Source organism: Lissotriton vulgaris, unplaced genomic scaffold (assembly GCF_964263255.1).
Source record: "Lissotriton vulgaris unplaced genomic scaffold, aLisVul1.2 SCAFFOLD_1088, whole genome shotgun sequence".
Classification (NCBI taxonomy): domain Eukaryota; kingdom Metazoa; phylum Chordata; class Amphibia; order Caudata; family Salamandridae; genus Lissotriton; species Lissotriton vulgaris.
The window spans coordinates 363,819-485,714 of record NW_028251602.1 but is presented as its reverse complement, the minus strand read 5'-3'; the positions used below and the strand labels follow the sequence as shown (position 1 = coordinate 485,714).

The 121,896-nt window shown below is 47.0% G+C and overlaps 1 protein-coding gene across 1 annotated transcript; it reads left to right on the top strand.

The window, feature by feature from the left end:
• Positions 1–707: 707 nt before the first annotated feature.
• Positions 708–67,805, top strand: LOC147662830 (uncharacterized). Its single transcript, XM_086950880.1, has 3 exons — positions 708–739; positions 39,071–40,348; positions 66,401–67,805. The coding sequence occupies exons 2-3, from the start codon at positions 39,103–39,105 to the stop codon at positions 67,636–67,638; spliced, it is 2,484 nt and encodes an 827-aa protein (XP_086807006.1). The 5' UTR covers positions 708–739; positions 39,071–39,102; the 3' UTR covers positions 67,639–67,805.
• The last annotated feature ends 54,091 nt before the right edge of the window (positions 67,806–121,896 follow it).

The window sequence follows — 121,896 nt, the reverse complement described above, 5'->3', positions numbered from 1 at the left end:
AGGGCTCCTCCTTCCACTGGACAGACAGACAGACCCTCAGGGCTCCTCCTTCCCCTGGACAGACAGACCCTCAGGGATCCTCCTTCCCCTGTGTGGCGCTGCAGACCCTCAGGGCTCCTCCTTCCACTGGACGGACAGACAGACCCTCAGGGCTCCTCCTTCCTCTGGACAGACAGACAGACCCTCAGGGCTCCTCCTTCCACTGGACAGACAGGCCCTCAGGGCTCCTCCCCCTGGACAGACAGACAGACAGATCCTCAGGGCTCCTCCTTCCACTGGACAGACAGACAGACAAACAGACCCTCAGGGCTCCTCCTTCCTCTGGCCAGACAGACCCTCAGGGCTCCTCCTTCCACTGGACAGACAGACAGACCCTCAGGGCTCCTCTCCTCTGCAGGAGGCCGGGCTCGCTGCTGGTGCTGACTCTGCCCCCGGTGACCCAGACACTATCACACTCACAAGCCTGAGGAGAGCTCGGTAACATCCCGTACTGACGCTGACTTTGCCAACCCGGAAGCAGACATTACTGAAAGGGAGGGGGCGGGGCTTATGCTATCCTGAAAGGAGGCTTCATGCTGCCTCCGCTGCTGGTGCTGACGCTGCCCCCGGTGACACAAACACTGTTCGCCTCTCAGGCCCGAGGAGAGCTCCATCGGCTCCGCTGCTTCTGCCCCGGGTGACCCGGAAGTGAAACTGTTCACAACATTGAAAGAGAAGAGACCCTGAGAGAGGAGAGAGGGTGAGAGAGAGGGGAGGGGAGAGGTGGCACAGGGGGGGCACAGAGGAGGGAGGGGGAGGGGGGCAAAGGAGGGTGAGACTGAGGAGGGCGAGGGAGAGAGGAGGGGGAGCGAGGGGGAGAGGATAGGGGGAGAGGAGGGTGGAAGGGAGGGGGAAGAGGAGGGTGGGAGGGGAGGGGGAGAGGAGGGGGGAGAGGAGGAGGGTGGGAGGGGAGTGGGAGTCTCCCACTGGGAGAGGAGGTGAGAGAGGGGGGAGGGTAGGGGGAGAGGAGGGGGGGAGAGGAGGGGGGGAGAGGGGGGGATGGGAGGAGGAGAGGAGGGGGGAGGGGAGAGGAGGGGGGAGGGGAGGGAGGGGGGAGGGGAGTGAGGGAGGAGGGGAGGGGGGAGGAGGGGGGATGGGAGGGGGAGTGGAGGGGGAGGGGAGGGGGAGAGGAGGGAGGGAGGTGAGAAGGAAAGGAGGAGCAGAGCAGGGGAGGAGCAGAGGAGGGGGAGGAGGGGGTGAGTCCAGGGGTGTAGAGAGGAGGTGAGTCCAGGGGGGGAGAGGGGAGGTGAGTCCAGGGGTGAAGAGAGGAGGTGAGTCCAGGGGTGTAGAGGGGAGGTGAGTCCAGGGGTGTAGAGAGGAGGTGAGTCCAGGGGGGGAGAGGGGAGGTGAGTCCAGGGGGGGAGAGGGGAGGTGAGTCCAGGGGTGAAGAGAGGAGGTGAGGGGGAGAGGGGAGGTGAGTCCAGGGGTGAAGAGAGGAGGTGAGTCCAGGGGTGTAGAGAGGAGGTGAGTCCAGGGGGGGAGAGGGGAGGTGAGTCCAGGGGTGAAGAGAGGAGGTGAGTCCAGGGGTGTAGAGAGGAGGTGAGTCCAGGGGGAGGGGCGAGGTGAGTCCAGGGGGTGTAGAGAGGAGGTGAGTCCTGGGGGAGGGGCGAGGTGAGTCCAGGGGGTTGTAGAGAGGAGGTGAGTCCAGGGGTGTAGAGAGGAGGTGAGTGCAGGGGTGTAGAGGGGGGAGGTGAGTCCAGGGGTGTAGAGAGGGGAGGTGAGTCCAGGGGTGCAGAGAGGAGGTGAGTCAAGGGGTGTAAAGAGGAGGTGAGTCCAGGGGTGTAGAAAGGTGGTGAGTCCAGGGGTGTAGAGGGGAGGTGAGTCTAGGGGTGTAGAGGGGAGGAGAGTCCAGAGGGTGGAGAAGGGAGGTGACTCCAGGGGGGAGAGGGGAGGTGAGTCCAGAGGGTGGAAAGGGGAAGTGAGTCCAGGGGGAGGAGAGGGGAGTTGAGGCTAGAGGGGAGCTCTATTAACTTAATTAACTAAAAGGCAGAGGGGCTGAGAGCAGCCATGTCTCCTGACTGTTGTTCAGACTGACGATGCTTTTATGCCGCATGTCCTGTAGCATTTCTTTGGTTATAAGAGCTTTAGATCTAAGAGGTATCTTCGCCTGAAGGGATGTCTTTCCACATTTCCGGACAGAATATCACCTCTTCTAACTGATTCATATTTAGGTTTTTTTAATGAGCCTACATTTTGTGTTGTACAATGTTTGAAAGCGTTTGAGCTTTGCTCGATGGGATTCAAGCAAGATGCTGACGGCCATTTGTTGATTGCCAAAAGCCATTTGGTCCTGTCAGATCAGCTGATCTGGTCTGATGGGTTGGGCATTTTATGGCAGAAGACGGGGTTGACAAGAGTAAATGTAGGCACACTCAATCAGGGGCTCAATGGCACAGAAACATTTTTATTATGCGCCAGGTTAGGTAATCTAATGATATATATATTGTATAGATTGGTCATCTGATTTTACTTTCAAGACATTTTATTATAAACCAATATCCAATGTGCCATCTGTGTGCTCGTTGACCAGCTTTAAACAAGCATAATCTCACCCTCCGTTCCTGACATAGTAGGTTTGCCGTCCTTTCCAATTTAGAGGAAAATGACTGACTAACCTCACCAGGTTGTATTACAAATCTACCACAACCCTCCTTTTCATTTGCTATAGACAAGGGCAATGCACCAACTAAACCACTAGATGCCCTCCCTTCATCTCCACATACCAGGCCAAATATTGTTGGAAAAGATAGTAGAGTGAAATTGATGAGCTGGAATATCGCAGGCTTACGTTCTAAGAGGAGCGATATAAGATGGTTGGATCTGTTAAAAAAATGTGATGTGGTGGCCATGCAAGAGACGTGGGATATGGACTGTGATTTCTGGCTAGATGGATATACCTCCTATTTTCTAACTGCCCAGACATCAAGTTCAGGTCGAAATAAAGGGGGCCTGCTGTTTCTGATTTCCGTAAATGTAAAAGGCATTGTGAAGGTATTGGATTCTCCATCCCAAAACTATTTAGCTCTTGAGGTTACAATGCCAAATAGACATAAATGCGTTTACATTAATTTTTATAACAGTATACAATGTATAGCATTAAATGCCAATATTAATTCATTGATGGAGTTTTAAAAAAGATATAGGGAGAGTCAGACCACTTTTGTATATTTTTTCCTGATGGGAGATTTTAATACTCATTTATGCCAACAGAACTGTCATGTTATTGATACAATTAACGCTGACATGCCACAATTACCACACTTTGAGCACTCAGAGAAGGGGTTGGCCCTAGAAGAACTTCTGATAGAAAATGATTTACATGAACCAGAGTTCTGTGACAGAAAGGAACGGGTGCCTACCTATTGTGCTAGGGATAGTAATACAATAATCGATTACATTTTCATCTCTCCGGGCATGTTACAAAATGTTTTGTTTTATAACGCTGTACAGACGATCTTCAGTGACCATAATCCGGTTATACTAGAAGTAGATAATAGTAATTTGTTTTTATTCGCCAATGTAAACAATATTGATTTGATCACAGTAGGAATTACTGATTTGATAGTTAAGGACCAGGGGAGACGGGTCAAATGGAGCGATATCATCCCGGAGGACTTTCTCTACTCTCTTAACCTTAAGATGGGTGAAGAAATTAATATCCTACAAGGTATGAGGGGAATATAATCCAGTCATTTGAAAAAATTTGCTGTCAAGTATCGGACGACCTCAAAAGTAGCACGAGAAAGAAGGAGAAAAGGGTTATGGGATGGTTCGACAAAGAATGCTCCAAATCCCATAGGGAATTACATAAAGCTCTAAACAAGACCCCACGTGATAAGCAGGAAGTGGCCAGTAAAAGGCAAGAGTATAAAGCAAACATCCAAAGACGTAAAAACGAAATTAAAAAAAATGCATGGGAAGATCTATATAAGATCTATATGACAAAGCCACCCTGAAGGACAGTGCCAAATTTTGGAAAATTGTTAATACCCCCTTATTTAGCGGGATTGAAAATGCACCGTTAGAAGTGAATATTGCGGAACGAGATTGGTTGGAGCACTTCCAAAACATCTATGGTAGCAACATTGCTGCAGACCCCTTAGATCCAAAACTGTTTCAAACAGAAGAGGTTTTGGCCAGCTTCACCATCAAAGAGGTGCAGAAGGCAATAGAGGACACAGCAGGAAAGAAGGCCCCTGGCCCTGACGGCGTACCTGCCGATATGTTTAAATCAAATTCGGGCATGTGGGCAGTGGTTCTCACTAATGTCTTCAATGTCATTAGCTTAGAAGGTACAAAAGCACCAAATACTTGGTCGCAGTCTGTTATAATCCCCATTTTTAAGAAGGGTCAAAGGGGAGACCCCAGATGCTACAGACCCATTTCTTTGTTAGATTCTTCTTTTAAAATTTTGGGTAAAGTTATTTTGGAAAGAATTTCAACCTGGGCGACAAATAATGACATTCTGTGTGAAGCCCAGTATGGCTTTCGTGCCGGGAGAGGCACAGAGGATCAGTGCCTTAATTTACTCCTTACCCTGGGCAAATACACTGTAGCGTCTAAGGGTATGGTGTATTTGGCTTTTATGGATTTGTCCACAGCCTTTGACCTAGTAAATAGGTCAAAGCTGTGGACAATACTTTTAGAACTGGGGTTAGACAAAGCACTGGTGAATTTTATGGCACAACTGCATAGTGATCTGAGGGCAACAGTACGTATGTCACAAGAGGGAAATTGCACTGCCTTTTTTAAATCAGGAAGGGGGGTGCGCCAAGGGTGCATTTTAGCACCAATGCTCTTCTCACTTTATATTAATTCTCTGGGAAAGACCCTGGAAATGGCCTCCATTGATGTACCACGTATGGGTGACTCTTTAATGCCGGTTTTACTTTATGCCGACGATGCGGTATTGCTAGATAGAACCCCAAATGGTTTACAACGCCTTTTAAATTCTTTTGGGGCTTTTATGCAAGGCTTGGATCTAGCAGTTAATATTGAGAAATCCCACGTTATGGCTGTAGGTAATCGCAAAAATGGTATGAAAACCCTTACCTGTAATGGTTCAGTGTTATCTAAAGTAAAAGTTTTTACCTACCTAGGTGTGGTGTTCGATGAGAACGGGACATGGGCTCCACAAATTAAAAGTAAGGCTGCAGCAGTAAAAAGATCGGCTGCCGCCATCCTAGGCTTTGCTAAAAGGTTGGGTGGTAAGCCACCTGAGGCTATATTAGCAATTTATAAAGCTAAAACACTGTCCATTGCAAGGTATGCTGCCATGATATGGGGTTATAAAAATTTGGACCACATACAAAGAGAAGAAAATTTATTTTTGCGATCCCTACTGGGCCTCCCAAAATCCACCCCAGCTTTTCCCGTACATATGGAATTGGGGATAGGGTACATTGAGGACTCTTTGACCCTGGCCCCATTACTGTCATGGATTAGGATATGGCTTAATCCAGCTTTAATTTTAAACCATATGATTATTAGGGACTGCATGGGGAGAGAAAACGTGGCGAAGATCGGGTGGCTACAATACATTAAAACTACATCAGAATATTTAGGCCGTCCAGAGTTATATACATACCCTGAGAGCATTATGAGAGAGGACATTGACTGGGTAAAGAAAAACTATATTGAGAAAAAGGTTTCAGAGCGAGAGGCTATCGAAATCGTAAAACCAACTGTTAGGGCCCACTACATGACGATTGCTTCGCTATCTATGCAATCCTATTTAATGATAGTTAATAAACCTTTTCATAGGTGGGTCCTCACCAAATTTCGGTTTAATCAAGCACATTTTTTGTTAGGTGAATTTGAAAAATGGTGTAAGCCTCACGAAAATGCTCCCTGCAAATGTGACCACTTCTCAGATCAGGATATATTACACTTCTTGTTCTTCTGTCCCTTCTATAAGAATGGGAGGGAAAGATATATTAAACCAATTCTGAGAGGTTTCGTGCAGGTTAAACCAGCCCTATTGTACTTACAACTTATGGAAACTTCAGTAGTAATGTACGGGGTAGCAAATTTTCTGACTATGTCAATCCGGTCAAAGCAAGCAAGACTAAAATCAAATAATTAACGTAACCTAAACTGCTTGTACTGAATAAATGCCCTTTGTTTATGTAACCCTGAGTTGTACCAAATATGAACGCATGAACGGCACTTTTTGCACTTTACCCCAGGCGGCTAGCATTTCCTGTATTTAAAATTGTAAAGATTTTCTAGTTTTGTACTGTATTTATAATCTGAATACCGTTAAGGGATCATAAGATTGTGATCACTGTAAATATGTTTGCAAAGATGATTTTTATATGAATTTGTCATGTGTATAGTAACTTTTTAACTTTTTAACTTGTTTTAAAAACTTGTCTGTATGATTGAATATGGTTCTGTAGCATACTTTTATGATTTTAAAACAATCGAATAAAGTGTTTCTGACTTGACTTGACTTGACATAGAATAAAGAATTATCTAGCTCCTGCATCAAGAATTATTTTCAATTCTATTAAGGGCACAGGATGTGGATTATCCCAGTGTAAGTCAACATGTGCATTAGATGTGAAATAGGTCCTGAATATTATGTTGGTGTTGGGTATACTCCATCACAACAGTGACAGAATATACATACCGCCAACATGAGGGTCCATCTGCTTGATTTAAATGCAGGTGGGCCTTCAGTGTGTCCATAATGAGACTACTTTGTCTCTGGCGTGGCATAACTTCTCCAACAGCCCTCAGGAGTAAGAGCCATTGCAGAAATGGCTACATGCCCGTCCAGTTTAGATCCTAGACATGTAGTAATTTTATGCTGTTTCTTACTGCCAGAAGGAACAATAAAAGCATTATAATGCTCCACTCACCATGGGAGAAGACTCTCATGGCAAAAGGAGCATTATATTTTTTGTTTACAAAAAGAAAATCTAGTTTCAGGATTTTCTTTGTGCGAACGAAAACAATTACTCCATGCTACAGGGCTGCGTCCTGCTGGCACTGCCCCGTAGAAGAGAGTAATACACATTGCCAGGAACCGCCGTCGATTTTTTGATAAATGACTGCGTGCTTGGCGGTCATTTATAAATTAGGTAAACGGCCTCTCCACCATGGGTATGAAGTAATATATTCCGTTCCATCGGCAAAACTGCAGGCCATCCACCAAGTAATAAACCAAGCCCATAATATTATATTCAATAATTGTGTCTGGTTTGAATATGTTCATTTGAAGTCCCTCTCTATTATTTGAATGTTCTGTTTTGGGTTGGACGTTACCTTGTTTGATGTACTGAGCAGAAGCGCAGGAAGTGGCCAGGTCTTGTAGGCATTGTGCCAGGTCTTATAGGCATTGCGCCATTAACAGGTTGGATCTGTGATTCATCTGGAGTTACTGTCTTTAGTGACACAAGTTTCCCTTACATGACCTCCCGGAGGGTTCTATTCTATAGTGGAATTCCGGATTGTTACAATTCCGTTTGATTACAGTGACTTTTCGTTCTTCTGGAAGTGAAGTTCCAAGTTGTTGATCTTTTGGTCAATTGAGCAAAGAGAAAGTAGTAGTTTTGGTGCCCCTGATTGATGAAGGGACATGTATGCGCTGATTATTCTCTGAATTGATGGTAAATGTAGTTTTTTGTGTTTGACTGTCTTAATGGCTGCTGCAAATATTGCAGCAAAGAACGAGGAGCATAATCCTCCCCTTCGTATAGTTAATCGAATTGATAGTTCTTGGCACAAAACTTGCTAAACCTTTTATCCATCTAAATCTTCTGTTACGTTGTACACTCCATTGCACATGAACAGGATCCAGCTCATAGAAAGCCCTTTAAATGTTCAATTATGGCATACACTCCAGTGTGCGTGAAAAGCTTCCTCTTTAAGATGCATGGATGATACCCCTCCAACCCTAGGACTCTCTGAGGCCACATATCATGTGTCGCTATGTACTGCAGGAGAGGGATTAGTTTATAACATTCTTAAGCCAGACAACCGTCATCGCAAATGTACTATCAAAAGTTCCCATGCTTCTCTGTTTAAAAAAAACATATTTTATAGATTTTTATGCTTAACAATCCAGCGAGACAGCGAATCATATGTAACAAAATGCATATCGCAGTTTCCTACTGTAATCAGAGGGCGATCATTACAACGTACTTATATCCTGTAAAGAGGTGTTACCACCGTAGAAGATGCAGTGACAGTGTTTTAACTCGTAGTAGCAGTGCTGGTGTCACTGGTATATTCATTTGTTCTACATCAACTTAACATACCCCCGCCTTCCTATAACTTACAACATAAACATTCCCACACCCTCCTGTCCTCCCATGAGCCAATAAATAATTGGTTTTGTCCCTGTTCGTATGTATATTTCAAATAATTGGTTTACAACTGTGCGTGTATCTGGTTTGTTAATGTCTGGGGGGTCTGCTTTTGGTTTTCTAGGTTTTGTATTGGTGGGTGAGTATCTAAACGACAGCGTCTGAATGTAATGAAGCTTCGGAGGATATAAAGAGTTCACGCACTGCGACCCATTCTAGTGAAATAGGGGTCTATCTTAATCCCATGGTTTCCTTACTCCTTATTGCCATACTTTCGGCCCTTTCCCATCTGACTACTTCTCCATGCCAGGTGAGCATTGCAGGGGGCAATGCGGATTTCCACCTCATAGTAATTGAGGGTTTTTCCAATATTAGGGCTAAGTTCGCAAATCGGGTTGCACTGTTCAATTCAATTCAAAAAATTTAACTTTATTCGATCATTTGTTAATAATCATAAAAGTACATACATACAAAAACAGTTAAAAACATATGGGTACAGCAGATTTTAAAACATTCATGTATCAAAAAACATATTATTCCTCCAACGTACCGACTTTAAGATAAATACAGCAGTAAAAAAACAGATGTCCTGCGACCCAAGACCAAATAAAAGCCTCATAGCAGATACAATTGTGGATACATTATATTTTTTAAAGAGTGGTTTCAGATATATTTTACGAAGATGAAGATAAAAGGGGCATAACAATAGAAAGTGCTCCGGGCTTTGCTTTGTAGTCCCATCACATGGGCAAGGGGCGGTAGTGTAAGTTTTCATATGACGATACGCAACAAGCAAATGAACAGTCCCCATCCGCAATCTTGTCAAAACATATTGGTGGGAACGAATAGTAACCATTTTAAGGTAACCTGCGAATCCTGATTCTGCCATGTTATACCTATCGTAAAAAACATGTGTAGAAAACTTAGAGGTAGCTACATTCCGCTTTACCATACTAGCCCTCAGGAATTCGTGTTTAAGCTCACTCTTTGGGATGTCTATAACACAAAGTGGATTATCACACACTGCAAGGTTAAAGACATCTTTAAATTCACGAATAATATAATGAAGCCAGGGAATACGGGAACATTTTTCCATGTGGAGACAGTCTAAAATAATCTTTTTTGTGAACCCCGTCTGCTCCTTAATCCATATAGATCTCCATACTATCAGTTGTCTTAAATTGATCAAATCAGAAAGATGTTCCAATCCAACCTCCTGGTGGATCAATTTAGTTGAAGCAGAGGGTGGTAGACACAGAAGTTTTTTAACAAATTTATTTTCCTCCACATGGAGCGTGTTATGGTTACAGTGGCCCCATATACCTGAGCCATAGAGGGCTAGAACAGCGCATTTATGACGATATAAGTACAGCATGTCGGGTATCCGCCTAGAGCCTAGCTTGGATGCAAACTTAAAAATGCCAAAGGAACACTTAGCCATTTTGGCTCTTACATTGGTCATTTCGGATGCCCACATCCCCCCACTATTAAAAGTGATACCTAAGTAACAAAATTTGTCAACCACTTGTATTATTTGATCCATAACTGTAAAAGGTCTCAGATTTGTAACTTTCTTACCGCAGGCCATTATAAAAGTTTTTGAATTGTTTATTTTTAATTTTCTCCCATTGATAAAATCCACAAATTTGTCCATGAGTTTTTGCAGCCCAAGAGGGGTTCTCGAAATCAGAACCGCGTCATCCGCATAAAGCAATATCAGGATGGAGAGGCCGCCGGCGGTCGGTGCATCAGCATTGACTGCCCGTAGTTCAAACTCAATTGCATTGATAAAAAGGGAGAAAAGAAGGGGGGCGAGGACACATCCCTGCCTAATACCAGAACCTACCAGAATACTCGGTGTACACTCTCCCGATTACCCATAACGTATCTTCGCTGACAAGTTCCTGTATAATTGGGCCAAGAAATAAATTATTTCTCGTGGTGCTCCCATATCCAGTAAAGTTGACCACAGAAGACCATGGTCAACTAGATCGAAAGCACTGGAAAGGTCAGCAAAGCAAAGAAACAACGAGCCCTGTTTTGCGCGTGTATATTTGCCTATGATGAGGTCCAGGTTTATGCACTGTTCTATTGTGCCTAATCCCTTACGGAATCCAAATTGGGAGTCCGCAAGTATTCCTTTTTCTTCAACCCAGTCCTCCAAACGCCTCAATAATACCCTACTCATTATTTTTAGGGAGGCAGTGAGGAGTGAAATCGGGCGATAGTTTTTTGCCTCTCCTCTCGCACCTTTTTTGTAAACAGGGATGATGATGGACTCCCCCCAGGCCTGTGGAGCCGTTGTCATTGCTGCTGCATTAAATACCTTGGTCAGCAGCGGACTCCAAATGGAAACCTCGGCTTTATAGAGATCGACAGGTACCCCGTCGGGGCCCGGTGCCTTCCCCCCCTTGCTACACCGGATGGCAGTGTCCACCTCAGTGACTGTGATGTTAAGAGGTAAGGGGGTGGCAATCAAAGCCTCCCTATCACCCCCTGTAGCTAGTCCATCGCGGTTAAAAATGCTTGAAAAGTGAGCAACCCATTGTTCTTCGCTCACCTGAGCAGACAATACCGGGGCTTCGTCATTTTGAAGAAAGGGGCTATTGACAGTGGACCAGAAAAGCTTGGTATCCTTAAGATCCACTGCCTTTGTCAGATTGTTCCAGGCCTCTTCCCTCAGTTCCTGTTTCCTGGCCTTCAGGTGGGTTGTATATTCCCTTCTCAGGGCCCTGACTACTTCCTTATCCCTAGGTTTACAACAAAGAGCGGCTTTAAGGTTTTGTAAGGATTTTGTGCATCCCTTATTGAACCATCCACTACTGGTCCTTGGTCCTTTAGGTTTTGTACCAGTTAAGATTTTAGCAATATTTTTATTAATGGTATCAAAACTAGCAAGAATGTCGGCACTGCCTTTGTCGGCTTCGAGACAGCTTTCTACCTCCTGTAAACAGGCTGATACTATAGTACATAATAGGCGCTCCTCATTATGCCTGCCCCATTTAATTCTTGGGCCATTTAGTCTGTGTGGGACTACATCTGTCACTGTACCATGCGACACCTTTACCTTATCCCCCCACAAGGAAAGATACATTGTTAGGCAGTTGTGGTCACTAAGGGCTAAGTCTACTATTACGGGAGAGGTACACAAAGCCATAATACTGGAAGAGACAATGAGGTAATCGATAACCGTCGCACAGTTCCTACCAATAAAGGTCGGTACCGGATTTCCCTCACTGTCAGCGCCAGGTAACATAATACATAAATCCAATTTGAGCATGAGAGTGTTTAAAGAGTCACCATAGGCCGAGTGTAGGAAGTGGGTCGGATCTTCCCCAACCTCCCCCCATACCCACACACCCTATTGCCAGAAAAAGGACACATGTAAATGTTAAAATCACATCCCCACAGAATTTCAAAAGACATTCCACTACGACCACACAGCCTTTCCACCTCGGCATCAAGTTCTTCAACCATATCGGTGTTAGAGTGGTTAAAAGCGTTGTTATAGTGATTTATTATTAAGACATTTCGCCCATTCCTATGTTGCAGCCACAACAACTGTGAATGCAAACCAACGGTCAGGTGGGTTTTCACTTGGACCGGTAACATCACAGAAAGCAGTATCACCAACCCACCGCTGGCTCTACCCATATTAGATGGCAGTGCATGACAATTGTAGGCAGCATACCCATCAAGGTAGACGTCTTCGACCGCCCAGGTCTCCTGGAGACATAAAATGTCAAATTGGGTTATAAATTCTAGCCACCCTAAACAATCTATCTTGTTGTTCCACCCAGCAATATTCCAACTCGCTAGCTTATAGCCCTTCTCTATTGAACATATAGCCTTGCTGGGTAACGGGGGCATGTGGAGCGGAGTTACATCCTCGATCACTAGGTCATCAGATAACCTGGGGACACTAACACACATCGGTTGGTCTATGTAACTTATGGTACCATCGTCAGGGGTAAAGAATTCCGGGTTACAGTGAGTCAATCCATTTGTAAGTATATTGCAACTGGAAAATCGGGCAACATTATACCCTTTGGGCAGGTTGTCCTCGGTAGAACCACTTGCCCTCTTACATGAACTCATGTCTCCCCCTGTATCACCACAAGTTCCCTCACCCACCTCCCCCATGGCTTGTTGGCATCAATCACAATCTTCCAACCCACTAAACACGTCAAACCTATTGGTGGTCTCTAGGGGCGTGAAGGGTTTGAGGTGATCCATTCTTCTGTGTGTTAAGGAATTATACCTTGGAGCAACAATGTTCCACCCATGCGGGTCTGCTACTGTTGTGGAATAATGACCATTAGATGAAAAACCATTATTATAGACGGGTGGACAGTATGGGTTTGAATACATTTGCCTTGTTAAAAGGGGGGGAGGGAGTGGCCGAAGTTGGTGGTGAGGTGGGAACACCACTGAGCGAGGGTAGAAATAAGTGAGTGGGCAAGGAGTGATATGGTTGTTATCGTGATCAGTGGGCCAGTTAATTTAATTTAATTTAATAACGATTTCTAAAGCGCCTGGTGACCCAAGGGCATCCCCGCGCTATGTGATTTGTAATCCTGTTGAGGGGGGAGAGAGGGAGGGGAGAGCGACAGGGGGATTTTATTTAGGGAATAGATGAGTCTTTAGTTTCTTGCGGAACACCAGGTAGTTGGGTTCAAGTCTGAGGGAGCGGGGAAGTGCGTTCCAGCCCTTAGCTGCTTGAACGGAAAATTGTCGTCCTCCTGTACGGGTTCTTTTGAATCTAGGGGTGCTAGCTAGGTTCTCATTCTGGGATCGTAGTGATCTGGTTGCTGTGTAGGGGGTGATCATTTTGCTGAGAATCGCCGGACCAGATCCGTTGAACAGCTTGTGTGTTGTACACATTGCTTTGAATTGCACCCTTTGGCGCACAGGGAGCCAGTGCAGGGCTTTGAGGGCCGGCTTAGCGGACGTTCTGGAAGGGGTGTTAGTAAGCATGCGTGCCGCCGCATTCTGTGTCCGCTGGAGTTTCGTTAGGGTGGCCTCAGGGGCTCCCAGGTAAACCAGGTTGCTGTAGTCCAGGCGGGACAATACTAGTCCCTGGATAAGTAGCTTCCTGGAGGTAGGTGGCAGTAAGGGCAGGATTTTACGGGTCGTGCGCATGAGCCCGAAACAGGTGCCCGAGGTTTTGGTTGCTTGAGTTTTCATCGTGAGCTGTGGTTCGAGCCACACCCAGAGTGTCTTGATTTCACGTTTCGGGGGCGGAATTTCCCCGAACACATCGGGCCAGAGTGCTGGAGGGATGGTCGTCCATTGTTTTCCTAGTAGCATCACCTCCGTCTTTGTCCCGTTCAGTTTTAATGATGATTTAGTCATCCAGTTATGAATTCCTGTGAGGCAGTTGGTCAGATTTTCAGGATGGTCGATCAGCTGGGACAGGGAGACGACTAATTGAGTATCGTCAGCATAGCTCACCATTTTTATATTGAATGGTGTTACCACGTCCTCAAGAGGGGCCATATAGACATTAAAAAGCGTTGGACTCAGGGAGGAGCCCTGAGGGACGCCGCTCGTGAGTGGGAGGGTGGATGAGTGATGGTTATCGTCCCACACTTGGAAAGTGCGCCCTGTCAGGAAGGATTCAATCCATGCGATTGCTGTCCCGGTAAGTCCTGCATCCGCCAGTCTATGAAGAAGGACACGATGGTTAACTGTGTCGAAGGCTGCGCTTAGATCCAGGAGGATCACTGCCACTGATCCTCCTGAATCCAGTATGCCCCTTGCTTCCTCAATGACTGCGAGGAATGCGGTGTCTGTTCCATGGCCCGGGCGAAATCCAGTTTGGGATTGTCGAAGCAAGTTGATGGTTTCAAGGAACTGTGATAATTGGATGTTTACCAGTTTCTCAGTGACTTTGCTGATACCAGGGAGTAAAGATATCGGTCTGTAGTTTGACAGATCTGTTGGGTCTAGCTGAGGTTTTTTTAAGAGTGCTTTTACCACGGCACTCTTCCAGCTGTCGGGGACAGTTCCGTGGGCGAACGAGCTGTTGATGAGATCCCGGACAGTAGGTACGATTACTGAAGCAACGGTCTTGAGGAACCTGATTGGTGCTGGGTCCAAGGGTGACCCACTTTTCATTTTCGTGAGGGTTCGCTCGACCTCTAGACAGGTTACTGGTCGGAATGTCAAAAGAGTGGGGCGTAAGTTACTTTCAGCCTGGTCAGGGAATGAGCGGCTTTCCGTGAGGCTGGGGAGACCGGGGGGTGGGAGGGAGACCAGGATGCGGGTGATTTTGTCGTTAAAAAAGTTCGCTAGCTCATTGCTTCTGTCAACTTTGGGGGTGTTGGAGGGGGAAGTGATGGGGACCTTGAGCAGCTCCTTTACAATTGAGAAAGATTCTCGGGCTGAGTTAGATGCTTCTTGTATCCGCGTATCATAGTATGAGGCTTTGGCTTGTTTGATGGCCTCTTTATAGAGTTTGACCGTGGACTGGTAGGCTTCTTTGTTGGCATGTTGCCAGTTTTTTCTCCAGAGCCGTTCGGCTTTTTTGCAATTTTTGCGGTGTATTCGGAGGTCCGCGGTATACCATGGAACTGAGCCAGGTTTACCGTTTTTGTCTTCCCTGGTTCTAAGTGGGAGTACTAAGTCTAGGGAGGAGGTGATCCAGTCCCTGAATCTTCTGTCTGCCGTAGCCGGGTCTTCTGCGTGTGCAGGGGTAGTTCTTTCAAGGATCTTAGCCCATTCTTCTGTGGGGAGTCTGGACCAGGTCCTGTCCTTACTGTAGGTGGGAGGTTTTCGGTGTTTCCTGAAAGTTCCAGGTAATTGGAAGGGGACTAGGAAGTGGTCTGTCCAAGGAAGGGGAAGGGCCTCCTTCGCTTGCATCGAGGGGGAGCTAGTGAACACCGGGTCCAAAAGATGACCCTTGATGTGGGTGGCTCCGGAGTTTAGTAGGCGGATGTCAAGAGCCGCTAGGTCTTGGATCAGATCATTGGCTACCGAGTCTACCGGGTCTTCCAGATGGATGTTCAGGTCCCCGACTATCATAAAGTTTGATAGGGAATGGGCCTGGGTTGTGACTAAGTCTAAAAGAGAAGAGGCGAAGGGACCTGGGAGGCCAGGGGGGCGGTACACAAGTAGTCCTGTTAGTGAATTGGTTGGGTTTAGTTTGAAGGTGAAATGCAGACTTTCTGAGTCGGTGATTTGCGCATCGTAGGTTTTACAGTGGAGGTGTTCTCGATGAATGATGGCGACACCACCGCCTCTGCCTATAGGGCGGGGTAGGGACTGAATACAGTAGCCTCGTGGTGTTGCTAATACCATGTCTGATTGAGAGTGTGAACCGAGCCACGTTTCCGTGAGGAAGAGTATATCTATCTCCAGATCTTCTAGGAGATGGGTAATCTGTGTCGCATGTTTCGGAAGTGAGCGACAGTTCAGTGAGGCAAGTTTGAGGGTGGCGGGTTTTATAGGTTTTGTATGGAGCGTGAGCTGGGCTGGCTTGCATAGAGAGCAGCGAGTGTAAGGTCCATTTAAGTCGTGGACGTAGTCACAGGAGGAGGGGGGTCTGAGGCTTAGTAGTTCTCTACGTGAGTAGCTTACCTTTGGGTAGGATGTTTCAGGCAGGGGTTCTGGCCCTGGGCCCGGCCGTGCGCGGACGGGCGCAGACGGGCTTGCCTTAGGCGCTCCCGCTGCGCTCGTCCGCTGCGCTGGTATGGTCGGCACATTTGAAGGGAGTATTATGGGCGTGGCCTCGCAGGGGGCGTGGCTCGCCTTGTGACCGCGCTGGCGGTGTGGGCGTTTTCCCCTGTGTCAGCGGTGGTCTCGCTGTATCAGGGGGGTCTGGGAGGCTGCCTTAGCGCATGAGAAGCTGGCGCTTCAGTGCAGGTGAGCTTCGTTTCTTTTTAAAAGCAAATCAAGTGACAATTTTAAAAACAATTAGCAGTCCTCCGGCTTCCGCCTCAGAGGATACAATCAAGTGGAATCGTTGCGCTGCTATCAGCGTTTAAGTACTGGCCTAGGTGGGCGTGGCCTCGCAGGGGACGTGGCTCGCCTTGTGACCGCGCTGGCGGTGTGGGCGTTTTCCCCTGTGTCAGCGGTGGTCTCGCTGTATCAGGGGGGTCTGGGAGGCTGCCTTAGCGCATGAGAGGCTGGCGCTTCAGTGCAGGTGAGCTTCGTTTCTTTTTAAAAGCAAATCAAGTGACAATTTAAAAACAATTAGCAGTCCTCCGGCTTCCGCCTCAGAGGATACAATCAAGTGGAATCGTTGCGCTGCTATCAGCGTTTAAGTACTAGCCTAGGTGGGCGTGGCCTCGCAGGGGGCGTGGCTCGCCTTGTGACCGCGCTGGCGGTGTGGGCGTTTTCCCCTGTGTCAGCGGTGGTCTCGCTGTATCAGGGGGGTCTGGGAGGCTGCCTTAGCGCATGAGAGGCTGGCGCTTCAGTGCAGGTGAGCTTTGTTTCTTTTTAAAAGCAAATCAAGTGACAATTTTAAAAACAATTAGCAGTCCTCCGGCTTCCGCCTCAGAGGATACAATCAAGTGGAATCGTTGCGCTGCTATCAGCGTTTAAGTACTAGCCTAGGTGGGCGTGGCCTCGCAGGGGGAGTGGCTCGCCTTGTGACCGCGCTGGCGGTGTGGGCGTTTTCCCCTGTGTCAGCGGTGGTCTCGCTGTATCAGGGGGGTCTGGGAGGCTGCCTTAGCGCATGAGAGGCTGGCGCTTCAGTGCAGGTGAGCTTCGTTTCTTTTTAAAAGCAAATCAAGTGACAATTTTAAAAACAATTAGCAGTCCTCCGGCTTCCGCCTCAGTTAAGTATAAAGTGAACAGCATTCTGGTCTCTAAAGTTTATGACCACAATGTCGCCCTCAATGTCTTTAGGTCTTCCTCCTAGCCAGGGGAGACGGCGAACGTGGACAATTTCGCCATTGATGTTATTAGCTGTAGGTCTATACAAATTTAACCAGTGCATTATCTTATTTTTTAATTGGGCAAAGCCCTCCCGTTTGTTGGCTTCTAACTCTGGCACCCCTGTAAGGACTACCACGAAAGGTACAGCTTCCGGTGGGAGTTCTGGAAGAGGGCCCTTATTATAATTACCTCGGGGGGGGGGGTTGCCCAATCCCCCTATACCCCTTCTTATTCCCAGAAGCTTGATCTGAGCTATTTGACGGTCCACTGACCGTTACAGCAGGGGGCAAAGTGGGTTTATTCTTTGGTAAAACAGGATTACCTTCAGGTATAATTTCACTCACAGGATGTAAGGTTTGAGGCATGGTGGTAGTCTGAACAGGGACAGGAGTAGGAGTTATTGCTGGGGTACCTGAAGAGGTCTGTAAGATGGAAGTTTGTGTGGCAGGATTAGAAGGTACCTTAGCAATTGCTACCTTACTACCCAGTTCTCGCTCTATCTTCCCAAGCCTATCGTCTAGTATATTAAGTCTTTCTACGATGGCTAGAGTATGGGCCCTTATTATCATCTCTATACTATCGATAAGGGCACCATTCGAAGAATTCTGTGGTGTCACGACAACCAGAGGGTTATCAGGGGTAGAGCTGTCCTGAGTTACTTTGGGGGTAGGGCAAGAATGTGTAGATGGAGCAGCTATCATTCCCTTATCTATTGTTTGTAACCGTTTTCCCTCATTACTAGCACCATTTTTAATACCAAAATCTGCATGGTTAATTTTCCTCTTCGATACATCTAGTTTTTTTCGCCTTTTTTTATTTGGTGGGGGGGCCATACGTTTTAACAGGCGTAACTTTCTTTGCCCTGTTTCTTACTACTTTGGTTTGCATAGGGGTAGGGGTTATTGGTGCCTTAGTTATGACTATGGTTTTAGTTGTACTGGGATGAGTAGAGTTCGATGTCGATATATTAATCGTGTCTTGGGGTTCAATTTCATTCATAGACGTACCCTCTCTAAATATTAAGGGAACGCTATCCTGAGAGGGAATACAAACATTCTCAAAGGGGGAACCCTCCACAGTAGGGCTAATCAATACAGGTGAATCGGTTAATAACCTATTTTTTAAGCTTTCTACCGAGCGTCTGCGCTCCGCCCGGCGTTCTGCAAGGGTAGTAGTAGTGGGGGTGTCCAAAACAGATTTCTTGAAATAATTATCTAGTTTCCCATTAATTAAACTCACAGATTTCTCCGGGCCGACCAGCTCCGGTGTTAGAATTTCAATGGACATAATGTTCAATGTGATATATCCCCCACACACTTACACCAAAAGTCCAGGGCAGTACAGTATCGACCAGGGGTTCTGGCACTGTTGTTTTCTTGCGTTTACGGCGCAGTCCTAGTATACAGTATTCTACGGTGTGTACCCCTTTTATGTTCATAGCAGTTTCTTAGACCTTCATCACATTTGCCCTGAAGGGGACCAATCGAGGACAAGCCCATAACATATGTAGCAGATCAGCAGTCTGTGCAAAGCATTGGGGACAGTGATCTCCCACCTCCGGTTACATCTTTTTTTAATCAGAGCGGTTTAAGGTAGGCCCTTTGTAACACCAAGTGTTGAATACGTTTTAATTTGGCATTGCAGGATACCTCTTTGGAGTATTCTAATGTGATGCCCCATTCTTTTTCAATTGTTTCTTTACCTACATCAGTGCTCCACTTTTCGCTGAGCGCCTCCAGTGAAACTGCGCGTGGGAGTGAATTCCCTTGTACAGCCATGGGGTTAAATGCCTTCCATTGCCCATAAGGTGTAATGTATGTACTAAATTGTGTGTGGGGGGCTCTCTGCTCTCTGATGTCCAGTTCCGTCTAATGTACCTTCTGATGCCGCACGTAGAATGTAAAGGGAATTTGGAGAAGTGTGGAGAAGTGTGGCTCAGTGATTAGAGCGGCAGACCCTGATGCAGAGGTCTAGTCCGGGACCAGGGTTCTATTCCCCGCCTCGGCGAGTCTTGGGCTCAAAATTCCACAGACCTGATTCTCGCCTCGGTGCCTATTCCAATCATGGAGTCCCACTCTGCAACTCTGGGCAATAGCTTGCTTAATCTCCACAACGGCCCCCACAACGCTAAGGATGCCTGGCCTTCACCCTGGGGGTGCCAGGAGTGGACGCCTCACAGGGAAAGCCAGGACGGGTTCCACAGCAGAATTCGTACAAGCGCCTTGAGACCCTTGCGGGTGAGTAGTGCGCTATACAAGTATCAATTTACATTTTACATTTTACATTTACAATTTGGTTCCCCTTGCTTTCTAACAAAGTTCTCATGGTCTAATAAAATAGTGTTAGTTGAACAGCATCCCAACAGTGTTTACACCTTCTCCTGTCCATCTGGAGATGCTTCTAGTTTTTATTACTCTTGTTTGTGTGGGGATCCCTAACCATGGAACATTAGGGGCGCAGGGGAGTAACCTCTTAGTGTATTGAATTGGCTTTTTTTCAATACCTGAGGGCTGTTTTCAGCAAAGGGGGAGCCGCTATTGGTGTCCTTCCTCCAGGCAATAACAGGGTATGGCGGGTTCTCTGGTCTGGTGTCTGGTGCGTCATCCCTGTCTCATGGAGGTTATAACCTGCAGTCCAGTGTGATAGCCATTGAAGTTGACTCGCAAAGCAGTGTGCCTTAAAGTCCGGGACCCCCAAGCCTCCCTGGTCAGTACTCAGCTGAATTTTCAGGAGCCCCACTCTCCTGCTGCCCCTGCCCCATATTAATTCTAAAAGCAGCTTGTTCAAGGTCTTGAAGACGGTTTTTGGTACTACTACTAAGGGCAGATTTGTGAAATAATATAGCAGTCTTGAGAGCATAACCGTTTTTGAAATGGCAGCTCTCCCCGCCACCGACAGTGGTAATGAGGTCCAGAATGCGATCTAATTTTAAGTGCCTTGGTTGCATGTAATAGGTTACCGTCCAGTAGTTCCTGCGTTCCACTATATATTTGTATGCCGAGGTATTTGAAAGTAGTAGGCTCAACTGGGAATGCCCAGGGGCCAAAGCGGGTCGGCTCTACCCTTGCTGTGTCATTGAAATAGTAGGCATACGATTTGGACTCATTCATGGAAAGGCCTGAAAGACTTTGGAATGGAACAAATATACTTGGGATGGGCTTGAGATCACCCTGTAGGTTGTTTAAATAAAGAATATTATCATCTGCATATCATGAGAGAATATGGGTGGTGTTTTCGATCTTAATACCCTTTTCTGTTGCAAAGGAATGTAGTTTGATGGTTAATGGTTCAAGTGCTAATATGAACAAAAGCAGAGACAGCGGGCATCCCTGACGCGTGCAACAGGCTACCGCATAGGGCTGTGAAATGTGGGCACCCGTGCGGGCCCATGCAGTAGGTGCGGCTATAATAAGTTAACCCATCTCACAAACTCCCGCTGGATAACAAATTTTGAAAGGGCAATTAGCATGTATTTCCAGCTTCGTGTGTCAAAAGCTTGCCTCAGTTATGGGGAGATGCAACCAACTCCAGCGTTATCCGTAGTTGTAGAAGTCCATACTCTGTATAGTCGCCTAGTACTGAGGGAGGTGTTATGGGCAGGCATGAAACAGCATTGATCTATGTTTATTAGTTTTGGCAAATATTGAAGTAGTCTACGGGATAATATTTTGCTTAATATTTTATATTCAGTGTATAATAAAGAGAGAGGTCGGTATCCGGACATGTCCCTGGAGTTCTAGCCTGGTATTGGGAGGGAAGTGACCAGTGCCTGCCATGTAGTTGGAGGGAGGGACCCTGTGTCTAGTGATTCCTGGTACAGGCGCCCTAATTGGGGCACCAATGCTGCTGAGAAGATCTCATAAAGCTCCACCGGGAGGCCGCCCAGGCCCGGGGTTTTGTTTCTTGAGATGTTCTTTTATCGCTTCTGTAATTGAATTTTTTTTATAAATGGGTTCTGCTAACTCTTTTTGGTGCGCTTCTAGTAATTGGGGTAATACGAGACCTTCTAGGAACACCTCCAATGCATCTTCCTCTGGATCGCTAGGTGATGCATATAATTTCATGGTTTCACAATACTTCATAAATGCTGTGTTTGTGTCCGATTGCGTGTTTACTGTGATTCCCTCAATCATATTGCTCTCTTGTATGGGGGTGAAGGTTGGAGTATCTTTCAAAGTCCTGGCCAGGAGAGAGCCATCCTTATTAGCCTCATGTTGTTTTTGTGTATATGTTCGATAATCTATGACTCTTGGTCACTTTAAGAGTCCAGCATGTGTGATGCGAGACTCTTGTTGGGCCGGTTCCTTTGAGATCTCAGTGATTGCTGTCTGCTCCAGTCTACTTTCTATTTCTTTTAACTCTCTATTAATCGTTTGTCAGGCTCCCACTATTGTGCTGATAGCTACCCCTCTAATAACTGTCTCAAATGCCTTCCCATTCTACTTCTTGTGTTGCTGTAGTATCTGTATTTTCAGAAAAATAATTAGAAATAGCTGTGGCTAGGGTGTTGCGAAATACAGAGTCTTCTAGTGTTTGGGGCTGCAGTCTCCATGTTGTGATTGGAGTTGGAATCTTCCTCCAGGAAAATGTTACCTCTAGGGGGTTGTGGTCCGACAGCATTTTCCCGAGGTATGTGGTTTGGGAAATTTGTGCAACCAGGGGCTAAGAGCAAAACACCCTATCTATTCGTATATGTAACAAATGTTGGGGAGAGTAAAATGAATACTCCCAGCCGTTCTGGTTTTTAGTGCGCCAAGCATCAGTTAGTGCCCAACCCTTTGCCCTTCTATGCAGAGAGGCTGCTTGTTTCTTGGCACCTGTTCCCTGCAACGGATGGTGAGAGCGATCGAAGTCTATATCAAGGACTGCATTGTAATCCCCTCCCAGAAGCCATGGGGATTCTACCCAATCAGCTAGGATATTGTTACGGGTACCTAAGAATGTATCCTGCTCTGCATTTGGGGCGCATATGCTGCCAATCACTATATGCATATCGTCTAGTGTACCGTGGATCAATATATAAATACCGGTCACATCCACTCTTTGGTCTAATGCAACAAAGGGAGTGCCATTTCTGATCCATACAGCAGGTCTCCTTGTAAAGGCAGAGTATGTTGTGTGGTATATTTGAAGGGAGTGCCATTTCTGATCCATACAGCAGCTCGCCTTGCAAAGGCAGAGTATGGTGTATGGTATATTTGAAGGGAGTGCTGTTTCTGATCCATACAGCAGCTCTCCTTGCAAAGGCAGAGTATGTTGTATGGTATATTTGAAGGAAGTGCTGTTTCTGATCCATATTGCAGCTCCCCTTGCAAAGGCAGAGTATGTTGTATGGTATATTTCACCCCTCCATATTCTATGTAGCTTGGTGGCCTCTGAGTTAGTGAGGTGTGTCTCCTGCATTAAAACAATATGTGACTTCCACTTATTCAATTGGGCATATATTCTGTGACGCTTTTGCACAGATCCCATTCATCTAACATTCCAGGTTGTTATTGTGTACTTTCCTACCGTAGCCATACGTTTGTGTATGTTTTCTCTTACGACTTGTCATTCCTTGACCGCTTGTATACATGGTGGGCTTACCTAGGAGTGAGCTAACTGTTTAAGTACCCTTAACATTACCCCATACAAGCTCTGTCCGAAGAACTATGGTGGACCAAACTACAAAACAAGGTTGATTATAATATAACTTGAACTTTGGTGCAGTCACAGTGGGGGAGATGGGTACCATAGTCTGCCGTGTTTCTATGGGCGGAGTTCTCTCAGCTGCCATACAGCTGGCCGGACGCAGGCCTTTTGTAATGTTGTGAATGTATTGCAAGGCCAAGAGGGCATATAGCTCAATGTCTCGTCTACCTTAGGGTAGTTTTCTAAGGTCTGATTGACCTCGAGTCAAGGTATTCATCCAAGGTAATCGTTTACTAATTGTGGGGTGATGGACGGGAAAAGAGCCATACTGTTCTCAGAGTCTGAATGCAGGTTAGTATCTTCGGATGATTCGATTGACACAGCCAGGGAGAGAGTATCTTGGTCGTCAAGTTAGTTAGTGCTGATTTTTGTTTTTTTGTTACTTGTTCTGGAGATGGGCTTGTCTTTTGTCTGTACGGAATGGTTAACGTGATGTATGCGACTTTTGTGATTTCGGGTTGGGGGACTGTGCCGACCCCTGCAATGTGTCGGGAGCCTCTGTGACCTATGTCCATTCCACATCCTCCTCTGGTTTTCAAAGAAATAAGAATTCTGTTCGAATATCACTTTTAGTCGGGCCAGGAATAGGAGGGCATATTTGAGATTGTGAGCTCTGAGCGTCTTTTAGACCTCCTGGAAGGAGGCTCTTTGGTGCTGAACTGCCAACGTAAAGTCCAGGTATAGCGAGATTTGTTTGTTCTCAAATTGAATTGAGGCCTTCTTCCTGGCAGCTCTAAGTAAAGTGTCCCGATGTTTATAATTAAGTATTCGCACTATTATTGGCCTAGGTGGTGCCCCAGCTATCGGTGGTCTCTTGGGGATTCTGTGTGCCCTTTCCACGCTGAAGGATTCGGTTAGTCGCTCCGGGCGATCGTGTCTTGTAGCCACTGTTCCACGAATTGCATTGGGTTTGTTTCTTCGCTTCGTTCTGGAAGCCCCACTATTCTCACATTGTTTTGCCGTGAACGGCCTTCGGCGTCGTCCACCCTATCTTGCAGGCTGGATACCGTGCACCACAGTTGTTCTATCTGATCTGCGCGGGCTTTGTGTTGTGGTACCATTTCAGTGAGGAGCATTTTATTATTTTTCACAGTCGTAGCTGTTTTGTCATGATCCGCCATTAGGAGCGCAAAGCCTGTTGTTAGTGTGCTCATTTGTTGCTCAACCACCTTCCTTGATTCCCTGACTTCCTGTAGGATAATATCTACTTTATCTTGAGGGTCTTCGGCGGCTGTTGGGGGAAGGCAGTCTGGATCAGGTACTTAGACTGCGCCGTCCTGCTCGTTATGTTCTGCTCCCCCCAATGCGAGTGGGTCTGGTTGTTTTTCCCTTGTACGGCCCATTTTTGGTTATGCAAGGGTGTGATTGAAGAGGTGATAATCTTTTAGGTCAGTGTCACCTTCTTTCACATGTAATTTTCAGCATCTTTGCCACTTGCATGCAGTGTGAGGTAACTTGCTGAATAGTCCCCAGAAAAAAACAACATGGTCTCTATAGGGTGGTGAAGCCTTACTCATGAGTCACCACTACTTTTGGAGTGCCCTTGTGCCAGTTCTGTGGTGTATGCCCAGGGGGTTCCTTCTATTTGTTCCCGTATTTTATTGGGCAGAGGCAGTTCTAGGTATGGGCTCCCGGAGCAATACACAGCCTTGCAGACACGCTGCTCTCACTGCTTATCGGGGGTCTGATGAGGGGCAGGTGATTAGTGGCACTCGTTGCTAGTTCAGGGCCCGCTGGTAGTCAGACTTCAGGGCTCGCCCAGGTATCTAGAGATCGGGTCTGCGTGCTTGTTCGGTCTGCCCACCTGGTACCTGAGCGGAGAGGCCCGGAGCCCGGGGTACACTCCACCCTCACAGTTCTCTTATTTGCTCCTACTGTAAAGGGCTCCAGTGGATTTGGGCCTACGTTAGATCGTGGCACAGCCAGGGCCCGATGAGCCCGGCGCACCCGTTTTTGATTGAGGCCCCTTTGTTTTTCGATCACTTGATAATGACCTGGTGGAGACCATGTGTTAGAAATTGGATTTCTGGCTGGCCAAGACTTACACCAAAGTCAGTCAGAGACCACCATTCCTAAGTCAGTGCAAGGGAGTTACACGCCAAGATAACCCCTGCTCACCCTCTAGGTAACGTGACGCGAGCAGCAAGGCTAAACTTGGAGGCTATGTAGGTTAAGTGTTTGCGCGCGCACCCAGCAACAACACCCAAGGCCCACCACAAAGAAAACTCCAAACAAGGTTATATAAAAATAGCCTTTGTATTATACCAAAACACATTAGATAAAAACACACACTTTACAATGTACCAACAGGCACGGGCAGAATTTACAGGGGATATGTACAAGACAGGGCCACCTGGACCACGGTCAGGAATAGACACTTTTAGAACTAGCACTTAGAACATAGAATATAGATCACTGTAGCACAAAATAGAAAATAGAGCACACAACCAGTAACTACTGGTAACAGGTAAGTACCACCTACGCAACCCTAATCACCTTAGGAAAATGTCACGCAGGGAACCAGGACCTCACTAGCAACACCTCTACTTGCAAGAACAACCACCTAAGTATCACAATACATGTAGGGACATAGGCACATTACACCTGATGCATCACAACACATTCAGAGGTGTAGGGAAGGAACACATGATGCATACCATACATTCAGCGGTGTAAGAACAAGGCACATGATGCTTCAAAACACATTCAGAGGTGCAGGAAAACACAATTGCGCCAAACTCCCATAAGTCACCACCTGTGACTGTCCCTAGGCCAACTGGCCTCTCTAGGGCTAGGACGCCCTGTGTCCCAAAGTCAGGGGCAGGCTGTAGGCAGCCAAGAAGAAATGCGCCAAGCCTACACGTGGCAGCTACTCACTAAGTGCTGGGCAGCTAAATCCAATGGGCAAGACACGTGGGAGCCTTGCAGGCTCTGGCCAGGAACACTCGTGGCCCTGTGAGCCTCGTGGGCTCGAGCAACCTGCTGCCAACTGTGGGGGGAGCGGCCCGCTGCCAGCTGGGGCTGCTCTACCACCCTAAATGCACCCTAGGTCGTTGGAGTCCCGCGTGGGGGGACTCGAAATAAACAAATTTGCCCCGAGTCTCTCGGGCTCTAAAGAATTCAATGCCATTGTCGTAGGAGTCCCCCACTGGGGACTCGGAACTCGCAATTGCCCGTGAGCCTAGTGGGCTCCAAGTACACAAAATGCAGGTACCCCTTTAGGCGGTGGGGGGGCGGGCACCGGCAATGTGCCCCGACGCCCCCCCTCTGTACCAAACAACACCGGGCCCCACTCACCGGATATCTTAGGGACGTCTCCTCCGGTCTGTCTCCTCTGGGGCTGCACCACTTTTCCCGGTGTGGGGCTGACAGAGGTCTCCTGCGCAGCCCGGTCCATCGCGCGTCAGGTAAGCTGCAGGCGGGGAGCGGAGCTCTTTTTACACAGGAAAGCCCCCGCTGGTGCTGATCTCTGGCCTGGTCCGCTCCTGAGACCGGAGCTGAGCAGGGCTGCCCGCGAGCTGGGGAACAACTTCCTCCCGCCTGGGGGAAGCAGAAATGGAGCCCGCGAGGCTCTTCTTTGTCCCAGCTGGCCCCGCCCACCGTCAGACGCGGGCGCTGGCTCCTCTCTCCCTCTCTTCTTTCGTTGCAAGGCGGGGTGGCACCCGGGTGGGCACAAGAATTGGCACAAGTGCGGCGTGGGCAGCCGTGATGAATGGAAAGCGTTCCCCAGCGCTTTGTGGAAATTAAGCCCTCCCAAGCGCTAGTGGCACGATAAAGCGCTCCCAGGTGCTTGTGGCATATAGAAGCGCTCCCCGGCGCTTAGCAGATAATTACAGCGCTCTCAGGCGCTTAGAAGGCAAATGCAGTGCCCACAGGTGCTTGAGGACTGATTACAGCGCTCCCAAGCACTATAAGGGGAAAATAAAGCGCTCCCAGCGCTGTAGGCAAACAAAGGTCCACCAGTCCAGAAAAAGTCCTCCTAGGACTGCAGCAAGATTGGGGGGGGGCAAGGCTGGGCCCAGAGCCAGCTCACTGGGCCTCCAGGCAGGGAGGCAGTCCAAGTGGCGGTCCTCCTGGCGCCCAGCAGCAGCAGCCAGCAGTCATTGCGTAAGCGCAAGCCCTAAAAAGCGCGTGCACATGCCACCAGCCGCCTGCCTGCCTGCCTCGCATTACCACATCAAAGGCAGCCCAGCCTCCCTCCCGCAGCCCCTGCTGCTTCACACCCTCATCGCCGCTCTCCCCGCTCCACCCCTGCTGCGGCCGTGCGGCATTTCTCCTCCCCCTCCCCACAGCAATGCCCTCCGTCTTGTTTTTTTAACCTGCTGCAGGCGCTGTTATTAATATCTCATCAGCCTGCTTTCTTGCCCTCCCAACTCCCTCTCACCCCCTGCTGCCACACACTGTTGCCCACTCCCGCAAATAACTTGGCATCAGCGTGAGGCGCTAATCTGTGAGTGATTCAGGTGAGTTGGGAGAGTGGCAGAGATGTATGCGTTTAGGGGCAGTCATAACTCTGGCGTAATCGGCGAGGAACTGACCTCTAAACACAAAAGGGGCTCCCTGCTTCCTCATTTTATTCACTGGAAACGGAGGTCCCATATTTCTTTCACCTACGGTGCCACTCTGGCAAAGGCTGGATGTTCGGTGCATCAGTCTTTGTATGCATGAAATGGCCCTGTGCAGATCCTGTAGCTGGTAGAATGCAGCAAGCAGTGCAGGGCAAATCTGTGTGGGCTTTATTCCGAGCCAGGCTGCTTTTCACTCTTCTTACTCGAGCATTAAAGTTTGTCAATGAAATGTGATTATCTGTCAGCTGTTATGCTAAGGCGCTGCTCTCATTGATGCCAATAGCTTCAGGTTTCTGATCTGTCTGCAGATAAGCAGCTAAAACATCAAATGAAAGAATGTCCGGGCAGGTTGGGGGGAGAAGATTTGTGTGGGCTAGCATGCTTCACGGCATTATCGTTCATGTGGGCCCATGGCGCTATGGCCAAACATACACACAGCACAGTCCCGCATCCACCTAAAAACATACACCCCCACCCCCACCCCATCTCATGCACACACATAAGCACATAGGAATTTGCCTAACTCCCTATCCACTCGAGCCCCCAAATATAGGCTTGCACTCACAGTATGTCACACACTTGCACAATCACTCACACAAGTGTGTAATATAACTTACACAGTCATTGGCTAAAACACACCCAGTGACCCAGACACGCACCAATCGTACATAGAAATGGTTCCCTCACAGCTAGTAGGCTTGGTGTCCTTTTGAGAGTTTATCAGTGCCTCTTTGTGTCTAGAGGTTTCTTTCAAGTGTGCTTGTTGCATATTTCTCCCTGTCCTTCAATTTTGCAATCACAAAACAGCTTAGCAGAAGCCCTTCCATCGATACAGTTTTTGTGAGATGTTCATGAATACACGCAGAGTCTTTTTTTTTTCTGGTTTGAATATCAACATCTGTGGAGATCTGAGAGGAAAAATAAGTTTTACGGGTATCCAGTGTGTCCTCGCAAAGCATATTTATCACTCTAACAATACTGGTAAACTTTTAAAATACAGAAGTAATCCACAACCATGTTTATTTTGAATGTATTGCATTACCCGGACTTCAGACTCACCTGCACTTGTGATGGCTTACTTCATCCCATAGTTGTAACGTGTTTGCTTGTTTTTTATTATGCATCAAGCTCCTAAACCAAACGTGCCTTCCTGGTATTTCATGGTGCTGGAGTCGATAACATGGTTCTCACTCTCTACTCCTCTATCCCTCTCCCTGGTCTCCTCTCTCTCTCCCTCTCTCTCTCCACTCCCTCTTCTCTACCTCCTTCCCTCTCGTCCTCCCTCTCTCTCCCTCCCCTCACTCTCTCACTCTCCCTCTCTCCGTCTACCTCTCTCCCTCTTTCCCTCACTTTCCTCTATCCTCTCTCACCCTCTCCTTCTCTCTCTCCTCTCTCCCCCTCTCTCTCCCCTCTCCCTCTCTTTACCTTCCCCCTGCTCTCCTTTTTGTTCCCATCCCCATCTCCCCCTCTGCTTGCTCTCCTCTCTCTCCCTCCCTCCCCTCTCTCTCCCCTCCGTCCTTCGCTCTCGTCCTCCCCCTCTCTTCTTACCCTCCCTCTCTCCCTCTACCCTCTCTACCTTTCCCTCTCTCCCTTTCCCTCACTTCCCTCTCCCTCTCTCCCTCTCTTCCCTCTCCTCTCTCCCCGTCTCCCCGTCTCCGTCTCTCTCTCCCCTCTCTCTCCTCTCTCCCCCTCTCCCTCCTCTCTCTCTCCTCTCTTTACCCTCTCCCTCTCCCTGCTCTCCTTTTTCTCCCTCTCCCCATCTCCCACTCAGCACCACCACAGCATAACTATGCACCACCACAGCATCACTCAGCGCTACCACAGCATCACTCAGCACCACCACAGCATCACTGGTTCAAATATGTTCTTCCAATGTTTCAAGCTGTTTTCAAGCTTTCAAGCTTTATTACGATGTTAATATTTCACTTCTGTTCTTGGATTTTCGTCACAATAAAAAACACTGAACATAATCTTCACAAAAGTTATTTAGAAAAGTTTAAGCTATTGACATTACTAATCAAATAAATTATTTAAGTATTAATTATTTTAAAAAATGAAAAGCCATTGTTATTTGTAATATCAATACATCTAAGTCACGTAAATACAAAAGATGTTGCATTACAAATGCTATAGGTGTCACATTTGCGAAAGTTATAACAATTGGCATTGTAAATGACAAAGCTATTAACTTAGCTATTTTAAAAAACAACACATAAATAAAAAAAATAGTCATTTATAAGACCAATAGCTCAAACTTTCCTAATGCGAGACCTATTGCATTTCCAATGCTTGTTTATACAGTGAAACCCTTTGTCTTTGTGCAGGGTGGGGGAAGAACCAGTCACAGCTGGTCTGGGAGCACCCTTGATGTGCTCAGCCCCTCACTCTATTCACTGGCAGGGCTAGGGTAATCAGTCGCACCACAGGGGGCGGAGCCAGCATTGTATGGGGAAAGCCCAGCCCTATTCAGGAACCAGGTGCACTCCTCCCCAGCCATCAGCATGCTAATCTCCACACTCACCACCGGGCAGATCCATCCAGACTCCTGGAGCCAGGCTCACCAGCCAGCTCCAGCCAATCACGTGCCCGCACACTCACTGCACACGCACACCTATGTCTAGAAGTGGCACTTCCACACTAGACACATACAGGCCGCACATATCATTGCGCAGCCAGCATTCAATCACACCAGTCCGCACATACCAAACTCGAGCCTGCACACCTCACGCATCAGTAACTACCAGGGGCACAGACATTCCCCATGCATTCCTATGGGAGGGCAAGCCAACCTTACTCCACGCACTCAGAGTGCGCACGCACTTTCCACTGGGACACAGTGAAAGTGCGCAGAAACCAAAAATCACTACCACCAATTCACATTCAAAAAGCAAAAAGTTTAGGGGTAAACCTGCCAGAAGGGCCAAGTCCAACACCATGCCACATAGACCTGTTTACATCGAGACTGGCTCACCTGTTCCTTGGTTTTTAAGCTGGAGACCGAACCCTCTAGATGAGGCAACTGATGTGTTCTGTCAAGACTGGAGGCAGGCGCTCAATTATGCATGTCCCCTGTTCTCCATGATCGTGCAGCTTATGGCACAGGTCAGGAGACAGAAGATGAACCTGTTGTTATGGTTTGGAGATTGCAAGCTTGGTTTCCAGTTCTTCTTGACCTTTCTTTGGATTCTCCAATCCATGTCCCCCAGAATCAAAACATTCTAATGAATATCCAAGGAAACTGCCACCTCTTGGTAGAGAAGGTCATTCTCCACTTCAAGGCAAGGAAGGTTACAGGGAACGCATCCTCTGGTACGTACACTTCTCAGAGAAATCAGACTTTCACTTCCTCCCAAACCTAGATATTCACAATTGTAGGACATGAATGTGGTTCTGCACTTCTTGGAATCTTGGCAGGACAAACAATTTCTTTCCAGAAAGGAATTGTTGAGTAAAATAGCTACTTTGTCATGTCTTATATTAGGTAAATGGGTCTCTGATGTCAGAGCCCTGGATATTTCGTTCAGAGTGTACACACCTGAAGTAGTTACCTTCACAGTGTCAAGAAATTCCAAATCGCACACTAGGATAGTTGAATATCTGGCATTGCCAGGCAATCCTAAATTGTGCATAACTTGTGCATAGTAAGTTGTTTACGAGGTTATAAGAGTGGAGGTAAATGTAAATGTAAATATATGTGTCTTGTAAAGCACACTGCTGCCCTGAGGCGTCGTGGCGCTGTAGACCGCTGGGGAACCCGTCCTGGCTATCCCTGTGAGATGGTCCCTACTGGGTATCTCCAAGGTGAAACCAGGCATCCCCGGCGAATGTGGGGGGCTGTTGTAGAGATGAGGCAAGCTAATGCCCAGAGTTGCCGAGTATGATCCCTGGTTAGAGTAGGCACCGAGGTGAGAATTATCGAGTCCGCTGACCCTGGTCCACGACCCTGCCGCGTCGGGAATTAAACCCTGGTTCCGGGCCGTTCTCTGCTTCCGGGTCTGTCGCCTCTAACCAGTGAGCCACACCACTCAATCCCTGGGACAAAACAGCTGCTCACTGCAATCAAGAAACCATTCAAGCCGGTTCCCCCAGCAACAAATACACAATGGTTTCGGTGGATTATGGCCAAGGATGGAATCGGTGTCTCCATCTTTTGGTTGCACCTGGTGAGGGGTTCGATGGAATCAAAGGTCTATACCTTGGGTAGCCGTCTTGAGGATAGTTTGAGGGCGGCAGCCTGATCCTTGGACTCCACCTTAAAGAAATTCTGCTTAAAACCAGTGATGGTGGTGGCACCACTGGTGGCTAAAAAACTGGAAACTTGCATAATCAGAGTCTACGGTCCTAAGAAGGAATGTCATTATTACTCGCAGCATGTAACTGACATGCAGGACTGCCCGGTTGCAGGAAGCTGTTCTGTTTTAACTTGTGTGTGTGTGTGTCAGACCTTGAGTGCTTTTTAAATCTTTGGCATCAGAGTCTACGCTTGACCTGTATTTTCTCGCTGCCATACTCTGTCTTTTAAAAACTTATGCAAATTGCACAAATTTCTCGCTGCTTTCTCCCTATCTGCACTCACTGTATCTGGGACTTAAAATCTGCCAATCCTTCCCCGGTCCACCACCAACCATGAGCGGGCTGTTTGTGTGGAGGGAGTTGAGAGTGGCGGAGACCCACGCTCCTCTGCCATTTTGGTGAGGAGACGGTCTAGTTGCTCAAAACTTGGCACAAGCCCAGTAAAAAGGGGCCGATGTCGCAGAAGCACGCAGCGGGCACACCAATGGTGCGCCAAAGGCAAGGCTGTCTGCGCCCGTCCAAGCCAACTCGACGCCAGACATGCTTCCTCCCCCACTAGAGATAGGCTCTTCTAGGCTCAGAATGACCTCCTAAAAATCAGGAACTCTGTGAGCAATTGTAGACAGTCCTATGGGGATGCCATTTCGGGCCCATTCTGCTGTATACAGTGCTGCTTCAGTACTGTACTAGCCCCGTCCCCATGCTGCTACCTCCCCCATCCCAGTAAGCATCTTAGCATCCTCAATCTGAACTGTCGCTCCTTAGCCAAACACTTTGCTGATGTCCATGACCTATTAGAGGACACCTCCCCTGATGTGCTCTTCCTTGCCGAGAGGTGGCCATCTGATGCCATGATAGCCGAGCCAGGCCTTGCGCTCCCTTCTGACTACTGCATCCTTACTTTAAATAGGGAGTACAGAGGTGGGGGCATTGCGATTATTTTTAAATCTTGCTACACATATACTTTTGTAAAACAGGTGTCACCGGATGCGAATGTGCACACTTTAAGATCTCACTGAACCCCAACTACATGATGTCTACCGGCCCCCAGGGCCATCCACTGACTTCAGGACTGCCCTCATGGAGACGGTCAGCGTATTAGCAATTAAAGCCACTAACTTCACCATCACTGGGGATTTGAATCTCCATCTGGATAATTATGATGACATAGGCACAGCTAACTTTGTAGCTAATCTCGCGGCTTGTCAGCTTGTGCAATTGGTATCGGTCCGATGCACATTGCCGGCCACCTGTTAAACCCAGTCTTTACGAACATACCCTCACTTACAGTGCACACGCCCATCCCCATGGGATGGTCAGACCACTACCTAGTCCATATGTCACTCCAGGGTATAACCCCAGTTCGTTCAGTCTCCCTCAAACGTCCATGGCACAAATTGAACTGGGAACAATTCGACGCATGCCTCTCGGTTACCTGGCCGAGGCTGCCGGTTGACGCCAACAAGGCATACAGGGTATTCTCGGACTGGATCAGGTATCCGTTAGACAGCCTAATCCCTGAGAAATGGTCTATTAACCACAAAACTAAAACTAGACCATGGTACCAAGGCGACTTGGCCAATATGCACAAGAGCTGCAAGAGGCTGGAGCATATATAGAGAAGGGATTTCAATCCTGCCGTGAAGGGCATTTACCGGGCGGCGATTAAGAGGTCCACAAGGCCATTCAATTGGCCCGAGCGGCATTTTATGCCAATAAAATCCGCGAAAGTGATAACCCTGCAAAGAACGTGTTCTCAATACTCTCTAGCCTTCAATCCCAGCAGACTGCCGCTGGGCCAACCATCAAGTCCAATAAGCAGTATGAGGACCTTGCCACCTTCGTTGTTTGGAAGGTGGAAAACATCTATAGGTCCTTCCCAACAACACATAGTAGCAAGCAAGCGGCACGGGGCCCTAAAAAGGCAAATACCTTAAACATCTTTCCACCTATCCCCGCCGACCAGCTGCGAACACTGTGTAATAAAGTCAAGTCTGGACCTCCAGCAGACTCGCTCAAATCAGACCAATTCAGGAAAGTGCTTCCTACTATCTTATCCCCCATGGGTCAGGTGATAAACAGGTCACTTGCCACGGCCACTGCACCCAGGGCATGGAAACAGGCCAAAGTGATACCCCTGCTTAAAAAACCTTCCCTCGACCCTGCCAAGCCAGAGAACTATCGTCCTATTTCCTTGCTCCCCTGGGTGGCAAAGATCACTGAGGCCTATGTTAACTCCCTCCTATCCTATAACATGCTGGACCCCTCCCAGTACCGCTTCCGACCAGGTCAGAGCATGGAGTCTGCTCTGCTGGCTGTGACAGAACAACTCTGGTCCGCACTAGATGCTGGTCAAACGTCGGCGTTGTTCCTGCTGGATCTGAGCGCCGCGTTTGACATGGTGTCCCATGCCATACTGCTGTGCCGCCTGGAGGAGGCAGGAATCACTGGTCCAGCACTGGAGTGGCTTGCCTCTTTTCTTCATGAGAGGTCGTTCGTGGTAACAGTCCCGCATATGCTTCAGGTGAACACCTCATCAAACAAGGGCTGCCATTGTGAAAACCAACAATTTCTCTTAAGGTTACCAATGCTGCTCGGCGGAAACACCTCTGATTCACTTTCTTTTATCTACTCAAATAACAAGGCAGGCGCTGGGAACTGGAAGGCAAGAAACAGGTTTATTTCTCCAGAGGAGAACACATCAACTCGGACACCGGAATGTCTTCAGGAGGTGCTCTAACTGCATCTCCGTGGCTCGGTCTTTTATACACATTTGCATCAGTTTATTGGTTGGTTAAACATCCTCGGAATTCCCGCCCCAAGCAGGTTCCCACTCAAACCCAGCAGCAGGCGTCCCGCACTCAGATCTAACAGGTGATCGCTATCTCGCAGTTGGGTATTTCCGCAGGATCAAAAGGCAACTGGGACCGGATTGAGTAGCCAGGTGTGGTGAGTGAGGTTATCAGAAGGGCTTGCCCGTGTACGGAGGATGAAAGGACGGGCGGGTGTAGGGTGGAAAGTGACTCCGGGTGTTTGTCATGATGACAAGGTTTTATTTTTTTATTTTTTATTTTACAGAGTTTTATATAGCGCGAACTTGACCCTAATCGGGTATCATAGCGCTTTACATAGCACCAGTTGCATTACATGAGGACACATTCATTTTTGTTAGGCACGGGGAGATTAATTGATTTGCCCAGAATCACAGGTTGTTCAGCGTCATTGTCAAGACTCAAACTCAGTTGTCCAGATTCGAGGTTGACCGCCCTAGCCGTTAGGCCAACCCCAGTACATTTATCCGTGCTTCGTCAGGGTGCTGGGGAGGACAGCGGGGTCAGGGTGAAACATAGGTGACCAGCAGAGTATGAAATGGCCGCAATGTGTAAGATGGTTGCCGCTTACGCGCACGCAGAGGCTCTCGCTAAGCAAGATGGCGCCGGTAATGTTCATGTATGTCGCTTTACATTTTTACACCACAGGGTTCCCTCCCCTCCCTTCCCTCCCCGCCATGCTGGTTGTGAAAAATCTAGGGGTGTGGATAGACTCATCTCTCAGCTTCCGAGCCCAAACCAAAAAGTGGCAGGGACCTGCTTTGGACTACTTCGGGAGCTTCGACCCCTATTGGGTTTCTTCGATGCACCCACACAACAGATCATCATTCAGACGTCTGTAATGTTAAGACTGGCCTATGCCTGCTCTCTGTATCTAGGGTCGAATAAGGCTGAAATTCTGAGGCTACAAAGGGCACAGAACGCGGCAGCAAGGACCCTGCTAGGTCTACACAGGTCCTGCCCGGTTTCCAACGCCATCCTGCACCTTCACTGGTTGCCTATAGCCAGGCGAATTGAATTCAAGTTTTTATGCATCGCCTTTAAAGCCTTGAGACTGTTGTCCCCTAACATCTTGGCCAGCCTCCTCTTGCCTTATGTTTCCTCATGCCATTTTTGCTCACAGAGTCAAAACCTGGTAGTGGTCCCACGAACACAGAAAGTCTGCACTGGAGGCAGCTCTATTCGCAGTAGAGCAGCCCTCCTCTGGAATGCACTTCCAGCTCACATCCGGGAAGAGGTGACTTTTAATGGCCTTCCTGAATTCTCCAGGAAGGCCATTAAAACTCACCTCTTCCCGGCACCATAGTCCTTCCCTCAGTTCCACCCTTACATGTCAGTTGCTCTGCTGTCAACGCCGGGACGCCCCTTCGCTGGGGCAGCTGTTGCGCTTTACAAGTTGTTGTAACATAACATAACCATATTTCCGACCTGTCAAGAAAGAAAATTAAACTCTATTAATGTCACGGAGGCGAGGATTTTCCGACCCTACGTACAGCTAATTCTGCACCCACTCAAGAAGGAGAATGGAAGCTCATTGAGGATAGGTACCTTTCTTTAGTTTTGAAAGATCTTGACAAATCTGCTCCCATTCTATTGAAATACTTTGAGCAATGTGGACGATTCTACGGTGGCACAGGGTCAACTCTAAAGGGGTTTTCCTTTCAAGCTGACCAGAAACATTATTACCAGTGGAGGAATGACAAAGGAGAAGGGATTTTGCACAAATAAAGAGGAAGTGCTTCGCCTTGTGCCGTTTTACTTGGAAAGCAGGTGCTGTTTTTTTCAGAGCATGGGACTCATTGGATAATACGAAGAGAGAAATGCGTACTCCTTACATCTGTGCCCTTAATAGGATAGAAACCTTTATGCACAATAGCTAAGAAATCTCAGCTCTTTCTATTAGGGTTCCGTTAAAAGGGCCTTTCCCCATGATGATAAGCAGTTGTCTCCAGCCGTTCATAGTTTCATAGCCTTGTCATTCCCAGGCCTTTTCATCTTTAGTCGAGGATTGTATGCAACATTTCTCTAACATGTTTACTTGTCTTCCCCTTCTTCGCGCATATATACTCCTCGATCCTGATATTATTCCTTCAGGTCCTCTACTCAAGTCCTCCTCCTTTACTGAAATATTATATATTTTCCCCAACTCCGTTATGTGGCGGGGTTATTGCTCTAGCTCAGAGAATCTGTTGTCGCCTCCTACAATGACTTCATCTTGTCATCCAACTCATCCGTGTCCCTTTGTATGTCAGCTTCACAGAAACGTTCAATTTACAATTCACTCTCACACTGTTGCACCAACTGTGCGACACAACAAAATTAAAACCTTAATGGGGAGATTGATTCACGTACCTTTCCCCGGTAGAGACCACTTCAGCACCTAGTATTATTTGACACAGGGAGCTCTCCACTTTATACCCTGAGACTTCTGCAACTTCCTTTTGGGGTGACTAGATCCGGTTAGCTGAACAACGTCAATCCTGTAACAAATTTCAAACATCTGAACCTCTAAGTTGGTCCAGTGCCTCTGCCATAACTCCCCACTTAGTTGTTAATGGTATGGTTCCTGCCCCTCTTAAAGACACCCCTGTGAATCCCTTGTTCTGGAAGCTAGGAGCAGATTCCTTGGTTTAAAAAAAGTTATTACCAATATCGTTACTTTCTTTTGCTCTTAGCTGGTGTAAAGGTTTGTAGCAAATCCACTTTCTCAAGGACACTAGGGCATGATTTTGGCCACCACACAATACAAAGACAGTGCCTCTACCGATTGTGGATGAGCTGAAATGGGAGCAGGAGCAGACGCTTTGTTCTCATTAGATCTCGCTGCTGTCTTCGCACAGTTGAGTACTCCAACTTGGTGAACCATGTGGAGGCTTTGGGCATCGGGTGCTAGGCACTAAAGAGGGTCATATCATTCTTTGCAGGCTGAACGTGTATCTCCAGATTGGGCAACTTTTCGTCCAACACATTGCATGCAATTTCAGAGTGACTCGTGGATCCTCAATCTCGCCCCATTTGTTCACCAGCTATGTAATCCCGCTTGCTGAAGCTTTACTTGAGAAAGGTGTTAGAGCATTTATGTGTTCTGACGGCACCCAGATCTTGCTGTGTCTAGACAGTTAACTCTCTTCTCTCCACACATTCCACCAAACAATGCCTGTCCTATGGCAGTGGCTGGGTTGCAATAAACTAAAGTGAAATGTAGCGAAGACAGAAGTTCTTCTTGTTAATGGCCATAATGACTTATGGTTTGATGCCTACTAGCCTTCGGAGATGGGCACTCTTCCACTCTTTGCTCAAAATGAGTAGAGCTTGAAAGTAAAGATCAACAGTTCTTTCTCGGTCTGGCAAGTTCTGTCAGTTGTGTCATTGTGCATGTATCACATTAAAAGCCTGAAAGAGATTGCCTCTTATTGGACACCAGAAAGCAGGCGCCTTGTAGCAGCTGCATAGATTGGGTCCAGTTTGGACTAGTCGAACATCCTCTACTTACAGTTTCCTACACTCCAAAAGAATGTTTATTTTGAGAGCCCAAAACATGGCCAATGCCTCATTCTTAGTAGTGGAATGTCTACATTCAGCCTCCGGCAAAGCCCTAGATGCAAAGCCAATAATGACTTTCTTTCAGATCATGCCGTTGTTTCAGTTCCACTCCTGGGCCCTTGTCTCTGGCGCCCGTAACAACACAATGGGGCAAAACTATGCAGACTATGAGCATTCACAAGACTCTCCTTAACTTCTGCAAATTCTTCTCGTATTCCCTACTCCACATGTAGTCTGCACCCTTCCTCAGCAGGGCTCATATGGCACAAGTAAATTAGGTACAAACTGAGAATAGAAAGTTTCTCACCAATTAACGCGAGTGCCTCTTCTTTCTTTATGGGTCTACTTATTTCCTGTGTGGCTTTAATTGATTCACCTTTTGGGCAGACTCCATTAGCAGAGATTACGTGACCTAGGTATCTCAATTCCTAACCAGAAAATCTGTATTTTTATCTGGGAATTTAAATCTATTATTTCTCAAGGCTCAATTTCATAGGGAATATCTATTATGGTAATGCTTACCACATTTTAATAACAAAAAATAATGAATTACAAAAACGTAATAAGTCCGTTAAATTATAGGGTTAGGTTTGATGAGGTCATACGGATACATTTTGAAGCTTAACAGATCAGCTCTGGATAGGGAGTCCTCTCTGGCAGGGCAGAGCGGACCTGCATGAAATCTCACCATATCACGTGAGGGCAGCACTGAGCGGGTTTAGATGTGTAGCAGGGTAACTCCTGATGTCCTCGGGGACAGCCAGATCTTGAGCAGGGTAGATCCTCTCCAGCTCTTGAGACAATTTAGTTCTTTCGAGCCATTAGCTGTGGTGAGACAGGAAGGAGTATTTTCACATAATTGTTGTGTGATAATGTGTTGTCTTTTGTATTTTCCTCCCCTTCACAGACACCTGAGGACTTGAACATCAGAATTCCAGAATGGAGAAAAGGCAGGTGCCAAGACAAAAAGAAGAAGTGCAGAGTTCACCTGAACCCGTAAGATCCACACTCCCATCTTCTCCTATCCATAATGGGCCTTCTTCAAGATCCCAAACTGATGCTCAGAGGGACTGTGAGATGGAAGCGCACTCGGGGAACCTGCCTAACCTGATCCTTTTATCTATGTTGGAGCAGTTGGAAGCCAAAGTGGATAACTTGCAGAATACCCTAGAGGACGTGCCGTCAAGAGTCGCTGAGCTAATGGTGCAAATCTGGAAAGCAAAGGGTCTAGATCACCTTGAAAATGGGGCAGTGTCTTTGGGGAGGGTCAGTCCGGTGGTGGTTAGAGATTGTCCTCTCAGCAGGTCCCCTCCGATCAATCTTTCAGTCAGGGCCAAGGAGGTGAACCAATACCCTCAATCTACATCTTCACCTGGTCGTGATCCACAGCCGAATCAGTGTCTTCAACCTCTGTCTCCTCATGGGCATGAACCACAGCAGAGCCAGTGCCTCCAACCTCTGTCTCCGACTGGCCCTGGACTACAGCAGGACTGTACTGGCTCCAGGTGCCCTCCACCAGATGCTCAAGTTATCCCAGGTCTTCCACCAGTATTTGATGGCCATGAACCACAGCAAGACCACTGCATGCAACAAGAACCAGAGGAACACATGAAGAAAGAACTATTGTATGCAGATATTTGGGGCGCACAACAGAACGTCTGCCCGCAGCCACTGTTTCACAAGGGACATGAGCTACAGCAAAACCAGTGCAGACAACCAGTGCTCCCAGATGGGGAGGGACCAAGTGAACACCTGAAGCAAGAGTTGTTGTGGTTTGAGGGTGAGGGTCAACGGCAAAACCTCTGCAGACAACCAGCATTTCAAGAAGAACAGAGTCTGCAGCTCAACACATGTCTGCAGCAGGTGCTTTCTGAATCACATGAACCACATCAGAACTTAAAGACCGAACCAATGCACCTTGAGGCACTCAGTCCTGATCGCGGCTATAAGCTAGAACCACTGAGTCCTGAGGACTACGATCAGAACTACAAGCAAGAGCCACTGCACCCTGAGAACCGAGATGAGAACTCTGACCTACAACCAACATGTGCTGATGCGCAGGGCCCATCTGGAGTCTCATCATTCCTGGCACAGAATGCTCCTGATACTGATGGAGCTATCTCTAGAGACCCATTGGAGAGAGGAAATACAGACGCAGATGGATTGCTGCTCAAAGCCATCCCAGGTATTTTTTTCGTACTGAATGAACATGCAGAATGGCGAGTAACTTGTACAGTTCTGAGAGAATGTAACATAAAATATCTCCAAAGTGGATCTGCCCAGATTTTTAGTAAGACCTGCAGGGGGCCAATTCTGAGTTGTGTGGACTGGTATCTTTGGGGAGGGCCTTGAGTACACCAGAAGCGGTCATGTACCTGGTATCTCCTTTATTTTCGCAAAAGAGTTTCGCCTTCCCGTTCAGTGATAGGCTAGAATTGGGACTCTGCACATGAAAAATGACCTGAATTCTGGTCCGGGCATGAGACGCCCCATTCCGGGCTCAGGACCTCTGAGGAATTATGTGGCAGAATCTGTGATTTCAATCCAAGCTCTGCGATACTCACCATCCCCTAAGTGTGAGATGTAAGTGAGGTGTTATTCACCGAGAGTAACATTGCCCTTTTTTGTTGCTAGTGCAAACTAAAGCACTTTAGAGATGGGGCTGGGTCTATGTGATGTGTGAGGGCACAGATTGTAGGAGGATTTCTGGGGCAGCCAGGGTCTGCCGCATAAAAGGGGAGGAAGGCAGTGTGAAGAGGAGAGGTGATCTGTAAGTCAGGTCTGTAGTGGTGGGATGGTTGGGGTAAGGTCCGCTGCACCCCAGAGCCTTCGGTAAGAAGTGGTCTATTTCTGTGGTGTGTAGGTACATGTACATAGAATTGGGGGGCCTGCAGGTCAGAGAGGGCCAGTTGTATTATCACGTACTACATCATGTAGAACAATGTACAAGTTCAAAGAGGTTTCAAGATTGTGTGATCTGTAGGGTTAGGTGCACAGTACAAGGTGGTCTGAATATCAAGCCGGGTTAGTTGTATTACAGTATACAGGATTGGGTGATATATTTTATTATGTTTATTTTATCTAATATGGGCCCCATTATAAGGCCTCAGCTATGTCTGCCATTATGTCTCCTATTACATTTCCCTCACTTTTTCCTCCCTCCAAGTCAGCAATATCAGCGATAAAAGAAACTCTGCTGAAGGGTGGGTGAAGTAAATGGTGATTTCTCTGAGATATATGGAATTACTGTGGAAATTCGGCATCTGATTCCCCAGTCATTCCAGAGTAATATGATTGCATACGTTTATTATTGCCTCTGTGATCATGTTTATGCGAACAATAGCTTTACAATATCACATGCATCTTTTGAAGGTCAATTCATCTTTCTTCCTTCTTTAGATAGCTATTGTGTCTTAGCCCCTCTTTAAACACTTCAGTGCATAGTATGAAGTCCAAATCATGCAAGTTTCTGCCTCTCTGCACAAAATGGTGCAGTGCAGTGCGTTGCGATAAGCTGTAAGCATAGCCTGACAGCATCTTCCACTTTGATACCGGCCATGAAAAAACCCTGATTGACCAATCTGTTCATCCTCTCTGCTTGGCCATTACTCTGTGGGTGATGAAGACTAGCACATTTATGCTTTATCTGTTCCATCCAAATACTGCTTCATCTCCCTCAAGACCAATTATACACCATTATCCGAAACCAATTCACCCTGAAAACCCTCTCTGACACGTACAAACCGTACTTGCAACCAATTTGACATGCAGTCTTCAAGCACAATGGCAAATTTCTGATGCACAGGAAGCATCTGAAACAGACCTAAAAAAATAATTACATTCATGGTCCCGTACTGTCAGGAAAACCCACTTCTGTCATAAGAAGAACTATGTATATCAGTGTTTTATCATTTTGCAAACAACTGGTAACTCTCTCTAATGAATTTTTCCACATCCCTGTCGATGGCAGGCGACCAGTATTGCATTGTCAGTAGTTTGTTTTTCGATATCACAGCTAAATGTCTCACCTCTGACAATATGACATTTGCTATTGGCTGTGCCTCTGTATTTTATAAAGAAAGAAATAAAGAAACCAATAAAGAAGGAACAGAAGATCTATAAATTTCATGATCTTTTCGTGCTAATTATACTATTGAGTGCACCTCTAAATATTTTTGTAATTCTTACGTATAACAGACATCCTTGGCAGTGGATGTTGAGAGTGGTTGCACCACAACTACTTATGAAACAGAGGAAGTTAATGTGCTAAACCTTGGTCTTCTGCTGTGGGCTTTTGTTTTTGACATTTGCTATTGGTCTGCAGTTTTCACAACAAATCGTTTTTCTTTTGGTCATTCTTTCCTCATGAAATGAATCACTTTCAATAAAATAGAATCTTCATCCAATGTCTTTCTCTACTTTTGCCCCCACACACACACACACAGACAGTCTTTACCCGGCCAACAAATACTTGCTGCAGTACATTCCTTATCCTCACAGTCATTCTCTTTGTTCTTATTTCCACATCTTCCGGCCCTCAGGGCAGTCGGGGCAAGCAATCAGTATTTTTGTTCCTCTCTCCTGCAGTGTGTTCGACCTCAAAATGATGTTTCAAAAGTTTCAAACTTAACCTCACCAACCTGGCAGTAGCCTGCTGGTGTTCACATTAATACCATTCAAAAGAGGTTTATTATCTGTTCGTATTCTGAACATGGCCCCACATAAGGATGACTTGCACTTTTAAGTTGCCCTCATGCAGTCCTACATCCCACGCTCAATGGTCGAGTATTTACGTTCACGTGAATGCAGTGTGTGTGATGCCATTGCACATTCCTCATTTCCTTTACCTTGAGTCACTACAGCGCCATTGCCAAAGCTACCAGTATCATCAGTGATAGAGCACTCATTGTCTGGTAGATATGGACTCAGAAGTGCTGCATTGAGCAGTTTCCCCTAATCTCGGCAAATGCACCTTCCTGTCCCCAAATCCCTCAATCATTCTTTTTGAAAAGGTTGTGAAGTGGTTCTGCAATCACCGCAACATTTTCAGTACATTTTGAATAAAATGCATACATTCCTGTGAGGAGGACCCCGAGAGTAGGGCCCTGAACCCCCGTTACCGGTCCTGGAAACCGGAGATACCACGGAAAGCCAGGGGACAGTAAGGGTTCACCCGTTGCTCCCGATCTCCTCCTTGTAGGAAGAAGGAGTTGGCTTTACGGAGAAGGACCAATCAGGAAGGCCGACAAGAAAAGAAAAGGCGGAGACGGAAGACGCGGAGTGTGCATCGAGTTGTATTAGCAGGATGCCAGAGGAGAGAAGAGGGAAGAAACGTTGAGAAAACGGGACGACGACGGCAATGATAACCCGGACGAAGGAGAGGAGTGGAGCGAGGATTGGTGGATCCCCACCTCCCCTAGGAGGTGTGAAAACGCCGCCGCAGCTCATGAGAGCTGCAGCTAGGACGGTGAGTGAACAAGGTGAAGTGTGGGTATCAAGCTAGCAGGGGAGAGCATATTGAGGTACAGGGAGGCAGTCAAGGGGTGGTTGTACTGCACCAAAGTGAGCCACATATTTTCTTTTCTTTCATGAGGATATTTCCTTGGTGTCTGCCTTTATTTTTCATTCACCATTTACAGATTTCTTGGGCCAATACTCGTCTCTGGTATTCCCCTGAGTGACTCGGCTTGAATTACCTACACGGGGGGAAGGCCACGTTAATTAGGCGTTAACCCCCTCTTCATGCACAACGTTTTGTGGTGAAGGACACGATCCCAGTCTCTGCCTCTCTCTTTATCTTTCATTGATGGCCGTGGCGTGCCAGAACCAAAAACAAACCACAAAAATATTTCCTTGCAGTTAAACAGCACTCCCATGCAGCTACTTCACGTCGCACAAACAAAAACGCGCTGGGGTTATGTTAGAAACGGGTAGTGTGGTGCAGAGCGGGTGGGTCAAACTCCGGAGGAAATGTGTAAAGCATCATCGCAGCACACACAGGCGACACACAAGGCACACTACAAAAAGAGACTCCACACCAGGTTAGGTGAAAAACAGTATGTGTATTGTAAAATAAACACATCAGAAAGGAATCGCAGGTGCAGATAAACTGTGCCAGCCTGCACCGGGAATAATTCACAGGGGGACTATATAAAGGGTAGCGCCAATCGGGCCGCTGCCAGAACCATCACAAGTCCAAGGATAACTGAAAGTCCATAAGCAATAACGTCTCACCGGCCATACCTCCTGGTAAGTAGACATGCACTTGGTATAAATCACTTTAGGCATTTGTCAAGGTAGGCCTAAACATGAAACCAGCCACGTAGGCATTAGGGAACAACAGTAGCATAAAGGCATTAATCAGGAAAACACATTACGCATAACTTCAGGCATAAATCATCGTTGCCGTAGCCTGAAATGGTAACCTCATGTTAGGCATAGTATGCAGAACACCAGCATTGCAGCCTTAGGGGAAAAGAAACCCTTAGCACTAGGCATAAAATACACAGTGGTCAGACATAAAGCCTGAATCAACACCTTAGGCCTACCGTCACAGTGGACCTGAAAACACGAATACATTAGGCATAACGGGTGAGCATATTCTGCACATCATTAGGCACACCATACTCATACTAAACCATGGGAGCATTAAATCACCATAGATTTGGCACTTTACGCAGGACCCCCACAAGGTAGCATTAGGGTAAAAGCATTGCCAGCATTAATGCATTAGGCCTACACACAGTATGAATAACCTATAAGGTGGGAAAAGCATTAGGCATCAACCTGTGGGCATAAACATAGTAGGCATGAAGCATTCTCATTAGGGTAAAAACGCTAGGCAACATCACCTTAGGCATTAGCAGATGCATAAGGCACCTCCTGCGGTACATGGGGCCTAATCATATTAGAATGGGGCATGCATTTCATCAAGGCGCACATTCGGACAGAACATACACATAATGGTGCATCCCTAGTAACCCCCAAACATCCTGTAAGCATTAGGGGGGAAATAAACCATTAGCGATATAACCACATGCATTAGGCATGAGCAACAATAACCCCTTTGGTGCTCATGACGAGCTCAGCTCGTCATGACCACACCCGTTTTTATTATGGCCCAGCACAGGAGAAGGATATCATCATCAGCGATGGTGTTAACAGTACACTTTATGTAAATACACCTGGTATAGCTGCCCCAAAGTTTCAGATTTGATTCTGGCGCTACTGCGCCTTGGGAGCCCCTACTCGGGGGCTCTCAAATTACCAGTGGCCCAAAATCAGCGCTGCAAACCGGAGGGAAAAGCATTTGTTATCATCCTAGGTACAAATGCATTATGCAACAATATTATGCAAGAAATCATATGGGGCAATAGGCTTCGCCACCATAAACACAGTTCGCCCCAATCAGGGGCACAACACTCTGAAACTGGCCCCAGGCCAGCTGGCCTCTCTCCGGGGCTCAAATGCCCTATATCCCGCAAAGTCAGGGCTGGCTGCAAAAACAGCAAAAGCAAAATGCGCAAAGCACTGGGGCAGGACCGGAGTGTCTCTCACTCCTCTCTCTCTTTTCCTGAGGAGTACAATGCCCCCTAATATGTTGCAGCTGCCCACTGTCAACCAAGCAGGCAGGGGGGAATCTAACACAGTGAGATCCCCTCGTAGCGCTTTAGAATCCCGGCGCTGCAGACGTCCGCTCCTCTTCTCCTGAGCACAGTTGTAGCGCCTTGGCAGCAAGCAGAGCACAGTCAATGCGAAGGGGAATTGAAATATAGCACTCTGACAGCACAGCACTGCAGGCGTCAGCTCCTCTTCCCCTGGCACCTTGAATATAGCGCTTGCAAGGCACTAGGCCCCACTAGAAGCTTCAGGGACAGAAGATCGCGTAACTCTTCTGGTAGTCAGGAAAACAGTCCCCACCAGACACTGGAGTGCAGGCAGAGCAGTACAGTCACTTTGAATATGGCACTCACCAGGCGCTTGGTGACTCACAGTATGGGGTCCCACCCCTCGGAGTAGCGCCCACACTCCTCACCTCCTTGAGTGCAGGCAGTCAAAGTATAGCGCTCATGAGGCGCTAGGACAGCAGAGCAGGCAGGCCAGGCTGGGCAAGATCAGCAGACAGTGGGCACTCATCCGTACAGGACAGCAGCTCCTCGAAGCAGTCCTCTCCCATAAAGTGGCACTCCTCCTGACTTAGCAGTCTTCACTCCAGCAAAGGCTCTCACTGGCCTTGTGGACAGCAGAGGGGTACAGATGGGCTCAGGAGGCAGCACACAGGCTCTTGCGGCGGTACATCCTGGCAGAGTGTCCCCTCTCATTCCAGTCCACCCTCAGTCTGAGCACATGGCATCTCTACTGCTCTACATATATCTTCCCATCTACCAGAAAGAGCTGGAAGCTTATAGAAGGTCCCTGGCAGTTCCAGCCTCCTCTGCCACTGTGGGGAAAGTGTAGAGCACCTTGTCACTTCAAACACTAGACAGCCAACCCAACTCAGGCAGGCGGCACAAGCAGACAGAAATTGCATCCATTACTACTACCACCAGGTCTGAGGTAAAGGATTACTCCATGTTTCTGCTCAACTGTAGGTCTCTTCCTAAGCATTGTTTAGAAATCTCCCTGCTCTTAGATGAACATACTCCGGATGTGATCTTTTTGACCGAAACATGGCTGAGTCAAGACTCTCAGCCGGATCTGGTGCAGGCCATTATTCCTGGTTACCAGATAGTGCGGTCAGATCGACCTCAGGGTAAAGGCGGTGGGCTTGCGATTATTTATAAAGACAGCTATTTTTGCCGCTGCCTGACGGAGTAGATTGAGGATTGCGAAAGTCTGCCTTTCGTGATCGAGTTTTCCCCTAACACCAGTTTCACTGGCATTCTTATTTATCGCCCCCCTGGAACCATCGGACAATTTAACACATCTTTCTTGTCGGTGGCCTCAGATTTGGTTACCTCTCCCTCAAATTTTACTTTACTTGGAGATTTTAATGTTCATTTTGATAGTCTTTCGGACCCCACGGCTCTAGAGATGATGTCGAGTTTAGCCGCCATCCAATTAGAGCAATTAGTTCCCTCTCCAACGCATGAAAAAGGCCATCTATTAGACCCGATCTTTAGTAACTGCGATCAACTTAAAGTGGGCACTATCAGCTGCCTACCATGGTCGGACCACTTTTTGATAGCCTTCACTTGGACCACAAGTAAACCTCCACCCTCCATGTTCACATCCTGGAAAATCCGAAAGTGGTCCAAACTCTCCGAAGACAGTTGGACAAAGGTCCTTAGTACCACTAGACCTCTACTCTCCCATGACCCATCGGCTAATAATAACGAATACAATAACTGGATCACCTCCTCATTAGATTTGATTCTTCCTTCGTACTTATCTGGGTCAAAGAGACAGAGTAAATCAGCACCGTGGTGCACAGAAGTACTTAGGGATAAAAAGCGCTCCTGCAAAAGATTAGAGAGGAGATGGCGCATGACCTATGACCCCACTGATAAAGCCATTACAGGGATGCTATTAGGAACTATAAACTTGCAATAAAAACCTCACAAGCAGCCTATTATAATGATAAAATAATAATGGCTAAATCTAAGCCCAAAGAAATATATCGGATAGTTAATTCTCTGACAAAGCCCCCCCTCCCCCCCCCCCCCCCCACCCCCCGCTCGCGGCAGACAACAGTAACTCCTCCTTTAGATGCAACGAGCTGGTGGACTTTTTCCTTCAGAAAGTTAATAAAATTTACCTCTCCTTTCCAGACCAAGTCATTGAACTACCCCACCCCCCATGCTCTGATTCGGCCCTGGATATAGTAATTCCCCCTCAAAATAAGCTAGATTCCTTCCCCTTGTTGAATTTGGAAACTCTGGAGTCTCTAGCACAACAAATAAAATCTGGTTCTCCGTGCGACCCTGCTCCTCCGGGCCCACTGGTGTTGGCCAGCAAAACTATTCTCCCTACTCTCATGGAGTTGTTGAACTCCTCCACTCTGAGTGGGACGGTACCTGTGGCATGGAAGCATGCAATGGTACGGGCCTTGCTGAAAAAACCTGCCCTTGACCCAGCTAATCCCAGTAACTACCGCTCGATCTCTCGATCTCTCTGCTCCCATGGGCAACTAAGATCTTGGAGAAGCACATTAATACCATCTTGACGAAGTTCCTCGAGGAAAATCATCTCCTCAATGCTTCCCAGACGGGCTTTCGCCCCAAACATGGGACAGAGACTGCTATATTGGCTGTGACAGAGGAGGCGAGGCGGATCTTGGATCGGGGGGGGGTGGGGTCAGTGGCAGTGATCCTCCTCCATCTGAGTGCCGCTTTTGACACGGTACATCATAAAATTCTGATGAACCGTCTCGCCGACCTAGGAGTGTCCGGAGAAGCCCTGGTTTGGTTCAAGTCTTTTCTAACTGATAGAACCTTCCAGGTCTTTGACGGCACATCCGTCTCGTCGAGCAGGCCTATGGGGTGTGGAGTTCCTCAGGGTTCGTCACTGAGCCCTACGCTCTTCAATGCATATATGAGGCTGCTGGCTGGGATTGTTCGTCCGCATGGTATTAACATCATTTCCTATGCGGACGACACCCAGCTGGTGGTTTCCCTTGTGCAGAAGAGTGGCCTCCAGTCACCGCCTAATCTAGCAGTGTGTCTGGAGGAGGTGAGGAGATGGATGATGAGCTCCTGTTTGAAGCTCAATGACGACAAGACCAAGCTCATGCTCTTGGGCACGGTAGCCCCTTCCACTTTGGGGCTGTTATGGCCCGTGAGCATGGGTGCGGTCCCTGCCCCCAGATATAAAATCAAAAGTCTGGGGGTATGGCTAGACAAGTCGCTGAACTTCAATATACAGGCTACCAAAGTGGCGGCCATCTGCTTTGGCCTCCTTAGGGTGATATAAAAAATCTTTCCCCTTCTTCCGTTTGAGGCCAGGCAGATACTTATACAGGGCCTCGTTCAATCTCGCCTGGATTTTAGTAACGCCCTTTATCTTGGAGCACCGGACTACACCCTACAAAAACTTCAGCGCACTCAAAATTGTGCGGCTCGTGCATTACTTGGAGTCCCACGAAGAACTTCAATAAAAGCTGGGCTAAGAACATTGCACTGGCTGCCAGTCAGGGACAGAGTAAAGTTTAAATCTCTGTGCGTTGCTCATCAGGCTCTCTGGAAAATGGGCCCAGAAATCAATCGTTCCCTGATCTCCCCTTATTTGCCCAATAAAGTGCTTCGCTCCTCGTCTGCATTTCTGGCTAAGACTCCTAGAATCTTCAGAGCCAGAGCAGGAGGCCGTTCCTTTTCTTATAATGTATCAAAGCTATGGAACACCCTCCCTCTGCACATGAGAAACAGCCCTGATCTATCCAGCTTCCGGAAGCAGCTTAAAACTTTTTTGTTTCAGTAACTAGAACCCTTGCTTTTTCATCTGATGGCACTCTTTTAGTCTTAGCGCCTGGACGCCTGAGGGCAGCTGTAGCGCTTTACAAATCTTATTTTCATTTTCATTTCATTTTAAAAGTGACATTTCTGCAATGGTGAAAATAAAGGTGCGTACACTATTACACAGCATTTATTATTTTCCTCTCACACCACGCATGGCATATACATTTCCTACCATGGGGGAGGGGGGGGGGAGTTCCTAATATAACTATGTAAGGCAGAAAGCACACACACTTTGCACTGGTAACCAGCGCCAAAGTGGCCAACATCCTGAACCCACCAATTCCATCACAGCGAAAGGGATAGGGGAAAGGCAAAAAAATTGGGATGACCAAGCAGGGCCAAGTCCAACAGGTTAGTTCCACCAAACGAGAAGAATATCCTCCTGTCAAAATCAAGGCCCATTTATAATTCTTGGTTTGTGGATTTAGCACTTTATTTTAAAATAATTAGGAAAGTAGCAATTTAGTGAAAATGCAATAAAAGCAGGGATTGCAAAGTCTGATTTGCTTGCCTGAAAATGAATTATTTTTAATACCCCAAACAGCTGTTTCTAAGCTTTTCCTGTTGAGCGAAGAGAAAATAAAATGTGAAGATCCATTTTTTTTAAGTAACTTTTTTTAGTCTATGCTGCCCAGCATTAGTAAAGCCTATTGGTCCAAACAGAAATGCCTATTGTCTGTGCCAACGCTTGTTTTAATTAGGCTCTGGATCCGCGGATCTCCCCCAATTCACGCGAGGTGCGCGCTGAGCGGCGTGGTGGATCCTCCTGCGGCAAAAATACAATGTTTTTGGGTAATTTCTTTCCCAAGAGGGGCCCCCCACAGACCCCTACATTAGTCCCATGGGGTCAGGATACCTCTATCCTGACCCCTCATATCCTATTTATACTTTATTGCTCCCCCCGAAACCCCTGTCCCAATTCACAAAATGGCGGCTGCAACTTTTCTCACGGTTTCCAGCCAGACAATCACAGCTTTGTTGCTGTTGGCGCGTGGATCCGCTCTCAATATATACATAAATCGTTTTTCTTAAAGAACTCCAAAACTACTCAACAGATTTACACCGAAAAACAAAGAGCTCTTTCTGGACCAAGATCTAGATTTTTGCCAAATGTGGTGTAATTCCGTTCAGCGGTTTGGGCTGTAGTCCTGTCGAAAATCCTATGGGAATTTGCATGGGGAAAACGTGTTTTGGGAGCCCCCTCCCCCACTCCCCTTTTTCTTGGTCCCTACTTGACGAATCACCCCGAACCTATCTCTCTCTTTCTCTCTGTCTTAGTTATGTGTCGAAACAAGGTAAAAAGGAACGAAAAACAAACCTGAAGTTCGCCAGGTATAATTTTCTGAGCTAACTATTATCTGTACCTCCACCATACTCTGCTTATACCGTCACATATTACATCAATCATGATATTTTAAATTACATCATTGATGAGATCACTTTTGAGCTCTCAAACAGCATTACTGATGACATCACTGATGACATCATAGTCATATGCAGCATAACATTACTGAATGTACATGTGGAAGTCAATAGCATGAAAATAGTGTAAGCCCAGGAGACAAGTGTAAATACGAATTTTAAAAACTATATTGTGCATGCTTTTCAAATCACTGAAGTTCAGATGGAAGAATTATTCCATGTTGAAAAAGGTAACAGCTGAGTGCACCTGAAGTGGGTTACAGAGGCATATTTGAAAGTAGGTTGTGGCTTAACGCCCATTCAAAAGAAAATCTGTGAAAAAGGCCAAAGTAGCTGTTGACAATTCATTAACAACCTGGATTTCTGGCCCAAGTTAAGTAGTTGTGATACAGTGTTCCAGAGACCTTTTATAAGCTGTGCATATTTATTTGTAGAACTTAACTAAAGATTTTCAGGCATTACAGATTATTGAATAATATAACATGTAGGGGTGTCCCACTTAGAGGAGTTTTATCTCATTCTAGTGCTGTAGGCATGGCCCTTAGGTTGCAGCTGTGATGCCGATCTCCAGAACGTGTGCAGTGTATTTGACTAATCTTCTTAGCGTTGAGCCCAAGGAGCCCTACAGAAGCAAACGTATACTTGTCAACCTCTGGACTTAAAATCTGGATCAATCCGAAGTCTTTACGTTGATAATAGAAAATTGTCAAGCATGTTGAATTACTTAAAGTCAACACACTCACTAGTACGGTGTCAGAATGTCTGTATGGTGTCATCAGTGATGTCATCAATATTGTCAGTTGTGATGTAATATATGAGGTCATAAGCAGTGCATGGCGGGGGCTCAAGTTCTAGTTTGGGTTATAGTTGGTAAATATTAGTGTTTTGGTTATTTAACATTAGTTTTTGTAGCACTTCAACACCTAACTATAATGTTACTTTTAACCTAAAGTCAAACGGGACTTAAGTTATTAGTGATACGAAAACACTCTTCCTATGGAAACTCTGACCTAACTATAACTACTTCCACTGCGCTGTGTGTGTGCAGACTCGTAACTCGTATTTCCTCAACTCCCCACAAAAGAGGTCCAAGACAGTACTCCTGGATGCCTAATTTGTGTTCAGCAAGTGTCGGAGTGATGTGTTGTGGCTTAACAACAAGCCTTTCTCTACCTCAAGTGAAGTGCCCTAATCGCCATAGATCTGCATCTATTGGTCCGCGATAAACAATCAATACTCATTGCCTACTCCTTTTCACATCATCAGTCACAATCATTTTTAGGATGCATTTGTTTTATGCACCAATGCACCATACTAAAAACAGGTTCATTATAATCATCTTTCTTCATTCCTACAGTGTTTAGAGCTTTACATTAATTTTCATGGTATTCAGCATCCGCTTTTGGGTCTGTCATTAGTTAACATAGAAATGGGACTTAAACTCGACCTGTCACAAATGTATAATTAAATTATTGTTTCTATAGCATCCAGCAGTTTGTTACTACTATGTAAATGCATGTAGGTCCATCAGATGATGTCATTCTTTTGTGGTGGATCATAATGAGTCCAAGCAATAGAGCCTGGCCCTTAGCAGCTTAGCAAACTAGAGGGGAGCGGGTGAAATGAGAACTATGGCAGGCAAGTATCGCAATGTATTATTCGATGCTCTGTTCCATTGCTGAAGAGTAGAACCCTATCTATGAATATATCGCTTGGGACTCGACAGTGAGGGTATAATTATACAATGCAAGTCATTGCGGTAATACCAGAGCGAGAACCCCAGTGTGCATATGATTTCCTACAATCCCATATTGGCCCACGTGTACACAGCATTCATACTGGATCAGATCCTCTGATATATTCGGTTTCACAGACCCAGTGGGCTCTATTCTCAAAAGCAGACATTGCTCAATTAATTAGGAGTTTGTATAGTGCAGCTCTTCACCCCTGAGGGTCTTAAGGCGCTGAGCAAAGGGGGGGGGGGTACTGATCCTCAGGGCGTGGAGGTTTAGTTGAAGAACCGGGTCCTGAAGTCCTTCCTGAATTGGATCAGCGACAGGGATCGCCTGAGGTAGGAGACGGCTCTTCCTCTGGCTTTGGTCTTGTGGATCCGTGGGACGGTGGCCAGGGCAGGTTGAACGGAGTGAAGTCGTCTGGCGGGTATGTGTAATGTGAGGCAGTGGTTCAGGTATGCTGGTCCTATGTCGTGGAGAGCTTTGTAGGCATGTGTGAGGGGCTTGAAGGTGATTCTCTTGATTATTGGGAGCCGGTGGAGTTGTCTGAGGTGCTGATATGTGGCTGCAGCAGGGGATGTCTAGGACCAGTCTGGCTGTGGCATTTTGGACGTTCTGTATGTTCGTGATCTGTTTCTAGGTGATGCCTACGTACAGTGCGTTACAGTAGTCAAGTCTGCTGATGATGAGTGCATGTGTGACCGTATTTCTAGGTTCTGTGGGGATCCAGCTGAATGTCGTTTGAAGCAGGATGAGGATACAACGTTGTTTTGGTGGTTCTTTGTGAGCGAGGAATCCAGTATGATGCCGTGGTTGTGTGCACAGCCTGTAGGAGTGGGAGGGGTTCCTAGTGCGACGGACCACCAGGAGTCATTCCAGGCTGAGGGGCGGATCACAGGATGAGTACTTCGGTCTTGTCTGAGTTGAGCTTGAGGCAGCTGTCTTTCATCCAGGTAGCAACGACCTTCGTTCCGCTATGAAAGTTGAATCAGGCGGCTGTAGATTCGTTGGTGAGGGAGAGGATCAGCTGGATTGGTTGTTTGCTTAGGAGACGATGTTGAGTCTGTGGTTTCTGACGATGGCCGTGAGGGGGGCCATGGAGACGTTGAAGAGGGTGGGGCTCAGGGAGGAGCCCAGGGGCAATCCACGGCTGATCTTTGTAGGTTCTGAGAGGAACAGGATAGTCTGACACTGTGTTCGGCCGGTCAGGAAGGAGTGGATCCAGTCCAGTGCCTTGTCGTTGATACCGGACTGTTCCCATTGGGCGCAGGGTCAAGACTAATTTACATATGGCTGGGTCCAAACTGAAATGGCATGGTGAGCAAAAACTATGGATTTAGGCCCAGATCTCTAAACTGGGGTGAATGTATGACTTTGTTATGGATTCTGTCCATCAATTGTTATTTTTCCATTTGTCACCCTGACTGGGATGGGTATGCCCAGACGTGGGTCCCGTGCTCTCCATGCCACTGGAGTCAAGCTATCCTGGCTGTTGAGGGGTGAAACCCCCAAACCAGTCCTAGGATGCTTGTTTCCAGTCTAGGGAGGACCTGGCCTGGCAGTTCGGGCTGGACTGTTCCCATTGGGCGCAGGGTCAAGGCTGATTTGCATATGGCTGGGTCCAAACTGGAATCGCATGGTGAGCAAAATAACGATGGATTTAGGCCCAGATCTCTGAACTGTGGTGAATGTATGACATTGTTCTGCATTCTGTCCATCAATTGTTCTTTCTGCATTTGCCGTGGATACCACCGTCCTGAAATCTTGTGATTAGGTGCGGTGGGAGATGTTGGCGAAGGTGGCCGAGAGGTCCAGTAGGATGAGGGTGGCGGTTTTGCCCCAGTCGCGGAGGGAGCGGATGTCGTCGATGGCTGCAAGGAGTCCGGTCTCGGCGCTATAATTGCTTTGGAAGCCGGATTGGGATTTGTTCAGGACATAGTTCACTTCAATGAACTTGGAGAGTTGGGCATTGATGTCCTTTTTGATGACCTTGGCAAGGGGGGGGACTAGGGAGATAGGTCTGAGGTACTTGAGGTCTGTCGGTCGGCAGACTGCTTCTTCAGCAGGGGTTGATCTTGGCATGTTTTCAGGCAGCAGGGAAGGTGTCAGTTGGGACAATGGCTGATGTTGCTAACTTGAAATGTGTCACTTGGAACGTAAGGGGGCTTCATACTATGTCCAGGCGCCACAAGGTCCACGCTTATTTGGTGCGTAGGGGAGTGCAAATGGCGCTGCTGCAGGAAACCCATCTGAACAAGGCGGAAGGGGCGGCGCTACAGCGTGGATGGCGGGGGCAGGTCTTTTCCATGTCGTACTCCGCTTATGCCAGAGGGGCGCTAATATGGATCAGGGCAGGGGTCCCCTTTCAAGTCACGAGAACAGTGATAGATCCAGAGGGGCGTTACGTGGCCATCTCGGGCACTCTAGGAGGGAGGGACTTGAACGTTTGCTGTGTGTATGCTCCTAATATGGACCAGACTGCCTTCCTTTCCAGGCTATCGGGCTCGTTGGCCCACTTTTTCTCCGGGCCCCTTCTGCTTGGAGGAGACTTCAATTCTGTAGTGGACGTGGACATTGACCGCTCGCATCCACCGCTTCCAGATTCTCCGGTTCGTCGCACGGCTAAGGGTCGTCAGGATTGGCAGACCCGCTGGGGTTTGACGGACATCTGGAGGGCGCATCACCCCGCATCTAGGGATTATTCATATTTCTCGAGCCTTCATGAGTTGCATGTCAGGCTAGATGGCTTTCTTGGGTCGCCCGAACTGGTTTCGGCAGCGGTCCGATCTGAGTACTTGTCCAGGACCATCTCGGACCATAACCCCCTCCTGCTGGACCTTCGCTGGTTCCCCGGGACGCCGGCGGTGCCCACATGGAAGCTGCGACCCGAGATCCTTGAGGACAGTGTTTTCAGGGCGGACCTGGGGGACAGGATATTGGAATACTTTGCATCCAACGCCGGCACCGCGAGTACTAGAGCGTTAGAGTGGGACGCTTTTAAGGTAGTGGTGAGGGGTTACTGTATTTCTAAGAAGGTGGGCACGAGGCGCGTTATCTTAGCTGACTTAGACGCAGCGGATCGGAAACTCCGCGAGCTTGAACTTCGCCGCCCGGGACACCCGGAATTGCAAATACGAACGGCGGAGGCGAGGGAAAAGGTGGCGGCAGAGGTCGAACGGCTCCGCTGCTTTGACTATAAGGCCTATACGGTCCGGTCCATCGCAGAGGGAGACAGATCGAGCGCGTTGTTGGCGTGGTTAGCCAACCCTACGCGCCAGTCCCAATTGACGACAAGTATGCGCGAGGCAGACGGAACCGAGGTACACACCCAACCGGAGATTCTTAGCTGCTTCCGGCATTATTACGAATGTTTATACCGTAGTCGCTCCGCACGTGACCCTGACCGACTTGATGATTATCTACGTCCACTGGAGCTCCGCACAGTGGATCAAGAAGTGGCGAAAGCCCTGGGATCCGACATTGAATTGGGGGAGATCCGCGGGGCCATTAAACGGATGGCGAGAAACAAGACCCCGGGCCTGGATGGCCTGCCTGTGGAGTTTTATGCAGCTTACGCTGACCTCCTAGCCCCTCGATTATTGGTGGTCTACAGGGAGGCGAAGAGGCTGGGGCGACTCCCGAGCTCGTTGTGTGAGGCGTTGGTGGTTCCTCTCCTCAAACCGGGCCGAGACTCGTCCGACCCGGGGTCTTACCGTCCCCTATCGATGTTGACGGTGGACTATAAAATACTGAGCAGCATCTTGGCCTCGAGGCTGCTGGGACACATGAGTTCCCTGGTGCATGAAGACCAGGCTGGTTTCATCCCACGGCGGAACACGACTATGAATATTCGCAGGTTGTTCCGTTTGCTAGGGGAACCTTTCGTGGATGCCCCGTCCCCGGTCGTCCTGTCGGTGGACCTAGAGAAGGCTTTTGATAGCCTGGAGTGGGACTACCTCTGCACGGTGCTGCGGAGATTCGGCCTCGGGGAGGGCTTTGTCAGGTGGACCACGGTTCTCTATGCCTCTGCTTCGGCCAGGGTCCGGGCGGGACCACTGATTTCTTCGCGGTATCCGGTAGAACGAGGCACGCGGCAAGGGTGTTCATTGTCCCCTCTTCTCTTTGCGCTGGCGGTGGAGCCACTCGCGCTACACCTTCGATCGGGAGCCCACTATACGGGCTTGTGGACGCCTGCGGGCCCGCATTATGTTTCGCTATATGCGGACGACCTGTTGCTCTTCCTGGAGGACCCGCTCGACGCTTTACGTGGAGCGGCGGTGGCGCTCACAGAGTTCGGGGAGGTCTCGGGCCTCCGAGTGAATTGGTCCAAGACCTGTCTTTTTCCGGTACGCAGGGGTACTCCCGCCCCTGCCCTAAGTAGGGAGATTAGGTGGGAACCCGACTGCTTTAAGTACCTTGGGGTATTTGTTTATCACGACCAACCCGACCTCCTAGATGGGAACATTGCCCGCAGCATTCGAGCTCTCCGAGGCTGCATGGCCTTTTGGGCTACGCTGCCGCTTTCGGTGGCGGGACGGATCGCCCTGCTTAAAATGGTGGCGCTTCCCCGGCTACTATATTACTTCCGCACTCTGCCGATCTGGGTCCCACCGGCCACGTTTCGACTGTTACGCTCCATGGTGGTCGGATTCCTCTGGGGGTCGGGCCGTCGGCGGATGGCCCTCAAAACCCTGATGAGGCCGAAAGACGAGGGGGGTCTCGCGGTGCCGGACTTTGAAAAGTATTATCTGGCGGCGCAGCTCCAGACCTTCACCCAGGAGATCGCCAGGGAATTCCGGGGCCCGGAAGATGGGAGGGGGACGGGCATGGCCAGGCATGTTCTCTCCTTTATAGCGCTGCGACAACGTTTGGCCCTGCGGGACTTGTCAATGGAGGAGCGGACTATCCGCCTGTGTTGGAATCGGGCCCACGCCCGAGGCCAACTGAGGATACCATATGCGCCTGAAATACCGTTGGGGATGCTGACGGCCCTCCCCCATGGAGGGGATTGGTCACGCTTGGCGGCCTGGGAGGACGCCGGCTTACAGCTGGTTGGGGATCTATACGAGGACGGAGCGCTCTTGTCCTTCCAGGATCTTATTGACCGCTTCGAGATCCCCCATGGTGACTTTCTGCTACACTCGGCCATTGTGCGAGCGATCCAGGCACACTGGAAGAACGGGCAGGAGGAACCCCCCTTATCTCAGGTGTGCCAGTACGCGATGATGTCGGCGGGCACGGTGAAGGCGGTCACTTGCCTCTACGGCAGGTTGATTCCCGAAGGGTTGGCTCCTCTCACCACTCTAAGAAACCGCTGGGAGGAGGACATTGGTAGGGAGATCCCGGAGACGACTTGGTCCCAGTTGGTGAGACGAGCCTGGAAGGGCACACGCAACGCCCGTTTTCAGTTGGTCCACTATTACGTTCTCCATAGAGCGTACCTGACCCCGGTGAAAATCAGGCGATATTTTGCCACGAATTCGGCGGCGTGCCCTAGGTGCCCAGCTCAGGAAGCGGACCTCCTACATATGTTATGGGCCTGTCCAGGTCTGTCATCTTACTGGCAGGAAGTAGAGACGACCCTGGAGGAGGTGACGGGGAGATCCTTATCATTTGATGCGGCGGTGGGGCTCCTACACTGGTTCTCCCATACCCCCAGGAATAAAATTTCTAGTAAATTTATCGACCTAGGGCTCCTCCTTGCTAAACGAGAGGTGACCAGGAACTGGAAGGCACGAGTTGGTCCGACAGGCAGCAGATGGCACAGTGAGCTTTTGAAGTGGGCGGTGGGGGAGAGCGCGCTGAGATATCAACTAGCTTGGAGGCAGCGTAATGAGAAGGCGCAGGAGGCCGCGTTGGAGTGGGAAATGTTGGTGCAGGCCCTCAGGGATTATTGTGCCCCCAGCGACTCTGAAGGTGAAGAAGCGACTCGCCCCGAGTCCCGGTAAACGTTTGAACTGATAGTCCTATTGCTTTCCCCGTGGGTCCCATGGCAGATCCCGTATCGGTAGCTCCCTGGCACTGGTGGTGGGGTTGGGTGGGTTTTCTTTTAGTTAGTAGTCCTTTGCGGGTGGGGGTTTTCTTTTGGGCTTATAGGCTTGTTTAGAAAAGCAGATGACGGACAGTGAATCATCCGGACCAGCTCAAGCATCCTACTGATCCCCCATTGCACTTCGCCGCCCGACCCCAGGGTTGTGGGCCGGATGGCTGTGTACGGAACTTACGGGGGGGGGCCAGAGGGTCTTATTCTGTTGATATTGCTTATGATACAATGCTGGTCGATATTGTAACGATTTACTAATTCCTGCAATAAAAATATATTAAAAAAAAAAAAAAAAGCAGGGAAGGTGTCAGTTTTGATGGAGCAGCTGATGATGCTGCGACTGCTCAATGTAAGATGTGGTACGGAAAGGATCCGGTGGGGCTCTGGAGTGGATGCTCTTTATGGTCTTGAGTGTGTCATCTGTGGTGAGTGGAGTCCAGTTGAGCATTATATGTTGAAGTAAGGCCTTGTTGTGTGCGGTGGTGGCAGGCGTTGTAGCAGGGTCTTGGGTGTCAAAGCTGTCGTAGATCTGCCTGATCTTGTGGTGGAAGAATGTGCTGAGTTTGTTGCAGAGGTCTTAAGGAGGGTGAGACGTCTATGGTCTCGCTGTTGGGCCTAGCGAACTCCTTGACGATGGCAAAGACTTCTGTGCTGTTGTGTGCGTAGGCGTTGATTCTGTCTTTGATGGCCGTTTTTTTGTGGTTTTAAGGAGAAGGTGGTGTGCGTTGACAGCGGTTTTGAAGGTTGTTTGGGTTTCTGGGATTTTGTTGTTCCTCTATCTCTTCTTGAGTTGTCTGCTGGTATGTTTGGACTTGCGGAGGGCTGAAGTGAACCAGAAGGCTTTCTTGAAGTTTTGCCTGCCTGGTGTCTTCTTGAGGGGTGCTGGTGTGTCGGCTCAGTTGGAGATCCATTGGTGACGGTTGTTGGCGTCTGCTGGTGGTGTGGTCATGCTGAGAAAGTTGACGAGAAGTTATTCCGTGGCCTTGTTCCAGCTACAACAGATGGGGCAGAGTGGGAGGAGGGTGGTGGTGAACGGTAGGAATAGCTACGTGCACACAGTGCAGGTTGGTCCAGAGGAGTTTGGTGGTGTGGCTGTAGGCGATGTTCCCGCTGACGGAGAAGACGAGGACTAGCGTGTGTCTGGTTGTATGGGTCGATGTGGTGACTAGCTGCTTGAGTCTGATATTGGCGAGGTTCTCCAGTCAGGAGTCGGTGTTTTGGTCACTGGGGTTGTCCAAGTGGAAGTTGAGGTCTCTGAGTAGGATGTAATCGGTGGATGGTAGAGCCTGGGGTAGGATGAGGTCTTCGATGGCATCACTGAAGAGTGGGGGCTGGGGGTCTTGTAGACTAGGACGCCACATAGTGTGGTGTTGGGGTTGCTCTGGATCTGGAAGGTGAGGTGTTCCATGGTAGTCATTGAGTCATTCGAGTAAGTGGTCAGTTGGTGGGTGTTCTTGCGGATGATGGCTTTGACTTCTCCTGGTTGGTCGACGCTGTATTTGCGGGTGATTTTGTAGCCACAGGGGATCGCGGTGGTATCACTGATTTTAAGTCCAACTTCTTGCGCCTTCTTGGTGGGCATTATCAATCTAGTATGATTGTGAGGTATACCCCCCTTACCCTAAATAGAGCACTGAGAAATGTAAAGAAATTCTTTATTTTTAATCTTGCATGGAAATGGTGGCTTTTTTTAACATGTGTTCCAGAGAGTGTCAGTAGTGGGAAAGTGTGCAGATTCGACATCAGTTAGCATCCTATGTGCCCGTGTAATTTCTCATCTTTATTCAGGCCCTTGACTTCCTTGATACCCAACTCTGTATTATATCTTAAATCCATTATTTTCAATTTCTTCTCTTGATCACCTCCTCTGATATAAGGCCAAAGAAACCGAGCGCGTCTACAATGCTATCATGGCATTTTACAAAATCTCCAGACATTGGTGAATTTAAGTCTGCCTGTTTGATGCCTCTCATGTGCTCCATCACTTGCTAATGGGGAAAATCAAGTTGGCCACATATTGTTTTCTGTGTGTGCATTCTTTCACGTATATATACACCTAAATCTTTGCTACAGGTTATGAATTGATTGCTTTTCCTTCCTGTTATGCAGAATAACCTCCTTTATTTTGACACCAGATTTGCAAGCCATACAGTTCCCTCATTTTTTGAAACCTTTTAGGTTAGATGGACCCTTTCTCTCATTGGACTATCTATATAGCTATGGGCTTGTTTGTCCTTTAAGGATAGGGCTTAACGATACTTGGAGGGATGTGAGGTAATATTGTGTCTAATCACCTGATCAGCTTTTAATATTTTCCAATGTTTAGAATTTGTCTTGCTGCGGTGTACCTCGTATTGTATGTAGTGATGAACCTTACGGTAATATCAGGTCTCTCCTTTGGTGTCTCTAATTTGAAAGTAGTTTATTCATGTTCTGGGTGCTCGCTTGGCTGCTGGCCGCATACTTTTTTCTTCCTTCTCATACACTTATTGGCTATCACAGTTTCTACGGGTCAGTAGCATTTCACCATAGGGGATACTTTCTATCAGTTTCTGTGGATGCACACTATTCACAGTGCCCTACTTTTTCCTTTTTAGGTAGGCTTGTAACCATGTGTGCTTCTCTAGCTCAGTATGGATAGCCAGATCATTTATAGATTTATTTCTTATCTAATGAGTGAATTTTAGGTTGAGATCAGTTTTTGTCTCTGGATTAATCTTTTAGACATTTCCCTACTTCCGTCCCACAGCAGGGAAAGGTCATCTATATCCCCGATCCAAATCAGCGCATGTTTTGTCATGTTTTCATTTTGTGATGTCCAGACCACCTGTTATGTGCCCGGGCTAGGTCCATGTAGTAAAGTGGCTCATTTCATATATTGTCCTATTTTTTACAGTAACATTTCTTCTGTGACCTTTTGCACATATTTGCATGCACGACAATGTTGGATTAGTTTCTCTGAGACTTCTTTGTTTACACATCTAGCTTCGCAAAACATTATCACGATGCCTCGAACACTAAGTATAAGGCCTCTTGACGCACTATGTTCAAATGTCGTATCTTCAACCACAGGGTGACAGGGCTATCTACATATCTAGAACATAGACTAATTTATACGTACATCACAAAGATGGTTTCTATTATAAATAATGAGCATTCCAATAGATTAGTAGAAGAGGCGCTACAGCTGACACCCAGAGTCCGTGCAGGCTGAGACTTCACTATGCAGCGGGCTGGCATCTCCGTGAGGGGGAGTTCAGTTTGTAACCAATACGGGGCCTGCATTCTTCCCTGTCAGGTAATGGGGTGGAATCGTCCCTTAGTGGGGATTCTTGGCTTCCCACCCTCACACACTCTAGATGCACGCAGAGTAGGGAGTGCATAGTAGGCGTACGCCTGATTACTGCCTTGTTTATATGCCTGCATATATACACTGTTTTAGCACCATGGTAGAACTATATCCACTATTTACGTGCTTGTAATCACTGTCAGCTGCTTCGGTCTACTGCTTATGTATTCTATACAAGAATAACGTTGGTTCAATAAATATACTGAAAACGTCCCCCTGTGTATTCTCTGTATATTTCTCTGAGAGCAAGTAAGCTTGAGTGACTGAGAGAAAGGTTCTGCACTGTTTCCAAGGTCCCTAAGGGGTCAGGGTTGGCACGTTCAGTGGTTGCCAGAAACCATTCGCTTCCTGGTAAGGTCAGGGAGACTTATCATGGTCTCTAGGCCAACTCATCCTGCGGAGGTGCCCCGAACCAGCCTAGGCACCTCATCCAAAGTTTATGTTGTCCAACAAACGCGCAGGTCCTACGGATTAGTGAGAACTACACGACACACCTGTTCCTTCCACCAGACCACAAATACATTTGCATAGCTGGGAGAGCAGGTGCCCATTGCTGTTCCTGAGATTTGTCTGTAATATCTATCTTTAAATATGAAAATATTGTTATTTAGGCAAAAGTCATGGTCATAGGCATCCATGTATAGTCATATAGAGATATTGGTCTATTGCAAAAAGCGTGTTTGTATGCTCTTAGTCCTTGCGTGTGTTGTGTACATAATTAGTAGGATCACATCCTAGGTAATTGTCAAATATGATTGTCTCCTGTGTATATCTTTTGTAGAAAATTCTCTCTATCTATACAATATGATGGGAGGCTCTCCACAAGAATCAGCAATAAATGGTTTTAGTTTATTGCTCTGTTTTCCAGTAAGCTATTGTTGGAGGGCACTATACGCCCCCCTTGTTCTTGCATACATTTGTTAGAAGGTAAAAGCATGGTACAGTAGAGGGTAGTGTTTTACACAAATGAAAATGTTGCCATTCCCATTTCACAACAATCCGTATTTAATAATTATTGAAAAGCCATTTGTTCATAATTGCAAAGAATCATTAAAACCACATTCTTGCATTTTATCGGATGACATTGGTACTTATGTTGTCATTACGGAATGTGTTAATGGCCTCCCTTTGTCCATTACTCAAGTTGGATCTGATTCTTCCATTCTTGCCTTGACTGGTGAACAATTTATTTGAACAAGTCTTTGGCGACCAAGTCACTAAAGACATCCAGATTATCATGAGGCATTGAGGAGTTATATGTAGCTTGGTTTTTGAAGCGAGTTAGGCTTCCCTGATCTATCTGTGCCCCCTTTCCCAGCAATGCTTCTCGCTCTTTCGTTGCACATATCTTTCCATTATCCAGACCAGCCAATGTCATGAAGTATCAGCGTCTCTTGAACACAAGTCATGTTTTCTGTTTTGGGCTCCCCCATTCTCATGTTCATTGGCTTGGGTCTGATTTTATGTTGATATCTTTGAAACGGAAATATGTCAATTCTACATGAACTGTAATCTAAGTCCCTCCTGGGGCAAAATTATAAGCCAAGGTTGTGGATATTTAGTTCATCCATTGTCAGTTAATGTTGTGATGATTTAATAATCATATCTCGCCTTGCTCTATCACCTTTCTCTTCCTATGGGGTGAGTTATCTTTTTGTCTTCCATTTGCTATTTCCTGTCTTTCTCTTCCTCTGTTTGTGCCTCTTGCTTTTGTTTTTCCTTTTTATGATATTCCATTGTTCGTCCTTGTCTCAGTAACCCGTACTCAGCGAAAAAAGTGGCAAGTAGGTTTTTTCCTAGGTAGTTGCTAGCAGAGTCGTCTAAGTCACCTTCTGAGCTTGATTCCTCTGTCAGAAGTTCATGTCGTCTTTGTGTCAATGGAATTGTGACTGCTCTCCTTACTTATTCGTATCATCTGACAAAGTTTAAGACTCTTCCAGTACAGTAGTCTTGCTTTTCCTTTTAAAATGTCCTCTTTTGTAGCTATTACCTCTTTCTTATCACTTGTTCATCATTCTCGTTGTCCTTAAGTTCAGCTCTTAGTTTCAAGTGCAACAAATGCGAGGTTGGAAAACTCCACCAGACTGCAGACTTAGAACTGTAACAAAAAAAACCAAGTTAGCAGGCCTTTCCATCTATGAACTCATGATCTGGAACAACATCCCTGTATCAGGACCGCCCCGACATTGCTCCCGTTTAGGAAAGAGTTGAGGACTCCCGTCTTTAAAAATAATTTATGCTCATCTTTGGCCCTAGCTTTAGGCTAGGTTTGCAGTATAGAAATAACATATAGATACATACATAAAGAAGCTGGCCTAGCCTACACTAACGTTTGAATACTTTTGAAAAAACTCTTGTGAAAATGTTCATGGGAGAGTTGAGAATGGTTATCCCACCAGAGCACCCCTGGCATCCAGTTAAGATTTTAATGTTGTCTTATCAAGAGTAACAAGTCCACCTTTTAAGCCGCTACATCACTGCAAGCCTTAATTTAGATAGTTGTCTACCTAGTAGCAGTCACTTCCTCAAACAGTTAGCAAACTTCACGCCCCATCAGTAGATGAACAGTTCCTGCAAGTTTACAAAGACAAAGTTAAATATGCACCCAGAGTTAAACATGCACTCATGCTCTACATTATCAGAATTGAAAATGTATGAAAAATAAGACGTTTTTTTACCAGCACAATTTGGCAAATGATTTTCTTCTCGTGCGGAGACTAGTGGTGGGCGGAATTTGTGTAGTTTTACAAATGTTACACAAAACTCAGCAAATAAAATCTCCGTGAGCACACAGAAATCTGCGAACACGCGGAGTTGCTTCTTCTGCCCGTTCACAATGCTTTTTTCCTGTTCGCGAATGCTGATTGCGTACTTGTGAACACACATTTTGAAAGCGTGAACAAGCAAAAAATACCACGAAGCAGCGGATCGCGGAAGTTTTGGCAATTCCACGTTCTACACGGAACGCGAAATTACCCAAATTCCACAAATTCCGCAAGCGGAACTGAATTTCCCGCCCAGGCCTAGCGGAGGCACCACAGAGAAATACCACAGGCTGAGTCCACGTGTGATAAAGATGCACCCATGGCTTTTCTACCCAACATAGCCGTAGTAGATATTTGTAAAGCAGAAACATGTGGTTCTCTGCATCCTTTCATAAAATATTTCTCTGGTGACATCAATGCAAGGAAGAAGCCCAGAAGTGCTTAATTGTTCTAAGCATATTAGTAACTCAATTAGCAATTCTTTCCTTTCAATCAATCAATCAATCAGCTGTTTATAGAGCGTGCTACTCACCCGCAAGGGTCTCAAGGCGCTGGGGGGAGGAGCAGATCCGGGTCAGTCAAAAAGCCAGGTCTTGAGGTCCTTCCTGAACATGTGGAGGGTTGGGGAGCGTCTGATATTGACCGGGAGCTCGTTCCAGGATTTGGCTGCGATGTAGGAGAAGGCTCTCCCGCCGGTTCTGTTTCTTCGGATGCGGGGACCTCTGCCAGGGCGAGGTCAGTGGAGCAGAGGTTCCTCTTGGGTATGTGGACATCATACTCAGTCGTTGAGGTATGTGGGTCTGATGTTGTTGAGGGATTTGTAGGCGTGGGTGAGGAGTTTGAAGGTGATCCTCTTCTCGCAGGGGAGCCAGTGGAGGGCTCGTAGGTGTTGGGTCATATGTTTGTGGCGTGGAGTCCCTAGAAAGAGCCTGGCTGCGGCGTTCTGGACCTTACCAATTCTTTTAAGTTATTGCGCAACCTGTGATGTGCCACAGCTGCTGCAAATGGAAAATGTTACTCTCTTGCAAATACTGTCAGTTTGTCATGTTGCAGGCTCACATGCATTGCCCACTTGCTGTATGGTTGAAAAGTGTATAGGTTGCTCAGATTAAGCAGTTTATTTTTTTTATTTTACACATATAAGCAGTTGTACTCCAATGGAGAAAACAACACAATGATTTTAATTGGAGTCGGCGCGCTGATGCATTATGCCTTTCTGGTATGGGATTACGAGTTGTTCTCCAGATGAAAACTCAATCTTTAAATTATTTTCTTTTAGTAGTCAGAACCCAACCCATGAGAGGTCACCATATGGGAACCGTAGAACTACAAGCAACGAATGATTGTTTACAGGTAGTAACATTTTACTTCCTTCCTAGATATTACTGTCCACCTTTCTCATATTATAACCGTGCATTTCTTTCAAGAAATATTTCCCATGTATAATTTTCAGTGTTCATTTCATTCTGCAGCACAGCAGTCGCAGACAGAAAGTATGAATGGGAAAGAGAAGCTTAAAGCATCTGGAGGAAGGAAGAATTTCGCTTATAAAATGAATGAAAGAAAACACCAAGGAATACAGAGGAGGGAGAATTTTGACAATAAAAGACTACTTGCAAGGCAGAAAAGAATAAGCACCAGCCTAAGAGCTTATGCCTGTGCTGAGTGTAAGAAGGCATTTACTGGAAAGACGCGTCTTTTACTGCATGAACAAACACACACAGAGCATGAAATGAGGTTTGCTGATAAGGCAACACATGAAAAAACTCACAGTGAAGAGCGGCACTTTCACTGCAATGTCTGTGAGAAAAGTTTTACTCAGGAGGGAAATCTTCTAAAACATCAAAGAATACACACAGGAGAGAGACCTTATCACTGCACTCTGTGTTCCAGGAGTTTTTCTCGGAAGTGGACCCTTGTACGTCATCAAAGCGTACACACAGGAGAGAGGCCTTATCACTGCACTGTGTGTTCCAAGGGCTTTACTCTTAAGGCAAGCCTTGTACTACATCAAAGAACTCACACAGGAGAGAGGCCTTATCACTGCACAGTGTGTTCCAAGTGCTTTGCTCATCAGACAAACCTTGTGCTGCATCAAAGAACTCACACAGGAGAGCGGCCTTATCACTGCACTGTGTGTTCCAAGAGGTTTTCTCGAAAGGCGACCCTTGTACAACATCAAAGCGTACACACAGGAGAGAGGCCTTATCACTGCACTGTGTGTTCCAAGGGCTTTACTCTTAAGGCAGCCCTTGTACGCCATCAAAGCATACACACAGGAGAGAGGCCTTATCACTGCACTGTGTGTTCCAAGGGCTTTACTCTTAAGGCAGCCCTTGTACGCCATCAAAGCATACACACAGGAGAGAGGCCTTATCACTGCACTGTGTGTTCCAAGGGCTTTACTCTTAAGGCAAGCCTTGTACTACATCAAAGAACTCACACAGGAGAGAGGCCTTATCACTGCACAGTGTGTTCCAAGTGCTTTGCTCATCAGACAAACCTTGTGCTGCATCAAAGAACTCACACAGGAGAGCGGCCTTATCACTGCACTGTGTGTTCCAAGAGGTTTTCTCGGAAGGCGACCCTTGTACGGCATCAAAGCGTACACACGGACCAGAGGCTTCATCACTGCACTGTGTGTCGCAAGGGCTTTAATCTTAAGGCAAGCCTTGTACGCCATCAAAGAACACACAGGCGACGGCCGTGACGCCGCACGGGATATGGAAACTGCTGTAAACAAAAGGTGGTGCTCAGCAACCTCAAGTAACACATACAATATGGAAGCCTTCTCCAAGCACTGCCAAAAAACCTTCATTTAAAAAAAGAAATCTGATCTTTTACATCATCTAAGAATCTACAGCTGAAGTTAAACCTCCCATGACATCGAACAATCCTTCCGGGCTGAGATCCTCCCTTTCCTCTGAATGTCAGAAGAGCTTTGAGTTAAAGGACAAACTCTAACGTTCGCAACGTCTCCAAACCGAATGTAGGTTGTTCAACGTCACTAACGTCACTTCACCAAGCAACAAACTTCACAGAGGCTGATTCACTGCGAATTAAACCTGTCCGACTCTCATGAAATGTGTGCATTGTTGAGGACATGTTACCAAGAGTGGATCATAAACTATCCTGATAAACATAACTTCTAGTATTCAACGAAAAAATTATTGAAAGACCTGAGCACATGGGAAAAAGAAACTAGGAGAAGAAATGGAAATCAAAAAACGCTTGAGGACAAAAAATATAAACTCCTTTCATCACTAAAGCAGGAACATCTACTCCCTATCAGTATCTTCAGACCGGCTGTGTAAATATTCTGTACAACCCATCCAGGCTGAGAGATCAAAAGAGGATTCATGACTGTCCAGATTCTAACAACATACAAAGGAGGCACCAACCATGTAATTCTGCAGTTTCAACTGCCGAGACTGTTACACAATTCATATTGTTTTGAGATGGTTTGATCTGGTGAGAATTTTTTTTTTTTGATAATCAATGTTATTATCATTTTGAAAAACAAACAAAAAGACAGCATACATCTTGCACAGTAAAGCCAATTCCACCTCCAACAGACAGTAAAAAACTCCACTGTTAGGGCAGGAGTATTTATGCAAGCCACCCAAGCTGGAAAGCAGCACCCCGTTACACGGGAGAGCCAAAGCTGGCAATTTAAAACAGTAGGTTCAGCCATTTTCTCCAAACCTAATGAAACCTCGCGGGAGAACCATGTGTCTCAAAGAGGGGTTACTCCTGGGCCGCGCACCAATCCACTCTCCGAGTATGAGTTCAAAAAGGGGGGAGCCCTCAAAACTCATGGACCTGGGTCAATATGTAAGTACAGAAAGGGAGTGGTCCGAGTTCAATTAGAAGTAGTTTAGCTATTATTTTGTATTAGTGTATATACAAGAAACACCACATTTTATAGTTCACCTTAAATACGCTTGACGTAATAAGAGTAGGGTATACAGTATTAAGAAATCAATTGTATTTATTCCACATACAAGTTTGTTTGTTGGTTTTTCTAACTGCATATATTTACTTCAAGGTCAACTGTATTCCATCAATGTAATTATAAAATCATTGCATTGTAGGTGCTCTCAGTGCAAAGAGAAAGGGAAGTGAAGGGTTTGTGAGGGACAGGGTAAAGGTGGTGTGACAATGTTGCATCACATTTAAATCATACCGCCTTTACAATTAAAGTAATAACAATGTTCCCAAAATACATCACACATAGGTAAGATTCAATCTTTCTTTTTTTCTATGGTGTGTAGAATTTAGGCGTAGTCTACGTTTCGACCCCGTAAGCGTAAAAGGGTTAATTATCCCTCGTGTTGGGGTCTTCATCAGGACAGGAGAGAGAGCCTGGAAAACATAGCATTAACTGGTATTAGTGGTCTATGTGGTGGATGGGCTCTTGAATGTAGGTTGATTTTGGAGATTACCTACATAGAAAGTGGTGGACGGTGATTCTCGCGTCACGTCAAGGGCCTGGTAGCGCTCCTGAACGTTTCTGAAATATATTATAATGAGGGAGGTTTAGAGCGGGAATGCTCAATGACTCATTGTACCAAGTGGCAGGTGAGTGAGACTTATTGGTTTAGACTTACTTCAAATTGGCATCTTATAAAGTGAAGGTCATTGTAAGTTCTTCATATGTGTTTCTTCATCGTGCGCCATACATCATTCTGAAATGGGGCATGAGACAGATGTTGGTCACAAACGGTAAATCTGACACGTTTAAATCATTTAAAACTAAATGTTTATATTCTGTGCCTGAATAATTAGTCAAGAGCTGGTGGAAATCTATTGGAAATCTATTGCCACCGCCGTGTTATTAAAACACTTATTTGCATTTCTAGCAGTAACACAGCATTCCTCTCTGGTTACTGCTATAGTGTCTGTTGGTGCTGTTACTGTGCTAAATATAATTAATTACGATCTGCGGGAACAGTAATTATCACCGCCAGGACGGCACAACTAATACAACCATGCTGGTTCTACAGGTCTTCATAATCTTTAAGGAGAAGAGTTAAGTGATGGACACTATGTTGGGCTTTCATACCTTAATAAGAATTGTAGCGGATTGCTCGCGTCGCGTCCTCCGAGAGTGGAGATGCGATACTTGCGGTGCTGCCACTAGATGCTGGATGCAGGCGGCCAATCAGAAGCTGCCATGTGTGTGTGCCGTGACGGGGCCCGGGGGACTGTCTGAAAAGAACTTCACTCGTAGTAAGGTTAAGGGGATGTAACCACATGGACTGATGTTCGTATTGTTCCCTCATGTGGATTTTGTGTGTAGGATACTATAAACAAAGGCTCCGAAGGTAGGGGAAAGCTCTTCATAGCACCCGATTGTGAGTGCTTGGTACGAAGTTACGATAGTTGTTCTTAGTATGTACATGACAGAGAATTACCACACATTGACAATAATGTTACATTTATATTTAGAATGGTCTCGTTAACAACCCTATATATATACATGATCGGAAGGCTCGCGATGCTCATAACATTATAGGTCTAACAATTCTATCAACATTGTCCACTGTGTGAACATAGTGCTCCATCTCATCAGGTCTAACGATTATATCCACCATGTCCAATCTGCATTTTATAAACATATTACTGCACATCAACTGACGGCAGTTATTTTCAGACATCACAGAAATTTATCACATTATAACAGTTTCCAACATGTTTATAGTCATGATAGTCTTGTCGCCAGCCTATGTTGTACTAATAATTTCAGTGCTTAGGAGCCTACGCCTGGCGGCGCCGGGGTGCCTGTTAAATATTGTGCGCCATTCATCTGGGATGAGGGATGGTACCTTACAGCTGAGATATACTACTGGAGTGTATTATCTTTCTGGGTAAAAGATAGTACCTTACAACTACCATATATTAATGTTGTGTAGTATCTGTATGGGTAGAGTATAGGCCTGTACCGTGATTACTCTGGATCAAGTCCTGCCATCTGTGCGAAGTTCGCATCAAGTTCATTTAGGCCTCTATTTATGGTGTTGAACTTTTGCATCCATTTGCATTCTCTGATGTTTGAGATGGAATTAAGATTGCCCCCTCGTGGTCCCAGAGTGATCTTTTCCAGTACCACCCACTTCATGGATTCGGGGGTATGGGTCTTTTCCGTGTAGTGTTCCACCATAGGTGCTCCTGTAGTCTGGCATCGAATTCTACTACAGTGTTGGAAAATTCTATTCTTGATCTTCTGTTTTGTTTGCCCTATGTACATAAAGTCACATGGGCAGATGATTGCATATATAACTCCACTTGAGTTACAATTCGAAAAAGATTTGAGGTCTACAGTTAAATTGTTGTTGGTAACTTGTTTGGTCTCCCAACATGTCGGACAAGCTTTACATGTAGTACAACGGAAGTGGCCTACCACTTCCGGTAGATTCCAGAGTCTCTGTATAGTTGGTGCCTGCGGTGTATCCAGCAGGGAGCGAACAACGTGGTCTCTTATGCTCCTTGCCTTCTTAAAGGCATGCATTGGTGGTTCTGGACTTTCAACAATATCAGCTACTAAGCCCCAGTGTTCGTTTATTATTCTCTTTATTTCGTTGCTTTTGTTGCAGTATGTTGTGACACATATCATTCGTTCCTTTGGTAGCTGGCGTTCCTTTGGTGTCAGTAAGGTGGTTCTGTCTTGAAACCAGGCTCTTTTCCTAGATCTGTTCACCAATCTTCTGGGGTATCCCCTTTCAATCAAGCGAATGATTAGGTCATCAGATTCTCTGAAGTAGTCCTCCTTACGAGAGCAATTTCTCCTTATGCGGAGAAATTGCCCAAAGGGTAGATTGTCCCTTAATCCTCTAGTGTGATGGCTTGTATATCTCAGCAACGTGCTCCTTTCTGCTGGTTTACGGTACAACGTGGTGTATAGTTTCCCTTCATTTTCTTTGATGGTGATATCAAGGAAATCAATTGAGTCTCTGCTCTTATGTATGGTGAATTTTATGTCATCTGACTGGTTGTTAAGCCATTCAAAGAAAACGTCCAGATCGGCCTCGTCGCCCGTCCAGATCATGAAGACGTCATCTATGTATCTATACCAGACCGAGATATTTTAATGGTATGGGTTATGCTGTGACAGGATACATTGTTGTTCGTACTCAGACATGAACAAAATAGCCAAATCCGGGGCGAAGGCCGCGCCCATGGCTACTCCTTCGCTCTGAATGTAGAATTTGTTTTGGAAAAAGAAAAAGTTCCTTGTCATGGCGATTTCCAACAGATCAATAATGAACTCTGTGGGGACACCAGCCGGTTGTTCCCTAGTTTGTAAAGCTCTTCTCATGGACGCCAAGGCAGGACTTTGCGGAATGCTGGTATAAAGAGAGACGATGTCCATTGTAACCAGGAGCTGACTCTCTTTATTAAAGGTTGTTTGGTCTACCAGGTTTATCACTTGCATTGTGTCCCTCACGTATGTAGGTGTAATAATCGCTAGTGGTTTGAGGAACCCATCCACATATTTACATAGAGGTTCTAGGAGGGACCCACATTCGGACAGCCTGGTGGCTTATCATGGTTTTTATGTATCTTGGGTAGTACGTACATCATTGGAATTCTGGGTTGGTCAACGTTCAAATACTCAAATTCCTTTTTTGAGAGGAAACCGATTTCAAGAGCTTTTTTGGTGATGATATTGATTTCCTTTCTAATCTCCTTTGTGGGGTCCAGTGGTATAGGCCTGTAACTTATTCCATCTGTTAATTGTGATAGAATCTCGGCCTTATAGTCTTCTACATCCAGCATCACAATGGAGCCCCCTTTGTCGGCCGGTTTGATCACGACCGCTTTATTGTCCCTTAGAGTATCCAGCGCTTTCCTTTCTCCGGATGTGATGTTATGCTTCACATATGATCTTTTTCCACATGTCTTGAGGACATCTCGCATCACCACACTCTCGTAGGTTAGGATCCTGGGAGATACAGATACCATGCTTGGCATGAATGTCGAAGGAGGTCTGAAGTTGGTAAATGCTGTCATGGTCGTCGTCGGTCGGTTCCTGAAAAAGTTTTTAAATCGTAGCTTGCGAAAGAATCGAGTTAGTTCAGCTTGGATGTTGAATCGATTGACATGTGACGTGGGTACAAATGATAATCCTTTGGAAAGCACATTTGCCTCATCTTCTGTGAGTGTGTAGCTTGACAGGTTAATTATGGGACTTGTTCTAATTGCACTTGATCCAGCGTTCATGCGGGGCCCCCCTGTTACCATCTGTAGGTCTTCCTCCTGGTGCTCCTCTCGCCGTGGTCCTCTGGCTGAAAACGTACTTGCTTCGTATTCTGACCCTGTTGTCTTCCTCCGTCCCAAGTTTGTTGATTCTGGCCACGGTTGGGGCGATTGCTCCAGAAACCTCCTCTGCCTCTCCCTCGTGGTGGCCTTCATTGGGTTTCTCCTAAAAAAGGCGATTGCTGTCCACTCATGTGTCCCTGAGGCGGCTGGTACTATTGGTCTTGTGCTTGGTAGCTTGCTCCTGATTGTTCGTTTTCACTTTCCCCACTATTTGAGGAGTCAGAGAAATTTGTAAATCTGTGTTGACCCCTGTAGCCTCCTCTTCCTCTATAGAAGCGGCCCTGTGTGTCCTGTCTGTAGTAGTCTGCCTGGAGATATGGATACGTCTTCTTTTTATCGTAATATTGGATGTCTTTAGATAGTTTATCCAGTTTCTTCGTCTGCGTCTCTATATCGAAGTCTTTCAGGGTTTTCTTCGATCTTTCTAGGGCCTCTTTTGCATCCGCAAATGCTGACTGGCCGGATATTTCCGCTTTCAAGTCATCAATCTCTTTGGTCAGTTGTTCAACTTGTTCTTTCGCTGTCTCTACTCCCAGCACCATCCAGTGCCGGGAGCAGTTATTTGCCACAAAGCTAAAGCCTTCTTAAAACTTCGGACTATCCACAAAGATAGCAGGCTTGTTTCGGACTTGAAGGCCGGTAGGGATGATGTTGGCGCTCAAGTAGCCAGTCAGTAAATGCCCTGGATCTGCAGTGACGTGTGTGGGTCTCCAGGAATGAACAAAGTGGTAACAGTGGCATGTATGTGTGTGCAATGATGAGACGCCCTGGGTGCTAAGTGAATGATGACTAGGAATTGGGGGCCTCAGCTGAAGCTGTGATACTGGATTATTGTCACAAGCAAGTCAGTGGGTCACAAGATTGTTACAGCTGCGTTGGCACATTTACGGCATATCAGCCAGACATAAAACTTTATTCGGCTTACGTAGGCCATAAAAGTACAAGTTACAAGCATATTAGACTGAAATTTCATTTATTAAAACACATAGATAAACACATTCAGGATCTCAACAAATATACATTTCGGCCATCTTGGGTGAGGGAGGGGTGGCGCTCGAGATGCAGGACGCTTCCCGCCCTCCCTACTACTTAAACCGGTGAGCAGCGCTGCCTCGCTGACTCAACTGATGTCTTTCCCCTGAGGCGGAAGCCGGGGGCGCTGTGCTTAAATTTTAAACTCTGCACTCTGCACTTTCCAATATTGTATTTTACTGTGTTTAACTTGATTTTTAAAAAGTTGCTGCACATGTCCTATTACCTTCAGTAATATAGGGATTGATTATTGTAGTTGATTAAATAACTTATCGGATCCCTGGCCACTCGAACCGACTCCCAGAGCGCATTGATATCCGGGGCGCCTGGAGAAAAGGGTTCGGCCATCTTGGGTGAGGGAGGGGTGGCGCCCGAGATGCAGGACGCTTCCCGCCCTCCCTACTACTTAAACCGGTGAGCAGCGCTGCCTCGCTGACTCAACCGATGTCTTTCCCCTGAGGCGGAAGCCGGGGGCGCTGTGCTTAAATTTTAAACTCTGCACTCTGCACTTTCCAATATTGTATTTTACTGTGTTTAACTTGATTTTTAAAAAGTTGCTGCACATGTCCTATTACCTTCAGTAATATAGGGATTGATTATTGTAGTTGATTAAATAACTTATCGGATCCCTGGCCACTCGAACCGACTCCCAGAGCGCATTGATATCCGGGGCGCCTGGAGAAAAGGGTTCGGCCATCTTGGGTGAGGGAGGGGTGGCGCCCGAGATGCAGGACGCTTCCCGCCCTCCCTACTACTTAAACCGGTGAGCAGCGCTGCCTCGCTGACTCAACTGATGTCTTTCCCCTGAGGCGGAAGCCGGGGGCGCTGTGCTTAAATTTTAAACTCTGCACTCTGCACTTTCCAATATTGTATTTTACTGTGTTTAACTTGATTTTTAAAAAGTTGCTGCACATGTCCTATTACCTTCAGTAATATAGGGATTGATTATTGTAGTTGATTAAATAACTTATCGGATCCCTGGCCACTCGAACCGACTCCCAGAGCGCATTGATATCCGGGGCGCCTGGAGAAAAGGGTTCGGCCATCTTGGGTGAGGGAGGGGTGGCGCTCGAGATGCAGGACGCTTCCCACCCTCCTCACGTCGGATATAAGAAGAAGGCTTCCCGTCCGCGCAGCGGACGGGCGCAGCGGGCGCGCCGACGGCGCGCCGGAGGCGCGCCAGAGGCAAGCCCGTCTGCGCCCGTCCGCGCCGGGACCGGGCCCAGGGCCATAACCCCTGCTTGTCCCTTACCTTATCAGCGGTGCACCTTGCTGCAACTTCGCCCCTCGCCCGCCTCCTGCTGCACCATCATTGACCCGGCACTCATGCCCACAGGTACTACCTTTATTTGTCCACACTGTAATACCCCCATTCACTTTATTAAAAGTACCACCACTACTCCTGCCACCAAGAGCAGTAAGGAAAGTCATATTACCATGGCCCTTATCAATGCGCGATCCTTGCCTAAACACTGCCAAGAGATCGCCGACCTTATTATTGATTATAATCTTGATGCACTATACGTAACCGAAACATGGACTGATGAGGCATCGGCCCCAGACTTGGTTACGGCAGCTCCACCTGGTTACACTGTCCACAGGCAGGACAGGGTGAAAAACAGAGGTGGAGGTCTGGCCATCATAATTAAAGATCACTTCGAAATTCGTACCTCCCCCATCTCGGCTTTGTCATGCGAAGCCCTACATTTTATAATAAAATTCTCTCCGTCCTTCAGTTTTAAGGGAGTGCTTCTATACCGTCCTCCGGGGTCCAGAGCAGCGTTCCTGACCAACCTGGGGACGATAACTGAATCTATAGCCACAGATGAGTCCACCACGGTTATGGGCGATTTTAATTTCTATCTTGAGCAACACTCTGACAATGATACTATCTCCCTCACGTCAGACCTAGAATTAATAGGTCTTAGGCAATTGGTCGCCGCCCCGACCCATCAAGCAGGACACACGTTAGATGGCATCTTCACTAACATCGAAAATCTACATGTGACCGACATTCTCCCGATGACCTGGACAGACCACTCGGCCATATTCTTTAGTATGACCATCAAAGACTCGCTGAGTAAAAAGACCCCCCACCTCAAGCCTGGTCCTTTCAAAGCTTGGAAAGATTTAAATTACAATAATTTAAACATACTATTAACTAAACTCAAACCAGACCTATCCAACAATCCCAGTGTTGCCACACATCAATTCCATGAATGGCTGAGGGTCGCCACTTCGGAATTAGTACCAACCAAATCCCATTCTAGAAATAGGAACACTCCAACTGCCCAATGGTACACTAAAGAATTAAAAACACAAAAACAACTAACAAGGAACAAGGAGAGACACTGGCGACGAGATTATGATGGCGAAAGTAAGGATGTATACAAAAAGGCCCTAGCCACCTATAAGTCCATGATAACAGAAGCAAAAAAACTCTTCTTCTCTAAACACATAGAATTAGCCAAAAACTCCAGTAAACAGCTATACAATATAGCTAAAACATTATCAGGCAACACACCAGACTTAACACCTCCACCCTCGCAATCACTATGCGACGCTCTATCTGAGTTTTTCTTTGAGAAGGTAAATAACATCTACCAAACTTTCACTTCAGAATCAAGTACCACCAGTACCCCCCCTCCTCTGATCACTCTGAGCAATCCTCTGACGAGCTTTACCCCTCTAACTACTGATCAAACTAGGACCATACTGAACTCAGTTAAATCAGGATCAGCCTTGGACCCTTGCCCCACTTCTGTGTTAACTTCGGTTGCAGACACCATTATCCCTGTCATCACCCTTGTCTGCAACTCTATACTGAGCTCCGGGTTTTACCCGGATGCCCTGAAAAACACACTGATTAAGCCCTTACTAAAAAAGGTCACTCTGGACAGACAAGAGCTGAAAAACTATCGGCCTATAGCGAGTCTCCCTTTCTTAGCCAAAATCACGGAGAAAGCTATGAACCAACAGCTATCGGACCACATAGAGAGAAATAACCTGCTTGATGACACCCAGTTTGGGTTCCGCAAATACCATGGGACGGAAACTGCTCTCATTAAGGCAGCAGATGATATTAGAACCATCCGGGACCAGGGAGGAACTGCCCTGCTGGTGCTCTTAGATCTTTCTGCAGCTTTCGACACGGTTGACCACAAGATCTTGATCAACCGTGTCGAAAAAATGGGCATCCAGTCCACGGCAAAAGACCTACTGACCTCCTTCCTGGCTAACAGAACGCAGGCGGTCACTCTCGGCCCATTCCAATCTGCTAGTCGGTCGCTACCGTGTGGGGTTCCTCAAGGCTCATCCCTCAGTCCGACACTTTTCAACATCTACGTGTCGGACCTTGCAAGTGTCATCAAAGCACATGGGATGAGCCTAACCTCATACGCCGACGACACGCAGCTCGTTCTGGCCATTAAGGATAATGGTCAGGAGGTGGCCGAACGGTTCCAAGCTGGTATGATGGCAATCGGAGAATGGATGGCAGGTAACTGCCTAAAGCTAAACTCCGATAAAACGGAGGTGGTCATCTTTGGCAAGCTCTCACCATCTTGGCCCACAGCCTGGTGGCCATCAACTTTTGGCACCCCACCTTGTCCCGTCTCTAAGGCCAGAAATCTGGGAGTCATGTTTGATGACCAACTCAACTTTATGACTCATGCTAACAAGGTAGCTTCCACGGCCCATTACAAACTCAGGATGATTAGAAAAATCTTGCCTTTTCTACCTGACACGGCCGCTAAGACCCTGGTTACATCACTGGTTCTTACCTCCCTTGATTATTGCAATGGCCTTCTTCTAAATGCACAAAAAAGAGTTACAAAAAAACTACAGACTGTACAAAACGCGGCTGCTCGCCTGTTATCCAAAAAACCCAAATTCACCCCCATCTCAGATACTCTGAGAACCTATCACTGGCTGTCCATCCAAAACAGGATAAAGTTTAAAGCCATGTGTATAGTGTACAAAGTGATGCAGGACCAGGGGCCTCGCTTCCTTAAAGATCAATTAAAACTCTACAATCCAGTCAGAACACTCCGCTCCTCTACACTCAATCAACTAATCATTCCACGCAGCAGAACAGCTACTTGGGGCGACCGTCGTTTTCCGGCCGCAGCCTCTAAGATCTGGAATTCCCTACCTCATTACGTCAAATCCAGCTCATCACTCCTACAGTTTAGGAAACAATTAAAAACTTGGTTATTTGACCAGTAATTCACATCCTCAGCCCACCGTACTTACTTCTTAGGATAGACATTACTGCAGTCTAGCGCCGAGACACCCACGGGTATTTGGTTGCGCTTTAAAAATGCCAGTAAATAAATAAATAAATAAATAAATAAATATGGTATAAAATCTCGATAACTTAAATCCCACGACCAAGACCAAAGCCCAACCCATTAGCAGTATCTTTTCCTAATTATAAGTGACCCTTTAATGAAAGTGATCACAGCAATGCAAATCTCAGGTGGGTCAAGGTGCTGCAGAAATCTAAAACCTCCCTGAAAAGAAGTAAAACTATGAGGAAATAAAAAAAATGCTTTCTCACTAATTTATAAAGTGCTCAGAAAAGCAGAAAGGGCAATGTGCTTTGCCGTAACTAAGGCAGGAGGAAGGTTCTCAAACCAAACCCCTTGATGTGGGAAAGCAAAGAGAAAATGCAGGGACCACAATCAAAGCCTACTCAAATAAAACCTATTTTGGACACTTTAAATACAAGAGAAGTAAAATTCCAGGTCGTTGTCAGATGTTAAAGCAAAGTAATTTGCCAGAGAGGGAAGCTGAGCGGCTTGTTGCTGTGCATACGCTGCGCCTGGTTCTAAAATGGCGGCTTTATATGATCTCTAGCTGAGCGGGCAAAATGGTTGGGGTTCTTAAAAAGCTCTAAAGCTCCCAGCCTACTAAAAGAGTGCTTAAAATACCCTTGTTAAGGAATAACCAGAATTATTCAAGGTCAGGCATTCCTGAAGAATACATTTAGAGAATCCTAGCGCCAGAGTTTGCTAAATTTTTAACCATAATAACAGTGTGGCCAGACCCAGGATATGCCACACAAAATGTAAGCACACTCCCTAGTGACAGAATAAAATTGGTGCGCCATGTGGCATCATCAAGAGCCTTCAGAGAAAACTGTTCTTTGCTGTTTGGAGTCTAGAGCTATCACACATCCCCCAAACACCGGCCCCATACGAGGCTATCGAAAGACACTTTGCTTTATATAAAGTGATCATTTCCCTCACTGGCCTATGACCTAACTGTGCTGCTGAGTGAAACATTGCTTCCAGGGTACTGTTAGTTTGTTGTACCGTCAACTCCTTCAAGAACTCCCAGTTAGTTTGTCGATTGAAGGGCAACCCCAAAAAACAACACGCATTTGCAATGCAATATGTCTCATATTCGCGAGAGTTTAAGCTATTGGCATTGTAAATGACAATACCTTTTATTTATTTGTTTTCTAATTAACACATAAATAAAAGGCATTGTCATTTATGATGCCAATAGCTCAAACTTTTGTAAATGCGAGACCTATTCAAAGAAGCGTCCGCCATTGTTCTGGGCTACTCGGATGGTTAAAGCGCGTATGGCATGCTGAATGTTGCAGGAAGCAACAGAAACACAGTGTCCTGAAAGGTAGGAGTCGGTAGACAATTATAAATAGCATGCACATAGCATTACTTTGGAAGAAAAGAAGGAGAGTACTCGTTTTTATATCAAAAGATAGTTATTCATCTTTATATAGTATCATTAGTTCCAAGGTTGGAGGTATACAGTTAAGAACAGCACTGTATAATTTGAATTAGTGACAACCACATGGAACTTGGTGCAAAAACGTGTACAAAGTGCAAGTGGCGACGCAAGTGAAAAGTGAACAGCGTTGGTGGCGCACTGTGCATAAGGTGCAAATAATTTACAGTGAGTGGCTTATCGGCGCATGTGACATTGTGATATCACAGCAGGCACGGGTAATATTATTAAATGTAGGGCCACATGTTACAGGAAAACATGTTGTGCTTGCAGTTGGAAAACCGGATTAAAGAAAATCGTGCTTACAGGATATGGCTTTTGTAGTTCGGACTGGACTGTTCCCATGGGGCACAGGGTCAGAGCTGATTTGCATATCGCCATTGTCTAACCCAGGGTGGTGTGGAGTGCAAAAAAACGATGGATTTGGGCCCAGATCTTTGGACTGGGGTGAATGTGTGACATTGATCCACATTCGGTCCATCACCTGTTTTGTTTGCTACAGGATAAAAAAAGACATACCGTGTAACAACTGAAGTAAAAGGGCAAGTTCTCCTGGGAGGTTACAAATGAAGAAAAGGTCGTACTAAGGAGGGACTAACAAGCCTATTAACGAATCATAAGCCAGCATTTACGAAGGGCAATGACACAAGCCAATGACAAATATGGGCAGGGCTTCAATTCCATGCCCCAATACGGGATGCCGCAGAGAAGCGCATGCGCTGCTCAGGCTCGATCTAAAAATGAGGAAACAATGATGCACCATAATTTGCCTTTTCTTGCTGCATAATTTACTCAACACCGCCGCATAGCTTGGTGCTCTCCTGCCACATAATTCCATCGCCCCTGCATATCAGCCACAGGCTCCAATCATAGAGAGACAGATTAGTTGGGCTTCGCACAAAGAGCAGAGATGTTTGCCTTGCCACTATGTCACAAATTCCGATCCTGCTACGATATCTGTCACAGCAGGGACCCGACAGCCGAACAAACTGTGACAGGTGAACGAAAATGACTACCTTCACCCATATTGAGGATGCCTTTCAAGGTCAACAATCTATTCTTTAGCAATCACCTAAAATATTCCCTTTGAATGTCAACTGTCTATTCTTTAGAAATCACATAAGATATGATCTTTAAGTGTGTAGTTGGAAGTAATATTTTATCTCCAGTTACCTGTAGATGAGAGGTCTACACAATATTTACAGGATGTTGTGATGTTTGTAGCCATGCCTTTGACACTGCCCCATTACACTCATGATCGCAGTTAGTATATTAACTTTTAAACACAGCAACCATGAGTTGGCAGCCCCGTGCACGTATTTCTACTGTCATATAGAAGGTGAGAATGTTCCATGCAAACATTTATGAATATCAGCAAGCAACCAGTTTTGTAGGTTTTCAGCAAGTTTGCTTACTTCTTGTCTCCGATAATCCACTGCTTGCCAGTGTGGGCAGATTAACTGGCAGATAATGTGCACGTGTATATTCAAAGCATAAATTTATAAATGTACTGGGATCCTGTATCGCGTTGCATATGTGCTCTACGGGAAAAATAAATTACCATTATTCTAAAGTCTTATCAAATACTGATCAACAGTATTGGCCTTTTATTGTGTGTTTTCTTTGACCTCTATCATAAAGAAAACATTGTGGGGGCTTCCAAGTGCCCCGGCCTCTCCTTGAATACCAGGACAGCATCAGTGAGCATGTCCTGGGGCTTCGCTGCCCTCCTCGAAGTGATCTGCCGACCCTCTCCCTCCCCTGGCAGCGCCATGTTGTACTCCCCAGCGCTCCTGGACTCACCTTCGTAATGACCTTCCTCTAATGGGTCACCGCTTGCTGGATGAGGCTGGAGACCTGTAGGTTACCATCCCCGCAGGGCACCACCCCCCAGGTCCTCCCAAAGCACACAGTCACTTTTATGCCACAGCTTACCATTGCACACAACCCGGGCACTGGCCTGCGAGGCTAGCCCGAGCCAGGGAAAGAAAACAGGAGAGATCCGGGTAAAGCGTTGCAGCAGCACGCCTTATCCTGCACGCGTTCAGCCATGACTCCTGCCCGTCTACAGAAGCTACAGCTGCAGCTCCGGCTCTGGCTCCAAGTCAAGGAAAGAGCGGCGGGCCAGGCTGGCTGCTGCAAAAGTGAAAGCGGGCATGGCCCGCTGAATGTAAGCAAGCAGGTTGTGGCGCCTAATGTAGAAGAAACACAATAAATAAAAAAGTACACATACCATGAACAACCATGTAAAGGGACCAGTAGCCATGGGAGGTTACAAATGACGACATGGCCGTACTAAGGAGGGACTAACAAGCCTGACACATGGGGCTCATCGGCGACTCGGATGCCCGAAGGATTGGTCGCAACGAAGGATTGGAATCTCGCTTTGGACGCGATTGCATGCCCGATGAGACCCGAGTCTTGGCAACCATGGCCTTTTTCCTTTCTTTCTGATCTGACCATCCAGGTGGCGCCGGTCCTCGACTGAGATCTCTTCTGTTGATTCGCCGTGCAGTGACCATTTGGTCGATTTTAGAACTTGTAGTTGGAACCTGGACACCAAGTGATTGGTAAGAGCCGTTTTGCGGCACTTGCTGTGGGTTTTGATGCCTTTATTTGGTAAGGTAGTTTAGCAACACTTACTGTGGCTCTTGTTTTGGAAGACTAGTCAATTTGCGCTAACTGGATTTATATATAAATTGAAATTTATATAGGCAGGTAATGAGGAGAATTTTCTCTAATTTAAGCTGATTTGAACAGCACATCGTACTAAAGGTACCTTAAGTGCTACTTTGATTATAATACTGCATATTCGGCACTAATTTTGGCATGCCTGTTTTAGCACACTTCATAGGATGTGTTGCTTTTGTAGTGGTACCAGTTTGAAACTCGAAGAAGCACAACCGCCCCCCCCCCCCTACCCCGGAGGGGACGCCTAATAGGGATATGTATCTTAAATATGGTCTTTATTCTATAATGTACAGCACATTATGGAATAAATACACTTGTTCGGATCCTGAGTTGCGTTGGCCTATGCATGGGTCATTTGATTTGCGAAAGATTGAGTATGTGGAACAATGTATGTTTAAGCGAAAGACTAAGCAAGATATGTTTGACTGTGTACGAATGTGAGAGAAAGAGGTGCGTGAACGAATGAAGCGTAAGCAAGCCTTGATTGAGAAAGAACAGCGGAAGCATGTATATGCAAAAGCGCTGGAGTTGAGTAAGAAAGAAATAAAGGAATTAAAAGAGAGAGAAGAGAGGGAGCGCAAATTACAGGTAACTGGCCAATACGCTGTTCAGCAACCCCTCTATCCTATACTTAATAAACCACAAGATGATTTCTTATTATTAGATCGTCCTCCCCCTCCGTATACCGTTCCTTCTGCCCCTCATGATTCAGATGAAGACTCCGGTCCAGAGCATCAGATGGCACGAGACACTCGTTCTATGTTGACCGCTGACCGTGCGTCTGAGCTCAGATCTGCCGCTCATAAAGCAGTTCGTAGCACTGCCCCCGCTTCTGAACTTCTAGACAATATAAAAGGGTGGCAGGAAAGGGAGCAGCTGTATTTTACTGAGGCGTTTGCCACAGAGGTTCTTGAGCTGTTTCGGAAATATTCTTATGAGCTAGAGCCCGATGATGTAGTAGATTATTGTAAACAAATGCGTGATGATCTTTTTGTTCTCTCCCAGGTGGCTGATACAATCAGGCATTTGGTTAAACTACGTGTTGATGCAGACCGTTTGCGAGAGGAGAAAAAGGCCACAGACTCAGCTGCACAGACATCACAGACCTGCGGGGTGCAAGCTTCTATCTTCCGAACAGATATGACTATGATAGTTCACGCGAAACCTATGCGGGAGGCCGCACCTTTGTATGTTCCTCCTAAAGGAACGGGTACAAGTGATAAAGCTTCTATTGATGCTAAGGGATATTTTATTTATAATTGGTTGTACACTCCTTGGAATAGGGCAGATGTCATGGCACTGTAGAAGCTTAGTTTTTAACTGCAAAAATAAAAAGATCAATGACAACAGTAAAATAAACAATTCGCTCTCAGCACGTTTAAGCTGGCAAGATTTATTGGGAACCCAATTAGAAAGTAATCACAATACAATATACGTGCCGCACGGAGACCTCAGCAAAGCTTACTGAGTGCCCACTTGGTATGACAGTGCAGAGACATTTTATAGGTATAAGCCCTCACAGGATGGGCATCATAGCATACGTAATCTGGATCAGGCTATGACCTGCTAGACCAATCAGTGAAGTGCACATATGGTGTGATACCCTTTTAAGGCTCGAAGTGTGCCTACACCCTAATATTGTTACCCACGTGTCATCTACAAGAGCAGATTTGGGTTTTTCCCTAAAGGTGAAATCTGCGTTTCTAGTGTACGTGGATTTGGCACGTACTTGACCAGCTAGGGCAGGTCATGTCGACATCTTTTACTGGAGATATGAGGTTTAGCAATAGCAAGCTAAAAGCTGGGAGCTGGCATGTTTGTTCTCGGAAGCCTTGCGTTTGCTCTGCACGTTGCAGCTGACTGAGACTGACTTGACACACAAAATGGAGCGTGCAACAATTCTGTGGATTTCTGCTGGTGTCTTTCTTTAGTAGTTCAAAGAAGACTATAGGCCTAAAAACATATGTATTTGGTATCATATAAATAACTGCTTTGTCATCCCCAAATCTGATACTAAATCATATGTTAATCAGAAGTAATCCATCTTTATCATCTCTTGTCCCTCATCCTCATCATTATGAGTGTGGTGTGGTGAACCACCTTTCCGGAATATGCAGTTGGCACAGGAACTGAAAATTGCTGCACAACAAGATGGGCATATTCCTATCAGGAGGCACAGTGTCAAAAGGGCTGCTACCACTATTATAACTGCCTCAAGTATCCATGATCCCCAGCCTGTGAACCATTTCATCACATCTTCCCATAGACTATCTGTGTGTATCCCGTGGGCCTCATCACTTATATCTTTAATTTTTTTAATGGCTTTTATTATATTCCCAATGTTATCCGGAATGAATACACAGCATTGGCTCTGAGCCAGGGAAGATGCTGGGGAAGATGCCTCATGGAGGACGGAACAGACTCCTCCCTCCTTGGCCAGAATCATATCGAGAGCAATCCGGTTTTGAATTACAACAGCCCTCATGGAGGTGAGCTCTTCTGTTATATTTCCTAAGGCATCAGTAGTAGAGTCCGCTAGATCTTCAATCATCCTGGACAACTGGTGTATCCGTTCTGAAGTATAGATATTGCCTAGTATTGGAACCATTGTCCCAACACCTGTTAACACGTGGTCTACCCAAGCGGCCGTTCTCTTGGCCCTCACCAGTGTCATCTTTGTTTTTTCTGCTTGCACTAATTTTGTGAAGTGGGTCATCTGAGGGATGATGGATGCTAAGTAGCAACTTCCATACCATCCTGGGGGCAGGTAGAAGTATGCCCATGGACCACAAACAAAGAAGAGGCCTTTGTAAACTACCAGACCTGGTGACGGCTCGTCACGACTCCTAACTCGAGTTAGTCTGGTTGTGTGGTTACAGCTGCTCATTCCCATGTAAATCTGGGGAACTGTCTTTATGGGTGGTATGCCTTTTATCTTGTTTATCCTGTCCTCGCAATCAAATAGGCCCTGCTCTCCTTGAGCGACCTCCTCGAAGGTGCATCCAAATGAAATGCACTCCTTCCAGTTGTCTTTGGACAGCAGTTCCGAAATAGTGCATGTTCTAGTAGCTCCTTTCGGAAAAACCGGTACTCTTTTGGGTGTTACTACTTCCTCCTTGAGGATGCAGGAGGGGACTGGAACTTCCCCTACCCTGAACCTTGGTATTTTCAAGTGGCCTGTTTCTATGTCATCCCAACCTGCCCTGCCTCTCCATTCCTTATTTCTAGAAGCCCTGTCAAATCCTTTCAGCATCTCTAAGTCTCCCCTTAGTTGGCTGCATATTCATACAAGGGATCCTCTTAGGTCTGGGAGGGGGGTCTGTTGTCCTTCTGTTATAGCTATAGCCATTGCTACCGCTGGGATCAACAGTCAGTATTTCAGATGAGGGTGTACCTATCGATACTGACACAGACATGCCGTGTTGACTTTGTAACATGTCTCGCAAAAAGACACAGCCTACATATTTGGATAATGGCAGGACGTTGTACTTTAAACTATGTGTGGTGTCTGTGGGCATGTGTGTGCAGACATAGCAGTCAGATATATTCAAAATTGTCACATACAGTTTCAACATTTCCACGTATTGGTTCCCTTCGTAGGTATCCTTCTTGGTCCCCTTTATTCACATCCACCCCCACATTAGTAATGTTCATTGTCATATTTGGTTCATAGTCTCTTGGTGTTTTTGTTGGCTCAGTTCCATCACTACCATCCCCCACCCTTCCATTGAGATGTGGTATTTCAAGCTCAGCAGAATATGCTATTATAATTGCTGTTACTATAACCGCTGGAACTGGTAACAATATTGCAAGAATCACTGCTCTCCAGTTACATGTGTGTCTCTCAGTGGACTGCATGACTCTGTACAAATCTTTCCCCTCCCTATGCTATGCAATCTTCTTGTGAATAGGCCCTAAATTTATTCTTGGTCCACTCGGGCTTGTGAATAGGCCCTACATTTATTCTTGGTCCACTCGGGCTTGTGAATAGGCCCTAAATTTATTCTTGGTCCACTTGGCGCTATGCTAGCTGACCCTTAGAGTCAAGCATTTACCCACTGCTCTTCTCTCAATTTTTAATGTCTCGAACAAGTCTAGGACCAGTGACTTCTGTTGCAAAAGCGGCACAATGGATGGCGTTCAAGGTTTTGAATAATGCTAGAACCAGTACTCTGTATAACAAAAATAGAACTATTGAGAATGTCAAAACGTAGGTCTGTTAACTCTTGCTCAGGAATTTGCTCTTGGCCCGCCGGAAAGCCAATGTCATTAAAAATTAATCGTATTAGCTCACTGAGCAATAGGGGCCTCGGTACCAGCAGGGTCAGAGTTGCAGTTATGTCTTTTCCCGGGCATAAAATGGTTAATTGTATCCTGGACCGTTGTCCGCAGGCTTGTATTGACACAGATCGAAGTCTATTTGTCAGGAGCATTGCATTTAGCCAGCAGTCCGTTGATGATTAACTGGTTTGTTCATGATTCTGTTTGCTGTGGGAGCGAAGGTGGTATCCTTTGCTGGGCTCGGCGGCTGATATCTGAATCGGTGGCGTCCTTTATCCGTCCGTTACTTTCTTCGTGTGTGACGCGTGGATCCACGAAGCTATGCCGTCACACTTCACAGCTGTGGCCGTCGTGAGGATGACCTGTCTTGGCCCCTTCCGTCTAGGCTGCAAGCAATTCCTCCGTGTGTGGGCCTTGACCCAAATCCAGTCACCAGCTTTTAGGTCGTGGGCTGGTGGCGTCGTGGCCTCTGGAAGGGACGTCAGCACCTGGCAGTGAAGGTAACGTAAGACATGGGTTAACTCTTTACAGTAACACAACAATAAGTCGTCCATTACTGACAGGGGGGCTGTTGACATATGGCCTGGTATTTGCATGGGTCTGCCAAATACTATTTCATGGGGACTTAACTTTGTTACTCTGTCTGGTGTACATCTCATTGCTAGAAGCGCTAGAGGCAGCACATCTACCCATGAGAGGTCAGTTGACGCACAGATCTTTGCAATTTTATTTTTCAGAACTCCATTTCTCCGTTCGACAGCCCCTGCTGCCGATGGGTGATAGGCGCAATGTAGCCTTTGTTTTATGGCCAATCCCTTGCACAGTCCCTTTATGACATTGGAAATGAATGCAGGCCCATTGTCGGATGCCAGGAGGAAAGGTACCCCAAATCTTGGCAATAGCTCCTTAAGTAGACACTTGGCCACGCTCTGTGCATCACAATGTTTGATTGGTTTGGCTACTAGTTGTACCATAGCTCGCTCGCAGCCTGTAAGCGCTATTCTCTTTGCTTCTTGGTCAATGAAAGCATTGCCTCTGGAGATGGAGTCTTTTGATGAAGTGTGGGCAGCACATTTTATTATGGCCACCTTGAAAGGTAATAGCAGTGCTTGGAGGAGGTCACAAATCAATTGTGCATGCTGTATCTGCTGGCCTGCTGATGTAAGGAACCCCCTCATTGACCATAACTTGCCAAAATCGTTGACCACCCCAAAGGCGTACTGACTGTCCGTGTATATATTTACTTTCTTCCCTTTAGCCCATGCACATGCTCTGGTAAGTGCCACAAGTTCAGCCGCTTGTGCACTTTTTGCTGCTGTCAGTCTCCCTCCTTCCAATAATTTAGTAGCTGTGCCCACCACATAGGATGCTTGTAATACTCCTGTGACATCCCTTAAACATGACCCATCTACAAATAGATCTCCTTGAGCATCTGGGAGTGGTGTGTCTTTAAGGTCTGGTCGTATCTTAGTATGCCTGTCTATGGCCAATGCACAATCATGAAAGGAATCATCTGAATCAAAATCCTCCAGCTCATGCTCCGTGGGTAGCAAGCATGCAGGGTTCAAAGTGGTACACCTCTTGATGATAATGTGTGGTGTCAGGAGTACCAACTCATACCTGGTGAGGCGTGCATTGGTGAGGTGCTGTGTCTTAGTGGATGTCAGAAGTGTGTCCACGGCGTGTGGCACATGTAACACTAGTGTGTGTCCTAACACTAAGTTGTCTGACTGTTCCACAGCAAGTGCCGCGGCTGCTACTGCTTTCAGACACGGTGGGAGCCCTGCAGCCACTGGGTCTAGCGTGGCAGAATAGTATGCCACGGGGCGGTAGAAAGCTCCATGTTTCTGAGCCAAGACCCCCATTGAGCACCCCCCCCCTTCTCGTGGCAAAACAAATGAAAATCTTTTCCATAATCTGGTATACCTAACGCTGGTGCTTCCTCCAGTCCTCTTTTTAGCGCATTGAAGGCTGCCTCGCATTCTTGTGACCAGGGTACAGTGTCATGTATGCCTTTGTGTGTCAGTGCCTGCAGGGGTTTTGCAATGAGAGAGAAGTTTGGTATCCAGTGACGACAATATCCTGCAACTCCTAAGAAAGCTCTAACCTCCTTCTGAGTGCGGGGTCTGGGAAAATGTGTTATTGTCGAGATTCTGTCTGGCAACAGTTTTCTTGTTCCTTCTGTTAACTCATGGCCTAAGTATTTCACAGAGGTGAGGCAAAACTGTAACTTCTTTAGGGAGACTTTGTATCCCTTTAATGCTAAGTGGCATAGGACAGCGATGGTGTCCTTTACACAAGCCTCCTTTGAAGGTGAGGCCAATAGCAAATCGTCAATATACTGGATAAGTGTGGACCCCTCCTTTAGTACCAGGGAGTCTAAATCTGTTTTTAAGGCATGTGTGAAAATAGATGGTGACTCTGTATAGCCCTGTACCAGCCTTGTCCAACAAAATCTTTTTTGTCTAAAACTAAAGGAGAAGAAATGTTGGCTGTCAGGGTGCAAGGGGATGGTGAAGAAGGTGGAGCTAAGATCCATCACGGTGAAAGTGGTAGCCGACACAGGTATATTAGATAATATTGTTGCTGGGTTTGGGACCACTGGGAAAGATGGCAAGACTATTTTGTTCAATTCTCTGAGGTCCTGAGTGAATCTATAGACAGGGGCCTGTTCGGGCCCTTGGATCCCTTTTTCACAGGAAGTATAGGGGTGTTACATTGACTGTATTGAATCTCTCTTAAAATTCCTTGCTTCAGGAGGTCTTTTATCATTGGTGCGATGCCCTCCTCCCCCTCTGAGATCTTGTATTGTGGCACTCTTGGGAGAACTGCCCCTGGCTTCAATTTTATCTGCACCGGTGGGTAGTTCAATACCCGCCCTACGTCATTGGCGCTTGTTGCCCAGACCTCCGGCGGCACACAATTGCGTAATTCTAGTTGTATTTGGAGGTCGGTGCTGGAAGGAGTGCATTTCATAAAGGCTTGTATCGTTAAACCGTTTGCCTTGCTCTCTAAAAAGACCCCTGTTGGTGAGCAGTGTATGGTGCATTGTAATTTGCATAACAGATCTCTCCCCAGAAAATTCACGGGGCAGAACCTGCTAAGAATAAATTGGTGGTGCACTGTTATCGTGCCTACTACAAACTGTAGTGGCTCAGTAAGGTATTCTGTAATAGGTTGGCCAGTCATGCCTACTGCGGTTATCGTTGTCCTAGAAAGTGGAGCTTCAGGCGTTGTTAGTGCCTTCAGCATTGATCTTTGAGCCCCTGCGTCAATTAGAAATGGAACAACCCTGCCCAATACCTCTCCCTCTACATATGGTCCGGATTGATCTACTGCTATTGCTGGGGCTGTTATCACGCAGTTTCCCACTTTCAGGCATCCCTAGAATGATGCTGGGGGTGGGGGCCAGTCATTCATTACTGGAGTCCATCCCTCCCCCCCTGCCCATTGCTGCAGGGACTCATTTTCATGTGGCGTGTTTTCTCGGTACTCTGTGTGCCGAGTGTAGTTGGCGTGCTGGTGTCTGCCCTCTTGCCCGCTGTTCTGTTTGTACCTACGGTCCTCATTTCTTTTCTTTAATATTGGACAATCTGCTTTCCAATGATTAGGATCCTTGCAATAGAAGCATGCTGTTCCTTGGGGTGGCAGGGAGGTTGACCTGCGGGGTAAGGAAGGTGTCCTACCGGTCTGCTGTCTTCCTACGCCTCGCCCCCCCCTCTGCTCCTTCCCTGCTGTCTTCCTACGCCTCGCCCCCCCTGCTCCTTTCCCTACCTCTGTTATTGCTATAAAACCGTTCTTGTGCTACCATTAACCTCACTTTTTCTTTCTTTAATTTTTCTGTCTCCATTGCCTGCGCACTGGTCTGGAAATCTGCGCAGTACTTGGCTGCCGAAAGGACCTTCTCAATCGATTCTTGTTGCCAGCAGACGAAAGAAGTCTGCAAGTGTGTTCTGATGGGTGGCGTGAGGCCTTGTACAAATGTAGTTACCAGAGCTGGCATGGCATCTCCCATAGGATCTTTCAATCCACTGTTCTGCCTATATACTTGCAGGAGGCGGTCAAAGTATGCATTCACACTTTCATCTTTCTCCTGTTTGGTACTTGTAATTTTGCTCCAATCAACCCTATCTTCAGATACCTTCTCCTTCAAGTGTCCCACTACTTTTTTGTATAACTCCTCTACTTCTGGGCCTGGCGTCCCTCCTTTCCCCCGCTTTGGTTCAACATCTGGCCACTCAATCTTTCTTTTACAATCTTCCCAAAGATCTTTTGGGATGATGATGTTAAATAGCGTGTCGAGGTCGCGCCATAGTAACCCTCCTAATGCTGTCATTCTGCTAAGCTCTTCATACCATCTCCTTGGTTCCTCTCTTAAACGGGGAAAGTCTCTGCTGAACGTACTAATGTCCTGCCTTGACCATGGGACATAAACATATGCTAAATCATTTTGCGCGCTGCCAGGTGGTGGCGGTATCTCTCGTAGGGGCATGATAAGTGATGGGACCTCTGTTGTCGTAGAGTTGCCTGTTGTGTTGGCTGTGGTGATGGAGTGGGCCAGGGAGTGAGCTACGTCAATTACTGCACATGTGTGTATTAGCTGCTTCCATTGTTGTAATTTATCTATGGCATATTCAAGCGTGTCCTGCAACTTAGACTCCTCCCATGTTATTAAATCTGGGTCTGTGAATCCGAACTTCCCTACCTCCCAATCATATTTTTCTGGAAGTTGGGCACGACTGCCTGTGGTCGTCTGGGCGTCGGCTTGCTTCGCATATGCTAAGTGGGCCTGGGGTGCTTTGTTCATTAACTCTGCTCGTGCTAAGGACAGTGTTTTCTCTAAGTACCTCCTATGCTGTGTTTGTATAAAGGAGTCCACAGTTAGTGAGCCCTCCACGAGCCGCTGTAGTAGCGCTTGACAATTTAAAGAATCACTTTTTAACATCAGTTTTGGTGAATTTGGATTTGACGCCGGAGCTCCTCCCACCATTCCCCCCAAACTGCCTCTTCTTTTGTTCTCTGGAGCTGACTCTGTGTCTGTTAAACACTGCTCTAGTGTTGAAATGTCGTGTTCTGTGTGATGGACATATGTAAATGCATCCCATATTAGCGAGCGCCATTGTTGTTTGCTGGATGAGTCATCCTGTGATTCATCCTCAAATAATTGCTGCCATGGTCTGTCTATTAGTTTAGGTATTTTAACCTGTTTTTTAACACATTCTTTGAGAATACTGCGTTTTTTCTCGTTGTAGTCTGAAGCGGCTTTCACCGCTGTCCCTCTCATTAATTTCAGCGTACCCAGGTCTTGGATAGACTCCAATTCCGGTCTCGCAACCTTATCTTTCAATGCTCTGTGTACAAAGGTTATGGCTGCCTTTCGTTCCCCGGGAGCTAGCTCAGTGTGTTCTGACTCAGGTGCCTGCAGCAGTGAATCACCACTCAGGCATCCCAAGAGAATATCTTCTAAGACTTGGTCTTCTGCTCCTGCCCCACCTTCCACCTCCTCTTCTTCTTTAATTTGTACACATGGGAATGCGCCTATTGTATCTAATTGGTCTTTTCTCCATCTGCCCTCCAATTTTGCCTGTAATATTTGTTTTTTAATTTCCATAAGTTCGCTGTGGACCTTAGATTTGACTGCGCTTGTTGAACGCATATCGCTTAACACAGAGTCCCAATTATGGTACGCCTCCCATTCTAAACTTCTAATTTTCTTTCCCTCTATATTTAGCATCTGGCGCAAGTATGATAGTTTGGCCATGCCATATGTGCCATTACATGGGAATTGGAGATCCTTGTTTTTAGATGTCAGATCATGCCACTTATGTGTGTACATGATTGAGCTTAAGCCTCTCTTTATAGCTACATTATATGCAGGTGAGTTCTTGGGTGGGGCTGGCTGAGCCGTATTTAAATTATTTTTACTATTGAGGTTTCCCATGGTTGAGTCGTGTGTAGCAGCTAGTCCTAAACTCTTTACAAATAACTGTTCAGGTATACCAGACAGATGGGTTGCAGGGTGGACTTCAATAGAGTAACATGTGACACAATAGGTTGACAGAAATACTTCACTTATATTTCAGCCGCACAGTATTTGCAAGAGGGCAACAAGAAAGCCATTCATCAATCACCCCAACAGGTCATGTAGTACCAATTCACCAAAGCATTTTCACAAGGGAGAAAGAAGCCAGATCCTAGTTTGTTTGTTTGGGCCTTGACGGCCTGTGAAACAGGTAAGGTAGGGAAACAGACCCTATCTGCGGCTGTGCCACAGGGTGCTGGCATTCAACAATAGAGCGATAGTGGTGAATTGTTTCGTTCAGTTCAGTCAATCACATAAAACATCTAGGACAAATACGGGGATCCTACGCGGCAGCGTTGTAGAAAAAAACCTTCTGTGCAGAGAATGTGTGTGGGTCTGCTGTACTTAGTCCCAAAGAAGTGAGGGGAATATTAGAAATTCTATCAAATTTTCAATTTTAGAGAGGTGCACTTTAATCGGTCTTTCCAGCCAGTCCCTTCCAGAGGCCAGGGGGTATTGTGGGCGGGAGTACTTATTTGGCAACGTTGGTAACTGCGTGTGTGAGATGGATTTTTCTACCAGATCTCCTTAAGTAACGTTCTAGTATATTGAATGAATAAGCTGGCGAAGGTAACCTCGGACCTATCACTAGGCAAAAATACTCCACCTGCCTAGCAATATTTGGCCACTACATAGGCCAAGCACATCACAAGTACACAATAAAAAAATGCAATGAAACCTATAATGATTGAGAAAAGAAACACTGTTGTACCAGGCGTCACACCCCCCTCTTCGTGCCGAGGATATCCCCTAGGCACGAGCCTAGAACCACTCTGGCCCCTAGGTGGACGTCTCCAGGGGGAGGGTGGAGGCGGAACCCAAGCAGGGCGACGGGCGTCAGCCAAAGAGCCAGGAGCGCCCGGGGTGTTGCTCATAAATGCCAGAATATTAGGCCAGCTGCGCGTTGGCGATGGTGCTGGACCCAGGCCAGAGCTCATGAGAACAAATAAAATCACGATCAACAAATACACAGTAGAAACTAAATGTAGTAGCCAACCTGGCCACTCGTATCGCGATACTGAACAGGCACAAACACTATGTGCCAATCTGGGGAGCGAAACTGCCACGCCCTAAAATGGCGAGCTACCTGCTACCACCCACAGGGGAGCACAAACTGCCACAGCTCACAATGAGGGGCCAACTGCTACAATCCAATACCGGAGGGTTAAAGTCCCCTCCCAAGTGTACTCACCGGGCTTCATCCAGTCTGTTAGAGCATACCGACGTCCGCTGCACCCAATGAGAATGGTCTGGCGAGGGTATCCCGCATCCCAGCAGCCGGTGACTCTCTGCGGCGGGGGGGGGGTTGCAGACCTTTGCCCTCAATGGCTGGCCAAGGGCCCACCGATGCGAAATCACCAAAGAGTTACTGCCGGCCAGGAATCCTGCAGAAGCTTGCCGTCACCAGCCAGCCAGGGAACGCAGGGGACCAAGGCCAGACCCTATCGGATAAAAAAAATGTATGTGAGAAAAGGTAGCGGACTTCAGGTAGCAATGATAAAGACGAACACACGCCCGTGGCACAGAACGTAAGAAAGGTCAACAGCACCGAGGGCTGGAGAAAAGGAGAGAGTGCTAGACGGGAGCTACCTCCCGGGCCGCGTGGTGACAAAAACACACGTAAACCATCAGAGCCAGAAACAGCAGAATGAAGAAAGTGATCAGAAAAGGAACCACGAAAGACATGGAGTCTGAACACGCCTTGTAAATATCCCCAGGACACAGGCACACCTCATCAGACATAGAGAGCCAAGAATAAGAAGAGTCAGGAGCAGAAACACAACACAAGCGTGCCGAGAGCGAAAAGAGCAGGACAACACCAAAGACAACAGAGAGGCCACAAACAGACCATCCACCGGATCCGACCCTCTCCAGCAACCAACCAGGCCGGGGAGAGATAAACAAACAGAACGTTATCACCTCAAAGCCCCGCCCTCAGATGGGTGCCGAAGGGTCCGATCACCAGTGCTCTGTCGGTGTAGCCACTCAGTTGTAATGAGTCCGCATTCTCTCCACCAAATGTAGAAGCTTAGTTTTTAACTGCAAAAATAAAAAGATCAATGACAACAGTAAAATAAACAATTCGCTCTCAGCACGTTTAAGCTGGCAAGATTTATTGGGAACCCAATTAGAAAGTAATCACAATACAATATACGTGCCGCACGGAGACCTCAGCAAAGCTTACTGAGTGCCCAATTGGTATGACAGTGCAGAGACATTTTATAGGTATAAGCCCTCACAGGATGGGCATCATAGCATACGTAATCTGGATCAGGCTATGACCTGCTAGACCAATCAGTGAAGTGCACATATGGTGTGATACCCTTTTAAGGCTCGAAGTGTGCCTACACCCTAATATTGTTACCCACGTGTCATCTACAAGAGCAGATTTGGGTTTTTCCCTAAAGATGAAATCTTCGTTTCTAGTGTACGTGGATTTGGCACGTACTTGACCAGCTAGGGCAGGTCATGTCGACATCTTTTACTGGAGATATGAGGTTTAGCAATAGCAAGCTAAAAGCTGGAAGCTGGCGTGTTTGTTCTCGGAAGCCTTGCGTTTGCTCTGCACGTTGCAGCTGACTGAGACTGACTTGACACACAAAATGGAGCGTGCGACCATTCTGTGGATTTCTGCTGGTGTCTTTCTTTAGTAGTTCAAAGAAGACTATAGGCCTAAAAACATTAGTATTTGGTATCATATAAATGTCTTCTTCGTCAGCACTTAAAACAGCATTGCCGGATCCGGGGAAAAAATGCAGCCGCTTTTTATGAGGATGTTGAGGGCGCTATCAGCTCTTGTACTATGACCTTGCCTGACATTGTTTTATTTTTCGGATTGATATTGCCGCCTGATATGTGAAGGACTGTTCGTAAAATTGATGATTGGGCAGCTTTTGGGGCGTTATGGAAAGACTTAGAACAAATGGATGTAAAAAGGGAACCCGCACAAAACCTGTGTCGGCTGATGTTAGATCTTCCCACAGCTATATTAGTTAAGTTAAAAATGATTAATCCCCCTAAAAAGATAGATTGGACTGTTTTAGCGTCTTGTAAGCAGAAGGCAGATTAATCGGTCTCTGATTTCTTTACACGCTTTGAAGAGGCATTTCACGATTTTAGTGGTCAGTCATTGACAGATGACACGGGCAGACATCTGTTCATTGATAAATACGTAGCAAATCTGTTACCAGGAATTGCTAGTCGTCTAAAAGCCACTGAGAGTTCATGGACTACCTCTTCTCCGGTCTCTCTCTTGACCATGGCTCAGTATTATGAACATCAGGAATTAGAAGCAAAGGGTAGTGAGGATAAGAAGTCTAAAGAATTAAAGACAAAGGTTATGCTGGCTCAAGCTTATAGTCCGCCTTCCAGATGTAGTGATAGAGGTGGACTTGGATCTTATGGTTCATCCTTTCCTTCTTATACTCGTTCGAATTTGTCTGTTGATCAGTGCACGTACTGTGAGAAATTTGGGCATTGGGCTGTCGATTGTCCAGCACTGCGTGCTCAGCAGTGTTCACGTGGTCGGGGACAAATGAGAAATCGTTCAGGATATTCAGGGCCTAGAGGAAGCACGGGTGATCGTGCTAGGTTTGATGCTAATGTACGTGGGCAGGATGGGTTTAACACTTTTGATAGAAAGAATCAATACCAGATGTCTGACTATGTGCCGTCTGCTTTTTCAAGATTCTACTTATGCATAGAATTGCCTAGGATGGGGTAAGGAATCAGTTGAAGTTCCAGTAGTTCAGAGGGGTCCCTATGCTAGAGCACATGTTTTGGGTTCTACTGATCAGTTTCTGGTTGATACAGGAGCTACTCATAGCGCCTTGTCTAAACAATTGGTTCCAAGGGCTCCCCTGTCTGGTTTAACTATTACATCGATAGGTTTCGATGGAAAACCTTCCCTTAGCCCATTGTCATAACCACTTGCATTCCATGTTGATAAATTTACTGCTCCATGTCCGTTTTTGCTTTCTCCAAATACACCAGACAATATTGTGGGTCTTGATATGCTCAAATATTTTAGAGCTATGATACAATGTTCTCCTGAAGGGGTACGTGTTATTTTTGTAGACGCTGAAAAAATAATATTAAGGAATAATACAAATAACACAAGTTTCTGTCAGCACAACTGTTAGCAAGATTTATCGGAGAACAACAAATAATGCAAAGGTACGTGCAGCACGGAGGCAGACAATAAGTACTGAATGCCCAAAGATGTGACATTGGTGACAGCTTTTATAGGCCAAAACCACAAAGGATGAGGCATCATCACATACGTAGCACAAATTAAGCCCTAGTCATTTGACCAATTAGCAGGGGTCTGAAACAGACTTATACCATGTAAGGTCCGAACCATACTGTTGCTTGACCACGTGACCCAAGTGGGCAGCTTCTGGGACTTTCCACTGTAATGTAAGATATAAGTCTGGTGCTTTTCCAGTTAAGAATTGCAACATAATAGAAAGGACCAGACATATTGCAAAATGTGCCATGCTGAAATGTCTAGATCTACGTGAGCATCTTCCATGTCACGTATTATTCTTGATCAAACCTAGAAAAGTACAAGCATTTGTGCACTGCTTTTTATGTCAACTTAGCAGGGTCTAGAAGCTTACAGCATTAAGGAATCATACAAAAAAGATGGCGTCTACATTGCTCCATTTGATACCAAATCACTATCTTCTAACCCCTCACCTCCCTGCCGGCCATTGATGAACTGTATTTCAATGTCTTTTGCAAATGGTATTATCAGCGCAGTCACTATTATCCCTGGGACTGGTATGAATATTGCTCCTAACAATGATGGCTATTTTCAGTCAGTTCTTCTCGTTCTTCTCGTACTTGGCATTGTTCCTTTCTTTCACTTGTTCACTTAAAGTCTTTGATAAGACCAAATCCGATCTCTTCTATTGCATATATCACGCAATCCAAAATGTCAAGTTGCATGTCTGCGATATCTTATGTCCAAAAGTGGGGAACAAGATGTTTTGCAAGATAAGGTCTCTTAACCCACTCAATAGCACAGGATGTGGCACAGTTAGTTCCAGCACATAATTTAGTTTTATTCCTGGACACAATAACCTTATATGAATTACTAGTTGTGACTCTTCTACAAGTGTGGAAGTGTGGCTCAAGTGGTTGGAGCGGCAGACCCTGATGCAGAGGTCTAGCCCAGGACCAGGGTTCAATTCCCCGCCTCGGCGGGTCTTGGGCTCAAAATTCCACGGACCTGATAATTCTCGCCTCGTGCCTATTCCAATCATGGAGTCCCACTCTGCAACTCTGGGCAATAGCTTGCTTAATCTCCACAACGGCCCCCACAACGCTAAGAATGCCTGGCCTCCACCTTGGGGGTGCCCAGGAGTGGATGTCTCACAGGGAAAGCCAGGATGGGTTCCATAGCGGTATTCGTACAAGCGCCTTGAGACCCTTGCGGGTGAGTAGTGCGCTATACAAGTATCAATTTACAATTTATTTTTAATTGTATAGATCTAAGCCTTCCAGATCTTGTTGCTGGCATTTGTCAAAAGTGTGGTCTACTTACGTTGTTGCAAACCCTTAACCAAGTGTTCAATTCAGTTCTTTGATGTTCCAAAGCCTTGCCCTTGATATCTAACTAGCGGGTGATGCACTGCTATGTGCCTAGTTGGAGCATCACCAGCAAGTCTAACTAGCGGGCTCTGCACCTTCTAGGGGTCTATTGGTGCAGACGCCAGTCAACCATTTAGAAGAAAACATTGGTGCCTTGATAGTGTACTGTCAGAGGTTACTAGCACATGACAGTTGGCACTCCCTTGGAAGGCAGCTGGTGCAGACGTCCTTAAAGGTATAATACCCAGAGGCCTGGCCTTGTCGTGCGCAGTAGGTGACCGCCTCAGGTGTCTTCTGTCTTCTGTTGGAGGCCTAGCCTGCCCCGAGCAGGTATCTGCCTCTTATTTCCTATTGGTCTTGTCTTGAGTGGTGGATCGAAGGTTGTACCTGAGAGGTGCCTCAGATGTCACTGGTGGTGCTGGTGGAGCTTATCATCTGCTGTCTGGCCCTTCTTCTTTCTTGGCGTGGGAGCGGTGAATCCAGGAAGTCAGCCCTTGACACTTGACTGATGATCTGGTGTGGTCCCTTCCACCTTGGCTGGAGGCAGTGCCGTCGGGTGTGGGCCTTTACCCAGATCCAATCATCAGGCTGCAGGTCCTGTGGCGGTGGAGTTGCTGCTTCTGGAAGAGCCTACAGGACCTGGCAGTGAAGATAACGTAAAGTCTCTGTTAATTTCTTACAATAACATAGAAGCAGGTTGTCTGTTATTGATAGTGGAGCTTGTGGACATATGGCCTACAATGTTCATAGGGTGGTCAAATACTGTTTCGTGGGGGCTGACCTTTTTTACCCCATCTGGTGTTCTTCTCATTGCCAGCCGGGCTGGTGGTAGTGCATCTACCCATGAAAGTTCAGTTGACAAATGTTTCCAATCTTATTCTTCAATACCCCATTCTTCCTCTCCACCGCACCCGCTGTAATTTCTGTGTGACCCTGAGCTCCCTGCATAGTTCTCTTTCATATGGGAGATGAACACATGGTCATCATCTGAGCTCAGGAGGGGTGGAATCCCAAATTTCGGGATGAGTTCTTTTAGAAGGCATTTGGGCCCAGTCTCTGCAATACAGTTCTTGGTGGGATACTCTTCTGTCCACTTGCTGAACATGAAAACTATTACCAAAACATATTTGTTCTTGTGAGTGGGGCCATGTCTATGAAGTCCATCTGGAGACTTTCAAATGGTCTGTGGGGAAGTGGGAAATGACCAGGTGCAGTTGGTGTGCCCTTTCCAGTACTGTATTGTGCGCAAACAGTGCATTGTCTGCAAAGTCTTTCTGTTATTTGGCGGAACTTGGAGTTGTACCAATATTGGGAAAACAGTCTGATCATGCCATCTCGGCCAACATGTGAGGGACTGTGAAAAAGGCGTGTGATGGAAGGAAGCATTGTTGAAGGCAGGCATATCTTCTCATTGGGTCTTGTCCATAACCCCTCCTTGTTTGCACACATCCTCCTTTGACCCATTCCTCTTTTTCATCCTCCTCTACCTTTTCCTCTGCTATTAATTGGGTCAGAGTGTAATGAGTCACGTATCTTTAGTGTTCTTCTGGCCGCGTGTTATTTGTACCATTTCTAACTGGCAGGCTGTCAGTGCTACTTTCTTTTCTTCCCCATCAATGAATGCGTTGCCCTTCGATACATACTCCTTTGATGATGTGTGTGTTGCACTTTTTATTATAGCCACTTTGGATAGTCTTAGTAATGCTTGGAGGAGGTCACTTATCAACTGTGCATGTTGTATTTGTTGGCCTAAGGATGTGAGGAATCCCCTCATGGAGAGAGACAACATTTTAATAAACACAGAAGGTCATTATTAATGCCAGACCTAATTAGGTGCCCAGTCATGAAATAAAGTGCACCCACGTTCCTTCATTCAGTGCAGATATACAACTGTTGTTAATTCAAAAGACTTTACAGAAGTAGGCCAAGAAATAGTCCTCCTAGAACATATTTGTGGACTGCATTTAAGCATGAGCAAATATGCAGGTGTAGTTCTGCTCATGCGAAAATCTACACCTCCACTTCTAACCAACCTTGAAAGAAGTATTATGTCTGCCACTTTCAGGAGTAAAAAAATCCAACCTGTCTCAGCATGGGAACATTTTTCAGAGAAGAGCTGGGGAAAACCCTTAAAACATGCAAGTTGGTAGTTTTGCACATACTCCAAACGGCATATCAGCCCTGTAACTTTTTTCTTACCATTAACTTCAGCCCCTGTATGTAGATCTGTGGAACGTGGCAGCATAAGGTAATAGTTAGTATTCAAACCCTACTATGGAAGGAGCCCTTGCATAATCAGAAATGCTATTTTAGAGATCTTATATAAGGATATTGCTGCCATAATTTGTCGCCGCATTACATGGCACAAAAGGGACAAGTGTTTTTTTTGTTTCAGGACACCTATTCACAAACACCCCTCAAGACTGCGCCTGTATATTAAAAGACATATTAAATGTGTGCACATTGTATCCTTGAAACATCATAATACGAAGCACAGTTATTCAATGCACACTATCCTTCTGTATTTGCATATACTTATTACTAAAGATCAATTAATAAACATAATATTACAACTCTGTGCCCAATCCTTTGTAGCCCCTGGCGAATACACTGCTTTAAAAAGCATTTTAGCATATTTACCTTACAATATAATTGGTTATATTTCTTTGAAGATCCTAGAAATGAAAACATTAATATTCATTCTTTTAGATGTACACATAAAATAGTACTTCTCCTTGCACCATTCAATTAGGTACAACCCTTATAGTCTTGCCCCCTTCCAGTACTTTTCTAGCCGGGCCCACTGTTTAAGAATTGTGCAGTGAGCCTGTGTTGTTGCTTGAAGCATGAACCAGAATGAGAGCTATTTCTCCATTGTGGAAAGGTGTGCCTCTTAAATCACGCTGAACATTTGCATAATTATCTTTAGCTAGCACATATGCATTACTCTTTATCAAACATTCCCTGTTTATCACCCATTGCTAGGTGAGAAATCAGTGAGAATCAGTAGTGGTGCAATGTATGGGCCAAACTGTCAGAATTATAGAACATATTAGCACCAGTGGAGCTTTCTAACCAGATATGAGAGGGTGAAAACCTTTAGCATTACACTCTGTAGGGGAATGAAGGAAACAACCTAAAAAGTATATTATCTTCAAAAGCAAGACAAGAATCAAAACATTGTGCTTTTGTGGATGGCCAGTTACCTAACCTGACCAAATTGTGTGATCCTGGGCATTTAATCCTGGGCATTTAATCCCCCCCCCCTCAATATGTTCAAATGCATACTTTAAAGACTAGTACTTGATATAGGGACAATTGTAATTGTAATTGTAATTGTAAAATCACTTATATAGCGCATGGCTACCCGTAGGCATCCCAGCGCTCCTGGCAACGGTGACCCTGGGCTAGTCCGATCTACATTCCTACTGCAAGCTAATTTCTGGGGAATACTTATCAATGCACTGCAAGAACCTGATGTACCGAAATGAAACAGCTCTGCATGTCTTTAACATTCGGCTGTAGTCTGTTCTTCTGAAAGTGATGCTATGCAGGGCTACCTCCCATCAATTGAGTAACCTGAACTTTAAGCAAATGTTTGCCTCCTTTAAATTAACTTTAAACAACTATAAATTGCAACAGTTATTCCATCCTATTTTGTTAATATACATTTAAGAATTTGCATTCCCTTCCATTCTCCGCTGCGAATAATACATTTCTTTTTCTTTTTCTTTTTTTAACCAGTTCTGTTCATACCCACAGAAAACTGTTGTAGTGTGTGGTTTAGTCTTGGCGCAATGCCCAGAATCTGTGGCCAGCCCACGATCGTTATTCCAAAGCCAGTCCAAAAGATTTTTTTTTTAACCCTTTAATGTATCCTATCATCAATGGCCATGTGGCCATTTCTCAGGACTGTTTACGTTGCCATGGAGATTATGCCCTTGTGACCTACACTACGTAGGAATAACGAGTAGGAAGATCAATTTATGCATCGGAGAGCACAGAAGCACTATTAGATGCAAAAAGACTAATACAAGACTTACTGAACACTTTTTGTCCGCAGGTCACACACCAGATGACCTTCAATGGACAATCATTGAACAAGTCAAACCAGGAGCCAACCTGACCCAACGATTATTCGAAAAAGAACATAGGTGGGTTTATAGACTCTCCACCCACAAGTCCGGTTTGAACGATAATATCCCGTGGAACAGCGTGATGACTTAAGAGCTGTCCTCATTAGCCATATGATTAGTAAACCAAGCAGCTATTTTCAACTGCTACACGCACTATCCTCTGATCAACCAGCCAATATTGCGAAACCAACCCCTGTGGTTTTTTAACCCTTTTTCTGTCCCCTGTTCCAGTAAACTCCCACGGATACTGAGAGCCCGCATGGTAGGATCCCATACCATTAACCTCTCATGTTAATGAATATAAAGCCAGCATAATCTCCATGGCAACGTAAATAGTCCTCTAACAATCGGCGCTGGGGAAAGGAGTAGACTTCCTACCTTCTCCATCCAAACGATCCGATTGGCTCTCACCGAACCACGTGCTAAGACCACGTGACTAGGCCCTCCCAACCAGGAAATGCAAATGGTTTTCTTGACTGGCACTCACGGATACCCCGGTCATTCCTCGGGGCACCTCCAGCAGGAACCAAGTAGGTTTTCCGCTTGATGATCAGAAGTTGCAAGTAAGTACTATCGGGCTGACCTGAATGCGGAAACTATTTACCACACGATCCCACAGGCTGTACCGAACTGCTCGACCCGGGCAGCTAATAGCTTACATTTGGCATCTGTTCTTTATCATTTTATAGGAGACGGACTCTTGCCATCTTGGAAACGCTGGTGCCCATGAAGCGGTAGTGCCGCAACTAAGCGTAAGCTAAAAACAAGTCGCTTCTACGATTCACGACAGCGACGTCACGACTGCTTACAAAAAAAACCTTTGCAGCCGTCCACATCGCAGCACGATCACTCTCCCATATTACGGCCTCCTTTTTTACACCATTTTCCCAGACGCCAAAACCAGTCCGACACCTCTTTTTTGGCGCTGGTTCTTTACCGAAAGGCACAGTCCGGTAATTATCACTGGAGCACTGTTGCATTACCGCAATAGATGGACCCTACTGTTTGATTTCAAACGCTGGCATGACCCCATCTATTGACCATATGATTGGGGTAAAGACTAGTGACATATGTGTTAAATGTTGTACATTTGTTTTGTCCACCCCGGTATGTGACCCCTTCCTGTCTTTTGTTTTTTTTCCCGAGCAAGGAAAAACGCACCCTTTTACACGAGATCGCAATTTGCGGTCTCTGATTTGGACTAGGGCAGGACGTGCCTTAGCGTGTGCGGACCACCCAGTTCAAAATAACACGGTCCTGACGAAAACCTATGAATATATATAATGGTTGAAACATGTAGACCTTTTTAATCAATAGTTTTGTAAATTTCTCATCTCACATAGCACACTTCGCTATTTTTAATACACTACTTATGACACCAAAGTCTACCTAATTAGGGACAGGGGCCACACCATTTTTAATAAGGGTTCAAGAACTCAGGAATAAATACTTGCAGTGAGTAGTTTTGGCCCTTTTTAAACACACTCTTGTTAGTTATGCACACATAAAAGAAAATACTAACCAGCTCCACTGTAGTCAGGTGTCGCAGCACATGCTGTAGGCATTCGGCCTATGGGGTGGGACCCCGATGATGAAGCATGTCACCAACTAGGTTGGTGAGTGAGGGGTCTTCTACAAGGATATGCATTATCCGATAACAGGTTGGGGCATATTGTGCTGACTAGAGCACTCAAGCCTAGATCCAGAGAAACATGTCTCTGCCTACGAGGGGATACTCCTCTATTGTTTTTGTAATCTACTTCGGGGACCAGGAGTTCCCACCTCACATAGTACTTGTAAAATTTCCCTCACTCTCTCTTTTGTTATTAAGAGCACCCAGAAATTGCCAGCACAGCTAAGAGAGTAATACAATCCTGGGAAAGGGACACGAACTCCTGCGGGAGGGTTTGCTACACCGGCTGCACCTTTTGAAGTTCTGCAAATGGATTATATCTAACTTGAACGCTGTAATAAATGAAAGTATGTTCTAGTGGTGGTATGTGCCTTCAGTAAATGGGTAGAGGGATACCCCACAAAGGATAATACTGCTATTACCACAGCGAATGTGCTTTTGAAGGAATTCTTCCCTAGGTATGGTGTTTGCAAACTCTTATGGAATGATAACAGACCTCATTTTGTTGGGGAAGCTATTAAATATGTCCTAAAAGGATTATGGATCAAACAGAAGTTCCATGCAGTCTTCCACCCACAATCAGCAGGGTTAGTGGAAAGGTACAATGCTACTCTGAAGCTGAAGTTAGTGAAAATACTGGCTTCCACATCCTTAACTTGGCAGATGCATTACCGTTGGCATTATACTCTTTTAGATCAGTGCCACATTCTTGAACTGGCCTTACTCCTTATGAGGTAGTATTTGGAAGACCAATGAACATTTGGGGAGTTCCTAAGCCACGTTCCATACATGATGTACCCTGTTTTCTGATGAATGATTATTTGGCACAGTTAACTGGCAGTTTGGTTTCTATTCATCAACAGGTTCAAGAAGCACTTTCTGACAGATCTACTGGTGAGGCCCATGAGCTCCGGCCCGGAGACCATGTGATGGTCAAAATCTTTGTAAGGTCGAACAGCTTGGAACCGAGGTGGCGAGGACCAGAGCAGGTGCTCCTTGCCACAAGGACAGCAGTTTGAGTGACGAATCGGAAGAACTGGGTGCACAGCACTCATTGCAAGAAAGTGCTACCTGCCTTGGTGAAACCTGCTGTGCTGTGCGGAGAAAGGCCACGCCATATAACCTGACGACTCTGCGGAGGTCTTCCCGGACCACACGATTCCTGGAGCACCGCGGTACCACTTGAGACCGAGAAAAGAATCTGGAGTGCTGAAAAAGACTGGTTGAGCTACCGCCCTGGGTTAGTGAAACGCAGAGCCAATATGGCAAGGGGGGGCATGTAGTGTAGTGACACCCGTCTTGGCCCGTGGTGAAGAAATCAGCGGCTGCCCAGGGATAAGAGCTACAACGATTGTTTTTAACGAGTTTTTAGAAAGTTCAATTATCGCTGTTGCTGAAGAACAAGTTACTTACCTTTGGTAACGCTTTTTCTGGTAGATACTATATCTGCCTGTGGATTCCTCACCTTGTGAATATCCCCCTTGCGTCAGCAACATTCGGAAATTCTTTTCGTAGCCTCGCGCCGACGTGGACTTGGACGTCATAGAGACACGGCATCGCACGCGACTCCGCTGACATCACCGACGCCTACAATAGGCCCACACCGGCGTGATGACATCAGTTCCGCCCTTTTTTCCGTGCCATCGAGGCACACGGACGGACCAATGACAGTAGAAATATACATAGTATACACAGCACACAATAGCCAAGGAGAAACACACAGTGTGAAACAAGTGCAAGAAAGCAATGGAAAAATCTCCTTAACATCGCAAAATATATACAATACATTACAGTAACTCTGGCATAGAAGAGTGGACAACGGGGAGGCGGGTGGGTCAGTGAGGAATCCACAGGCAGATATAGTATCTACCGGAAAAAGCGTTGCCGAAGGTAAGTAACTTGTTCTTCTGATAGATACATTTGCTGTGTGGATTCCTCACCTTGTGAATAGAGTCCCACAGCAGTCCCCACTCCCGGAGGAGGGTGTCCACTCTTCTAAACCAGGAAATCCTGAAGGACAGAGCGCGCAAAGTGGCCGTCCCTCCTCACCTCAGTATCCAAGCAGTAATGCTTCGCGAACGTGTGGAGGGAAGACCAAGTTGCCGCCCTACAAATGTCCTCTACAGGAACACCTCTAGCCCATGCTGAGGTTGACGACTTAGCTCTAGTGGAATGAGCCCTTATACCCTCTGGAGGTTCCTTACCGGCCAAAGAGTAGCAGATCTTTATACATAGAACAATCCATCTTGACAAAGTTCTTTTATGGACCGCTCTTCCTCTTTTGCAGCCAGCAAACCCAACGAAGAGCTGGTCATCCAAATGACAGTCTTTAGTTCTGTCAAGGTAAAAAGACACCGCCCTCTTAGGGTCCAGACGGTGTAACTTCTCCTCCTCCTTGGAAGGGTGTGGGGGAGGATAAAAGGTAGGGAGGGTAATGGATTGACCAAGGTGGAAAGGAGTAACCACCTTAGGAAGAAAAGCAGCCCTGGTCCTAAGAACCATTCGATCAGCATGAATGGTCAATAAAGGGGGCTTTGAACTAAGTGCCTGAAGCTCACTAACCCTCCTTGCAGAGGTTATTGCAACGAGGAAGACTGCCGTAAGAGTCAAAAGCCTCATAGGACATTTGTGAAGAGGCTCAAAGGGAGCACCCATCAGAAAGGTCAAGACAAGATTTAAGTCCCACTGAGGCACAATAAAAGGAGTAGGAGGGAACTTATTTGTGAGGCCCTTCAAAAACCTTAAAACAACAGGAGACTTAAAAAGAGAAGGCTGGTCAGGCAAGCAGAGAAATGCCGACAGCGCTGAAAGATAGCCCTTAACCGTGGCAACATCAAGCCCTTGCCGCGCCAGAGAAAGGGCAAACTGGAGAACATCAGACAAATGGGCTCTCAAAGGGTCAATAGAATTCCCACCACACCAAGTGACAAACTTCGACCACCTATATGAATAGATGCATTTAGTGGAGTCACGCCTGGCTGACAAGATGACATCCACTACGTCAGGCGGGAGAGAAAAGGAATTCAGGTTGCCCCGTTCAATCTCCAGGCATGAAGGTGCAATGTCTGGAGGTGGGGGTGTAGAACCTGCCCCTCCATCTGGGAGAGGAGGTCTGCCCTGAGAGGGAGACGGAGCGGCGGGTGAGAGGAGAGGTGGAGAAGATCTGTATACCACTCCCTTCTCGGCCAGTCCGGGACGACCAATATGACTTGGGCCCGGTCTTGGCGAATCTTCCTCAGAACCCGAGGAATCAAAGGTATGGGAGGAAACGCGTAAAGGAGCTGTCTTTCCCAACTCAACTGAAACGCATCCCCCAAGGCTCCCTGCAACGGATACTGGAGACTGCAGAAGGATGGGCAGTGAGCATTCTCGCGAGTGGCGAACAGGTCCACCTGGGGAGTCCCCCACGTCCGAAAGACGTGATGAACCACCTCTGGGTGAAGCCTGCAGTCGTGATCGGCAGAGAACTGCCAACTGAGACTGTCTGCTCGCACATTCAGAACTCCGGCCAGATGATTTGCCATCAGACAAATCTGGTGGTCCTGAACCAGAGATGCAGAGCCTCCCTGCAGATACACTGCAACCCCACTCCTCCCTGCTTGTTGATGTACCACATCGCGGTCGTGTTGTCCGTCAGGACCTGGAACGACCGACCGCGAAGGGAAGGGAGGAAGGCCTTGGGCACCAAACGTATCGCCCGCAATTCCAGAAGGTTGATGTGAAGCAACCTTTCCTCTGGAGACCAAAGACCCTTGACCTACAGATCCCCCAGATGAGCACCCCACCCTAGAGTGGATGCATCCGATATTACTGTGGCCACCGGAGGAGGCAGCTGAAAAGGCTTCCCTTGAGACAGGTTGCCTTCCACGCCCACCAAGATAGATCCGCAGCAGCTTCTCTGGAGATCCTCACAGACTCCCTGAGATCTCCGTTGTGCTGATACCACTGCCTGCGGAGGCACCACTGGAGTGCCCTCATGTGCCAGCGTGCATGGTTGACCAACAGAATGCAAGGAGCCATCAGACCGAGCAGGCGAAGGACCTTCAGGACTGGAACGACCGCTCCATTGCAAAATAAAGGAATCATTTCCTGTATGTCGCGAATCCTTTGAGGAGGAGCAAATGCACAACATACAGTTGTGTCCAGTACAGCACCTATGAACAGGTTGCGCTGGGAGGGCACCAGGTGAGACTTGGGTACATTTATTGAAAAACCCAACCTGTAAAACAACTGAGTTGTCTCTTGCAGATGATGGAGCACCTTCTCTGACGACTCTGCTTTGATCAGCCAGTCGTCCAAATAAGGGAATACTGGTATCCCGACCTTCTGAGATGCGCTGCCACCACCGCCATCACCTTGGTGAAGACTCGAGGCGCAGTAGTAAGACCAAACGGAAGGACCGCAAACTGGTAGTGTTGCGATCCCACCGTAAAACGGAGATACCTCCTGTGCAACTTCAGGATTGGAATGTGGAAATACGCATCCTGCAAGTCGAGCGACACCATCCAGTCTTCTTTTAGCAGCGCTTGAAGAACCTGAGCAAGGGTGAGCATCTTGAATTTCTCCTGTTTCAGATAGAGATTCAAGATCCTGAGATCCAGGATTGGACGAAGTCTGCCATCCTTCTTGGGAATCAGGAAATACCGGGAGTAGCATCCCTGACCCCTTCCCTGCTCTGGGACCACCTCTATCGCACCCTTTCGTAACAGAGTTAGCACCTCCTCCTGCAGAAGAGACAGATGTTCCTCGGTGCAAAAGCCTTGGCAAGGAGGGTAATTCGGAGGAAATTCCCGAAAGGGAAGGGCATACCCATTTTCTACAAGATTGAGAACCCAAAGATCTGATGTAACCGATTCACAATCCTGTAGAAAATGGGTAAGCCGACCCCCCACCGGACCCACATGATCCTGAATAGCGGATCTAGGGCTGCTTTTCTGAGGCAGGGGGGTTGGAAGAAGAGGAGGAGGAAGAGGCTTGACGTCCATGAGGACGTGCTCTTTGCTTTCCCCTGTACGACCTGTACATAGAATTTTGCTGCTGCTGCTGTTGTTGCTGCTGCTGCTGACCTTGCCGGTAATTCCGAAAGGAAGATCGACCAAAGCCCCTGAATCTCCTGTTGGTCGAAGAGCCCCTGATCTGGAGACCTAAAGACTTAGCTGTCGCTCTGCTGTCCTTAAATCTCTCCAGGGCCGCATCAGCTTTCTTCCCAAAGAGACCAGAACCATCAAAAGGAAGATCCAGCAAGGTCGCCTGAACATCAGCCGAAAAGTCCGAGGATTTCAGCTAAGCTGACCTTCTAGTGGCGACAGCAGTGCCCATGATACGCGCCACAGAGTCTGCAGTGTCCAGACCACTTTGTATAACCTGGCGAGCCGCCGCCTGAGTATCAGAGATCACTTCCTCAAAATCCTTCCTGCTGGCATCAGGAACCTTAGGAACCAGGACACGCAAAGAATCCATAAGGGCATGCACATATCTCCCCATCAGACAAGTGGCATTAGTCGATTTCAATGCCATGCTTGCCGATGAAAAGGTCTTTTTAGCAACCTGATCTTGTTTCTTTGCTTCCTTTTCACAAGGGACCTGGGGAAAGGCACTAACACTCTTCTTAGAGCAGGCTGCTTGAATGACCAGGCTCTCAGGCGAAGGATGAGAAGACAAAAAAAGGGTCTTCAGGTGCAACCCTGTACCTTCTTGCCACACTCTTAGAAACCGCAGGAGCTGACAATGATTTCTTCCACACCTCCAAAATGGGATCTGTCAAGGCATCATTAAATGGAAGCAAAGGTTCCACCACGGAATTCGGAGAATGCAAAACCTCAGTGAGGATATTGGACTTAAACTCCACCATTGGCAAAGTTAATTGAAGAAGTTCAGCAGCCTTCCTCATAACCAAATGGTAAGGTTGGACATCCTTAGAAGGAGCACCAGAGCCTGAGGGCAACTCCCACTCTGGAGAGAAATCAAGGCTTCCTGAATCAGCCAACTCCTCAAAACAGTTCTCCTCCAATTTACCTTCCTCAACATCAGAATGTGAATCCAAGTACCTTTGCTCTTCCAAAAGGCGTTGAGCCTCCCTTCTGGACCTCTCCTTCACACGCCTTGCAGCCGGATCCACAAGCGGCTCCGACGGATTCGGGATCGACGCCGGTATCGAATCCGATGGCACAGTGGAATGCCCTCGAGGACGATCTGGAGCGGGCGACGCCGGAATCGGTGTCGACGACTTCGGCGGAGCCGGGAACTGCCAATGCGGCGTCGGAGCCGGCATATAAGGCATAAACGGAGCTGGAGGATAGGAGTGAGGAACTCCCAAACTGAAAGCCAAAGGACACATGGGACCCGAAGGTGCACCAGAGGGGTACCACGCCCTTGAGAAGACGCCATACATAGCGTTAAAAAACGCCGAAGGGCCCTGTCCTGGGGCAGGAAAGGGCGGCTGAAAACCCTCAGGCCGGTCCTGAGGAGGGATCGGATTCGGCTCTTCGACAGGCGCGGAATCCACATCCTCCTGGGCCTCTTCCTCTACTCGGGCCGGGGACGGTGCCGGAGACGGATTCGGAGCCGGAGAAGGATTCGGAGCCAGAGTAGGAGACTGCCCATGCGACTCCGAGGGTGAGGCCTCACCTTCAGGCTCAGAGACATCCAGAGTAGCCACCTTAGAACGTACCTTCTTCGGTGACCTCGACCTCGAGCCCTACTCCTTACCGGAACGATGTTGGGACTCATGTCTCCTCTTCCTATGTTTCTTCTTCGACTTCGAAGCATGATCCGAAGCCGACCTCGAAGATGACCCCTCTCGAGATCCAGACCTCGACTTCGTCCTCGACCTCGCCCTTCGAGAACGAGACCTCTACGATTTCTCTTTCCCAGCCTTCAGCTTCGCAACTAGGAGCTTGGCCTCTCTCTCCCTCAGGGCCTTCGGGTTCATCTTCCGACATGAAGAACAACCATCCACATCATGGTCGGAACTCAAACACCAGATGCAGTCATCATGCGGGTCGGTAAAAGACATAATTTTACCGCACTCCCTGCAGGGCTTGAAGCCGGTCTTCTTAGATGACATCGTCGAAGAGACAGGATACAAGGAAGCAGAAAATGGCAACAAAAAGGCAACAAAGTACCAGTTGGCTACAGAGATTCCCGATAACCGTTAGCGTCGATGACGCGGAAAAAAGGGAACTGATGTCATCACGCCGGCGTGGGCCTATTGTAGGCGTCGGTGACGTCAGCGGAGTCACGTGCGATGCCGTGTCTCTATGACGTCCAAGTCCACGTCGGCCCGAGGCTACAAAAAAAAATTCCAAATGTTGCTGACGCAAGGGGGATATTCACAAGGTGAGGAATCCACACGGCAGATGTATCTATCAGAAATGAATAACAAAATAATCATTTGTGCTGTAGGGTTTGTTGTTGCTTTGGTGGTTACGGCAATAATCACCTGGTCCATTGAGAAGGTGGCTCCTGCTCGAAAGATTTTTGTTGCCACTACTCCAGTTCCAACGGATCACTACTACTTCACGCTTCCCTATCATGAGCAGAAGCACCGCCAATCCTACCTCAACAATACTTTCATCCAGATGTTGCATCATACTCATAATGCCATGAATACTACCAAATGTTGGGTATGTGGGATGATACCTGCACATCAAAAGAAAGGAGGAAGACCTTAGCTCTTCCTTTTTCACATAACGGTTCTTGTCAAGCTTGGTATACACTTTTGTTTGCATCTGGAAAATGTACAGTGGGCAGACTTTTTTTTCGCCTTAATAAAGTTTGCTACCAAGACAAAGATGGGTATCCTCAAGCCAAAGGAACTAAATGAGAAGAGTATCAACCGGACAATGTTTCAACTCCATATGTCTTCACAAATATAGGAGACTGTCAAAAATGAACAATTTGTGATTTCTGTTACAAAAGCTAAAGCAGATCTATGTATACGTAGTATTGGGCGAATTCCAGTAGGGATAAGCGACTGTATTGTGATTCTAACTATTGAAGGAGTAAATAACAGTAGTTTTATAGCCTCGCATAACACCTACTTTGTTTGCGGTAACTATGGATATTACTAACTACCTACTGGGTTGTCAGGTGTGTGCTATGTATCTTTCCTATTTCCCCCTGTGCTTTTGGCACCTGCATCCTACCACCAAGATTTTAAATTATTCAACGATATCTCTAAAAATGGATACAAAAGGACAATAAGTGCTGATGAAGTAGACCAAACTGATACTAGCCTGCAACAATATGTCGATTTTAATTTAGGTTTGTTCTTCTTTGTGGGTGCTGCATTAAGCAGTAGAAAAATAAGGCGATTAACTAGAGTCGTGGAAGCTATTACCAATCAGACAGCTATAAGACTTGGGAACATTACAGAGGAACTACAAATTGCAAGGATTGTAGCGCTCCAAACTCGTATGTTGTTAGATGTGATTTTAGCTGATCGAGGTGGTGCATGCCGCATCATCGGTAGCAGCTGCTGTGTCTTTATACCTGATCACTCACCTTCAGTATATGACGCATTATCTAAACTGCATAAAATTGCTGCAGAAATTCACACAGAGACTGGTACTTCGACTTTTGCTGGATGGTTTTGGACTCTTGTTTCTGCTTGGGGCTGGAAGCTACTGACTATCTTATGTGTAATAATCATGATACTTTTCACATGTTGTATTTGTATTCACTGTGGTCCAATGTTTTGCTCCATGTGTTTCACTGCTTGTAAGCCTGCCAAAAGAGATATTGCAAAAATAAAAGCACAACACATATCAGATATGGAAATAGCTGAGATGATAAACATCAATGTACAGGATGAATATCTCGATTACCCCAGATAAACGAATGTCTTCAGCTAATGCGGAAAGGGTCGTCAGTTTAATTTAGCAGCGATTAGATTAAGCATTAGCAGAAGACATTTTGTATTTCTGGTAGCCATTTTGTTTGTCATATGCTACCATGTGCTCGCCATGTGCTCTGTCCTACCTTCCTGTTACCTGCTCTTGAAATCTGCCTAGAAACGAACTATATTTAGCATCCTTCACTTTTCCACATGCCCAGTAGGTTCTGCAGCTGTTAGTAATTTGTAACTGTCAGGATGTGTTTACTAGTTCTAGAAAACTGCTAGCCCCTTCCACAGCGCGCGTACACCCAGGATTGCAAATGTTTATTAGCTGCCTACCACTTGATTCTATGCTTAGTATAAGCCCATATAATGCAGTCTAGATTTTACTATTGTGCTGACTATTATTCATGTTTGATTATTCAGTTAACAATCTTATACCCCCACGCTACGCTATATAGCCCCCTTTATCCCTCTGGACTATAATTGATTTGTTATGCGTGAACTATTGATCTTATGTTTATTTTACTACCCATGTTTTGACTCATGATCAGATTGTTACTTTCCCTACAACTGTAAAGTGCTCTGATATCCTTCGAGATCTAGTCCACGCTATATAAAACTTTATAAATAAATAAAACAAATAAATAAATACTTATCGACTGTGCATTTCTATATGACCTTATATGTACATAAAACTCACTTCTGTTCTTGTACCGCCTTCTTTTGAGCCCCTGTGTGGGACCATTCTCTTTCTGTTCGGGGTGCTACTTCATACATTACCGAAGGGTGCTGTTTGCATGTAGTACCACCTCTTGAGGTTTAATAAACTTTGTCTTTTCTATTCCAGTTTCTGTGCCAACTTCTTCCTATAGGTCTGAGGACTCTGTGCAGAGAAGGGCGAACCCCTTGCACTGGTAGGCCTTGCTGAGGCTTACTCAGACACCGGGGAGTCCCGACGCAAGGTAGACACAGAGTTCAGACACCAGGAGGAGGGACAAACCACTGGACGATGGCGACTAAAGTGTGAGATCGGCAGGTGGGTCTCCATGGTCTGGGGGTCTGGTCGCGGGCCTGTGATGCCTGGGGGCTGCATCTAGATCCCGGTTGTGGTGGTGCACTGCCCCACACGCCCATTGAATGACTTGCCCCCTTGTATCCTGGCACTCACAAATCTGGAGACCGGAGATAGGCCTCAAGCTGGTGGGTCTGGAACGAGACTTGGCGACTGCTTGGGGGTTAGGCAGTGGTGCACAGTGCCAGAGGCCAGGGGCTGTACCCCAGCTGGTGAGGTGAGGAGTCCCGCTCTGAGTAGCTTACCCCCTGGAGTGATGAAGAAGGCCGGAGGTGTTCGTTCTGCGATTCGGCGGAAGACCAGGCTCACAACGGTACTACACCGGAACTGTCCGGCGAGGCGGGTGAAGAGTGACGGAAGGCCAGGTAACAGCTCCGAGTGGCAGGGGCCTGCCTGACATAGACAATGCTGAAGCCCCTGAGGGGAGGTGGGCTGTCAGAGGGAACCACTTCCCTGGACTGTTTGAGGCAATACTAGTTCTTGGACAGAGGGGCCACTGAGACATAACCTAGGATGGCCTTGCTGAAAATGGGGAAGGACCGACCCCTAAGAGGTGCCCAAACAAATAAAATCGTGCAATACACGGTCCCGGGGGCCGACTGCGACTGACTGCCCTCATGCGGACATGGAGCAGGGGGTCCACCAGGACTCGGCAGCTTGGGATAAAGCAGATATTCTGGAAGTGAATCGAGACTCCAGAAATTGGCATTAGAAACCAAAATGGATGGGATGGCCATTGACATCAATCACCTGGGCCTGGATCTCAGGAAGGTGGCAGACAGGATTACCATCACGGAAGGAGACCTGAATGCTCAGCAGACAGAGGTCAGGCAGCTGCGGGAGAAGGTGATGGCACTCCAGGAACATAAGGCCCGGCTGGAGGACAGGAAGACGCGGAAGGACGATCTAAAAGGAACAATCTCCGCTTTTTGGGATTCCCTGAAAAGGCGGAGGGGCCAGCAGCAGACCTATTTCTCGAGGACTGGATTGGTAGAGCGTTCCCCAACCTTAGGCTCTCCAAAATGTTTGCGGCGGAAAGGGCAAATAGATCTCTGGGGCCACCACCGAGACCGGGATCCCCGCCTAGAGCCTTGATTGCCCTGATGTACAATTTCAGGGACCGGGACATGATCTTACAGCACATCCGTGCCAATGGCCCACCTAGATTTGAAAACCCAGAGATTCACATATACCCTGACTATTCTGAAAAAGTGCAAGACCTGCGGAATACTTCCTGAGCGTTAAACGCCGGATGCGCAGCCACAACATTAAATACAGCGTGATGTTCCCATCTAGGCTCCGAGTGCAGTATGCAGACAAAGTCCACTTCTTTGGTATCCCATCGAGGGCAGCAAATTGGATGGACTCTAACCATGGGCGTAAAATCCGTTCCGTTCACGGAATTTGCGGATTTTTGGCAAACAATATCTCTAAAAATGGATACAAAAGGACAATAAGTGCTGATGAAGTAGACCAAACTGATACTAGCCTGCAACAATATGTCGATTTTAATTTAGGTTTGTTCTTCTTTGTGGGTGCTGCATTAAGCAGTAGAAAAATGAGGCGATTAACTAGAGTCGTGGAAGCTATTACCAATCAGACAGCTATAAGACTTGGGAACATTACAGAGGAACTACAAATTGCAAGGATTGTAGCGCTCCAAACTCGTATGTTGTTAGATGTGATTTTAGCTGATCGAGGTGGTGCATGCCGCATCATCGGTAGCAGCTGCTGTGTCTTTATACCTGATCACTCACCTTCAGTATATGACGCATTATCTAGGGCAAATAGATCTCTGGGGCCACCACCGAGACCGGGATCCCCGCCTAGAGCCTTGATTGCCCTGATGTACAATTTCAGGGACCGGGACATGATCTTACAGCACATCCGTGCCAATGGCCCGCCTAGATTTCAAAACCCAGAGATTCACATATACCCTGACTGAAAAAGTGCAAGACCTGCGGAATACTTCCTGAGCGTTAAACGCCAGATGCGCAGCCACAACATTAAATACAGCGTGATGTTCCCATCTTGGCTCCGAGTGCAGTATGCAGACAAAGTCCACTTCTTTGGTATCCCATCGAGGGCAGCAAATTGGATGGACTCTAACCATGGGCGTAAAATCCGTTCCGTTCACGGAATTTGCGGATTTTTGGCAAATTTGCCCAAAAATCTGCAATTTGCAAGCTGGCGGATTTTTTTGCTTGGTCGCGCATGACAAATACAATATCGTGGCGCACGGCGTTCGCTTACCGTGATTCTGAGTTCGAAGAGTTGTTTACCTCCCGGTTTGCATGTGCTGTGCCCTTTCGGATCTTGCGCACGATTGCGTGAGAGTTTTTCCACCGCGAGTACTTCATCGTGGCCCGCCATCTTACACAGCGAGAGTTTGACAACGCGAGTACGTCATAAGGGCCCGCGATCACGCATCGCTGGAGTAAATAATTGCGAACACGTAGATGCAGCGCGCAGCTGACTTCCGGCGGGAGATTTCACCAGCTCGCGTTCCCGAACTTGTAAAAATCGCAATTCTGCACAAGAAATCCACCGCAGGCAGCATAAACCTTCTGAAAATTATGATTTTTTGATCAGAATAACTCCTCAGATTGACATTTGTCTGCACTTTTTTGTGCAAGGAGTCCATTTTAGGGGGGTGGGAGGAAGGAAGTGCCCCAGAGTCTCCAACTTCCTGTTCCTGTCCAGCAGGCTCCTCCCAGTGCTTTGTCCATGTCCTGGTCACTTTTCATTTGGATCTGGAGCTGGAAGGATTACTTTTTGTGGCTGCTGCTGGATGTTTGGATTTGAGGACTTTGGATCACTTTTGAATTTGAAATTTAATAGTAAGTTGGTGTTGTTTGTTTGGGGCATTGCAGTTGCTGCAACTATAATTTTGAAACTTTTTCACAACTTTAAAAAAAATATATTGTGGGTAGCCACAGTATCCAGTAGGACCAGGGTTAGTCATGGGTGCATGATACAACTGTTTCTGTGAGTTTTGTTGAACTTAAATCTCATTTATGTCATGGAATTTCAGCTCACTGTTATATGTTTTTTTTTTTGGGGGGTGTGAGAAGTTGGCCCGATATGCAGCGTTCGCTATTCTAGCGACCACTATGTATCGTTCCAAACTACCCTTATGGTGATTGGTTGTAAGTCAACCTTAGACCAGCTATCCTAGTAGCGTGGATACGAGCAGTCTTCGGGCTAAACTCTAGAGGGCGTGTTAAGCCAGCTGTTATACCATCACATACCCCTTGAACACCAAGTGAAAGGACACCACACAAGTGTTATGAAAATAAACAAGTTATTTATTAAGAATCACAACAGCCCTGTACTCTTTAGGAGGACAGGGTACTAAGCACAAAACCAAAGCTCTTAGAAAATACATCAAGTGCACAGTTAAAACAAATGCCCGAGGGCACGGAAAGTTCTAATGGTCTCGGGCGGACCCGATAAGGCAAGTCGGAAGCGAGGGACTCAGGACCCTAGAGTAAGGAGGCTATGCAGGCACCGAAATGCCGAAGTTACCTAGCCACGAGGGCTGCGGCTGCACAAGTCTTACAGTCGTCGGGGTCTTCGCTGACGAGCCAGGAGCCGGAAGAAAAGGAGTTGCTGGCCGGCGACCAGTGCTGAATAGTTCGTAGAGATCCAAGCCTGGATCAGAGATCGTTGATACCTGAAAGCAGAGGGGACCAAGTTCGTACTACTAGCCAGTAGTCAGAGGGTACCAGGAAGGCACCGGATGGCCGTCACCTCGACAAGGTGAGTGGGCGACGCTAGGCTCTGCAGTCTCACGGACCAGGAGGCGTTGTCGGCGACCAGGATGGAGGTGCGAGCTGTCCCACGAAGATTGATGCTGTCGGCGTCGCTGGGCCCAGGATTGGGGCAACAAGCCTTGGCAGATTTCAGGGCCACGAGGTGGGCCTAAAATGGCGTCTTGAGTGGACCAGGAGGGTCCGAGGTGCTTCTCTCAAAGAAGGAAGCAAAGGCCAGTCTGGAGCAACCAGACCAGCAGCGTTGGTTGTCGGATGTCGTCAAAGAAGGGCACAAGCCAGCGGCTAGTGACCAGACAACGTGCTGAGCGGCGAGCAGAAGGGCCCCACGCAGATCGTGGAGATGCTGGGAGGCTGCACTTCGGTGCTGGAGCGGCTCAGGGTCGGGGCTTCTCGGACCCCAGAGCATTCACCAGAGAATTGCTTCGATGGTCGTGCTGGTTAAGAAAGCGTGCAGGTTTTGATGATGGCCGGTCCCTCGAGGTCTCGTCGCACCCACAGATCTCAGCTGAGCTGACGACGTGGGTAGAGGTCAGAGGTGCCAGGGAAGCCGGTTCTCGTCGAGCTGGGCCGTCGGATCCTTGAGGAAGGACTTGCAGCAAACCGCAGAGTTCTTAGATGGTGCCCGCTGGTGCAGGGTGACTACTCCTTAGTCACAAGGGAGAAATCTTGAGAAGAGTCTTGAAGTCCTTTCGTAGAAAGTATTCTTGATTCAAAGATGATCTGATTTGGAAGGGTCCCCGCTCCGGCCTTTATCCTAAGGAAAGGGGTGGGTACATGACTAGGTCCTGCCCTAAGGGTGGGACCAGGAAGGGGGGTAGTTACACCCCTCTCCCCCTGCTGGACTTTCCCCAGGTCAGGGGCTGCGCGCCCCTGGAACTGGTTCTAGCCGGCAGATGCGTAGTGAGCACCGGGGTGCCACTCCGCAGTCACCTTCTCGCAAAGCCTTACCTACCCAGAATACACAAACCCTGTCTGGGACGGTGCGAACACCGCCCTTGACAGGAAACCCTTTGTCCGAGCTCTCCTCGCTGGAAGGACTCCCAGCAGCAGGAGGCCAGACTTGTGTCTGTGGTGGCAGCGTCCATTTTGTGGAACTGAGGCTTCAGTTAACTTTAACCGGGGTTCACAGTTACGTACATGTCGTGTCCCTCTAGAAGGGCGGAATGCCAACCTCGTCGCCAGAATTGGTGTGGGGGCAACATCCCGATTCGTATGACACCTTACTCGACATGTCTTGATAACGCGATACCGAAGTTACCAATATGATACGCGTTATCATGGAACAGCCATTGGGTCTTGGTTCCGCAAGCTGCAACCGGGCCCGGCTCGTGCCAGAGCCCAATTCACACGGTTCCATGCACTCTGCCTTCAGGATTGTCAGGGCCTGCCATAGGAGTGACTGATAGGAACCCGGGTGTCCATTGTGAGGTTAGATATAGGGATACTATACCTAAAGCAACGGACGAGTACGCTACGTTGCCCCAGCTGTCGTGCAGCCAGTTGTGTCAGTTTTAGATGGCCATCCAGGGGTGGCATAATACATGCTTCGGCCCCTGGTAGGCCCTGGGTACACCTATGCCCTGAGTTACAGGGTCTGATAAGGTGGCCCAGTCCCAATTGGAAATGTACCTAGGGTACATGGAATCCATTTTAAAGAGAGAGCAGTAGGCCTGGGGTCCTGATTGGCAGGGTCCCAGGTCGACTATGTCAAAAACCAGCTAAAACACAGGGCAAAAAGTTGGGGGCAACCATAGTCAGGAGGTACCTTCCTACACAACCCCCCCCCAAACGAAAGGAGATAAGGCTATCCTTGTCCAGGTAGGCCTCTATTACCTAAGTGGCCATATAAGGAAGGACCAGCTCTGGCTTGATTTCCCCCTGTGTCATGGTCCACTAGGCAACCCCTCACCCTAAGGGTATTTGAGGGTCTCCACCATAGGGAATTTCTGCCTTTGGTGTGTCTTGGGAAAGAAGAAGGCTGACGCTGGGATGTACTACTGAAGTGAGGCTCCTCTACCTTTGGGCTCAACTTCCTCCAATCACCATTCATCATGTGTGCCTTTCTTTCTTTAGCTGGGATGCACTGAGCTCTCAGGGTCAGCCTCTGGCTACCTAAAGCTGGAGGCTGAGTCCCTCTGTTTGGCTTACTGGAGGGACAGGTCAGGTCTGGGGTTTTTAGGCCCCATGTTTGGCTGTGCCCAACAGTGTCCAGCTGTGGGAGGTCCCTAACTAATTTTAAGGGGGTTCCCTCAGGAGTCTGTTTTATTTTCACTTGGCTAAGTTTACCAGCTTCAGTGATCCTAATCTGCTGATTAAGGGGTTCTTTTGGACAGGGGGCCCTTTGGGGTCCACCACTGGCCTCCCTGACCTCTTCAGCCCTGGGCTGACTGAGGCAGGGTAGAGAGGGGCAGGTTACCTGCTCCAGACTGCGTCCCACCTGGGAAGGCTCCACTGTCATCAGGGGCTCTGCCAGGCTAGGCCTGACTACCTCTGGGGCAGTTCCTTCACCAGGGGTAGAGTCAGTTCCCTGAGGAGGCTGGCTCTCACCTAGTGTCTGGGAGGGGGAAGACTTTTCTTCCTCCTCAATGCTCTCTGTCTGAGTGGAGTGATCCATAGTTTCAGGCTTCACAACACTATTATCGGTCTGAGTTTGAGCTGTGGCCATCACAACTCCACCAACCTTTTCAGGAAGGGACTCAGTTTGGGTTTGGGCTGTGACCATCACAGCCTTGCCAACCTGTTCAGGAAAGGCATCTTTCTGGGATAGGGCTGTGACTGGCACATCCCTCCTGACCTGTTCGGGGAGGACTTCTGGGACTGGGGCTGTGGCTATCACTGCCCCACTAACCTTACCATGGAGGTTTACCATTTTAAAATGGGTTTCTTGCTCTACCTCAGCCCAGGTCTCTAAATCATTCCCCAGTAGGCAATCTACAGGCAAGTTTGGTGACACTGCCACTCTCTTGCGACCAGTGACACCTCCCCAGCTGAGATTTACCACTGCTATGGGATGATCTCTCTGCACTCCATCAATGTTCACTACCTGGTATGTGGCACCAGGCATAAGTTGCCTCGAGGGGACTAGGCTCTCAGCCACCATGGTGATGCTAGCCCCTGTGTCTCGGTAGGCCTCAACTTTTGAACCATTGATGAGGGGCTCCTGTCTGTACCTGCCCAAAGTGTTGGGACAGGTTGTGAAGTTGGCAAACCCCATGCCAGTCTCACAGACAAGAGTATCTAAGTCAGGGGACCTGGTTAGGCCAGAGTCCCCAGGCACTCCCAAAGAAAATGCACTCAGATTCTTGGGGGCACTCCCACCACCTGGGGGATTACTACTAGTAGTAACAGGAGGCTGGGAAGCTTTATTTGGGGGTATGTTCTCCTTATTGTTGTTGGCCTTGGGACAACTGCTGTCAGTTTTGTAATGGCCCACCTGTTTGCAGGTGTGACAATAAGGTTTCTTTTGGGTTTTGGGAGAAGTTTGGGACCCACCCTTGTCAGAGGAATTTTGGGGCCCTGTGGTTTGATCAGAAGATTTATTCCCACCCTTCTCTTGAGGCTTGGTCGATTCCTTCTTTTGGTCACCACCCTGGTTCTTCGGCCTGACCCTGGTTCTGACCCATTTGTCCGCCCTCTTACCCAATTCTTTTGGAGAGGTCAGATCAGAGTCTACCAGGTGCTGGTGTAATAACTGGTTCTGACAATTACTTAAGATTTGCTCTCTCATAATTAGATTGTACAATCCT

Excerpts from the sequence above, each read along its gene's own strand:
- LOC147662830 (XM_086950880.1), top strand. The coding sequence starts at position 39,103 with ATGGAGAAAAGGCAGGTGCCAAGACAAAAAGAAGAAGTGCAGAGTTCA. Across the intron at positions 40,349-66,400 it reads GCTGCTCAAAGCCATCCCAG|CACAGCAGTCGCAGACAGAA; the intron begins GTATTTTTTTCG and ends TTCATTCTGCAG.